This window comes from Mchenga conophoros, linkage group LG17, assembly GCF_057382185.1.
Source record: "Mchenga conophoros isolate Kocher_MC1m ecotype Shallow Benthic linkage group LG17, M_conophoros_male_GT1.1, whole genome shotgun sequence".
Lineage (NCBI taxonomy): Eukaryota > Metazoa > Chordata > Actinopteri > Cichliformes > Cichlidae > Mchenga > Mchenga conophoros.
Genome location: NC_140542.1, coordinates 15,299,673 through 15,443,851, shown reverse-complemented (window position 1 = coordinate 15,443,851; position 144,179 = coordinate 15,299,673). Strand labels below are relative to the sequence as shown.

The 144,179-nt window shown below is 41.1% G+C and overlaps 1 protein-coding gene and 1 long non-coding RNA gene across 5 annotated transcripts; both read right to left on the bottom strand.

Moving 5' to 3' along the window:
- Positions 1–8,564: 8,564 nt before the first annotated feature.
- LOC146555212 (uncharacterized) lies at positions 8,565–9,429 on the bottom strand. Of its 2 annotated transcripts, XR_014889331.1 has the most exons (3): positions 9,323–9,429; positions 9,160–9,249; positions 8,565–9,082 (listed from the first exon to the last, which is right to left on the bottom strand). It is a non-coding gene; the product is annotated as an uncharacterized LOC146555212 (long non-coding RNA). The 2 variants fall into 2 exon arrangements; XR_014889330.1 differs by having other exon boundaries at positions 9,160–9,429.
- Positions 9,430–27,608: 18,179 nt separating this feature from the next.
- Positions 27,609–137,320, bottom strand: pik3r3b (phosphoinositide-3-kinase, regulatory subunit 3b (gamma)). Of its 3 annotated transcripts, none has more exons than XM_085253094.1 (9): positions 136,573–137,320; positions 42,080–42,215; positions 40,903–41,001; positions 38,359–38,539; positions 37,755–37,880; positions 37,319–37,638; positions 36,691–36,765; positions 36,385–36,555; positions 27,609–35,076 (listed from the first exon to the last, which is right to left on the bottom strand). In XM_085253094.1, the coding sequence occupies exons 2-9, from the start codon at positions 42,166–42,168 to the stop codon at positions 34,878–34,880; spliced, it is 1,260 nt and encodes a 419-aa protein (XP_085109220.1). In that variant the 5' UTR covers positions 42,169–42,215; positions 136,573–137,320; the 3' UTR covers positions 27,609–34,877. The 3 variants fall into 3 exon arrangements, with proteins under 3 accessions (XP_085109220.1, XP_085109218.1, XP_085109219.1); XM_085253092.1 differs by lacking the exon at positions 136,573–137,320 and adding an exon at positions 50,828–51,365; XM_085253093.1 differs by lacking the exon at positions 136,573–137,320 and adding an exon at positions 47,679–47,751.
- Between the last annotated feature and the right edge of the window lie 6,859 nt (positions 137,321–144,179).

The window sequence follows — 144,179 nt, the reverse complement described above, 5'->3', positions numbered from 1 at the left end:
GTCCAGTCATTACATCTGTGCTTGCTGCCATCCTCTGACTGTAACAGTGCAAATCTCAAATCTCACCGTTAGTGCTTCATCAGTGTCACTCACTGAGCAATAAAACAAGTAGATATTAAATTACCAGCAGGGATTTGGTGGAATATAAGAATTAAAATGTAGATTGCCAAATGAAGCCATAGGAGGGCACTGTTAGATTACATTAGGTGCAACACAGATCTTCATAAAAGATTATACTTCTCAAAATTATTACAAAAAAGAGCTGAGCACATAGCACTGGACTGTTTTAAAAAAAAATATTTTGTAATACTTTGCAAGCTCCAAACTGTTAATTGGTTTGTTTTGGTGATATATTAAAATTATTGCACCAGTTGTGCTTAGAATAAAAAAAAACATCCCAAGGGAGTGAAGACATTTGGGCTCATTTTGGAGTAAATTAATGATCTTCTAACATGTAAAGTGCATCAAGGTACTAATGATTAATACTAATATTTGGAAATCACATTCAAATCACATGTTCACTTAGTGCTTTCTGGACTCAGTGTTAGTATTCTGAGTGACATCATGTGAGACTTTTGAAGCCAAAAGTGAACATTTGTGTACAAGGGTTTAAAGCTGTCAGCTAATGCTAGTCCAAACCTAAGCTAAAGCTTGCTTAGTAAGCTGCATACATAGACATGCATGCAAAATTATAAATATACAACAATTTTCAGGACACTTTTGTAAGAGGTTCAAGAGACACAGGAGTGGTCTTTAACTCTGATATGCTCTGTCACCAAATTTACCTTTTATTTCTTTCTTTAAGTAACACAGAGAAACTGAAACACTTTCATATATAGCAGCTCTTTAAAAAAAAAACTGAAAACAATTCATCAGCCTAACTTTTGATTGAATATGATTTATTGGGTAATTTCCTGCAAAAACCTGCAGGTGCAGCCATAGACATGTTATCATGTCAACTCATGTTCCAGCTTTCTCTGGATTCTGTGATTTAACACATTGAGATTAACCTATTTTACTATTACTTGCTTTTTAGAGGCTAAATCTCTGATGGCTATTTAAAAAGTGCTACACAAATGATTAGACATTCACATCAAAAATAGGGTCTTTAGGATCCACACACTTACTTGTTGTTATTTACAGTCAGTCTATATAGTCTTCCCCCCGTTACACACACACACACACACACACACACACACACACACACACACACACGTATGTATGTATGTATGTGTATATATATATATATATATATACACACATATATACATTCACTGTCACTGAACGAGGCCCATTTATCGTGATTTATTTATCGCCACAACAACCTGGTGCTGAATGCCAAGAGGACAGTGGAGATTATTGTGGACTTCAGGAAGCACACAGCCCTACTCCCCCCCCATCATCCTGACTGACACCCCCATCACCTCTGTGGACTCATTCCGCTTCCTGGGTACCACCATCACCCAGGACCTGAAGTGGGAGCCCACCATCACCTCCGTCATTAAGAAAGCCCAGCAGAGGATGTACTTCCTGAGGCAGCTGAAGAAATTCAACCTGCCAACACGGACGATGATGCAATTCTACACTGCAATCATCGAGTCCATCCTCACCTCCTTGTGCGCTCTGCTCAGAAGGTGATTGGCTGCAGACTCCCATCTCTGCAGGACCTGTACACCTCCAGGACACTGGGGCGTGCAGCTCGGATCTCAGCTGACCCTTCTCACCCTGGACACAGTCTGTTTGACCTGCTCCCCTCAGGCAGGAGGCTCCGGTCCATTCGCACCAGAACCTCTCGCCATAAGAACAGTTTCTTCCCCTCTGCTGTTGGACACATGAACAATAACCATATGACTGTTCCCACCACTAACACATGACCCTACGCTGTGTTCACTGCATCATTCCATGTTTGGCACTGATCACCACCTGCACTCATGTATATATCATGTATATATCTATCTACTTAGCACTTTTAATTCTTATTCTTATTTTTATTTTTTTCATGTCTATTTAAGCGTTATATGACAGTATGTTTGCACTGAAGCACCGCAGCAATTTCCTAATGTTGTAAACCTGCTCAACATTTGGCAATAAACCCTTTCTGATTCTGATTCTGATTCTGATGTAGCTTATCCAAAACTCAGGCTGCACCTCCCCAGCGAAAAAATATGCTCATTACATTAAAATGCCAGAGTAAAGGCTATTCATGTGCAGATTAGATTCCCTAGGTGGCCTCGCTGCAGTACATCGTGAATTGAGGAAAGATTCTGCTCACAATGACAGTAATCGGGAGCTCGATCAAAGAAAGAATCTGAACAGAGCTGATATTAGGGCAGCTGACCTATCACAGACATGTTCATCGTATTCTTGTAGCACAAAATTGAATTGAATCAAAATGATAGTGATGATGGTTTATTTGAAATAAACCATCATCACCATCATTTTGATAACGATAATGATGATGGTTCAAAGAAACCATCATTATCAATTCAATTTTAATAATACAGAAAAAATGAAACACAATAGTCTGGCCTCCCCATGTTTTCCCTGTACGTGTGCGGGTTTCCCCTGGTTACTGTACATAGTTCAAAGATATACATTTTAGCCTAATGGGTGATTTAACCAGATAAATAATTTATCAAAGGATAATAAAGTGCTGAATGTGGCTTGTCATTTTTCAAGGTTCAAGGTTCTTTATTTGTCACATGCATAGTTATACAAGTATAACACACAGTGAAATGTAGCCTGACACGCTCCTCGACATGTGCAAAAAAATTGGGAGGGGGGGGTAGAGGAAGAACATTATATATATATATATATATATATATATATATATATATACATTGGGTGAATGTGCAGTAGTAGCAGCAAGCAGGTGAATTCTGTACATTAATGTGAATAGACATCTGACTATTTTACAGGATAGACAATATAAACATATTTAAAATTAAAGGAATTGAAATGTACATTGTGCCTTGGTTTAGTGTCTGGAAGAGAGTCCTGTCTCAGTCAATTATAGATGATGTGAGAGGGCGGGTGTGTGTGTTTAGGGCACGGATGGCTTGGGGATAGAAGCTCCTCTTGAGTCTCTCTGTCCTTGCCCGGAAGATGCGGAACCTTCTACCAGATTGCAGAAGTTGGAACAGTTTGTTGCCAGGATGGGACGGGTCCTTCAGTATCTGCGCTGCTCTAGTCCGGCATCTCCTGGTGTAGGTGTCCTGAAGCGGGGGGAGAGCAATCCTGCAGCAGCGTTCTGCTGTACGGATCACTCTCTGGAGAGCTTTTTGGTCCTTCACACAGCTGTTCCCAAACCACGATGTCATGTTCTGTGTGAGGATGCTCTCCACAGCGCCTGTATAGAAAATCCTGAGGATCTTTGGAGAGACCCTGAACTTCCTCAGTTGTCGTAGGTGATACAGGTGCTGCCTAGCCTTTTTGGTCTGGACCTGAATGTGGGCAGCCCATGTCAGGTCTGAGGAGATGTGGACACCAAGATACTTGATACTTGAAATTTGAAGCTCATTGAAAGGTCAGTGAAACTTTATTTAGTATTATGTAAATGTAATTCTGGTCCAGATTCAGAGAGTCACTAAACGTTTTTCGTTAGTGCTTTTTTCCTGTGTAGCCCTCAGTAAGATGCTGGAGATGCTTTGAGAACCCCTGATATAGAAGGTGCTTCTGACGAAAATATGGATTAGTCATATTTATTTAATAACAAGACCCACAACTATTTTAGTCTACTCTAAATCTCATCTTATATGTTTGCATGTTTTAATTTTTTCTCTTTGGGGCTATGGTGAGTATTTATTTATTTCTTACATTCATCTGAATATGAGAATAATATCAAGTTAGGACACCTGAAAAGTTTCAGCCAGCTACAGAGAAAGAACGTGTAACTCAAGGATGAACTGACGAGACATCCTCTTAAAACATAAATATATGAAATATTTGAAATGGCATTCGACAGAGAGCAGATGCCAGAGTGACAAAATGTCTCAGACTTGCTGGGATATGCACAGTGAAGCAAACAGATCCCTGTGTGGTTTATGCATCTTTATCTAGTTACACTTCATTGATTAAATTGTCATTTGGAATTAATTAGTTCTAAACTTAAAACATAAAAACCTTGCATAGTTGCACATCAACAAAAGTGCCTGTGGTGACTCTTGCCCAGCACAAAAAATGCTTGTGGTAATACAATGCTAGCTAAAGTTAATGCCTGTAAAATACAGACTCTGGGATGTCAAAAATATCTATTTGGATGTCAGTTCATGAGAACTTTTCTTACTCTTGTTATCAGCACATTATACAGAATATCTTATTTGCTTTGCCTGCTGGAGCTCTGGAGAGTTTGTTATACTGTCAAAAAAGATGTGATGAGTAGCTGAAAGGAGTGATAAAGAGATAGCAGGGGAGAGATGAGCTCTGATCAACAGGAAAGCTTGCCGGCTCTTGGGCAGCCAAAACGAAACAGCCCCTTCTCTGTTCCTGTTGTCCCAAATGATGGTGTGTTTTGGCCTCTGTACATTCAGAAAAAAAATATATACACACTCTGCTTTTAACTTCAGCTTTTGTTCTTTGTTTCTGCCTTTTTATGCTTATTAAACCCGAGCCTAGTCAGCTCACGCAAGCATTGCAATACCCTACTGATTTTTTATGGAAATACTTTAGCAGCTGAACAAGCCAAATCCAACCCATTCAGTGTGACAACACCTCACTTTTGTTTCCTAAGTTTTGGCTCCTAGAACAAGCAAGTTTTGGATGGATGGATGGATCTGAATTATTTATTTATTTTTTTGAGATTTCACGCTGGATACTCTTTCTAATGCAACCCTCTCTAGTCCTGTGTTTTATCCACTGCGTTATGTTAATAAGTAAGTCCAAGGCCACGGTTCTCAACCAGGAAAGTGTGTAATGCAAGCTATACAGGACAAGTTGCTGTCCCAAGTGGAGAATGAGATAGTGCAGTGGGTAATTGTAATAATAACAACTGGTGCAATTGAAGCAGCACCAAACTGATCAACTGATCTGTCTATGCACAGCTGTCTTCCTCCCCTCTCTGGTCACGTCAGATGGCTGCCCCTCCCTGAACTTGGTTCTGAGGTTTCTTCCTGTTAAAATTGTTTCTTTTTTTTCTTCTCACTGTCATCAAAGTGCTTGCTCATAGGGGGGTTTCTGATTTTGGGGGTTTCCTTGTAGTATTGCAGGGTCGTTACCTTACAACATCAGTGTCTTGAGATGACTGTTGTTGTGATTTGGTGCTATAGAATAAAATAAATTAAATTAAACAGAGTTAAATTGGATTGAGAGAAAGCTGAGTATGAAAAGAAAGCTGTTAATTTAACATTCTACCTGAGTTTACACACTCGGTTATGGCCACTACCTGTAGGTACTGACTGATTTATGAATGGCTAGATGGGGTGGCTGTAGCTCAGAGGGTAGAGCAAGTCATCTGCTAATTGGAAGTTTGGTGGCTCAATCCCTGGTTGCTATTGTCTGCATGAAAAATACTAACCCCAAGTTGCTCTCTGATGTGTCTGTTGCCTGAATATTAGATAGAAAGCACTTGCAGAGGAATAAAGTGCTTGAATGAGTAAGGCAAGCTGTATAAGGAGCTCAGAGTATAAAAGCATTATGTAAGAACCAGTCCATTTACCTTCAATAAGTACATATGAAACTATGCCTGTGTGTATTCAGTCTTATTTATAGCACAACAACAACAGTCACCTCATGTTTTATATTGTAAAGGGAAAGACCCTTCAATAATACAGAGAAAACCCCAACAATCTGTTAAAAAAGGGAAAAAAGGAGGTTTTGTGAATGTATTTAATATTTTAGAAATCGTCTCACAGTTAATAAGTAGGCAGTTGAAATGCTAAAACGCTGGTGATGCACATTCCTCCGCAAATGCTCTAAAAGGAAAGTAAACTGCTTTTAGATGTAATGCCAAGAATAGTTTTGTGCAGTTGACAGAAAAATAATTTCAAATTGTGTTAGTTCTCATCAGCATACTGACACACAGTTTTTCAAGCCATTAGCAGTGTTTTTAAAGCAACTTTCCACACTTTAAAAAGAAGACCAAAATGTTCTCACATGTACTTAACACAGTTAATCTGTAGATTGAGGGCATGTGAGGGAGGTTGGATCTCTGCGGTGCCGGTGTGGAGGCAGTGAGATTGAGATTGCACTTGTCGATACTTGTCTGTGTACGTGTCTTTGTGTAGGTGTGTGTGTGGAGGTGTTGTTCTTCTAGGTGCTTGGCTGTGGAGTTGATTTTGATGTGCTGAACTCTGAGAGTTCACAAGTACTTGCTCACTCTCTGGTCAGCTCGTCTGTGATGCGAGATATAGAGTCCTTGTATTTTACTCCTTGGAAATTCTTTGAAAGTGCAGTACAGATAAAAGCCATTTTTATTATTTAATACTGTGTCTCGGATGGACAGAGTGCGGCAAACTCCAGCAGCTGTTATTGTGCTGCATTTCAAAGGTAACAAGTGTTTACCAATTATTTGTGTTGCATCATAAGACCCTGAGACATGTTTTCAGTTCTCATTTTCCTTCACATGTTGAACAGAAGTCTGCAAAGCTGGATTTTATGATAACTTCAATGCTTTGTGTTAAATAAAAGGTGCTCTGTGCATGATTGTTCTGTAGTGTTTGATGTGTGCCTGAAAATATTTCTATTGTTAACAGAGTGTATGGAGTCCTTGAGTTCATCCCTGCTCCACAGCACAAATACAATGAAGATGCTTTTACCACTGTCCTTCCTTACAGCAAGCACAGAAAAGAGCGAACATTCCTGCCCAGGTATGTTCTGCTCCTGTTGAATCAATCAGAGCTACACAGGCCTAGGGTATCAGGAGTTTATTCAAGATAACTTTCATATGAGTTATGCGTTTATTGTCAAATCTGTCTGTTAGCTCATGTTTACCAATGTAAAATAAATAAAATAGTAAATAATATAACAAAAACTCATCTGCTCCCGTGGTCTTACCCCTGTGATATCTTTTAACAACACAAACAAATGCAAACTGTCAAATGCAATTGCACATTTAGAGTTATCGAGTCAAATTTTATACTTTAGGAATTATTTAGAAAATTATTAAAAGATAGTTTTATTATAACCCGTGGAACCATGCTCACTGTGTGAAACTGAGGTCAAGGAAAAGGAGAGCCTGTTGGTGTGTTTTGGAGTTTTGCTTGCGGGACCAGTTTGCTTGATACTAGTGTAAGCCTGTGGGCAACTGAAGTGTGGTTTTTTGTGTTTTCCCTTTTTTTTTTTTTTTAGATTTAATTAGAGGTTAGAAGGATAGACTTCGATCTCTTTCAGTCCCAACTCTCTCGAAATAACACAGAGAAACCTGTGCAAAAGACACTACATCTGTCATGAACTTGAGGTTCATTAAGGAGTGGACCCAGACACAACGACCAGAATCTGTGTCTGACCTCGGCTGATGTGAGAAAAAACTCTTTGCACAGTGAACCCACGGAAGGCTGCTGGTCCAACGTCCCTGGGAGAGTGCTCAGAGAATGTGCAGACCAGCTGGCAGATGTCCTCACTGACATTTTCAACCTTTCCCTGAGCACTGCTGTCGTTCCAATGTGCCTCAAAGCCACCACCATTGTTCCTGTGCCAAAGACGTCCTCAGTGTCCTGCCTCAATGACTACCGTCCTGTTGCACTCACACTCATCATGATGAAGTGCTTCAAAAGGCTCGTCATTCAATTCAGCATTCAACACAATCATTCCTCAGCACCTCATTGGAAAACTGAGCCTGCTGGACTTGAACCCCTCCCTCTGGAACCGGACGGAAAGACCTCCAACAGCCTGAATATGTAACAGCATCTCCTGACTTCAGGAGAGCACAGAGAGATCACTGTCCACTTAACACCGATGGATCCTCTGTGGAGGTCGTCAAGAGCGCCAAATTCTTTGGTGTCCACATGGCGGTGAACCTCTCAAGGTCCATTAACACCAGCTCCGTAACTAAGAAAGCCCAACAGCGTCTGTATTTCCTGAGGAAGTTGAGAAAAGCCCATCTCTCACCTTCTACAGAGGGACTATCGAGAGCGCCTGCATCACTGTCTGGAATGGTAACTGTGCCGTATAGGATCGCAATACCCTACAACAGGTAGTGAGAACAGCTGAGAAGATCATTGGAGCCTCTCTTCCTTCCATCACAGACACTTATGACACCCGCTGCATCTGCAAAGCTACCAGCATTGTGGAGGACCCAATGCACCCCTCACACAGACTCTTGACCCTGCTGCCTTCTGGCAAGAGGTACTGGAGTATTCAGGCCCTCACAGCCAGACTGCAAAACAGTATCACGCACACACACACACACACACACACACCTTCATACATGTCACTACCAAGCACTTATCTGCACAGTCTCATACACATACACACTTGCGTGCACACCCTCATACATCAAGTTACTTTTTGCACAGTGATCAGTCTTTTTGCACAATCCACGGTCATTGTTGCACTTCTGTTGCACTGTTATGTTTGTGTGACCCGTGGTAGGTACCTATTTAAAATAGGACAGAGCCGTAGGCGCACAGTCAGTTTAAAAGAGTTTAATTTTTAATACAAAATAAAAGAAACAGTGTAACAGCAGCACCTAAAAACAATTAAAAACGTTACCTTATTAAAAAAACGATAAGACTGTACGATTGCCCGTGAGGCAGGACAAGCGCTGCGGAGAACAGTTTAAAAACAAATCGACATAGCACACAGGTTAAAAATGGACGGCAACTCACACATGACCCCAAATGGATAAAACACTATAGAAAAAAAAGGCAAATCTTCGGTGCCGTCTTCACTCGGGCCCCCCGCTGTGCATGCAAGAGCGGGGAGACAAAAAAGGATTTGTTTTCCCTGCAGCGCCTTCACCGCCTGCGAATCAATATCTGTGGTGCCTACTGATACAGAAAAAGTAAAACAAAAAACCAAAACCATCGACAGCCGCAGCAGTCAGTCTGTCGGCTTACACCAGTTTAAAACAAATTAAAACACACTGATGTGTCGGGTCCTTTGCCCGCAGCCAGAAATCCACCTGGCAAAGCAGCAGCTCGGTACTCTGTCCATAAAAGGCAGGAGATCACTAGCTGGACAATAAAACACAGGAATATTCCTCCACTGAATTGGTTTTGTTACCTGTCCACAAGTTCGTGTCACACCCTAATAAATGTGGGTCAGTGGCGATGAAGTCCACTATACCGTTCTCACGGGAGCAATGTTTCCCACCTACAAGGGTGCAAATAACTGTAAACCTCTGCCAACAGCCAGAGCTCAAGTGGTACATTTTTGTGTAACCTACCGTTCTAACAGAAGTTTAGGGGAAGACCCGTATCAGACTTTCATAGTTAAGAAACACCAACTTGCCCAACTCGGACCAAGCACTCGCAGTTTCAGGTTTGCAGAGGAATACCCAATTGCCCACACCTGCGCTTATGAAAGGAGCGAAGACCAGCTCCGCCCACCAGGGGTGGTCCCAAGTCTCCAGGTCTCACCTGTCACATTTGCACTGTCTTGCGTCTGTATCGTTTTGTTCTATCTACTGTTGCACAGTTTTTTTGTGTGCAATTTTTGCATACTTACAATTTATGTAGTCCCGTGTTGATTGTCTGTTATATGTGGCACCATGGTCTTGGAGGAACGTTGTCACTGTGTACCGTACCACTGCACGTGGTTCAAATGACAATAAAGCCACTTGACTTTACTATTGCTCTCCATTAAAATGAAACTAGTATAAGAATTAAAGCTTGCATTTGGATTTAAGTCCCTTTGTGAGCAAACTTACATATTCCGCTGATCAAAGAATTACCTCCCCCAGTGTTCACCAAGTGACTTCACCTCACTTGGCTTTAAACATACACTGTTCTATCACTTATTAACATCATGTGTTTTATTGTTTTTGTTTATTGAAGTGGATTTTACAGCGCAACATGTATACACTGTATACCTGCAGTACTCAGCTCAACTTAGTTGTTGTTCACTTTAGCAGTTTACAGGATAAAATGCACGTTCACCATTCTCCCTTTACAGACTTCTGGATTAAATTTTTTTGAATCTGCCAATCAATGAGTCAGTTAATTGGCTCTTTTTTCAAATAATCTAGAAATGTATTTTTGCATAAACTACTGGCCTTTAGTAAACAGAGGCATGTACACTGAGGGATATTTATTTGAAGAGTTTCAGTCAGGTTTCAGAGCTCATCACAGCACAGAAACAGCTTTAGTGAAGGTTACAAATGATCTTCTTATGGCCTCTGACAGTGGACTCATCTCTGTGCTTGTCCTGCTAGACCTTAGTGCAGCATTCGATACTGTCGACCATAATATCCTATTAGAGCGATTAGAACATGCTGTAGGTATTACAGGTACTGCACTGCAGTGGTTTGTATCATATCTATCTAATAGACTCCAGTTTGTGCATGTAAATGGAGAGTCCTCTTCACACACTGAGGTTAATTATGGAGTTCCACAGGGTTCAGTGCTAGGACCAATTCTGTTTACATTATACATGCTTCCCTTAGGCAGCATCATTAGAAGACATAGCATACATTTTCACTGCTATGCTGATGACACCCAGCTCTATCTGTCCATGAAGCCAGATGACACACACCAATTAGTTAAACTGCAGGAATGTCTTAAAGACATAAAGACCTGGATGGCCGCTAACTTTCTGCTTCTTAATTCAGATAAAACTGAGGTTATTGTACTCGGCCCTGAAAATCTTAGAAATATGGTATCTAACCAGATTCTTACTCTGGATGGCATTACCTTGGCCTCCAGTAACGCGGTGAGGAACCTTGGAGTCATTTTTGACCAGGACATGTCCTTCAACGCACATATTAAACAAATATGTAAGACTGCTTTCTTCCATTTGCGCAACATCTCTAAAATTAGAAATATCCTGTCTCAGAGTGACGCTGAAAAACTAGTTCATGCATTTATTACTTCCAGGCTGGACTACTGTAATTCATTATTATCAGGATGTCCAAAAAACTCACTGAAAAGCCTTCAGCTAATCCAAAATGCTGCAGCAAGAGTCCTGACAGGGACTAGAAAGAGAGAGCATATTTCTCCTGTTTTGGCTTCCCTTCATTGGCTTCCTGTTAAATCCAGAATTGAATTCAAAATCCTGCTCCTCACATACAAGGTCTTAAATAATCAGGCCCCATCTTATCTTAATGACCTTGTAGTACCATATCACCCTATTAGAGCACTTTGCTCTCGCTCTGCAGGCCTACTTGTTGTTCCTAGAGTATTTAAAAGTAGAATGGGAGGGAGAGCCTTCAGTTTTCAGGCCCCTCTTCTGTGGAACCAGCTTCCAGTTTGGATTCGGGAGACAGACACTATCTCTACTTTTAAGATTAGGCTTAAAACTTTCCTTTTTGCTAAAGCATATAGTTAGGGCTGGACCAGGTGACCCTGAATCCTCCCTTAGTTATGCTGCAATAGATGTAGGCTGCCGGGGGTTTCCCATGATGCATTGAGTTTTTCCTTTCCAGTCACCTTTCTCACTCACTATGTATTAATAGACCTCTCTGCATTGAATCATATCTGTTATTAACCTCTGTCTCTCTTCCACAGCATGTCTTTATCCTGTCTTCCTTCTCTCACCCCAACCGGTCGCAGCAGATGGCCGCCCCTCCCTGAGCCTGGTTCTGCCGGAGGTTTCTTCCTGTTAAAAGGGAGTTTTTCCTTCCCACTGTCGCCAAAGTGCTTGCTCATAGGGGGTCATATGATTGTTGGGTTTTTCTCTGTATCTATGAAGCACCTTGAGGCGACTTTTGTTGTCATTTGGCGCTATATAAATAAAATTGAATTGAATTGAATTGAATTAACCTGATAGGGAGATTCACTGAGAAACATGTCAGGTAGTATCTTGTATCTTTTGACAGTTATTTCACTCTCCTGTCTGCACTGAAGAAAGTGTCAAATTTCTTCTGAAAATCAGGGATTTCTCTGAGTTACAGCTGTCAGCTCAGTTTCATGAAAGTGGTAAATGAGTAGCTCAAACTCTGAGTGTGTTTTAAATGATAGTCTTCTTCTGAAAATTAACTACTCTTCTCTACTTTCTTATGTTAAGCCTGAATGACTCTTTTACCTTGGAGCAACACATGCTCATACTGAGATCAAATACACATACTCAGAATTTTCTGCCTATATAAAAAAGTATCAGTTTCCTTACAAGGGAACCTGTCAAGGGGATTTTATTAATGTTGAGACCTTAACTAGAGAAATAGTGAATAAAGTTTGGGTATTTTTCTGCTGTCCTGTAAAAGTAAAATAACTTTATAAATGTGTATCAGTGATATCAGAGAGGATTTGATGCCAGAGTTCTTAAACTTCTTCAGTTCAAGAACCAAATAAGTTGTTTGACTGCAGGAACAAGCCTTACTAAAAGGACTCTTTATTATTCATGCCATGTACCTAGCTGAGACAAAGCTTGGTGGATCAGAACCTGTAGTGAATACAATAAAAAAGCCACTCCTACAAAATCTTGTGGACTTTGTAGAGTTTAAAGGTAATTTGAGGTCTGCTTTGGGTTAGAGGGATTGAAGTAGACGTTCACTGTGAATGATTTTTGCCTGACCATGTTTGTGAAATTTACTCCTATATCTTCTACAACAAGTGATCAATTCAAATAGAAGAGATGTAATATTTAAGGATGGTTATCTGCAAAGAGAAGCATCAAAGAAACTAGAAAAGGTCTATGTTTGGAAAATTTGTCCTGCATCCCGGCACACTAATATCTATTACCATAAATACAGCCATTTTCATTACAGCATCTGTCATTCAGTACATCTGAGAGTCGATCAGATAACAATCCCTGTTGTCAGTTCTATCTTCTTAATGATTGGCTTTCGTAAAAAGAATATGTTTTCTATTGATTGATAGAGGAGTAATTTAATCATGGAGAGCAATGTCTGGAGCGCTCTGCACTGATTGGCGCCAATGGGTTTTTACAATGAAAAGCAAGGCCTGTTTAATAACCTGAAAAATTGTATTATTTTACTGTGAATCGCTGACAACAACAGCAATGTTTCCTCTCTAATTGCTATTCCAGGCTCTCCCCTGTCAGACTTTACTCAGACTTCAGAGTTACAGACTATCAGGAAAAACAAAACTGAGCAGCAGAGAGAGCTTATAATCAACAAGTCGCTACCAGTCTCTCTCCTCTCGTTATCTCACTGGCCTCAGGATGAACCCACATACACAGCATTCACGATGAAAAGTGTTTTTTTTTTCTTGCCTGGTGTCAGAAATTTCTCGCAGTGTGTGGAGAGATGAAATGAAATGCAGTGAATTGGATTTGCTCTTGCAGCACTCCCAGGCTCCCACAGCCATGGAGCTGGTGACCGGAGTTTGACTTCTGCATTTGTCAAATCCTGAAAATAACTGATTCTTACAAAGAGAAGGAAAAGATGAGAGCTGCAGAACAAGACAGTGTACAAGACATTTCATTACGATAAAAGCTCTTCTGTCTTTTTCTATTTCTAATAATTCTTGAAGTAATCTGATTGGAATACAAGTCATTTCATTTCAGAAAATTGAAATTCTAAATAATTAATGTGACTTTAAAAAAAGCAGTGATCTTTCTATTCATTTAATTTCAACAATGTTGTAAAAATGAAAAATTAATATTTCATATGCATAAGGAAAACGAGGTACTTTATACACAGATTGAATATATAGAAGGATCTAAAATATTTTAGCTTTTCTTCAAAAAGAAAAGAAAAGAAAGTGTTACATTACACACTTTCTTTTCTGTTGCTCTATAATGTGAAAATAAAATCTTGAGTATAAAAAATATATCCCAAGACATCTATTAAATTACAGTTTTTCTGAATTGATGAAACACGTCTTGAAATCTCCACTCATTTTCTGAAAACCTTAAACACAAATCCAAAAATCTGAACTACATTCACAAAACCCCAGACTTCACAAAACAAACTATCTCCTCAAAATCAGTTATCCTGTGTTCAAAACCAAACAATGTGTTCACATCATACACAGCAAGTAAAAATATATAAGTCTCTACTGCTGTTGCTTTTAATTCCTAAAACAACTATGATATCTCTAACACTTACAGAAAGGTCCTTTATTACAATCAGAACACATAAAACAGTCAAAAATGAAACTGTATCTAGTTTTTGGACTTCTTCTATCAAAAACAACACATACATTTTGGGGCCGTAGCTTCATCACATGAACCTTGTTTGCTCTGGCTTATTTCACAGGCAATGCCTGGGAATGCTGGAATCTCAAGAGTGACAATGGGAAATCCTGAGATGGTTGACTAAGACAGAGAATGCTGAAAGAGACAGCCAAGTGACAGAGATGGGCGCTACAATAGAAAGGATGAGGACACTAGTTTGGAACGTACATGGCAGGGGTTAATGCAGGGTATTGCTCCTCCCTGCTGACGGACCTAATCAGCTGGGTGCAAGGCTGCTCCCCTATCACAGGAAATAAATCCAGAGCAGTGCCGAAGCTGGTTCTCCTTGGATAGATGGAGACATGAAAGGCCTCACTCTTTGACAATAAACCCCTCACAGACAGAAGACCAGACCAAAGCTCGGGGGCTCTCAAAGGCAAGAGGCTGTCAGTGTTGGGCCACTGGCTCTACTTTTTCTGTGAACAGAAAAAAAACATCCTTCTCTTCACCAAAAGACCCAGATTGAATAGGACTTCTGAGCACACAGTCGCAAAATACTGGACACACTGGCTAGGCATTCAACTCTTAGCTCTATGAGGCATATCTGAGGCAAAGGTGGCTAAAAAGCTGCATGACACATCACTTGCTGCAAAATATTTCTGATGTTTTGGTGTCATCAAGATGTGACAGCAGTCAATGCACTGCGGCAGTGACACTGCTGGCGGTTGCAGTGAAGATCTCTTTATCTGTCACTGTGAGTGACAGGGCATCTGCATAAAGACAGTCATGACATGATGTTGGCTTGATATAAAATATCTCCCTCTGCTGTTAAAATGATAAATGGTCAGCTTTTACACACTATGGTCATCCACACTGTTATGTAGAGAGGTGTGGAGACATACTGTTCAGTCAAGTCAGAGTGATGTCTGCTGTTTTCCACTCCACTCATCTCTGCATAACACACATGTTCAGAATATGTACTCTCTATGTATCTCTATGTGCTGCAATATGAGTATTTTAATAATTGAAAACAACATTATTAAAATAAACCACAGCTCTATGTGCTGTGACTTCTGGATGTACTGTATTGGATTTCTGTCAGCTCAGACTACTTAATCAACTGCATCACAGCCACACATGCACATTTCTACATTTAACTGTAAACACATGAATCCTGTGTTTAATACAGCTAAGACAAGGAACAACACGGCATAAACTGAGCGGAGCTGCAGATGTCAACAAAAATGACAGTGGTAAACTTTGCCACATAAGACAGTGTAGGTGCACACACATACATAATCCATAATTGAGACATTCATGCTTTATTTTTCTGCAAATGAAGGGGAGACTAGTGTTGCTGCTCTGCTACTTTGCTTTGTCAAGCTGGCACAAAAGGCAGTTATGGATCTGGTCAATGTTTTAAATCAACTATCTGCACACTGATTTTTTTTCCTCAATAAAAGTCCTGTAAATGGAATTGATAGTGAAGTTTTTAATGCACTGTGCAATAAATTTACAACATGTGTTTTTGGTATTTTTGATGATATACTCATGGAGGTGGGCTTACATACCAGGAAAACAACATTTTACCCACTTTACGTTTTCCCTTATCATCTTCCTTGAAGACACAGAGCAAATAGATCGGGGTAGATTCTAGAGGTGGGAATCACCATACATCCCACGATACGATATTATCACAATACTTAATGCACGATACGATATTATTGCAATTTTTAAAAATATTTTGCGATATTCAGATTCTGTACATAAAGGTAAACTTTATCAGTATTCATTTTATCTAATATCAAAGTCTCAGTCTTTCTCTCATTTCAGTCAGTTTTATTGTTGACAAACTGAACGGTTTGTATTACAGTCTAGTCCAACTTAACTGAATGCAACCATCTGGTACAATTATAGCTATTCTGAACTATGCAATTTATGAAAACTATGCAGCCCATTCAGCAACTGAAGAATTTGAAAGTAAATTAAAACAAAATATAATTTTACATTAAATAAAAAAGTTTAACTTAATTAAAATAAAACATGTCTTAAATTTAGTTTATTGCTGCCAAAAAAAAGTTAAACACATTTGGACAGTGAAGGAATGTCAGGATTCTTGCTCAGAAAAAGGAGCTGATCAACATGCTCTGAAGTCAGAGCATGTTCCAGTCCACAAAAACTTTTTTGTAACAAAAATATCGATTTCTGCTGTCCCTGTATCGATACATTATTACAACAAAAATATCACGATACTACACAGTATCGATTTTTTCCCCCACCCCTAGTAGATTCAGACTCTGGTAATAGTCATATGCATATGTGTCACAATACCTACAGCCAATCTAAGGCATTTTTAAAGACGTTACCACTGTGTTGTCTTTTAGATTTATATCATCCCTTGGTGAAAGCAATCAAGCCCAGAAATTTATAAAGAAAACTTTTATTGTATGCGTGGATCAAAAGGTCTTAGAAGCATTTTTCCATTAAAGCATATAAAACTCCCTAACGGCTATTTGAAAGTTTAAGGCACCTTTACTTTGTTTTAAAATTTTTAGTTATAAGAACAATGCTCATCCTTTATTAACATATGGTTTTGCAACATACTGTCTCACTGTACATTGTTCTTGTTTACCAAGTAGAATTTAAAGCACTTGTGTGCTGTGTGCAGAACTAAACCAGAATGCAAAGGCAGAAATCCTGCTGTGATGTTGTGTTTCATCCCTCAGACATTCATGGTGTGACACACAAGGACACTGGGCGCACACCTGTAGCTCCCTGCAGAGCGATGAACTCTAGGAGAAAGTAAGACAGCGAGAGAAATGTTCTCCTTCCTTCTACAGCAGTTGTAACAAGAAGAGAACAGGAAAGTGAATGTCAAACAGCAGTCTCTTGTACATGCCTCTCATTCTTTGTTTAAAACTTGCTTCAAATAAGCATAATCAAAGACCAAAAATCAAACAGAGAAAACAAGAAAAGAAAATGAGGACACACAGATTTCTGCACTTATAGGCTCATTTCATTGCCTGCTGTTAAAGTCTCTTTTCACTGCTGTTATTGAACTTACTATTTAAGAGACTGAAGCACAGCGAAGCATGAAGTTTTCTTAATTGAAGGAAATTTATCTGAATTTCAGGATTGGGTGCACACCTCCAAACTAGCTTTACTTTGTTGTCTGGGTCAACTTTGCTAGCGAGAGACAGAGAGAGGCGTTGAAAGGCTGCTCCAACGCAACACAGTGTACAGTCGAGTCTTAATAGCTTACTTACAACTGGGCTCGTCAGGCACTCTTTTTGGCTGCAGTGGTTATTATTATATTTACATGCTTCCAGCTCCCGTTTCTGCTCGGTGACGACTCGTACTTTTCCACTCTCCTTTTTCTCCCTCCCTCGCTCACAGACACATAACGGGTATGGCAGTCCCTGCAGCACGCACTACACTGCCCATGAGGCTACATTCTTTAGGGCTATGCCTGTAGCACTCTGCCTATTGCCTTCATATTAAATCATCAAAAATATTTCCTCACGTCATTATAAGACACGAGATTGAGACACAGGCATTTGAGCCTCCTAATGCATGTTTTGTTTGGGTTTCCACCGGCGTGGAATTACCAAAAGAGGGCATACCCTAACATATGAAACAGGAAAAGACCGCTGTGTAATCCCTTTATTTCAACAAAATAACTGTATTCTGAATACCACCTTTTTAAACGGTAACTGTAACGGAATACAGTTACTCATGTAATCCATTACTCCCCAACACTGTCTGTGGGCATATATGGGCAAAAACTGTGTTCAGATTTCATCAAGAGCAGGATGAATATATGTGTTTGTGTGTGCCAGTGTGAATCTTGCAGCCAGGCTGTGGGAGTATATAAGTGATTAGAGTTAAGAGCTAAAAGTAAAATGAAAAGTTGATGGAGGCGAGTCAGTGAGGAGAGGATTCAGGCCACATCTGATGTTATATAATGTTAACTTCACTATAAGAGGCTTGAGCAGCAGCAGCTATACATTAAAATCAGATCAAGTTTTCTTCTCCTGTATGACGTTCCATGATGTATAAACGGACTAAATGATCAACTATCCACAAACTAGACAAAAAAACTGGCGATGCAGTGATTAGCACTGTTACCTCACAGCAAAAAGGTCCTGAGTTCGATTCCACCACCTGCTCGGGGCCTTTCTGTGTGGTTTGCATGTTCTCCCTGTGTTTGTGCTCTCTGGGTGCTCTGGCTTCATAGTTAGTGGGGTTAGGTTAATTGTTAATTCTAAATTGCCACCAATAGGTGTGAATGTAAGTGTCTGTCTCTGTGTAAGCCTTGTGACAGACTGGTGATCGGTCCAGGGTGTACCCCACCTCTCACCCTATGGTAGCTGGGATGGCCTCTGGCCTATAACTGAAAGAGAATGGATGTAATCAGTGTTGTTCTCTCACCTGACCACCTTCAGAATAGTTACATTTCTTTGTACGAAAAGAAAGACATTTGGCTTTGTGCAGTTATTTCTCAGGATGTTTCCGTCTTTGTCTCTGTCAGTTGATGCTATCACCCAAACAATCTGGGTATGTTTGTTGAGATTTGTGGTGTCAGTAAGATGCAATGATGCATAGGGGCAACTAGTGTTTGGCCAGACACAATTTCTAGCTCTTTGGCTGTTATCTTGATCCTGCTTCCCAGCGATCACTTTAATTATTGACTGACTTTTAACATAACTGACAAGTGGTCACAATTCTACGTTGTATAAAAGAAAATGTATTTCTCTGAAGTTTTCTTCTTTGTCTCTCAGCACACGAGGAACCATCAGTTGTGTTGTGCAAAAGTCAGGTTGGTACACAGCTGACAGCCCTATTTGACAACTGTTTGAACTCATATTATGGCAAGAACAGATCAGCTAAGTAAAGAGAAACGACAGTCCATCATCGCCAATAGTCATCTCTGCCACTGAGGATAAATTCATTCGAGTCACCAGCCTCAGAAATCGCAAGTTAACAGCACATCAGATTAGAGGCCAGATAAATGCAGACACATCACTAGCTCAACTGTTCAGAAGAGACTCCGTGAATCAGGCCTTTATGGTCAAATAGCTCCTAAGAAACCACGACTAAGGAAAAGCAACAAGCAGAAGAGATTTGTTTGGGACAAGAAACACAAGTAATGGACATTGGACCAATGGAAATCTGTGCTTTGGTATGATGATTTGAGATCTTTGGTTCCACCCACCATGTCTTTGTTGTTGGGGAATTATTCAAAATTGAACGCGCATTGAACCAGCAAGGCTCCCATAGCATCCTCCAGTGACATGCCATCCCATCAAGTTTAGTTGGACCATCATTTATTTTTCAACAGGACAATGACCCCAAACACACCTCCAGGCTGTGTAAGAGCCTATTTGACCAAGAAGGAGAGCGATGGAGTGCTGCACCAGATGACCTGGGCTCTACAGTCACCTGACCTAAACCCAATCGAGATAGACTGGGATGAGATGGACCGCAGAGTGAAGCCCAAAGGGCCAACAAGTGCTCAGCATCTCTGGGAAAATGTTTTGGATTAAATGAGAATGTGTGCCAAACTTTCAACTGGTAGTATATATTGGCGCTCTCTGGGTACTCTGAAAGTTATCAATGCAAGAGTTAATTTTTCTCTCTTGTAACGTAATAGCAGCATACTTACTGACATGAGCTTTTTACATTTTCAGAATTTACACCACCGGCCAAAAGTTGGTTTTGGTCGTTCGTACAAATAACCAATTGGAGTTAGAAAAGAAATCATGGAATCATTTTATAGACCAAAGTGTATTCTAAACTTTTGACTGATCAAAGTAGCCACCTTTGAGAGATATAACAGCTGAACACACCCGTGGCATTCTTTCTACATCATCATCATCATCATCATCTTTTATAAAGCACTTTAAAACAACCACAGCTAACACAAAGTACATTGGAAATAAATAATAAAATTACATAATCTATAAATAAAATCCAAATATAAGAAAAAAGTAAAATAATTAATGAATTAGTTAATAACTAATTTAATTACAAGAAAAACTACTTCGTGCTGAGGCCAAAAGCCAAAGAATAAAAATGGGCTTTAAGACATGTTTTAAAAGTGGACAGTGAAGCGGCCTCTCTAATGCGCAAGGGCAAGTTATTCCAGAATTTAGGAGCCACGACAGAAAAGGCTCTGTCCCCTCTGAGCTTCGTCCTGGATCTCAGTATGCCCAGGAGCAGATGGTCAGCTGACCTAAGAGACCGACAGGGTGTGTGGGGATGAAGAAGCTCAGCGATGTAAGGTGGGGCAAGATTGTGAAAGCATTTCAAAACAAACATAAGAATTTTAAAATGAACTCTAAAAGACACAGGCAGCCAGTGCAGTGAGGCCAGGACAGGGGTTATGTGCTCTCTTTTACGAGTTCCTTCTAGCAATCGTGCAGAGGCATTTTGAACCAGCTGCAGACGTGAGAGCAATGACTGACTGATCTGCACATAAAGCGAGTTACAGTGGTCCAGACAATATGAAATAAAAGCATGGATCACTGTTTCAAAGTGCTGCCTAGAAAGAAAAGGTTTCACTCTTGCCAGTCACCTTAAATGTAAAAACTGAACATCACCACTGCTCTAATTTGGTTGTCCAATTCAAAATCGCTGTCAACTTAAAACCAACGCTAGTAATAACAGAGGAGGACTCACACAAACCAGTTTAAAGCCAACCAAGATTGACTGTCATCTAGACATGTGAAGAGAGGTTTTACGGAGATACCATCCTTCTGCTTTAGTAGCAAATAAATTTGGCAGTCATCAGCAAATCCATGAAAAGAGATCCCATGCCTTCTAAGGGTGGAATCCAGAGACAATAAATACAGTAAAAAGAGCAGTGACCCTAAAATTGAGCCCTGTGGGACGCCACATGACAGAAGATGATGCAGAAGTGAGAAGGCTGACAGAGAACGTTCTGTTTGCCAAATAAGACTTAAACCAATTAAGTGCAGTGCCACCAATACCCACTAGATCATTTAATTGAGATATGAGAATATTCTGGTCTACTGTGTCAAAGGCAGCAGTTAAATCAAGCAAGATCAGAACAACGTGGTTACCAGAATCAATGGATTCCAGTGATCCACAATTCCATCTGCGTTCTGCTCGATAACATTAAACCAAAGCTCAGGTTTAGCCTTAGGGCGCCTGGTTTTTAATGGAGCCACAGAGCTGGTTTAAAAGCAGCAGAAACTGCACGGCAGTGGAGGGGTTAATAACCCTACGAGATTTAACTGCAGTATGTGTAAAAACAACAGTGAATAACGCAGGCATATGATCTGAGAGTGGACAGTCACAGATCTCCAGGTTAGTGACAGGCAGACCATATGAAAGAAAGGTCCAGTGTAGGGATGGGTACTGGTATCCGGTGCCATGATGGTTCTGACATAAACGGTAGTAACCAGACCGAAAAGCAGCGCACATTTCGGTGCTTTTTTTTTTTTCCTGAGATGTCATACACTTTGAATTCTAGCCAATCATTTTCCGTTTCCGAGGATAGTAGGCGGGTTCCGGTACGTACGTTCTTTTAGAGCAGAGCTACAGATTAAAAATGCCCAAGGCGAAGCGGTCAAAAGTCTGGCTGTACTTCACAGCAAAATATGCAAACTCAGCAGCCTGCAACAAGTGCTTTAAGCTGATACTGTGATACTGTCAAAGGAGGTAACACCTCAAATCCGATGAAACACCTGGCGACACATAGCGTTTTTTTTAAAAGCCGAAAAATGCGCCGTATTTGATAGCTTGCTGCGAGACCTCACACCGAGCGCATCTACTGCGGGCGTGGTGCCTGTTATCGGACCCGGAGTTAGCATCATCCCCCAAAAACCCAAAGAGTAGAGTCCTGGCCCCTAGCCCTGCCAGTGTAGCAGAAATGATGACGGATGATGATGGCAGCAGCAGCCGTTCTTCTCTGCGTGAGTAGCTTAATGTTGTTCGTGTATAATTTACGTTGAGTAGGCTAACCACGTTATTAAATTAATGCATGTAAAGTGAACTAGCAAACACCGTCGTAGTTACATGCGGCTGTCTTCTTGTTTGATGGCAGATACTCCCTTCACCCTGTCCAAAAAGGCTAAAACGACCAAAGAAAAAGTGGAAAACAGTTAAACATGAGAGGTTTTTGGACAAAGTTTGTGTTTTTTTCCATTGTTTAAGCACTGCTTCCAGCCAAGAGTGATGCCATAAATCCCCTATAGCTGCAGAAAAGGCTAACATTGTTATCTTTTTACAAAAAAAACAGCTGAACATGAGAGGTTTTTGGACCAATTTTGTGTTCTCCATTCTTTAAGCACCGGTTTGAGCACCGTTTAAGCACCAGCACCGTTTCAAAAGTACCGGTTTGGCACCGGTATCGGATAAAACTTAAACGATACCCATCCCTAGTCCAGTGTGTGTCTGTGCTCATGTGTAGGGCCATTAAGCTGTGTTTCAATCTCCTGTCCTGTGACCGCTTATCATGCAAGATGTTAACTCTCGGAAACTTGTCTTCTGATTCAGCTGTGGCTTTGGGTTGCCAGACCTCTTCCTGTCAGCGTTTGCCCCAGTTTCTAAGTGCCTTTTGATGGTGAAGGAAACTGTACTCACTGACACCTTGACTGTTGTGATGGTCTATCTCTCTTGCACTGTTAATTGCCTTTTTCCCGCCATTTTTGTAGCAACACACTATTTTCTACAGTACAATACTGTTCAACTGATGCTCACGAGGGTATGGTACCACAGTGTGTTCCAACACTGCTTTTATGCAGACAGATGGGACTGTAAGTAATCCAGAACGGTTAGAACACCTGTAGGAATTAGTAGCACCAGCTTTCAAGACTGGACCAACCTCCATTGTGGCAGAACAGCATTAAATTGTTAGCCCATTTTGTGTTCCCTGTAAAAGGCTTTTTGTATAATTCTGAAATCTACATTATTTTTCAGTGTTGGGTAACCTTACCTTTTTTAAATCTCTGGCAGTTCGCCACTTACAAGCTATTCATTGGACTTGAATTGCAATAAAAGATGGAAAAACTGGGGTTTTCTAAAACTTTTGACCAGTAGTGTAAGTATCCAACATAAGTTCTGTTAACACACTTTAAATGCAGCAGAAAACTTCTGTTTGAGTTGCACCAGCTTACAATGCTCACCAGTGTAGCACTGTGCGTCAGCAAAAGACTGTTGTTTGTTGTTCTGTCATAAAATAGAATTTCCAGTAGATATAAAAGCATTTATTCTGCCTCTCGCTCATTCTGCATTTATCTCTCTCTCTCTTTGTTATGCAATGGTGCACATCTCCCCTCTGCAGTACACTGGCGTCCATTCAGGTGTGTGTTTGTGTGTGTGGTGGTTAACAGAAGGGGCATTGTTGGTGATGACTGGGTCAGTTCTCTTTCCCAATGTTACTAAGATTTCATGAATCAGCCCGACCACACATCCTGTCATTTACTTACAACCTCTTGACCTACCTCAAGGACTATTTGCCTTAGTCAAATATAAACACACACTCTAATTAGTCCCATTCTGGAAAAAGTTTGAAAATAGCGACTGTTGCCACACTTGCTATTATAAACCATAACTGATTAATTAAAAAAAAAAAGAAGTCAGTGACAATGTTGTACCTGTAAAAATAAGATCAGATGTTTGTTTTGCAGTTTTATATTAGGACAATAAATACGTATTCTTGACTGTGTATGACCAAATCTGAACCTCTTATTTAACTCAGTTGGTAGCCATGTAAGGTGTACTTCCAAATAAGGCATATACAAATGTTGCTAAATATAACATACTTAATAGCAGGAAAGATATAAAATTGTCACTGGCTTTTTCAGGACAACATGTACTCTGCTACTGTACTGTTCAGTATTTTTCCAGAGAAACATTCACACAAATTGAAAGGTCAACTTTGCTCAGGAAACTGCAGCTGAAATAGAAACCGACATCGGAGCCACTGCACACTTTAGAAGCACTAGTGAGTCACGTTATACTCAATCTGATGATTATTGGGGTTTTTCACTATCTTTATATTATTTTACGGTATTTAACTTGCAATACAAATTGCCCTTCCCAACTGTTGTTATGATTTGTTTCTATATAAATAAAATTGAAATGAAAAATGGAATTGAAATGTGTTAGTTGCCACAAGTGAGAGTGGTAACTGATTCCAGAAGTGGCTGTAGAACTATTGACTAAAAAAATAAATAAATTTAAAAAAAGGCTTTATGGCTCACACAGTGAAAGTGTCAAGTGAGCAAAACACTTAAGCTTAAATGGCTCCAATAAATCAAGCTACCAACCTGAGGTTACAAAGTTATGCGTTACAAAAATCAATTTCTCGTTTTTACAGTCTGTGTTACAGTCTGCACGGGGAACTCTCATTTCTCTCCCTTTACAAACAGACGATTCTCTAGCAGTCTTTGCAGGATGAGCCGGACCTGTTTCACACGATCACCATGACTTTTGGAAAAAAACAGAATGTCGTCCAGGTAGACAATCACAAATTGGTTAATAAAGTCTCTCTAACACCAACACTCTCTGAAACACTGCGGGAGTGTTGGTGTTAGGCATTACAAGACACTCGAAGTGACCCGGATGAGTATTGAATGCTGTTTTCCATTCGTTTCCCTCTTGGACGCGAACCAAGTGATAGGCATTGTGGAGTTTGAGTTTGCAATAACTCAAAGGCTGACAAAAGCAGAGGCAGGAGGTACCTATTCTTAACAGTGATTGTGTTGATCCTCAGAAGTCAATGCAGGGATGGAGAGTTTTGTCCTTTTTCTCAACAAAGAAAAAACCTGCACTGAGAACTGAGAAAACCTGCACCTAAAAGATGCTACTCCTATATGACTTTGTGCAGTGGGAGGGAAGGTAAACAGTTTTTAAAAGGTGAAATATGAAGTCAAAAATTGCCAATTATTCCTGCACTCTTCCTTTTTTGATCCTGATTGCGATTACGAAGAAATTAGATGACGTAACTGTGGAAGAAACCATATGCCTTCATCAAGAGAATATGAGCTGTTCAAGAGGAAAAGCTTCAACCTAAAAGTCAATAACATGTGCAGATGAACAGAGGAAAGTTAAAGGAGTGCAATAGGCAACTGGGAAAGTAGTGTGATATGTCTCCCCCTTCTTCTCCTCTTCACAGCCACTGGCAGCTCAGCAAGTCATAGAAACTCAATTATTTTTTTGCATTTATGGTCGATGTGGTGTCAGCTGCTTGAAATCAATCCAACAGGACAGATATAATCAAAGTAGTAGCTGATGTTGCAGAAAGATTCCTTGAATGAATTAATCTAGGTCCAGAGCAGTTACACAAGTTCATGAAGCGAAAAGTGAAGATTCATGAGAGAAGGAGGGGAAGGAGGTTTACAGAGAGAAGTGAAGAATACACTGAAATTGCAGGCTTGGAAATCCATGAGGATGACAGATTCTGTTTTACCTGTTGCAATGGAATACAAAAGTTTGATTGCAAATTTACAGGCATTTAAAAGATGTAATGATGTATTTAAAGATCTGCTAACGAGTCATTGAAGAACCTTGGCTTAAGATTTTGAGTTCCTAGGCAATGAAAATTCAGACCCGATCAAAATAAAAAAGCTGCTGGATATTGAGCAAGTCAATAGTCTCTGTGTGCGTGTGTGTGTGTGTGTGGGGTGTGGGGGGGGGAGTCCGGTCTGTAGTGGAACTGCAGGGGAGGAGTGGTCCACTGGGTTCAGGCCCGACTGGCAGCCACAATCTTTTCATGCCTCCCCTATTTAAGTAGCATGCTGGGAAAAGAGAGAAGGTCCACGCTGTGAGTGAGCGTGCATCTTCAGCTATGAGAGACCACTGGCAGTTACAGGCTGGAAAGGCTAAATGGTAATTAAAGAACTGGGAACCCTCAACACTGTGTGCAAGTTTATTTTGCTGGGCAGAACCAACACCAGCTGGTGTCAGAGAGTCTTTGTTGCAGTCCACACAATTCCATACTTAGGGGGTACAAAACTATTTAACAATAAATTTAAATCTGCTCTCAGAGGTGGTAACATGGGTGAGGAATAACTAAGAAAAAGAAAAGAAACACTAAGAGAACACATATATAAACTATAATATCGCTAGAAGAAATGAAAAGGGCTATTTAAAAAAGCAAGGAAGCCAGCCCCTGGAAAACATGGCATTAATAATTATTATCTGAAGAGATTATAATTGAACCAGTGTTGGACTAAATATTGGTTTTTATGAATAATATATGGAGAGATTTCTCCCCAGTTCATAGAAGCAAGCAATACTCATTAAAGCACTAAAATCAGAGGAGGCTGGATTGCTTGCATGGTCTTACAGGCCAAGATATACTGTGTAAAGTTATGGAAAGAACGGTAACTGATTAGTTTTTAAGCTGGAGAAGGTTTAGTCCTTTTTCAGAGTAGGTTTCCTAGGCAGAGGAGCAACATAGCATCCATCCATTTATTTTATTTAGCTTCTCTGAGGCGAGGTTGCAGGGGCAGCAGCCTTAGGAGAGAAGCGCAGACCTCCTCCCTAGACAACCTCCTCCAGCTTTTCTGGGGGAACACCAAGGTGTTCTCTGGCCAGCAGGGAGTTATAATTTCTCCAGCACGACCTGTGCCTCCTTCTGGTGGGACATGCCCGGACTACCTCATCCTGAAGGCATCCTGTCAGATGCCCAAACCACCTCAAGTGGCTCCTTTTGATGCGGAGGAGTAGCGGCTTTACTCTGAGCCCCTCACCCTATCTTGAAGGGAGAGGCAAGCCACCCTTCTGAGAAAGCTCATGTCTGCTGTGAACCTGTTCTTTTGATGACTACCCAGAGCTCATGACCATAGGTGAGGGAAGGGACGTAGATCACATGGTAAACTGAGAGCTTCACTTTTATGCTCAGGTCCCCTTTTACCAAAACATAAACTGTGCAAAAACATAACTGCAGCTGCAGTCCTAATCCATCTGTCAGTGTCCTGCTCCTGGGAACTCCTCCACTTGGGAGTAGCAACTTGTCCCCGACCCAGAGTGGGCACTCCATCCTTTTCCGGCTGAGACTTTGAGGTGCTGATTCTCATTCCTGCCACTTCACACTTGACTGTAAACTGTTCCAGTGCGAACTGGATGCCATGACCTGATGAAGCCAATATGAACTGTTAGGCAACCCGGCTCGGGTGGCTGCGGTATCATCTGGATGATATATTAGGAAAGGTGTCTCCATCTTAATTACTTAAAACAACTTTTACAGAGGTAGCTATTATTGAGTAAGGGTTGCAAATCCATGACTAGCAATGACACTGGCCGCATTGCACGTGTTATGTGCAAGGGTCAAACTGAACTAGATATGGCATGTAGTGATCACACTAATCAAATGAATTTTGGGGTATGCGCAGGCACATTACAAACCACCTAGTGAGAGTACACCCTGAGATGGAAGCATTTACAAAAAAGACAATCACATATTTGTAAGTGAACAAAATATTTCCTTTATTCTGCAAGAGAATCAAATATGTTGTAACTCCACTGATAATCATACGTGGGTTTTGCTCATAAAACAAACGGCTCATAAACAACTCAACAAACTCTTCCAACGGACACAAGAAAGTAGTGTAATGGTGAAGGACCAAAAACCATTTCAAAGAGAATACCAAGAGAAGCCAAAAGCAGGTATGGCTGAGGGTAACGCTGAGAAAGAGACCAGCTTGAGTCAACCGAAAATACTGAATGGGAGAGATTTCATTCAGTCAAGGTACAAGTTTGTGGTTCTCTGATGTTATGTAAATCAGCACTTTGTCATTTTTTCTTTTATTGTTTATTGTGCAAAATTCTTATGAATGACACATACTGGATGTTTTAAATCTTTGATCATTTATTGTAAAAGAACACTGGGCTATAGTTAATGCTGTAATTTGGACTGAAAATACTCAAAGCTTATTATTTATTCATGTGATGTACCAATGGTTGGCATACATTTTTGGTTCTCTTTCTCAGTTTTGTTATACCATTAAACAACCAACACAAAAGGACTATAACTTGTTACAGCTGTAAGCAGTGATGTTAAATTTGCTATATTAAATTCAGATCTCAATACACCATAAACAGACAAATAACATTCGATTTTAAAGACATCTTTTTAAACCATTTTTCTTTTACACACAAGAGAAAACAGTCAATAGTACCAAATATGCATGCTGGATCTGTACGTATGCCAAAAAGGGGTAAAAGGCATAGAAGGGAGGAGGGGATGTTGTATAACCTTTTTTGAAAACTGATTTTTTTTAAAGTTTTTTTTCAAGTTTTTTTTTTTCTTTTTAAAGAAACTGATACTCCCCAAAGCTGTGCTGGGCGCTGTGATCAGATAAGCATTCGTCAGAAGACAACACAACTCCTCTGTAAGAACAAAACATATTAAAACCTGGCTGCAAATAAAACTTTGCAGAACTGCTTAAGGATGAGTAGTAGCAGTACTAGTGGTATTAATAATAGTAGTAGAGGAATAATAGACAGTTGCTATTTTAACAGTCCTGCAATGATAGTGAGTATAAACACTCAGAAAAAGGTAACAGTGGAGTTATTGTTCCTTTTTGTTACTGAGCCTGCACCTTTGTTAGAATCAAAATGTACCTTCCTTTTCTGAGAGGTGATCTTAAAATCTGTTCCCTGGAGTTGTATAAGTTGATGCTGAGTTTTCTGAAGTAAACTCAACCAAACAGTCATTAAAAGTAAACTTGACAATATTTGGTTTGTCCCATTAACCCTCATAACTGATGTCACTGTAACCCCAGGTGTACAGAAAGGCCTGTATTTTGGGTCTGTAACTGCACAAATACATTTCCTTCCATCGTGAACCCCTGACTGACAAAAAAGGGAATATTGCATGTAATTGTTTAGTGATACAAAAAGTGAGAACAATCCTGCAGAAATAATTTAATTATTTGTGATGTTTTAAAAAAAAAAAGACATCTGGACGGTGGCCAGGAGAGGGGTTATAGCGAGACAAGACATCCCACTCTTAAGTTAAGTCAAATGCTTGTAGTGCTAAAAAGTAAATTTCATGAGTTCGGTCTTTTTGGGATCAATTTCTTGTGTTCCATTAGGAACATTTGTTCTGGATTTCTGCAGGACACTTTCCAAATAAAGAAAGAAAAAAAACTTCAAACAAGACTGAACTTCATAAACTGGCAAACACAGATTACAATAATTTTGATTCATTTACAATCGGAAGATCAATGAACATGGACTAAAGATGGATCTTTCCTGATATGCCACAAAAACAAACAAACAAACAAAAAGACACGTTTCGACTCACAAGAACTGAACTGATGGACAATCCAACAATCTCACCAAGCAGTATGGGATGGTCATTCACACTATGATTTTATTTTGTGAGTCGTGATACCATCATTTCAATGGACGTAAAAAATTGTTTCTATTACTGAAACATTCATTTTCCAATCATCAACAAACATCAAGAACTTAAATCTTTGGCGTTAATGTGTTTTGAAGGGTGGGGGTGGGGGGGGGGGGGGGGATGGTCAAACGGCAACTAAAACAACCCTTCAAACTGTAACTCCTTTAAGCTCTATATACATATAAAGATATATCATATATATGACAGCTCTGTAAATGTTACTCTGGATGCATACGCAGACATCACCAGTAAATGTGTGCAATTTCAGTCAAGCCCTATGTGACAATCGAAACACATCTGAGAAAAGTTTCAAATGGCACCTTCTTCCCTCCCAAAGTAGCTCTACATTTGCCTGTAACAAATACTGTACATACACTACAAACCTCATCCCTGCTCACCAGAAAACAAAAGGGAACTATTTGCTTTTTAAATTTTTTCTTTAATAAATGTATCATTTTATATAAAGACATTCAACAGTGAGCAATGCAATACAGTTCAAGTAATAGACTTAGGGATGTTTGAGTTCCCTATGCAAAACACAAAAGTCTGGTAACAGGGAAAAAAACTAAAGAAACAAAAACCTAGACCGTATGTTGACTGAGGGGAAAGAAAGACCATGACATCCATTTGGTGACGATGCTGCATCTAATTATGGGAACCGATGACGTACAAGACTGTTAAAGGTAGGACATTTTAAAAAGTCAATGTCATGGGCCTACATTAATTGATGAGTGACTGAAGTATCCATGCACAAAAACCCTGATTTAACCTGATTTTTTCCCCTCAAAACGCTGGCTTTGTTGTGTGGTAGCTTCTACGGTAAACTTGGAAAAAAGACCTGAGGGTTAATGACCAGAAACTATGATCAAAAAAGTCGTCCGAATTAAATGGGCCTGCATTCCCGATAGCACCTTGAGAGTTAGCAATAGTATGTGTTGATTTTAGATAAACGTGACTGAGGTGCTTCGGATTAAAAAAACACACTGGACCAACCTCGCTGTACATTCAAGATTATACTGACAAACCCCATGAAAAAGCAAAGATAACCTGTGACTTAATCCAAGAAAGCAAAGCTCTGAGGCCGTGTCCAGTTCAGAGGCTCATTTGAAAAAGGGAAGGCTAAACCTGCACCTCTGCAAAAAAGCATTTGCAGATGATTCACCACAGTGTCATTGTAAATTCTCACAATATGGCCATAATAAGATTAGAAAATTAGCTTGTGTATACTTACGGACAGTAAACAAAAACACTGATACCAAACAAAAACAATAAGATGCAAAAAAATAAAATTAAAAAAAAATCTAAAATCTCATTAAATTGATACAGTTTCAAAACTGCAAAATACATAGTTTGCAATAGAACTGGAAGCCCAACAATCCAAAGATCTACAGAAACGCACATATAAGCCTGAGAAACTCCTTCCCACTGCAGCAGTGTCTTAAAACTTGTATATTACAAGAAGCCCCTGAAACAGGACACAGCTAATCTCCCTAAATTCTTCATGCTGCAAAAGTTACGTTGGGTTTCTACTTATGGCTGCTATTCTTAACTGAACTGGAAAACTCGGGCTGATAGATCAAGTAAATTTGGCACCAATTTTTTGAAGTGGTCTGTCAGACATGACATACGATTTAGCAGTTGAGCCAGTTTTTGTGTAACTTTTGAGCTACACTTCTACAGGTCTAGAGAAGTGAGTTCTATATACACTTCCATTTTATTCTATTAGGACTACTTGTGAATTTGTGTGGAAACTAAACAGACTTGCAGTCTTAAGAGATTTACTGAAGCAGGTTTACACCTTCTTGATAAGCCTTAGAACAGGTCAATTTAGATTTAATACTGCCACACCGATTCATCCTGTAGTTTACAAAGAAGAAAGAGAAACTTTCACTACCCATGGCTTTCAGCTCCACAAACCTCACTTCTCCCAGTTCATCTACCTATTGTCAGCAGACTAGTGGGCTGTAATGGAGGGAGGGTTATGGTAGATAACAGTGAGCAGACTCCAATAGGTTGTAGAAGACATAGAGATGACTGGAGATAAACACACAGTGGGCACAAACAAGGCTTTATGATTTCTTCACAATGATTCCTTTGCACTTTCCAAACAATAGCACTCTTTCTAAAACTGGACACTTTCTCTCTGTGCGTTTGTGGCCAAGCTTATCAAAACTGGGAAAATCTTAAAGATGACAATAAGAGAGAGGGGTGCTTTATCTAACTTTTTTTTTTTTATTATTAGATGCTCTTTCCAGTTTAAAAAAAAAGGCTAATGCCTAACCAGTGTGATTAGTTTTACGACGAGGATTAGAGTGAGTTGAGAATCACATCTCTGCTTTTTCTTAAGCATTCTCATAACCTTTGATTTCATTACGACCTTTTAAAAGCTCCATATTATCAGTCAGGCAGCGATAAGTCAACTTGATCACTATGAGAAGATGCTTTACTGTGCTGTGTATTCATTTTCTGGGGGGAATAGAATCTAACTTGGTCGTGTATTGTAGCTCTCAGTGTTTGAAGATATTTTTCTTTTTATCGAGTCGTTGACAGAAAATGGATCCACTGGTTAGAAAGTCACGCAGAGAGCATGTCGTTTGGGTTCAAATAAAAGCCAAACACTATCAGCAATCAGACAGAAAGGGAATTTCACTCCAACAGCTTAACTGTGATTATCTCCAACTTTAGTGCATCTCACACTAACTGCTGAACTACATTAAACACAAAGCTAGATTGCACGTTCTTTCAAGTTTTCAGATTTTCTTCTAAAGCCTGTATCTTCAGCTCAGGACATGGACTTTGTGTGCCTGTGCTCCTTATACATAAACATTTAGTAAAAGCTTATTTTTTCTGAAGGCGTTCAAACAAAAACACCCCAGTTTTTCAGCCTGCAGTCACATTGCATTAGCTCTTTTCTTTGTTTAAACCACACATAAAATGGGTTTCGGCTTTTATGGCAACATTTTTCACCAAGCTTAGCCTTTCAAAGGCTGGAAAAGGAACCCTTTACCAGTTTACCTTAATGTGCCTTATGTTTTCTTCAGACCAAATTCAAAGTGAAATTTTCACGTCCCAATTATATAGAAAGATAAAATCAAAGAAGCAAATTGGCACAAATTTATGACAGGTAATGCAAATGAAATCATTTTTGCATAGGGTAAATTCACACTAATGTGCTGTGGATTTAGTGTCACCATTATCACAGTTTGTAAGCAGCTAGGCCAGATGATTTCGGTTAACCTTTATACTGATGCATGAAAAAAAAAAGAAAGAGCTTGGAGGAAACTAAGCAAAAATGTTCCCATTAATTTCAGCTGTCAGTTTGTCTCAGGAGGAGAAAGAAATTTTGGGGGTTTTGAAATTAGCCAAAAGATGCCATGTAGCTTTAGCTGCTAATTACACCTCCTTTGACTCATCCACTTTGGCGTACACAGCCAAAATTTTGTAAGCGCTGAGATTACAAATGGAGCTTGTTTGAGTGCTTTGAAGGTTGTGGGGTTCATGTACCCTTTGGTTTATGAAAAAAAGAAAAAAAAAGAAGTATATTTGTCGCTAAAGCACACGGCCTGAAACTCATTTTTATGTGTGGCCTTAAACACATCATTGCTTATCTTCACCCATTTGCATTCACCAAAGATGGGAAAATTAAATAAAGAAAGAAAAACCCAACAGATGCTTTATCCTCCCCCTTCACACCAACTTTGGTCTCTGGTTGTGATTTGTTACCATTTACACATACTGTGGTGTGAAAAAGTATTCTTCCCATTCCTGATTTTTTTCTTCTTTCAAAAACACATTTGTCACGCTTTCATGTTTCAGAGCCTCGAGTTTTAATCTTAGATAAGGACAGCCTGAGGAAATACAAAATGCAGGTTCTAAAATATTTCAATTTTTAAGGACAAAAAGCAGCTATCCAAACCTTCCTGGCCTGGATCGTGCCCATAGATGCCATTTTTGCCCTGTCTTATTGGTGAATCATGCATGCTGACTTGAACTGAGGCAAGTGACGTCTGTAGTTGTTTACATGCAGTTCTTTTATGAACCCCTGAATAAGTCGTTGATGTGCTCTTGGAGTAATTTTGGCAGGATGGCTACTCATGAGAAGGTTCACTATTCCAACCTTTCACCATGGTTCGCTGGATTCCCATAGAAATATCTTTGTAGCCCTTTCCAGACAGACAGACGTCAATGACTTTGTTTTTCATCTGTTCAAGTTTCTTTAGATTGTAGCATGAAGTTTCGCTTTTATTTTTTCTAATATACTTTAATTCACAACTTCCATATCTGGCAGTAAACTCATGAATTATCAAGGGTGGAGGGCAATTCCTTTTCTCTTTTACATAGAGACGTGTAGGTTATAATTGTTTTTTTCCTTTAATAAATGAACTTCATTTTGCACTTACTTGGATATTTAGTAATATTTGTTTGATAATCTGAAACATTTAAGTGTGACGTGTGACATGTTGTGTCCCCCCCAAGAAAAAGGGTGGTACAAATACTTTTTCACAGGACTATAATAAAAAGCAATGTTAAAAAAAACAATAATAAAAACAAAATAATTAGTTTATACAAGCAAGGCTTCAGTCTTTGAGACAAAAAACAAAAAACTTCTGTGTCACTTGTGCACCTCCCTCCCCCCAGATCCCTCAGCAGCAGCAGTCTACTCTCTCTATAGCACCTAGTGCTTTGTCTTTTATGCTACATCGTTTTATATTTTTGTATGGCGAGGGACAGAGAACAGACACTTGACATCATTTCAAAGTAAGTGAAAACAAAAAGGAAACCTCTTAAAAAAAAAAAAAAAAAAAAATCTCCAAAAATATATTTCAAAGTTACACCATCTGATGAAAAGAAAAGGGAGGAAAAAATGATGGGAACACAGAAAAAGTCTGATGGGAATGTTTTGTTGTCATTCTTGTACTTTAGAGTTTCTGGTATAAAGTCTGAGCTGGAGTTTAGGTAGCAGCGGGATCAACCTGAAACTCTGACGTCTCCTACTCCATTTCCTTCCTTCGGTCACTTTTGTTTTCACATTCACAAACATTTAAAACTTCCTTGTGCAAATCAAGCAGTCTTTAGAAAGAATGCCCTCCAAAATTGTTCTTGTAAAAATATATAACTCCAAGGTGGCTGATGTGTGTGTTGCAGCAAATGTTAAAATTGTATCGATGTTCATCAGGTCTGGACACAGGGTTGTTTTGTAATTCAACCAATACCACCACCACCCATTAAGCTTCATAACACCCCCTTTTCTCCTTTATCCTGAAGACGGTAAAATGTGTTGTCCTTCTGGGGGTAGTTGTTTAGCATCGTTGGTTGGGGTTCATCTTCGTCCAGAGGGCATCTGTGCGTAGACAGGGTAGGCAAGGCGCACATTGAGTGAGTCATTGTGCTGCACCAGGGAAGTCTGGTGGTAGTGGAGCACCAGGTCCTTCAGGCTGCTGTAGAGGTTGTATGGCTCAGCAAAGCCAAAGCCACGTGGTGTACTGTAGATGACACAGTGCTTCACCTCCCCTTCCACACTTAGGAGACACACAGGAGAGGTACTTTAGTTAAGACTGTTTTAAGGTTAAAAATTTGTCATTCAATGCTTTCTTTCTGCATTTCCAGTTTCTTCCAGCTAGCTTTGTTCTACTACTAAAGTAAACTCCCAGGGATAAAAAAAATAAATAAATAAATAATGGAAATCATATCAGTTTTATTATTTTGGTTACATTCAGTATTTTTTCAAATGTTAATTTAGTGTAGTGATTTAAGAGTTTTGAGTCAGTGAACTTGTTGGTTCTGTGAAAAAATGACCTTTTTCATTAATTCTCTCAAACTACTACTTCCCAAGAGGAAGCATCTTATTCAATACTGACATTAAGAAAAATAAACATTTTGGAATCAAACCTTCCTGCTCTCAGGGTTCACTCAGTGTCTAACCAAAGTTTGGGTTGGGGGAAGACAACAGCTAACAACAACACTACTTTAGAAGATCAAATCTCTGCATTTTAAAACACATTTTGTACTTTAACATCCTCCTGCCTCTGGCTCTTCTATCATCTTGTTATAGCATGCTTTTAAACTGGCTTTTACAAAGCTACCATGTTATTGGGTTCAGTCTAAATATATAGACATGGACACATAAGTGGCTTTATTGTAACCATTGACTATAGGTTGCCATGGAAATAGAAAGCAATCAGCATGTAAATCACTGAGTTTTTTTCCCCTCCCACATGCTGTGAATGCATCATTAATCCCCTGTCTGAACTGGAAGATTTTCTACACGGCACACTTTGCCCACAGTACCAATGGGGGTCAAGACATATCACAATGTATATCGTGTATCGCAATATAGCTAAAAAATATTGTGCATTACATTTTCCTCATATCGCCCACCTCTACCACAGTTTTGTGTCCACAAATGTTTTTTCGGTTCCCTCAAACGCACACTGTGAATCACAGTGTGCTGCAGACTTAAAAAAGCCCTACCATCATCTTCAATAAAATAATCAGCTTCTTTTCTGAAGCTTTCAAATATTTCGTGGCTTAAAGATGTACTGCAAAAGCATGGTGCTATTGAAAAGCCTGAGAGTAAATACAATTAAAAGTTGTAGCTTTTTTGTAACTTCGATTCTATTTTAACAACTTTTTATGTATATAATACAAATGCCTAATGTTGTTGTTGGCACTGGTGTTCGTCTCAATGTGCAATATTTTGAAAGGTGTCCCAACATTTTGTCCTTGTGTACAAACAAGGAGGACAAAAATGTCACTCTTGACTTCATAAAGTATGGGTATGTAAAGTAAGACGCACATCACTTCAGTCATGTGTTGCATGTACTCACACTACAGAGCAGGCATAGCACCCTTTTTTGCTGCTTTCTCGGATAAGAAAAGCTCCATCTGGCTTCCCCAGGAGCAGCTCCTCTGCCTGTGTCCTGTTCAGATCCCCCACAAACCAGTTCTTCTCATCATAGTGAGGCAAGTTCTCATCTTCCTCACTCACAAAGTAACCTCTGCAACCACATACATATGCAATACATTGAGAAATTGCACCAAAGAAATAATATATTCTGCTCTCTAAATTAACAGTTGCTCTAAGTAAGTAAAGTAACAGTGTTTGGGTTGCAGCAAAGCAAGTAGAGACTCACTCGTCTGTGTTCTCATTCTTGATTCCCAGCCAATCATTAATTCGTTTCTGACGAACTCCTTTATGATTGAGCCAGCTAAAGAGAAGTAGAGAGAGAGAGAAGCATTGTTACTGCTAGGAATCGGTTTGAAACTTTGAAATTTGTTTATGTTAGAGTGAACCGGCACAAGACTGAAATTGGCAAATGTCCTCACAGAATAATTTGGGATGTTCTGCTGAGAAACTGCTTAACTTGTTCCTGGAAATAAAGCAGGCGCTCTGATATCGAGTTGAACTGGACCTTCCCTAAACTAAAGCAAGTTTCTGATTGAGCCACTTGATGTGCTTTTGGCTCTAGAACTATGATGAGTCAGATTTTCTTTGATGTCCATATGACAATCAATAAAAAAACCAATTATTTCATCGGAAATGATTCCACTGATGTTTGAGTTTTTTTGACCACATCTAATAACTCCCCATTTGACTTTCAAGTGTGTGTAGCTACCCCACAGATGTACAGCATGAACAATATAAACACATGAAAACAGGATCCTGTTCCAGGTCAGTAGGTTTTTAATGCTGACCTGCTTTGACCTGCTTTCTGTACTAATGCCATTGCTCATGTTTTTCTCTCGTCTTTGTATGCTTACACTAGATACTGATCCCTGATTTTGCGGAGCTGTATGAGATCAGGCTTTAGGCTGTTCATCTTTTTGTCTGTCTCCCGGTTGTCCATGGCTTGCGTCTTTAGGTCCTGCTCCAGCCGCACCTTGCTGTCGTGGATCTCTCCGAGGCGAGATTTAAGCTTTTCATAGTTCATCATGATGCGCTCAATCTCTTTATCATTGCTCTCACGCCTAAAACGCTCAATGTAGTCCTTGCTGTAGCGCTCCTGCGTGTGGCATTGCTCCTCGAAAATCTTGATGGTTTCATTGAAGGCTTCAATAGCTGTTCGCTTCATCTGGATCTCCTGCAGGACAAGATGAATAGTTGACACACAAAAAAAGCCCCAAAAAACAAACAAACAAACAAAAAACAGACATGCAAAAAAAGCAATGCATTTGTTAGACTAGAGTATGAATATACCTGTGATGTCTTGGTATACTCTTCATATAGTCTGTCATATTCTTTGCTTTTCTCCTGGTACTGATTGTGGTATTCCTGCAACTTCTTCCCCACTGCATCGATGTTGTCCTCCTTCACCAGCTGGTCCTGAGAGTCAGTCGGAGAAAGGAGCATTAGAGACAGAGTGACTTTCAGAAACTGACAAGGAAAAAGCTGGAGAGTAAAATCAAAAGCCATTTGTAATAAAAGGCCAAAAGGAAAAACAAAAATGCACGCACACACACTTATTCCCATTACCCCCGTTCTCCTTACTGAGGGTGACTCCTGAACAGGCTCGTTAATAAACCACCCACAATGCCCCAGGTGTAAGCCCAGGTGGGCATTCTGGCTAATCTTGCATAGTTCTGAGTAATGACTGGCTAAACCTGCCCTTTCATCACTGGTGCGTGCAATTGAGTATGTCATAGGAGCCGGCCAAAAGGGCAACATTTCAGCGTGCAGGTATCATGTAGCTGCTGCTGCAGTTTAAAGTGGAAACACTAAGAGCAAGTCATTGGGTATAGAGGGAAGATTGTTGGTGGTGTTCAAGAGGATACTGTTTAAAGATTATGAGGAGGGAGTTTACCTGCTGGAAGCGGGAGATGGGGTACATGAGCTTGACATCTAGCTTGGTGTTGTATTGAGCCAGTGACTCATGTCTGTAATGGCTGATGAGCTCCACCACTGAGCTGAAAGTCAGGGGGTCAGAGAAGCCGTACTTCCCATCTCTGTGGTAGATCTTTATCAGCTTGTTATTGCCCCCTTTCCTGAATAACAGAATAACAAACAAAGGCTTAAAGAGACAGGCAATGCATTCTAAAACAGACAGGTTGTCAATTTATATACACGCCTTCAAACATTTGAAGATGTGGCGTACAAATATTTATACACCATAGCTTCTATAACACCTGGGCATGGTATGACTCCAAGGCGGGATCTTTGGTTTTTCCTGACCTGCCCGTGTCAGGTTAATGAAGAAGAAGAAAAAAAAAAAAAAAAAAAAAAAAAATCACATCTTAGCCACCAAACACTCTTTGCTAAACTATGCATCAGAGAATGGCTTCATATTTCCTGCCACCCTGCCCCTAACAAAAAAAACCCAAACAAAAACAAACAAACAAACAAAAAACCACACTTCAGAAGAGTCTATTTTAGAACTCTTATTATTGACCATTACCCTGAAATGTTAAAGTTCAGCTGATGGTAAAAGCAGAAAGAAGGTGGAACTGAAACACAAGGCTAAAATATGTCACCAGGTTTGAAAAGAAATAATCAAACAAAGTCTAAACAGAGAATTATACTAAATAATTCAAGTTAAAAATGTATTTCCTAAACAAACATACTTATCCTATGCTAGTGTAATGAATTGTTCTGCTGTCAGTTGACATCATTAATAGGTTTTATTCATTTCTGTCTGAAAGTCAAAAGATGAACTAGTTATTAAGATTACATTCAGTCCGAGTTATCAAGGGACACACAGTGAAACAAAACAAAACAAAAAATACACAGAGGTAGAAGAGAATTCGTTTTAAGCATGTATTCTATTCCATCAAAACACACATCAGAGCTCAGTGGGGGGAAAAAAAAATTACGCTAATTTCTATTCTGTTATAGGCTGGGTAATCTGCTGGGAACAAAAGGATACCATGCACTTTGATGAAAATGAAAATTCTCAGCTTTCAGAGGATGAAAGTAACAAAATAACGCAGTCAGCTTTTTTGCAGCAACTAAAAATGATACCCAGTTTTTATGGCTTCCACGTGCTTGTATGCATGCCTGATAACATCAGGGCATGCTCCGAAATGAGTTGACAGATGGTGTTGGATGGGAACTCTCCTCCTAGATCTGGAGCAGGGCATCATTAAGCTCCTGGACAGTCTGAGGTGAAACCCAGCCACGCTGGATTTAGGTCAGGCTAGCATGACTATGGCATCAATTCCTTCATCCTATAAAATGACTTCAGGTGGCTACTGTTGTGGTTTCGTCCTATATAACTAAAACTGAATTGAATGATATCCTTCAGGAATTGCCACCAAGCTCTTGCCACATGAGGCTGGGTGTTGTCCAGCACCAGGAGGGTCCCAGGACCCACTGCACCAGCACAGGGTCCTGGGGGCTTGGACAAGCGGTCCGAGGATTTCATCCTGATGCCAAACGGCACTCAGTGTGCTGTTGCCCACCCAGTGAAGGTCTGTCAATCTCTCCTTAGGTTTGGCTCTTCAGACCATCACTGACCCACCACTAAACTAGTCATGCTGATGTTACAGTCACTCAGGGTGAACCTGCTCTTATCTATGAAAAGCCCAGCTCAGACTCCACAGTGCCAAGCAGTGAAGTCCATTTCTGATTGTTTGGCCAGAGACATTCACACTAATGTCCTCCATGCTCTTAAGATGTTGGGAGAGGCCGCAAACCTAGCAATTGTACACAATGATGTGTCATCCTGGAGGAGTTGGACTCTAACCCTAACCCTCTATAGGGGACTTGGTATCATCTCGTGCTACCAGTAGTCACACTGACACTAGCCAAACAAAAACAATGATTAGAAAAGATGAGGTGGGAAAATATGCCTATAAAACCATTCTTCTTTTTGGGCATTTCCTCATTGTTGCCTCTCTAGTGCCCCTGTAGTTAATTTCATTCAAATCAACGCAGCTGAAATTGACAAACAACCCCCTCTGCTACTTAAATGACCAAATCAATTTCCCAGAAGCTTAACTGCCTTGACCTTATACTCTGATTAAAGAGTGTTCCTTTCATTTTTTGAACAGTGTATGACCAACCCCCCCCACAAAAAAAACCCAAACCTAAAATTGTCCACTATTACTATGCAATGCTAAAAAACAACAAAAAACAAAATAATAATAACATCAGCATGCTCCGACTATGGCAATACAAGTTTAAAATATGTCCAGAAGGCAGGCAACGCTCTATTATTCTTTATTATCTACAAAGCACTTATAGGAACCATCTCAAGTCTACATTCTTGCAGTTAACTAAAGGATAACAGCATTAAAGTGGATCAGAAGTGCTGCACTACTCTCAAGTTTGTAGAAATCCTTGTGTGGTTTAAAACACATCATTCAGATGCTCTGATATAGACATAAACGTCTGTGTGCAGTGGCCTTACCTTAGCGTTAGCGTGTAGTCGCCTTGCATCTTAGTAGACGCGTCCCGAACCAGGAAAGTCCCATCAGGCATGTCTCTGAGCTTATCATTCACCTCCTCCCTGAAGACAAATAGAAAAGAGAAACAGAGGAAGGAAAAAAAGGGTGTTTGACTTGGTTGAGTGATCCATGCACAGATGGTGTTCATTTGGAAAAGTCTGCCTTCAATCATCAGTGGCAGGCGAGTAGAACTTTCTTTATAACCACACACCTCAAAGTAAACAATCCGTCAATTAGCAGTGCAGGGAGGGGTGATCCTAGCCAGCAGTGTCTCAGCTGAGGATAAGTACGTGAGTGGCAGACTGACTGTCTGCACTGTAGGTGTGGTTATCACTGTTTGTGGAACAGCTAACCTGCACTTAAAGTAAAGCAGTGACCTTAACAGTAAGGACAATTTACTGAGCTGAGAAATAAACTTGTCAGTTATCTCTGGAGGTTAGAGTATATCGAAGTTTCAAAATATATTGACATACAAAACAAACTAACAAGCAAACCAAAGAAACATAGAATTACACTATATAGTTTACTAATATGATGGTGTATAACATAAAGCATATAAAAAAACTACTCTATCCTGCAGTCTTTAACTGCTGGAGCCCTACCCCTACTGTCGCTATAGACTTTAAGCTCACTGTCAAAGTTCTCCTGCAGCATAGATGGACAGACAGTGCTGTGATATCTAACAAAGAATAATAACCTGATACTCTGAGTTAAGATTCAATTGATGCTAAACAACATGCTAAACAGGAAATGCTAATTTCAAAGCCACCAGACAACAATGACAAATATAATATTTACCCTAATGAATAATAAGTGTTACTGGTCATTTTGAGACTCTTTAACATGTTGGTAGCTTAGAACCACACAAACATCAATGTCAGACAACTGACCAACTATAACTCCTATTATTTTGTGGTCTGACAACAGGTAAAGCACTGATAATACCCATATTTGCTTTTTTAAGATGTCTAAAATGTGCTGACCATGTCTGCACATAGAACACGCCTTTAGTTTCTGTCAGTGCAGGTCTTGTGTTGCTGGGGGAGGGGCCAAGCCTCCCACATCTGCATTTCATGTAACCTAACAATGTCACTGTTAAGCTCTCACTGATTTTTCTGTCAGTAACACAGTGTTTGCTACCTGGATATGTCACCCCAGTACCATTCGGCCTCTTGTAAGGAGCCTCCCGCTCCTCCATCCTTGGCGACATTGCTGCTGCCCCCTGCCATTGCGACCGAGGAGGGCTGCTGAGGCTTGGTTGGCTTTGGAGGAAGGGCTAGGAAAAAAAACAAAACAAACAAGTATTACAATTACTGTGTGTATAACAGTTCATATGTACATGATATTTGCATACAGTATAACTTGCCCTCAGCCCTGCAGCAAAGTTCAACCATCAGTCTACAGCTGCAGACAGAGTGTTGATCACTTTATCATTTAGAAATACTTTGCACAACCATACACAAAAATGTATGGTACCTCGCAGCCTCCTAGGCTACGTTCACACTGCAGGTGAAATCGCATCAAATCCAACTTTTTTTGACCCTATGCGACCCATATCCGATCATGGTATGACAGTGTGAACGGCACAAATCTGATATTTTCAAATCCGATCTGGGTCACTTTCGTATGTGGTACTGGATCCGATACATATCTGATATTTTAGAAAGCGACTGCTGTTTGAACGATCATGTCGCATTAAATCCGTCTTCTATGTCACTGACACAAGACAGATGCCAATTATCAGCGCCGGAGAAGACATCATGAACCCTTCCTGGCCATCCAGTGTAGATGTTAGTGTAACGTTGGAGAAACGTGAACATTTTATTTGTACTGTATAATCTGCAGATTCTGACAGACATTTCCAACTATCCTTTGAAGCACCGCTCCTCTCTTAAACAGCAATAAGGATAATTATTAGGCCATAAGTAAATAACAAAATAACTTTATAACTTAAAGCAAAATTGGGAAACCATCAGTCAAACAATACTGTTTGGTCTGGGTCTAAACAGAGCGCGTTGTGTGTGACGTCTTCTTTTGCGCATGCGGGCCGTTTGAGCGTTCACACTAGAGCGCGTTTACTGTCACATTTTATTTGTAGTGTGAACAAGCAGACAGAAAAATCGGATTTGATCCAAAAATCGGAATTGAGCATTAAGACCTGCAGTGTGAACGTAGCCCTAGTAGACACACCTATTGTATCAATTTCAAAATCTGACATCACTGTGTTCGAGTTATTGCATTCATAAGATTTTCCAAAAACTTGACCTGTGAGATTCAAAATCAGCTGATATTTGTAGAAGATCCACCAATGGTATCAATTTGAAATTCCTACATCTCCACGTTCAAAAGTCACCAGATTCGCATTGAATTTTTGATTAAATCCTTAATATGTACACATTCTTTTTATGCAGATGATGCACAGGAACTGTACTCATAACCACACCACATAAACACTGTAGCAGTGCAGCTGGTGACTGTATGGTTATTAATCACAAGTGAAGCGCCCATATATCATAGTAATTATGCCTTATGTCAGAAACCACACACGCAGGTCAACTTTCACGTGAGTGTTCCCGGGGCTCAGCAGGAATGCTGAGGTTTGTTAAATGTGGAAATCCTCATGTTTTCATATCTTCTCCTGTCATTAAATTCATTCTCCTGTTAGGTTTGTAATGGGGAACTCTGGTCCTTCCGCTCGTTTGTTTGTAGCCATTGTCATTGCATCATCAGAGTGTTAAATTTGACTGAGAACTCTAACAGAAACTCTGACTTGCATTCTTCCCATTGTGTTTTGGTTTTCGACGGTTATGAAAATCAAGCTGTATAAACCCATAACTTAAAGGTTTTGCTATAAAAATAGGTTGTTGTCTTGTTATTAAGTGCTTCTTTATAAATGGACCGATTCTTATACATTTTTTACTTTTCTACTTTCCCAGAGCTCTCAAAGCCTTTTATACAACATGTCACAATCACCCATTCACACACATTCATACTCTGATGGATGCATTGGAGACCAACTTGGGGTTAGTGTCTTGCCCAACATATGCAGACTGGGGGAGCCAGGGATCGAATCACCAACCTTTCGATCAGTAGATGGCCTGCTCTACCTCAGGAGCTACAGCCACCCTCATAAATGTTCACTTTTACGTCACTTAAAGAGCTTAGTTCAGTTTGAGTAAAACTAACATAACAGGAGTGCCTTTGGTCAACGGGATCAATCTATAATGTTTCACAAGGTTTAGTCATTAAACAAATTTAAGTATCAAATGGAAATACAAACTGAAGAAAAGTCAATATATTTAACTGATTTTGTGAAATACCATGCAGTCTAACAAAAAAATAAACAAAGACTGAATGCATGAAATAAAGGTTAACATTACTGAGTCTGTTTCAACTTCTGCGTTGCAACTTGTGGCGCTAACATGCAACTTCTATGCAAGACTGGGATTAAAATCTATATTTGATTGCTAAGTGTGAAAAAATGTATTATAGAGAAAACATTTCACCTTGCATGTCAAGTCAAGTAAAACAGTATGACAGTCTGCTCACACACTGACCAGTCAGTCAAACGGGATTGATGGTAGTTTCAGAGCTTTTGGTTTTTGAACACTGATGTTATAAACCAGCGCATATTGTAAAGACCTGTTTGGTGCCATGCTGCATGCTAAACAGAGTTAACCTGACTATGACACATAATACGAAAAACAAACAAACACATGCAAAAGTTTGCAAGTATCCAAGCACATCTGGACACAATTTAAGGACCAGCAGTGTAATATCTCTCTCTCGCTCTCAACAGAGTACTGATGTGGGAGGTGTCATTTAAAAACAAAGTAACCTGATGAATGTACTGAAATGGAGTGGGCTCCTCCTGCAGAGTGCTCACGTGCCAGAGTCAGCAGCATTTGGGAACACTGTGGCCTCACAAATTACCACAAGACACGCACGCACAGACAGCAGAAACAGACGCTTGAATGTGAGGAAGGGCTGAATAAAACCTGGACTTCTGTGTGCACGTGCACATCACCACTCACTGTCCGTTGAATGCTAACACTCACAGCAGCAAATAGTTACATTGTTAAGTTATTTCTGTTATTTTTAAGCAATCTATAGTTAAAATGTTTATGCTAAATACTACATAGGTAACTTTTGTCCTTAGGTTCGACTGGTGCTGTGTCACTACTATTCCACAATAAGGTTGCTTCTGGAACATTGCAGGACTACAATCACACTTCAAATTAGGTATTACATCAATGACAGCAGCTCACTGGAAAAGAACCATTGGGTATGTTCTGAATTTACTTGGGCTTATAAATGCTGCAACAATCGTTGTTCAGCATTTTTTCCAATATTATTAGAACTATTGTTCATCACAAATTTTCTTGAAATATTGTGATATACCCTCAAAATGATATCACTCACCACTAGGTTGAGGGTGACTAATGTGTTTAATTCATATCTTCTATGGAAAAACAGAAGACATTTTTCCCAGTGCTATGACGACTTAAACCTACAACATTTGCCCACTGGGGGGAGCAGAGCAAGCAAAATGCACAATAATTGATTTGATGCTAATTACAGACATGCTAGTATATCTAACTGACAAGTACAAAAAAAAAAAGCCACAGCCACCAATGAAACAATGAAAACAATACTTTGGAGTTATATTTTAATTGTCACATGATAGTAGTGAGAATTCACTACAAAGTGTGTGTGTGTGTGGGGGGCAAAAGAGGGGAAGTGACAGCTTGTGCTTATCTATGCAAATGCTTGGATGCCAATAAACTAACACACTACATTTCAAAGAACAAAAAAAAAGTAGGAACAGTTTACATCCTACAAACTTTTTCTTCACTCTTTATTGTAAGACCACTTAAATAGAGACTGGTAGCCTCTCTTCCTCTCCTGTTCTTTGTTCCCTTCTCACTGACTATTCAACTCTTCTCCCTCCTCTCTCTCATGTCACCATGGCAGTCGGTTAGTGTTGCCAAAACTGTCGTCCTGCAGCTGCACTGTTCCCCTCAGTCAGCACTTTACAGACTAATGCTACACGTGTGCACTTCCAAGGATAGATGGGGTGGAAATTCATGTTATGTTTACATTGAAAAACACATGCACAAGTGAAATAGATCGCAAAAACAGAAAAAAGTAACTGATTTTAAAAAGCATGAAAATCAGAGTCTATGTGTGCTTGCAGTTGTGGACCACACAGAGGGTAGCGTGTAAAAAGCACAGAAGGATCACCACAGCTGCAGTTAGGCAATCTCATTACCAATAAAATTAGTCTTTTCTTGACTTCATTACGTGTGTCCACTTTTCATATGTTACTTGAACACCTCAAACACTGAAGTTACAATGAGATAATCGAATTTCTGTCTTAATACACCAACTACAAAATGCATTTCTACCAAATTAATGACTAAAACAATTTCTGCACCTTTAAGTCTCTCATTACTCCAATACTGTATCTGGTAGTTTCTTAGGACAATGGACACAACAGAAAATAAGCAGTACACAAGCTCCAGATTGCAAAGTTCTATAAGAAAAATTAAGACCAGAGACCTGTAGAAAATCCAAACCTTCTGACAATGATCAGAATTTGTGGGAAATGTGATCTTATGTCCTAAATAAAGAAGAATTATACTAATCGGAGAACAGTCTTAACCACATGGACATATTTGGAAAACGTTCAAAACTGCAAAAAACACGACTTAAAAAAATATGACCAATATAACAGAAACTGCTGAGCCCTTAGTCACAACTACTGCATAGGTCCCTGAGAGGAAGCCAGAGGGACGGTGAACAAAGGGGACCGTAGGTGCAGCCTCCCCCTCACCAAACAAAGGACCAGTGCTCACACATTCACATATGCACAGACACTTCCATATCAGTTGTCATTGTACATGCTGACAGAAGCCTGCAGCTCTCCTAAACAATAACTGTCAGAGTGGACAGACACATGATAAATTCACTTGAGACAAAGAGAACTCAGAGAACATGGGTCTTGGGGCATGTTCAGGAGTGCACACGCCAGCTGATCAGGGAAACAGGGCAGCAAAATTGAGGTTTGACAGATGTGTACCGACACAGGAATTCATACACGACAATGGAATTAATGCACAGCCTACAGTTAAAAACTCAAAGCAGGAAGCATGAATGTGTTGTTCTGAAGCAATCTGCTTTATTTTCACAGCTCTACATCTGGATGAGGTAAGTGTGAGTGTACGCATCTGTTAGATGAATGGAGTCTTTCAGACTATCTAAAGAGGATCCAGATTTCTGATGTAGTAAAGCTGATTAACATTTAAGTTGACACATTGACAGAAATTTAAATTTGATAAAGCTGTTTCTAAATATTAAAATATTATAACTTTTTAAAGAACCACAGAAAAAAAATCTGCTTTAAGTGACATTCTGTTGTTGGACTTTCATTTGGACGACTGATTGTGACCCAGTTTTAAAATACAAATGCACACAGAGCAAAATAATGAATGAATGCCAGTGCTCGCTCACATCCTCTGCAAGTTATGGGTGCTGCAGGAGCAATAAAAGAGAAGGAGGAGCTCTGTGTGTAGGGGAAAAGCTGAAAAACACTAAAGAAAGGGCAGCATAAAAATGCAAATCAGTAGACATGGATACAAAGAAAGCTACGGTTACATTTAAAAATGCAAAACTAAGAAGGCTGAAGAGACTAAAAAGTGAAATACATGAAAACAAGAAATCTCATTCCCTCTCTTACCGTTCTCCATCACACTCTCTGTTAGATGCATGTTTCCAGTTCTCTCAGCTGTTTCCCTCCTCCCTTTTTTCTGTCACTCCCCCTCCTCCCTCCTCTACCACCACCTCCTCCTCCTCCTGTTCTCCTCTCCGTCAGACTGAAGAAAAGAGGGAGCACAGCTCATTCTAAAAGACAGAAGATGCCCCAGCTAATCCCTGCACGGAGGCACGCCCCCTCATCCAATCAGAGGACAGCCCGGAGGGAAGGCGTGTAAAGCTCAAAGAAAGAAAGAAATGAGGGAGGCAGGGAGGAAGGTTGAGTAGGCTTGTGGTAGACCAAGTCCATCACACCACGCAATCACACACACAACAATGCAGCACCTCTAAATCAACAAGTTTCTACTGTGACTGCCAACTGAATTTGTATATTCATTCACTAACCCTAAACTAAGGATAAAAACAAAACTTACCCAACCTTCCAGTAAATTCAAGCCTTGTTGAAAACTGATTCTTGTTCCAGCTTCTCCTACAGGGAAAAGCTGGAACCAGAATGAGCTTCCAGCTTCTCCAACCAGAATTAGTTTCAAAAAAGGCTTAAAATGCAGACAAAACCATAGGTGCTAGACATTCTACATCTCCACACATTCTACTGGGCTATGCCTGGAAAGTTACACTGGTGGAAAATTAGCAGAAGACACCTCTGTCCTATTACAGAACAGGTCCTCATACTGACGTTTAGTTTCATGACAACGCTGCAATTTATTTACTTGAAAAACAATTTTGCATCTTTCCGCTGACTCACATTTCAACACAAAACAAATTAATTTTATTTATACAGCACCAGCTGACAGAAATCTAATTATGCTTTATATGAAGTAAAGAGGCCACAATATCAGAGTGAGAACAACAATCAGACAATCCCCCTATGTGCAGCACTTGGTAAAAGTGGGGAGGAAGAACTTGTTCTTAACACGTGCAAGGAAGCATCCAGACTGCACAAATAAAGAAAAGGAACAATATGAATGAAAAAAATGATTTGTCGTCTTGGCAAAGGGGTCTTTTTCTTTTATTCTGTGTACACATGAATAAAAACTACGGAGAAGAAAGAGGAGCTGGAATGTATAACACTGCATTGTACTGCAAATGAACCTAGACATGCAAAAAGCACTCTGGTATGGTCCTTTGGCAACAATGTCCCGGTGATTTTCCATTGAAACACGAGACTCATCATTCACCCCACATCCACAGAGTGTCGCTTCACACACACCAAGTTGCCAGTGGATACGGAGGCCTTGCCCTCCCCTGGGGGTGGCAGTGACACTCCACCTGTGCTAATCACACCACAAGTACCACTGTACACACACAGGAATTCACACACTGTAGATATCAGTGAGGTGTTCACATTTCAATTCCAGTGTAATAAACATACACATGTAATGAACATCTGTGGACTTAGAGGTTTAGCTAATGACAGGATGTGCTCATTTGGACAAAAGAGCTGTAAGAATCTGAGTACTGTACAACCTAAAACCAACAGAAACAGCGAAGCTACTCGCATAGGAACAGAGGATTATTTGTCCTCTATAAACACCAAATCAGTCTACAAAAACACTCATATATACACAAATGCTGTTCTGAAGGTTTCACATTGCCAACACAATGTTTGTTATGGTCCAAAACATTCTTGTTCACTACATTTTGTCAGATAGAAACAGTCTGCTGAGCAAAGCAAAAATCTGTTATTTTTTGTGCCATGACAAACCCCTAAAGAAATGGCACTAGGCACGATAAAAGCCGTCCAGTGGCCAGTTAAATGTGTGAATCACCATTAAATGGCCAGAATTTTGCATCTGCATCCCTAATGCACTGAGCAGCAGCAACAAAGGATTACCGACTGCACTTCAAAATACAAGGTCTAAAGAGAAAACGTAGCTGAAACAATACTTTTACCCAGCACAAGCGTAAAATATGTTGCATAGTCAAGCATCCCGTGGTAAAATGGTAGTGAGCTCTAAGCCCAAATACTCTGCAGCATGCTACAGATAGACACAACACGGCACTGTGAGGTTGCTGCGGAGTATAGTGCATCTTAATAGATACATGGAGGGAAAAGAAAGGAGACGGAAAAAAACCCCGAAAGAGCTACAAGGCAATTCAACAGCGCCTCCTGGAAACAACACAACGTCCCACATCTGCGCCATGATCCATTGAGGAGGGGAGAAAAGCAGGGAGGAAGAGGAGCGAGTCGAATGACACTGGCACAATTGCCGAGGAATGAATGAATGAAACTTATTCAATTGTGGGTGACAGTTGGCTAGAAAAGGGCACAAAGACTTCTATATGTGTCCAAGTGAAGATCGTTTTTATTCGGAGATATTCAGGACGGTTTTATTCCAGGTTTTATTCATTTTCTTGGTTTCCTGCTTGTCCCATCCCCCCTCTCCCCCTTCCCCGCTCACGGCACAGCTGATTTTGGAATGATTCAGTCGGAATGGTTTAATGCAAACTTCAAGTGCGGAATAATACCAAATCTCGGTATTGTACAACATTTACCCGGTGGTCTCATAAGCCAAATTCTCCAACAGTTAAATTAAAATGGGTTAAGCAGCAGATACAGTCACCTTGGCTCCTATTCTATCATCTCATAGGCCTCTTGCAAAGCCATCAGACGCAGAGAAGAAGTGGGGATGCTTCAGTGCACGGACTACACGGGACTTATTGTCTCCACAGTGAGACTGCAGCTACTGTGTCATCACGCAAATCTGTATCTTAATGTACAAAAGATCAGCTGTGGCGAGTGCACCGGACAGCGAGAAACAAAGAGTCCAAGGCGTTTAAAGCGCTGTCACTGCTGCTGTAAACTGCCATTTTATTTCCTTCGTCCCCGAATTACCTGCTTCTCAGCTACAGACAGCGCTAAGTTTATGTACGCTGTCACAAATGTAGCGAGTGTACCTAAAACATCACGACTGCCCAGAAGCCCGCGAAGCCCTAATAAAACAAAGCCATAACTGCGTGACCGGTACGAACAGGAGCAAAACGTGAAATCTGAAAGCTTCTCTGCAAATTTCACCAGACACCAAAGCACACAGCTCCTAAACACACATCACTCCAGCTAATTAACTCCAGTCCAACTAACCATTTCCCCGCTATCACCGGCTTGAAGCTTACCTGGTGGTTGGTCCATTTCCAGATAAAATATCAGCTCTGTGGAGTAGGGCATCATCACGTCCCTCCAGTCTCCTTCCTCGCCGGCTTTTTTGGTCGTCCAGACTGTGTTATACATTGCTTTCTTGTAGCTTAACCAGGCAGTCTTTGTATTAGAAAAACGCTATTAAACAAAGTAAAAATGACCGGCGTACTTAAAAAAGAAAAAAAGAAACAATCATCGTGTGCTCCTGTCATATGCCTCCATGTTAATCTATCTGTTTACTTCTAAGTCTTCTATCTGAATTCCTGCTTCAGGATTAAATGAATAGACGAAACGTATACAGCAAGCACCGGGCTGCGACTGCTCCCTCGGACATGTTAATATTGTTAACAACTCGGGGAACTTCATGAAGGCTCCTGTATGTATGTGTGTGCATCTATCTGTCTACATATATATGCACATAAAGACTTCCTTTAAACGGTGGGTAGGTAGATGCCAGCTCTACATACAACCCCCTCTGCCTCTCCTCCGCAGGTGCCACCGTCTCGCTAGTTTCATTTTAAGAAACGCACTGACAGGAGGAGGCTGGCGGAGGCAGAGCCAGACAACGGCTGGGAAAACCCACTCCTACACGACATGCAGGGGAGGACAAAAATATCACCAAATATTCACATAAAACTTAGTGTAAATAAACTGCTCTTTAATGTTACATATAATAATATCCCTCATTTATTCATTGCCATTATCTAATCCATGTAGGAAATCCAATTTTTTATCGTCCCTGCCGATTTGACGAATAATTAATCGTCCCTTTATTACTCGAAGAGTGGTTAGCCCGTTTCTGTCCTCTATACGCCGCTGACAAAGCGCTCTGCGCAAGCTCAGAAGCCGAATTTCAAAGCCAGTAGGAAAATTACCTCAGCCTATGAAGAGCAAGTTACAAATACGGTGGTTTTCCACTAAGTTTCTAACCTTCGCCTGAGTCTGTGTGACTACATGTTACCAGCTTCGGTTGGTACATACAGCACCGACAGCTGTTTGGTATGACATAACATGCTGCATGATAACTACCAGTCAAACCAGGACTGAGAGCCAGTGCTTGCTTTATTAATTTCTGCAAATTAACTAGAAACAGGAAGATTAAATAATGACCTTGGTGAAATATACATATCAAGTAAGTTTTGTTTCTAGTTCATGTTTATAGCATTATGAGGTTAATTCAAACAGGCACCAAATATAAGGACAACCCCCCCAAAACAAATTAAAATCACTTATGCATGGTTTTGGAAATTGTCAGTAGCAGTGTGAATAAGATGGAAATACATTGCAACAGAGATTACAATGTGGGAGATTGTATGTTTGCATAACATACCTAAAGATTATGTATCCACATTAGCAACTATCCTCTTGTAGGATAGGCAACAATGCTTGTCCTCTCCAAAGGTACTAGCTGACTAAGTCCACACATCTTCATAAACTCCTTTAAAGTCTCTTTACACTAGCTTTTTTGAATTTTTGGTAATTCCCTTTCCCAAATAGTGGCAAGTACACCCATTTTCATCATAAGGGTCTTTTCTGCTGCAGTGATAGAGCTTTAGTTTATTTGATCACTGGGCTTGTTTAACTAGGCTGTTTAACTGCTATTTGCGATGTGAAGAAAACCTCCTATGGTGAGGTAAGTACAGTTACAGATAATATGGAAGCTTAACCATGAATTAGGGAATGCTAGAGATATGCAAACATGCATGAGGCCTGTAATAATTACATTACCACACACACACACACACACACACACACACACACACACACACACACACACACACACACACACCCCAAAACACCCACCCACCAAGAAGGATAGTATGGATTTCCATGATTATTAGTTCAAGCACAATCTCTAGGGATCCTTTTGTTCATATTTTAAGATTCTAAAAATGCTTGGTATTTTTATATAAACAATGAATGGCAATATGTTGTGGGAAAGGGGTCTCTGAAAGCGAAACAGAGTATTAATGCTGTGTTTAGACCAAACATTAGTGAAGTTTTACCCCTCATTATATGTGCATGTACAGGTGATAGAGCGTTTCTGGAACACTTGCAGCCCAAAAATATTACCCAACATAGAAATGGAGAACTACTTTATTCCAGTATAGTTCCAATAGCTGGAGTTAAGTAAAAGTTTTGATTCATTCAAATATTCACACTCTCTCTTTTTTTTCTGTCTCAATATAAAGCAAATGTGATATCAGGGAGAACCACAGAAATCCCAAAAGAGGAGGGAAAGAAGACACAAAAGAGGAGAATAGAGACACCATATGCAGAAAACATGCTTTCTTGCTTTGTGGTAGATCTTTGTTCTGTTTTCACTGAGATATTTGAATGCTAATCAATAAAAATCCAAAAAAAAAAAAAAAAAAAAAAACAGGACAGAAGACTTCCTTTTTTATGTCAGACAGTGTGTGCACAGATTTTGTATGACTTACTTAGCTATGTGTTGTGAGAAAACAACATTTTCTTTCGGTCTAATCACACCATTAGGCTATCATGCTTTATAGCAGAACCTAAATGGACATATTCCTCGACTAGTACCATCTGATGCTGACCTACTGCCCAAAGTCCTTTCACTGAAAAAAAAAATGCTTACATCATTTTTCTTAGAACTTTGTTTCCATTTTTTAAATTTATAATAATTATAATTTTATTAACACCATGATGGGTGACCATTATTTTGATCCAGACCCCCATCATCCCACAGTAATCTCTGCCAGGAATGACAGCTGCTTTGTCTGGCCCAGTGTCCTACTTGACGAGGCAAGCAACTCCCATCTACTATCACTGACCCAGTCATCTATATTTCCATAAACTTGTCTGTCTCATCTGTCCATCACAAGAGAGGTAGAAATGAAGGAGGATGAAGGGACCTTGTGTGAATTGAGGGAATTGAATGGATTCTCCGTAATGCAGTACGCACATATATATCATTAATGTGTGTTTGTGTGTGTGTGTGTGTGTGTGTGTGTGTGTGTGTGTGTGTGTGTGTGTGTGTGTATGGGTGGGTGGTTGTGTTACAGATGACTTATGCTGGATACACACAGCACAATGTTCTTCTCTGTACTGTGTGTGTGTTTACAGCCTGGCAGATGGATCACTATTAATGATACAGGAGCTAAAACTGCCTCTCGACAAACAAAGGAGAAACGAAGAGGGACGAAGGATGGGCAGACAGCACAGGAAGGGAGGACGATGATGGGAGATGTGCGCTGATGGTTGCACTGTCCCCAACCATCAGCACACAGCTCCCCATTTAATTTCCCAACCACCAATCGCAGGAGCACCAAGTGGCCTATTTGCATAGCATACCTCTCCGATGGCTCCATATACACAAAACATATACAGTTATGTTTTCAGGCACTTGTTCAAGCATATTTACAATCAGATGCAAAAATGAAAACAAATTCCCAAAGTAACAGAAAACATTTTTAAGCTTGGCAGACAATGTAAAAACCCATTAATGGCTGATGATTGAAAGAATTGCTGATTTTGAAAACGCTTACTTTAACCTTTAGTTTTGCAGAATTTTCCACTGCCTTTCACTATTATCTTGTTAAAAAGACAAAAAATAAAAATGAAGGAAGGACTGATATGTCAGACAATATTATATCTTCAGTCGTAAGTGTTAACATGAATAGAAAGCTGCAATGGTTTACTCTTAAATCACTGTGTCCAGCACACACACAAAAAAGCACAGAGCAAATGATCTGCAACTGCAACAGTCCTGATTTGTTTGATCCTGTGTTATTGAATCCGTGGACTTCCCTTGTCTCTTTTCCCTCTGATTTAGTTGAGCTGTCTCTTGTTCTCCCTAGCTGTGAGAGTGAGAAACAGTTGCCACTACCAATGGGATAGTACTCATGATCCTTGGTTTGCACCCACCATTCTGCTCAGTTTTCAGTTCGATAATTTTCAGTTCGACATTGTTGTAGTTTTCAGTTTGGATATACTGTTACTTAGGTTATGTTCTCATTTTGGTCTTTTGATTTTGATCTTGTTAGGTTTTTAGTTTTTCCTGTCCTCCTATATTTCCATGCCTAGCCTGTGTTTCTGTGTTACCTCCTGTGTTTAGTCAGTTCTGTCTTTGTGGTTTACTTTTGCCTGTTAAGTTCATGTGTCTTGTGTCTGTGAAGGTTCTCAGTCATCCAGGTCGCTGTAGTCTAAGGAGCTTTTCTTGAAGGTGAAACATCTTCAAGAAACTTAAAGAAGTCCAGACGCTTTTCTTTCCACGCTCTTTGGCTTTATGTGTCTTAGTTTCAGTCTCATCATATTCAGTTTTGCTTCTCCTGTCTCGTCTGTCTGTGATTATGTCCAGCTGTGCTCCCCAGACGGTGGAGGATGGTGGTGGATTCGAACTGTGTTTTCTTCTGCTTGCTTGTGCTGTAAATGTGCAGTGTTCAATCTTGTGTTTTACAGATTTAATTGGTCTTCTGTGTGAGATTGTGTGTGTACCGATTTAGAAAGAGACAGAAGAGTATTGTATATCTCCCTGACACGTTTCCTGGTGTCAGAGTGTTACTACTGTACAATCTATCACAGACTGAGCACATGGTTAGACTTTTTTTCTTTTAAAGGAAAAGGTAGCAACGTGCACATTTGCTGTCAAGATAGAAACTGTAGGAGCAACCTGAGACAAAGATGGATGAGATCTAATCTGCCAGGTTTCAGTGCAAAGCAACTGAAGCAAGAAATAAAGAAATTAAGAGACAAGACAGGAGAGAAAGATTGGGGCGTTGGTCCATGTGCCTAAAATATTTTGTTGGGATTTAGGCTTTGTCATATGTAGTTTATTAATGTGTGTGTGTGTGTGTGTGTGTGTGTCTGACAATTTTCTGACTACTTGCTCTATTTCTGTGCTTATCATCCATGGCTATTGGTGCTTTCACATTTTGTCTGACACTGTAATAACTAGAGTGGAGAGCACAATTTAACTGTAGACATGAATAGATTGCTAAACATAGATGTTGGCTGAGTGGGGTCCGTGAGAGCACACACACTTTTACACAAACACACACACACACACGGTGGTTGCGTAATATGGCACGACACTTTTGTATATATTATGCATAAGCCTTTTCTGAGGGCGCAGGGAAGACGCACACAGTGTGTCATCCCCCACATCACTGCAACAACTATCATTAGAATGCACAACGTAGCCAAGCAGTAATCCTTTTGTTCCCTTACTTTTTCAACATTGGGTTTTCTGAAAATATGGCAACATTTACAATACAGCTGTAAAGTGTCATTCTATTAGTAATTTAAGTAAAATTCTGACATTAATCGAGTCAAGTCCAGCTCTAATCCTGGTAGATCAACTGATCTTATTGGCAGTCCACATAAGCTGATGGCTCAGCTGATATCCTCTGTATACATTTGGCAAATTATGTAAGATGCTCATACAGTTTTTTTTTCTTGCTGTGCATCTGAAAACTGATTTGTAACCCATCTCCATCACAGGTCCCAAAAGGAAAGATCCTTTTGTGTCCAGCTTTTTTGTTTCATATCTTCTGTCATCGATGCCTGGTGTTATGTACTGGGTCTTACAGATGTTCTCATTATCTTCCATTTTCCATGTATGAATATGGAAGGCTGAAGATGTCAGAAGAAGAACAAATCTATGCCACCAAATATAAATGTCTGCAGATGTAAATAGCATTCTTCTTTTGAATATAGTGTCTTGGCTCAAGTATATAATGAATTCTTGACTTATGGCTCAAAAAAGTGTTGTCTGTGATGTCAATGACCTAAACCTTTGACCACCATCTGCCAAAATGTTGTCGTCTTCTCATCATCTTTACATTCATGTGCAAATTTGCACCAGATGTGATGAAATTCCCTCTAGATGTTCCTAAGACATCACATTTACAAAAATGGAAAGGCTGTGAGATCACAATGTTGTTTACCTTTGGCTTCAACAAACATTTGTACCAAATTTTTTTTAAAAAAAGGTCATTAAAATGTGTTCAGAATTTGCAAACTGAAGACGATTCTTTTAAATCCTCTACATAAGCTGCCTTTATAGATTTAACCTCCTAAGACCTGAACTCCTTCATGGCATGCATTCTTAATTTCTCTTTGCTATTTGGGCTGATTTGGACCTCATGTAAAAACAAAGAATTACCTGATTTTTATTTTTTACCTGATTTTTGCTTTTGACTAAAATGAGATCCACATATGAGGACGTTCGTTTTAAACTTCGATAGAACAGTGGCAGTATAATATCCCTGTATAATGTCCTCATAAGTGGATATCAGGCTCTTGTAGAGCAAAATTTAGTATTTTGGTCTAGACAACCCAAAATGTGATGTCCACATATGTGGATGCCAGGTCCTAAGACATTAAAGAATCTACCTTATTATAAAAAAATCACTTTCTAAAACTTTAATATCTATATGAATTTTCAGCCAAAATAATTCAGCTGCTTTTTAATAGCAAAAAGTCCAGTTCTATACATTTCTATAATCTTGTAATGTTTAAATTCAGGCCCCGTTTTGAGAAACATTCTTTTTCATCAAACCAGGTCAACCAGAAGAAAAAAACTTTTATAAAAAGTCCTGTAAAGTCTAGAATGCATTACCAGTTAACACACGAGAACTCATTTTAGAAACATTTATGCAGTTCCCAGTTGAGAAAAGCAGATTCCCAGATAAGTTATGTATCTAGAACAAAAGAAGTTCAGGAGACCCCTGCTAAGTACATTTCTTCTAAGTGAACAAGCATCTCCAGGGGTAAGACCAAGCTTAAACACCATTGACTAGACACCGTGCTGTAGTTAACATCACAGATACTGGTTTGATCAGGGCTTTGAAGGATCTTGCACATTGGATTTACATCGACTGTCTTGGTCTTAGTGCTGTGTGCTGTGAGTCATGTGAACTCCAACTCAAGCTTGGTTTCCCTGTTCCAGACTTTCCAGCTCAGTTATTTACTGTCTGATTCACCAATGAACCAGTGAAGTCATTACTATTTGGAGAGGATTGACTCCCTGAGCCTGTATCGCAAAATCAAAGCATTGCTCCACCTGTGTGAACTCAGTTTGTTGCACACTGCATCAGTCAAGCAGAAGTAGCAGTAGCAATTAGCCCGATTTTCATCAGTTATTGACAACACCCTACTGAGACCATGTGTCCATCATTTAAAGCAAAAAACATTAGCTGAGATGAAACCTGGCAGCCTGACTCAACACACCTATAGATTTTTGTATGAATGATGAAAGTTTATTTTATTGTTTGTGGCCATTAGAGGAACCACAGTTTTTAACACGTCTAAGGTGGCTTAAGTCCTAAACCCTTGGTAACTTTGAAATTATGTCGTTAGTTCCAAACCGTTGAAATCTGTTATCCAAGTAGGGTTGAGTAACAGGCTCTGGCTACAAATCATAACTCTGCTTTTATTTTGCCTACAGTGGATAAATCCTCCATAGTAGTTAAACTGGAGCGGATCAGGAGAATGAATATTAGAATATTCAGAATATTAGGATAGACACAATAGAGTGAAGGTAACAGGACTATAGAAACAATAGAAATGAATAATTGCCAATTCCAGCACAGGCCAGATTTATATTGATATTAATATTTATTCATTTGAAATTGTATTTGTGCAGTCATTACATATTCAGCAGAAGTAGGGCTGTGTGTAAGCTAAATAAAAAACGATGAAATCAGTTTAGCATAAAGTTGTGTGATGTATTTAAATAAGCATGGTGCACTGATAGAATTTCTGGAATATTCACATGGGAAATTAAGGGTGGGAAGCAAAACTAGTGGATTGCGTAAACAAAAGACTGAAATGATAAATGCCATATGAGCACAGATGATGATACCTGATTATTTTCTCAATTTAAGTGGCTAAAATTATATTAACACCTATCCAGGGATTTTAAAAGCGGTGTTGAATAATTACAGGTTCATAATATCATGGGGGAGCAGTTGATTTGGAAATTTAAGAAGCCTTTCTGACTGAACATCATGTTGATTTGCTTGGCTTAAATTCAATAAATAAAACACATTTATAGCACAGAACTGAGCGGTAGAGCTGCTTTGGACAGAGGCTCTACATAATATAATGCAATGAGTGATTATAGCACTGAGTGCATCAGTAACAGGATCAGGTGAAGGCAAGATTAGAAAAGACAAAAGCCATAAGAATGTAACCACATACATAGAAATAACCAAGTTAAGAAGGACGATTGTCACCCTCTGGTGTCGATTTTGCATGTTTAAAGAATACATCAAGGATGCTATTTTAGTAAAAATGGAGATGACGGTACAATACTCTTCTTGCTTGGTATCTATTTTTTGTGTAACCAGCCAGTCAGTGTGCCAAGAGAAACAGCAGATCAGAAAAGAGAAGGTAGGACATAGATGGCAGACACACACACTAATACACACTTTTTGACTGAACTAAACCCAAATCTTTCCACCCTTCCTCCTCCCTTATTCCTTTTTCAGATTGCTATATCATGCTGGCAGACAAGGCCGAAACTCTCCACTAGCATCTGCGTCTTTTTCCCTCTCTCCCTGTATGGCGCTCTGTTCATCTGTCGATCTGGCTCTTTGTCTTTTCACTTCCTTTGCGATGGGCGGTCAGACAGAAAAGCAGACCGTCTGATAGAGGAGAGCAAAAACTGAAAGAAGCAGCATCTTTTAAGGTAGTCAGACAGAGCCAAGCAGACGAGGTCTGACTCGGCAACGGGTGATGTCATCCCACAGTGTAAATGTCCCATGGTCCTGATCCCATGATGCAACACTCTGGTGACAGTATGAAACAGGCTGCATCTGCTCCTGTAGTCTGCATCCAAAACTGCTGAGCTACCTTTCTTACTTGTTTCTCAGTCTTATTCTCCTTTTTCAACATTTTGTTAGTTTTTGCTTTGCAGCTCATTTTCTGGCTTTTCTTCAAATCTTTCTATTGCTTTCTCTTTCCTTGATCAGATCCCTCCAGCATATGCCCGGCCCCCGTCTCGTGCCCACACACACCGTCACACCCCCCTCTCCCTTCTATATTTGCTCTCTACCCACACAGACCCCCTTCTTCTTGTCCTCTCCCCACTCTCCATTGGTTGTCAAGGCAGCAGGGCACCATGGCTCAGCATTATTCATGCCGTAGTCAGACAGTTCTGCCGACAGACAGACTTACAGCAGGACAGGCAGGTAAACAGCTAAGCAGAGAGTCAAGCAGGCAGGCTGCCTGAGCATCAAGTGGTCCAGCAGAGGCAGGCAGACCTCGCTATAAAGATACCAGTCAGTTCAAGAAGCACCAGTCAGATGATTTAGAAAAGTATCATAACCAAATCATGACTAAAGTTACTTAAATACACTCCCAACATAGAAATTAACCTCAGCTGCTAAAATATATTTTTCCACTTTATCCATTCATCAATTTTCTTAACCTTTTAAAGCCTCAACCATGAATTAATTTGCAGAAAATTCAAAGTTATGAAAATGGAATGCCTGTTGAACCTTTTGGCAATTAAAAAAAAATTAAATATGAATTTACATATATGAATTTTAATTTGTATCATATTTTCAAATTTTTTTCCAGTTTATTGCTTAAAATGCATTGTGCAATTTTTTTTAATGTTACTGGGGAGGAAAAATGCACTCATGATGTAGGTGTCAAAAACTCAACCCCCTTAGCCAGGTCATCACAAAGAGCAGACATGAATTTACATTCAGGAATGGAATGACCATCAGCCACCGCCAAAACATGGATGACATCAAGTTGCATGCCAGTTTCAATATATGAAGACTGTATCATAATTACAACGTCTGTCAGGGTCTTTTCTCAGCAGTGCACAGAGAGTAATTTTCATGTAGTTCCATACATTCCATTTTGCAATACCCATAAAACTGCAGCTACTTAAGTGAATGTATTGTCTTAGACTTTAGTATGTACCTGTGGCCACACACAGCAGAAAAAAAACAACAGCGATAACACATTTGACACAACAGTATCTTCTTTAACACACCAGTGGCTCAGTATCTTCTGTGAAGTAATGTTTGGAGCTCTTCTACACATCACAATGATGAGGTGTTAGACAATGATTTCAGGTTTACATGGTAGAATAGTTTGTAATAACAAAGTTCTCCTCTGGATAGATCCTGCGCTCCACCTGAGTCTAAGTCATTTGGACCTCACACACATCCCATCAAATTTTAATAGACAAGTTCATCGTTATAGATATTTACTTATCTTATATATTTACTTATAGGATATTTACTTAGGGTCCTTAATTCCAAGGTAAGAATCATTCAAATAAATGCCACACGCTACCTAAATGTTGTTGACAGTGACTATCCTTTAATTACCACTTTGTACCAATCTTGTGATGGCTACTTCTGCTTCTGTAGCAACATAAAGTGTCACAAAGCTCAAACGACCTCAAAGTGGTTTGTTAAACACGTCTGAGTTCACTGTAGTCAAATAGCCTTCACAGTCACCAGAACTCAAACCAATAGAGCAGTCCTCGACGAGATTACAGCAGAGAGCAAATACTCCTTATCTGAGTTCTAAAACAGTCACAAGGACAACCTCCCATCTTTGGGTGCTACACCCAGACCGCTTCTGTGACTCTCACTCTCATCTGTCTCTGCCTCATTTGTGTATGGCTCTTGTTATAGCACTTGCTTTGCATGCAGAACAGATAAGACATATCCTTTCCCAAAACATAAAGTGCAGAGACCCTTTAAAAACCAGTGTATGACAGAAGTGGCACAGTTAAATAGTGTTGCTGCCAAGGTCTCATAAACTGGAGGTGTAAAAGCAAAATAGCCGTTCATTTGAACTGACAGTGAGAGAATCACCAGCAGTGACCCCCTGGAGCACTGAAAAGATGTTTGTGTGTACGCTGGGGTAATGAGGGGAAATCTGTGTCAGGTGTACAAACAGATTCACCCAGACAGCCGAAAGGAACAGGCAGCTTCTTTGTTTGCCACACTCTGCCTGCTGCTGGAGACAAAGGTGGAGGATCATAAAGCACACATGCACATTTACAGCATTTCCCTGACACCCACAGATTACATTAAACTACTGTAAATGAAACACGTTAGAGCGAGCCAAGCTGACCCACGCTGCCTGACATGAGAAGAATTCCAACACCCACTGGTCAGAAATGAAGGATTTGCTGTAAACGGGGAAAGGAATAAGAGGAAGACTTGAAGAGGAGCATGTGGGGGCAAACATCAAGGCCCTGCAGTGGATTCAGTGACAATGCCAACAAGCTCAGAGCTGGAAGTGCTGAACAGTGGGTGTTGAAGATCATTAACAGGCATTATGATTGTGAATATCAACAGTGCTGATACTCTAAGAAAAGCAGGAAACATTTGTACTGTGTCCCAGTTCTATTATACGTTTCATACTTTAGTGATTTTGCACTAGTGTATGCGTAAACACTTCACGTGGAGACATGCACCAGGGAGTGCAAACATTTTCCCCACCTTTGCTGTGAGAAGCACTGCCCTGTGTTGTTACCAATCTTCACCTCCTTCTAGTTCATTTAAAGTCAGTAGTTTTGCTCTTTAAGTTGAGTGTAAGTCAGCCAAACAGCAGAAGGTGTGTTTTGTCTGCATAGTTGAATGTAGGGAATCGTTCAGTCCATTGCAGCATTTTCTACATATGGATTTCACTCACTTTTAACATTTTAATCATTCTGAATGAATGATGTCAAGTGCTAGAATTGTTTTTCTCTCCACAGTCATCGTTACCAAATAACCAAGGCCTTTGCCATCTCAAGTCTAATGTTGTGCTGTCTTACTGGCCAGGTTGATGTTGAGACAGTCCAGAATATCATTCAGATTTTTTGAGGACACTGATATGCAATTCTTTTTGTTTTACTTTAGATGGCAGCTTCTTGTATTTAGAGTAATTGAAATCTATATTTCTAAGATCATACATTCATTTCTTTTGAAATGCACTGATTGCAGTTCCTGCTGTTAGCTTTTAATAGAAGTTCGTATTTGAACTTTCATCATTCTCACTGAGAGAGATGACATAGTCCCAATTAATCCTGCTTGCCCAGCTATTTAAAAAGCGAACCATAAAAGGCTGTCATTAAATTGTCAAATGCTCACAAGTTCTCTGCTTTACAATCTATATAAACAGTTTGTAGTTGTTTGCATTGAATATAAAACAACAGGTAGCAACAGGCTAATAATTCATGATTCATCTATAATACTCTACCTGGGAAAAAATGTAACTAATGGGTAACAATGGGTAACAGAGCCTCTAAATATCACAATGACAGTGGTAAATGCACTGGTTCGAAGAAGCTTGAAAAGCTTGGAAAGAAAGAAATTCCAATTAAAATTTGAGCACCATAAAAAAGCTAAGCTATTTTTACTTAATCACAATTTGAGACTGTATGGAGTAGCATACCTACCTGTCCAGTAGCCACTTGCAGGAGTTCATTACAGGCAACTAGTGATAACAAATTTGTACAGGGCATAATGTAAAACTGTCACGGCGGGGCGAGCTACGCACAGTAGCTCGGCGTGCCTGTGTAGCGTGCTGACTAGACCCAAGCGCGGCTACGGCTAGCGGTGGGTTTGGAGCAGACACGCAGTTATTCTAGTAACGATCAGTGCACGAAGCGTGGCTTCGGAACTGTCGTTACAGACAGAGAGCGAGCAGAGCCAGGAAGAGAAAAAGGATTGAAGGGAAAAACACTCACGGTTGCTGAATCAGGCGGAGACTGACGTCGGCAGAGTTTCGGAGCTCCTGACACGAAGAGAATGATGTCTGAGCGGCGAACAGGTGGGTGGCGTCTCTCTTTTAACCCCGTCCCCGTGATCAGCTGATCACAGCTGATCACCGGCTGACAGGACCCCCCCCGAGCACCGGCACCCGACTAGCCAGGACGGCGGCGACGGAAATCCGAGATGAGGGAAGGATCCAAGACGAAGCGGGACGGCACCCAGGAGCGCTCATCAGGGCCGTAGCCAGCCCAGTCCACCAAATACTGGACCCCCCGGCCCCGGGGACGGGCATCTAAGATCCGTCGGACAGTGTAGACAGGACCCCCATCGACGGTCCTGGGCGGGGGCGGGGCCCGGGAGGGGGGCGCCAGCGAGGAAGTGACGCGCCGCTTAAGCTGCGAGACGTGGAAAACCGGACGGACCTTCATGGCGGGTGGAAGCCGGAGACGGTAAGCCACGTGGTGGGGCCGGGCAGTGACTTCGTACGGGCCGACGAACCAGGGAGTGAGCTTCTTGGACTGACCGCGCAGCCGCAGGTGCCTTGTGGAGAGCCAGACGCGGTCCCCCGGCTGGAAGGGGTGACCCGGGCGGTGGCGGCGACGATGCTGCCGGGTGTACAGAGCGTTGGCCCGGGTCATGGCAGCCCGCGCCTTGATCCAGGCCTGACGACAGCGGCGGACCATCCGTTCAGCAGCAGGCACGTCGACCCCCGCTTCCTGATGGCTGAAGATAGGAGGATGAAAACCATGACAGACCTCAAAGGGCGAGAGACCGGTGGCGGAAGAGACGTGAAGGTTATGAGACAACTCAGCCCACACCAGGTAACGAGGCCAAAGCGACGGTTGGGCGGAGACGAAGCACCGTAAGAAGTGCCCCAACTGTTGATTGGTCCGTTCAACCTGCCCATTGGTCTGAGGGTGATAACCGGACGAGAGGCTGGGAGATGCTCCTATCAGGCGGCAAAAGGCTTTCCAGAACCTGGCGGTGAACTGGGGCCCCCGATCGGAGACTATGTCCTTGGGGAATCCGTGAAGCCGGACGACATGGTCCAGGAGGAGCTCGGCCGTCCATTTGGCGGAGGGGAGGCCGGCCAGGGCGACCAGGTGCACCGCCTTAGAAAACCGGTCCACAAAGGTGAGGATGGTGTCAAGACCGTCCACAGATGGGAGGCCGGTAACAAAGTCAAGACCGACATGGGACCAGGGCCGTCTCGGCACAGGGAGAGGGCGAAGGTCGCCAGCGGGCGGCTGGGTGGAGGACTTGGCCCGAGCACAGGTGTCACAGGCGGAAACAAAGTCATGGACGTCCCGAGTCATGGAGGGCCACCAGAAGGCACGACGGAGGAGCTGGAGGGTCCTGTCGGGCCCTGGGTGACCAGAGAGCGGGGAGGAGTGAGCCCAGAGCAAGGCCTCCTGACGGCACCGGGATGGTACATAGAGCCTCCCAGCCGGGGTGTCAGGCGGAGGCGGTTCGGCGGTCAGGGCATCCCGGATACAGTCCTCCAAGGGCCACCGAAGGGGGGCAGTGAAACAATGAGACGGTAGGATAGGTCCAGGGTCTGACGTGAGGCCGTCCTGGGCGAACTGCCTGGAGAGAGCGTCTGCCTTGGTGTTCTTGGAGCCAGGGCGGTAGGCGAGGTGGAAGTTGTAAGGTTCGAAGAATAAGGCCCAACGGGCCTGCCTTGGGTTGAGCTGCTTGGCAGAACGAATATGGATCAGGTTCTGGTGATCAGTCCAGATCAGAAACGGTTCTTTCGCTCCCAGGAGCCAATGCCGCCACTCTTCCAAGGCCCACTTGATGGCCAGGAGTTCCCGGTCGCCGACACCGTACCGTCGCTGTGTGTCAGAGAATTTCCTCGAGAAATAGCAGCACGGGTGAAGTTTCCCATCCGGGCCGTGTTGAGAGAGGACGGAGCCAGCGCCAACATCGGAGGCATCCATCTCCACCACAAAATCTCCGGCAGGATCAGGGTGGAGCAGGACGGGAGTGGAGCAGGACGGGAGCCGTAGCAAACCGGCGGATAAGGTCTCGGAATGCCTGTTTCGCACCAGGGGGGAGGCAGAAGGGCTTGGGCAGGTTAGCTGGTTTGGTGAGGGATGTCAGTGGGGCGACAATGGTGCTGAAATTGCGGATAAAGCGCCGATAGAAATTGGCAAAGCCCAGGAAGCTCTGTAGCTGCTTAAGGCTGGAGGGCTGAGGCCACTGGGTCACGGCTTGGACCTTTTGCGGGTCCATGGTCAGGCCATTGGAGGAGATGGTGAAGCCCAGGAAGGTGGTGGACCGCTGATGGAAGGCACACTTTTCCAGTTTGCAGAACAGCTGGTACTCGAGCAGCCTGCTCAGCACGGCCCGCACATGGCGAATATGGTCCACTTCGGTGCGGGAGTAGATCAAGATGTCATCCAGATAGGCAAACACCCACCGGCCCAGCATGTCCCGCAAGACATCGTTGATCAGATGTTGGAAGACAGCAGGGCTGTTGCAGAAGCCGAAGGGCATCACCAGATACTCCCAGTGCCCGTTAGGGGTGATGAAGGCCGTCTTCCATTCGTCCCCTTCCCTAATCCGCACCAAATTGTAGGCGCTGCGTAGGTCTAGTTTGGTGAAGATGCAGGCCTGGGAGAGGGAATCGAGTGCGGTGGATAGTAGAGGAAGAGGATGGCGGTTCTTAACAGTGATTTTATTCAAGCCCTGGTAGTCTATACAGGGGCGAAGCCCGCCGTCTTTCTTCTTGACAAAGAAGAATCCCGCAGCTGCAGGGGAGGTAGAAGGGCGAATGAAGCCCTGTTGGAGAGCCTCAGTGACGTACTCCTCCATGGCTTTGTTCTCTGCGGGTGACAGTGAGAACAGGCGACCACGAGGAGGGACCGCTCCCGGGAGGAGCTCGATGGCCATGTCGTAGGAGCAATGAGGAGGGAGAGCAGAGGCTCGCCTCTTACTGAAGACCTCAGATAGGTCATGGTAAGCCGGAGGGATCTTATCCAGATCAATGGGCTCCGGGGGTGACGCCTCTTCTGACTTTGAGTCCTTTCCAGTGCGGAAGAGAAGGCAGCGGCGTGAACACTGGGGACCCCAGTCCAGGATCTGGCAGGAAGACCAGGAGACGTGGGGGTCATGTTGTCCGAACCAGGGGTATCCGAGGATGAGAGGAGAGGAAGTGGCCGAGACTACTAAAAACCGGATCTCCTCCTGATGATCCCCGACAGACATGCGGACTGGCTGGGTCTGGAACTGGATCGGGTAGGGTTGGAGTGGTCGTCCGTCTACTGAGGTCACCGGGAGGAATCGGTCGACGGAAGTCAACGGAATGCGAAGCCGAGAGGCCAGTTTTTGATCGATGAAGTTCTCAGCGGCTCCGGTGTCCAGGAGGGCTTCAGATGAGAGCCGTTGGTGTTTCAGGTGAAATGTTACCAGTAACAGAAAACGAGAGGGGTCAGAGGAGTGGGAAGGGCCAGGTGGGACACCCCCGCAGTCTACCTGGCGTCGTCGTTTCCCGGCCGTAGCGGGCACTGGGGACGACGGTGTCGAGCTGATCCACAGTAGGCGCAGAGGCCCTCACGCCAGCGTCTCTCTTTCTCCTCTTTGGGGAGTCCACCCAGCTGCATGGGCTCCTCGCTGGATGTGCTGCTTGGGCTAGCCGTGGCTCCATCAGAGGGGGGTGGAGGTCGCGAAGACGTGGTCCTCTGAGGCTGGAAGGGTTTGAAGGCCCGAGGGGTATGGCGAGGCCGCGACATCACACGTTGGTCAATCTTCAGTGCGAGGTCCACGGCCTCATCCAGGGTTTTAGGGGCCTCACGGCCGGTCATCTCGTCTCGGATGTAGTCAGCCAGTCCCTCCAGAAAAATAGAGCGCAGAGAAGTGTCTCCCCACTGTAGCTTAGCGGCCAGGGTGCGGAATTGAGAGGCAAAGTGACAGACGGGTCGGCTGCCCTGGCGTAGATGAAGCAGCTGTGACTCCACTTCCACTTCGCTGCTCGGGGGAACAAACATCTTTTTTAATTCCTCCACAAACAGGGCATAGTCATTGCAAGCTGCCGATTTATTGTAGTAGAGAGCCACGGCCCATTCCTGAGCCTGGCCAGACAAGAGAGAGGTTAGCAGTGCAACCTTTGCACGGGCGGTGGGGTATTTAGTGGGCTGACACTCGAACAGCATGTCTAAAGTGGCAAGCAAACCATCAGGCCGGCCATCAACTCCGTTCCACTTGTCTGGTAGTCCGATCCGGGGTTCCACGCTCACCGGCGCCGGCTGACGTTGCAGCGAGGTGACGGAAGTGGAAAGTTGGAGGACAGTTTCGGTGAGGGACTCCACTTTTGTGCACATCCGATCTACCACACCGCGAAGATATAGAACTTCGGCTCTCAGCCGTTCGAATTCCGCTGGGTCTATAGCAGGCTCAGACATCCTGTCACGGCGGGGCGAGCTACGCACAGTAGCTCGGCGTGCCTGTGTAGCGTGCTGACTAGACCCAAGCGCGGCTACAGCTAGCGGTGGGTTTGGAGCAGACACGCAGTTATTCTAGTAACGATCAGTGCACGAAGCGTGGCTTCGGAACTGTCGTTACAGACAGAGAGCGAGCAGAGCCAGGAAGAGAAAAAGGATTGAAGGGAAAAACACTCACGGTTGCTGAATCAGGCGGAGACTGACGTCGGCAGAGTTTCGGAGCTCCTGACACGAAGAGAATGATGTCTGAGCGGCGAACAGGTGGGTGGCGTCTCTCTTTTAACCCCGGCCCCGTGATCAGCTGATCACAGCTGATCACCGGCTGACAAAAACAACATTCATGTTGTATTAAGCTTGTATTAACGAATTTTGTGTTCCCAGAAAAAAGATTGTTCCATTAAGACTCACCATAAAAACTATACTTATAGCTATATTATCACTACTTGTTATGTTAGAATATTACAGTCTTTGAACTTGAACATCAGACATGGCTGACCCCCACCGTGCCGGACCAGGCCGTAACTCCGTCGGATTCATTCTTTGTGCTCCGCGCGGACAGAACGGCAGAGTCGAACAAAACCAAAGGTGGGGGAGTGTGTTTCATGATAAACAGAAAGTGTTGTGATGCCAGGAGCATTTCTACTCTCTCCAGCGGCTGCTCGCCACATCTGGAGTTCCTGAGCATTAAGTGCCGCCCTTTCTATCTGCCCCGTGAGTTCACCTCAGTCATCGCCACGGCGGTCTACATCCCACCCCAAGCGGACACAGGTATGGCTTTGTCCGAATTACATGATGTGCTGAGCTCGCTTCAAAACAAGGACCTGGGCGCAGCCCTCATTGTAGCAGGAGACTTTAACAAAGCGAACCTCAGACAAGTCATGCCAAACTTTTACCAGCATGTCTCGTGTCCAACGAGAGGGGATCGAATTTTGGACCACTGCTACACGCCATACAAGCAGGGCTACAAAGCTGTCTCACACCCGGCTTTTGGGAAGTCTGACCACAACGCCATCTTCCTCATTCCCCAGTATAAACAAAGCATACGGAGGGAAGACGTGACCAAGAGGGAGGTAAAACGGTGGACTGCCCAATCAGAAGCTACGCTACAGGACGCACTCAACGACGTAGACTGGGACATGTTCAGAGCATGCGTAGTCGACATCAACGAGTTTACGGAAGTAGCAGTATGCTTCATCAATATGCTAGCAGAGGAGATTATCCCCACTGCGAGAGTCACCACATTCCCAAACCAGAAACCGTGGATGGACAGATCGATCCGCACTGCAGTAAACGCCAGGACCGCCTCCCTGTGCCCAAGAACAGCAAACCCTCATCCCTGAACGATTACCGGCCAGTTGCACTGACCTCGGTAGTAATGAAGGTGTTTGAGAGGCTGCTGAAGAACATCCTCTCCTCCTCCATCCCAGACACCACAGATCCGCTGCAGTTCGCCTACAGATCCAACAGATCCACAGAGGATGCCATCGCCCACGTCCTACACACCACTCTCAGCCACGTGGACAAGAAACAGGGTAACTATGTGCGAATGCTGTTTGTTGATTACAGTTCAGCGTTTAACACAATAGTGCCCTGCAGACTGTTCACAAAGCTGAGGGATCTGGGACTTAACAGCCGTCTGTGTGCATAGGTGTTGGACTTCCTCACTGGCAGAACTCAGGTGGTGAGGGTGGGCAGGTGCTTCTCCAACAGCATCACCATCAACACAGGAGCACCTCAGGGATGTGTCCTCTCGCCACTGCTCTACTCCCTCTACACTTCAGACTGTGTGGCCACCCATGGCTCCAACACCATTGTGAAGTTTGCTGACGACACAGTGGTGTTGGGTGCCATCTCCAACAACGATGAGGCGGCCTACATGGATGAAGTGAAGAATCTGGCATCGTGGTGCCAGGACAACCACCTCCAGCTGAACGTCAGCAAGACCAAGGAGCTGGTGGTGGACTTCAGAAGGGGTCAGCACAGAGACTACAAGCCCATCATCATCAATGGAGCTCCAGTGGAGAGGGTGCAGTCCTTCAAGTATCTTGGTGTCCACATCTCCTCAGACCTGACATGGGCTGCCCACATTCAGGTCCAGACCAAAAAGGCTAGGCAGCGCCTGTATCACCTACGACAACTGAGGAAGTTCAGGGTCTCTCCAAAGATCCTCAGGATTTTCTATACAGGCGCTGTGGAGAGCATCCTCACACAGAACATGACATCGTGGTTTGGGAACAGCTGTGTGAAGGACCAAAAAGCTCTCCAGAGAGTGATCCGTACAGCAGAACGCTGCTGCAGGATTGCTCTCCCCCCGCTTCAGGACACCTACACCAGGAGATGCCGGACTAGAGCAGCGCAGATACTGAAGGACCCGTCCCATCCTGGCAACAAACTGTTCCAACTTCTGCAATCTGGTAGAAGGTTCCGCATCTTCCGGGCAAGGACAGAGAGACTCAAGAGGAGCTTCTATCCCCAAGCCATCCGTGCCCTAAACACACACACCCGCCCTCTCACATCATCTATAATTGACTGAGACAGGACTCTCTTCCAGACACTCTAAACCAAGGCACAATGTACATTTCAATTCCTTTAATTTTAAATATGTTTATATTGTCTATCCTGTAAAATAGTCAGATGTCTATTCATATTAATGTACAGAATTCACCTGCTTGCTGCTACTACTGCACATTCACCCAGTGTATATACTATATGTATGTATATATATATATATATAATGTTCTTCCTCTACACCCCCAATTTTTGCACATGTCGAGGAGCGTGTCAGGCTACATTTCACTGTGTGTTATACTTGTATAACTATGCATGTGACAAATAAAGAACCTTGAACCTTGAACCTTCTGTCCGTCTTAACAGATAGAAGATGATGATTTCAGAACCACAAAGTTTTCTTGGTTTCTTTCAAGAATATTGGCCAATAGTTTTCGATTTTGTGGTCATCCTTATGACATTTTCAGCTGAAAACCTTGAGTCTCAGGTGGGGATAAGTTCCCATTCTTTGACTTGAATGTGACAGCAGGCTTAGCGTGGCCATCCTCTTCATCTCTGGATCCATTCTCATCAGTCATTTCATGGCCTGGATTATATTCCTCGCAGTCTTCAGCTACTGATTCTTTCTCTTCTAATTCATCCTCACTGTCAGTTTCCTGGCTTCTCTGCTCCTAACTAATGTGGTGATCAAATGTGGATTCAAGAGCCTCGTTTAGGGTATATTGTTCTGCCATGATGCAGCCGCACAGTACAAGTGAGCAAGGCCTCAAAAAAGCATTATACACTAAGGCTACGAGAAAAGTTCAATGCTATTGAAACAATGTTGCAACTGTATATGAGAACTGCCAATACAGGAGTTGTTCTAATAGAAGATAGCATCTAGTGGGCATAGACTTCTGCAGTGGTTGCCAGGGAACCCAAGGTGTCTATATGTGTGTATGTGCACATATGTGGGTGCACATGCATCCATTCTTGCGTGTGCGCATATGTCCATCTGACCAGTGGGGATGTACCTGAATTCAGTTATTTACACTAATTGTTATCTCTTCCATTAATTTCTAACGATCCGTCATTGTTGACCAGAAACATTCGGAGTGTACAAATATTCAATAAAACCCACAACATTTAAATTTTTTTGTGTGTTGAAATCCTTTTTGTAGACAAAGTCATGTAACCTTAGGTCAATCTGATCACATTAATTAAATTTTTCAGAGATAAAACCTTTAAATCAGTGAAATTTGACTGGAACACAACACGAGGGTTATTTCTGACAACTTGTGCACTGTCAGCAGATGTGTGAGTGTGTGTTTTTGGCTCTTGATACTGAACAACTGATGATGCCTTCTAATCTGATTGTTGTGATTTTCTCTTCATTACTGTATTTACTTGTTATATAAAACACGCCTTGAAGCGACTGTAGATTTGGCGCTATATGAATAAAACTGAATTGAACTGAGTCATAGAGAACTGAGATTCCTTGTGACAATAAATTAGGATATATATTTTCAACTGTAATGGTGTCAAAAATAATCTATGCTCACTTAGTAGTTTTCTGAGCTTCATCTGAGGCGTTTTTAACACATAAAATATGGATTTGAGTAAAAAATACCTCAAATGAAATTGAGAGAAATTGTTTTAACAACATTAAGTTAAAATACTCCTCTTAAGTTACAGAGGGTTACAAGATATTACACAATGCCAGTAAAATAGTCAGACACACTGGACCACAATAGTCATTTTCCTTCCCTAGTCATTTATCATTAGCAAAATGCTTTATTTTGAGACCTCCATGCCTTTACATGTACATAGACTATATTACCAAAAGTATTCTGCCTTCACACACACCAGAATAGGTGTTCCATTGGGTTGAGGTCAGGACTCTGTGCAGTCTAGTCAAGTTCTTCCACATCATACTTGCTCATCCATGTCTTTATGGACCTTTCTTTGTGCACTGGTGTGCAGTCATGCTGGAATAGAAAGGAGCCATCTACTGACTGTTTCCACAAAGTTGGGAGCATTATTTTTTCCAAAATGTCTTGGTATGCTGAAGCATTAAGACTTCCTTTCATTAAAACTAGGTGGTGTGCCCAACTCATGAAAAACAACCCCACACCACAATCCCCCTCCACCAGACTTTGCACATTGAACAATGCAGTCACACAAGTACCATTCTGGCAACCGCCAAACCCAGACTAGTTGATTGTGGAATATTAAGTAGCAAGGAAATTTCATGACTGGACTTTTTATACCGGCGGTGTACATCCTATTACAGTACGAGTGAAATTCACTGAGTTCCTGAGAGACTCAGTTTTAGACAAGTGTTTGTAGAAGCAGTTTGCATCCCTAGGTGCTTCATTTTATACACCAGTGGTCATGAAAGTGATTGGAATGTCTGAATTTGGTGATTTGGATGGGTGAGTGAGTACTTTTGGCAATATAGTTGTCATGGTCCGCGGCCCGGCGTCCGGGGTGCTGCTGGGATGTCCACGCCCACGAGCGTGGCTGCTAACCCCACACCTGCATCCCATCCCAGGCGATCACCAGGTGGACTATTTAATCCTGCCCTACCTGCTGCTCCACGCCAGTCCGTAGTCGCCTCTCAGCGGTAACGTACGCCTGCGGGAAAAGAACTCTTATGACAAACTCTCCATCGGACCTAACACTGTTTTTTCCCTGTGTACCCAGATCACAACTCGGCGTGTTTTTGTTTTCGAGCCACCTGCCTGTCCACCTGTCCGCCTGAGATTTGGTTCACCATCAGCTTCGCCGTCTCGACCCCTTTTGGAGCTCCACCCCCCTCTGGTTCACTCGGCCCGGCTATCACCGTGAGACGCACACTCCACCTTCCCTCGTATGCTGCCTTTTTTCCGCACCCCAGTAATCTGTCTCTCTTTTTGTTTTACAGCCTCTCACAGCCCCGCTCTTGGCGTTCCCTGCGCGGTCCCTCGGTTTCTTCTGGTTCCATACGTTGTTTTTCTGGCTACCCTCACGGGACACCTTTAGTTGCAATAAAAATTACTTTCTTTATTCGCTCCTACCCTAGTGTGTGTGTTCTGCTACTGGGTCCTGCCTGCGCTCGGAACTTCGGTTCATGACAATAGTGTAGATTCGGAAACATCATCCCCAGGTTGCCTTAAAAACTTTACTTTTGCGTGACTGCTTAGGTTGATTGCTGATGTTAGGTTAAGTGAAGCCAGGTAAGGAAATTGTATCCTGGGTGGTGCATGAAGGAAAGTAATTTGTACCTCAGCTTACCTGATTTTCACCCTGATTCAGTCCAGACAACAGAGACAGATAAGAGTTCATCATGGGACGACAGCAGAGGTAATCAAGCTTCGGTTTAATGGACATTTAATAGGCTATCTCGTCCATTAAGCAATGAATGTGAACACCAAACATAAACAAATTCACAAACACAGTGAGTTGGAGTAATGAGAGCTCCTTCAGTGAGCATTTAAGTCTAATTGGATTTTAAGTGTCTTCTCACTCTGTCTGATTAAGACCTTTTGGTAAAGATCTCTTTTTTTCTGCAGGGTCTTCTGCGCCGTTGAATTTATTTTAACTCAGTAAAACATTGTTGGCATAAAATTTAAATAAAAAAACAAAAACAAAATACAATTGGTAATACACCTCAAAAATGGTGATGGGTTTGTAAATGAATGCAATAACATATGTATTGGTTAAAGGACACTGACAACAGCCACACATTTAGCATCTGTATCATGATCTTTTTCTTCTTTATTTTGTCCATATTAGGATGTTGAAGGGATAAGACAAGGCAAGTTTCTCAGGAGAAGGAGGTTTCATTTCCCTTTTGTGATATTTGCAAAGTCAATGCAAAATAAACAGTTTCATTTTCTTGCTGCTTATGTTTAGACATCAAAACATAAAATACTTTTATAGTCTGGATTAAACTATTAGTCACCTGCAGCATTATTTTCGTGAATTGAAAAATGAAGTATACCCTAGTGTGTTTAAATGTGACACCAAAGAGTGTCGTTGTGTGCACATATTTGACAATTGGTCCCATCTCTAAACAGTGCATGATGCACAGGTCCCAAAGGACACACTGAGAATGACAGGCTGTGTCATCACATAGTCTGATCAGCAGGACAGTTCTCATTTAGATATTAAACTCAGCATGGAGTGGTAAAGGGTAATGCCTTGTCTTGACTTTAACTTAGTTACTACTTTTATCATATACGTTACTGTAAAGGTAAAAACCTCCTGATTGCCCCATTTAATAATAATCAGGATTTTTGTTACAGCAGCAGCAAGAAGGTGAGTTTGATTCCACCACCTATCCAAGGCCTGGTGGTGGAGTTTGGATGTTCTCCACGTGTTTGTGTGGGTTTTCTCCGGGCATTCCAGCTTCCTTCTACAGTGATTAGTCTGCCTGACTGGCCACCTGTCCATGGTGTACCCTGCCTCTTGCCCTATGGTAGCTGGGATATGCCCCAGCCCCCCGCGACCCTGACAGAAGAGAATGGATGGAGGATTTTCTTACCCCTAAAAATCAGTCTAAGGTAAAGGTTTATGCTCTTGGAAATAAAACAGCTTTTGCTTTCAAAAGTTTACAGCCAATCTTCAATTAATAATGATGCTCCAACTGTGCACAAGGAGACCTGGTTTTCAGTGGAACATTGCATACTGCAGCTTGGCTGGAAAACAAATTTTATTTATGTATGGAGTAAACACCAGGTGGTCTAATTTCATTGTTTTGCATTAGAACCTTATCATGGATTTGAAATCAGTTTAACTCCACCAGAGAAATCGAATTACCACAAGAACGCACCTTGAAAAGCACCTTGTTTAATATGATGTTAGACAGCATAAAGCCTTGAACCTGTATTAAAAAATGCTAACATAATATAACTTTTGATCAACTTTAAATTTGTTTACTATGAAATATACATCTCTCTTAAGGGCTACTTTTTAAATTATAAGTTGAATGAAAACACAAATTGCACAACTTTGCAGATAAACCCGTGTTTGTAGATGAAATTCAGTGACCTAGAAGACAGTTTCTGTAAGTGTGTATCTCGCACATACAAGGAAGACACATTTTATCTTTCTACACTACGGCCTAGCTGTTACCTGAGTCTCATTATTTATTGTGACCCCCAAAACAAGTCTAAATATCAATAAAGAGACAAAGTAGACGCAGAAAAATGTATAAATGTATTAATAAAAGTATAAATTAATATGGTTTAAGATGTATATTATAACTGCAAAAATATGTTAAATATTTTGTTAAAAAAATTCAAAACATTTAAAAAAAAAAAACTAAATATTTTATGACAAAAGCAAATTGGGTACCTCCAACTAACAGTAGCTTAAAAATTGAGCCAACTTATCACAAATGTCAACAAAGTATGCATGTATGTGTTGGTATGTATGTTAGGCTGTTTTATCTCAAGAAATTCAACAGGCTATCTGCTCTAAGGTTATTGCAGAGGGCCTGGGATCAAATCTACTCTGGCCCATTTGCTGTCTGTCCTTTCCCTGAGCTCCCTCTCAGCTTTCTCTTCAACTACCCTCTCGTTAGAAAGGTTAAAAAAAAACACAACAAAAAAGCAGTGCCAAACTTGGTAGTCAAGTCACCTGTACACTAAAGTGCTATGGAGGTTATACAATATACACACTCTATATAACAGTCATCAAAACAACAATAAATATATACTAAGAATCATAAAATGAAACAAAGTAATAACTCTATTTGCATAACAAAAGCCAGACCATGTTGCTGAACTAAAACTGAAAGCAAGTGAGAAAACGACGGTGTTTTTAACAATCTTTTAAAATGACTGAGAGACTGGGCAACCTTTATGTAAAAAGGTAGGTTGTGTTAAATTTCAGTTGAGTAAGATGACAGCAAACCATTAAGACTATTAAAAACAAACTGTAGTTGTTGCATGATGTGTCACTAGCTTCCCAATATTCACAACTGGATTTCTTCAATGCCAAACTAAGATGAAAATGGCATACATGTTAGCATATATGTTATTTCAAACTGTAGCAACCTCCCATTGTTGCACTTGCAGAAGTGCAACAATGGGAACAATGGGAAAATACCCAGAAAAAACGGAAAACTTTCTGAAGTCAAATAAACGTCTTCAAGGTGGTGAGGCGCGGCTTGTGTTGCAGTCGGAGGTAAACTTCTCTTTTATTCTCATTCATTCCTGCACAAAATTAACAAAACGTGTTGTTCATTTGCTTGGTCATTTTTAGTGTTTGTGTGCTGATGATTAAAGTGGTGCTTTAGTGCTCTCTGTGAGCAGATTGTGCAAAAAAAGAGGTCAGCTGTAACATATAATAATCAGGCTTTGCCACTCTGTGTGTCTGTGTGTAGACTGGATGGGAGGTAATTGTGGTGGTTGGGACACAAATATTCAGATTATAATTTCCTCCATGGGATTTTCTTTTTCTTTATTACGTATTTGCAATCCCCTCCCCCCCCCCATAACTGTAGTTTAGCCTTTAATTTGTTACAGTAATTTCTAGTTCAGGTGGTTAGTTTGCCTACCAGTGATTTCTAAATTGGTCTTAGGTCATATCATAATGAGATAGGTTATAAATTCCAAAGCAGTTTCTTCTCTGCTTTCATAGGTTCCAGCTAAATGAGTTGGCACTTGTGCAGGATTTTTGCTCTTTGCCTTAACCTGTTACAAAGCGTGATATGCATTCATCCCACCAAAGACTTGCCTTAAAGCTCCAAATGTGTAAATGTTGACTCACATGGTGGACAACTCTTTACATGTGTGTGTGTCATATTAGGTTGAGCAGGTGTCCAGCACCACTGGACCACTGACTGGCCACAGGCCGGATTCAACACTGTTTGTTTGAAGAAGCAAAGAGGAGATCATATTTCAGCTTTTGTGTTTAAAAGATTGAAAGCCTTGAATGTAAGTGAATGTATAGATAGGTGTGAGCGTTTATACAGAGTACAGATATGCCCAAAATGATGGATTAGTAGCGGAGATTTGGAGCGCTGATGGAAATGTAGCATTAAAGCTCTGCCCTCAGGCAGCGATGCAACTGTCAATTGGTGGGACATGCATGTTGCCATGGTGACATGTATATGGCTTATTGAGGCATCTGTGTATTCAGAAGAACTGTCCCTTTAGTATAAAAATAATCTTGAAAAATCATGGAAGCTCTCAAACATACTTAAAATCAACCTTGTTTGTATTTGCACAATGATAAAATTGTTGTAATTTGACCTCTGTACAGTATCACAGTGGATTTTATATGAAATAATCAAAAAGTGGTTAGTACAGGCTTTAATTCAAGGTTTTTAACAGGTCAATTACAACAACTTTTATATACACAGTCACTCATTTTCAGAGGTTCAAAAGTAATGATTGAACAGGACTGACCTGGCCATGAAACCTGGTCGCAGAAATCTTTCCTTGGTCCACAAAAACCTGTTCACAACTTCTAACCAAGTCAAGGACACTTTCAAGTAGGCAAAAGTCTATAATAAACTTACACCTTTGTGAATGTATATGCAAATAATTTAGAAGATGCAAACAATTGGTTGCACTGAAGAATGTGAATGCCAGATTAGATGTTACCAGAACCATCTAATAGCCCTTTTCCACTAGTGCCTACTTGGCTTGGCTTGACTCAAGTTTTTAGGGTTTTCCATTAGGTAGTAGAAACTGATACCAGGTACATTTTTAGTACTCAACTGGCGTTCCAGATAATCTGAGGCAATCCAAAAACGTGACATCATCAGACTGCATTCAAGCGACTGGCTAGTCAGTGGTGTCACTTGGCATGAGAGCGTCTCCTTCACAAAAATCAAAACCACCAGTTTTGAAACCTAGCAATAGGGATGGGTATCGTTTAGGTTTTATCTGATACGGGTGCCAAACCGGTACTTTTGAAACAGTGCCGGTGCTTAAACGGTGCTCAAACCGGTGCTTAAAGAATGGAGAACAGAAAATTGGTCCAAAAACCTCTCATGTTCAGCTGTTTTTTTGTAAAAAGATAACAATGTTAGCCTTTTCTGCAGCTATAGGGGATTTATGGCATCACTCTTGGCTGGAAGCAGTGCTTAAACAATGGAAAAAAAACAACACAAAATTTGTCCAAAAACCTCTCATGTTTAGCCGTTTTCCACTTTTTCTTTGGTCATTTTAGCCCTTTTGGCCAGGGTGAAGGGAGTATCGGCCATCAAACAAGAAGACAGCCGCATGTAGCTATGATGATGTTTGCTAGTTCACTTTACATGCATTAATTTAATAACGTGGTTAGCCTACTCAACGTAAATTACTTCCTTTTACTTCCTTTGACAGTATCACAGTATCAGCTTAAAGCACTTGTTGCAGGCTGCTGAGTTTGCATATTTTGCTGTGAAGTACAGCCAGACTTTGACCGCTTCGCCTTGAGCATTATTAATCTGTAGCTCCGCTCTAAAAGAACGTACGTACCTGGCCCCGCCTACCATGCTCGGAAACGTAAAATGATTGGCTAGAATCTAAAGTGTATCACAGCTCAGGAAAAAAAAATCACCGAAATAAAGCACCGAAATGTGCGCTGCTTTTCGGTCTGGTTACTACCGTTTATGTCAGAACCGGATACCGGTACCCATCCCTACCTAGCAACAACTCACAATACAAATTGTTATGGGAGTTACTGTTAAGTAATTATTTTTCCCACGCTATACTTGATGTTAGAGTTCTCCCATCTACTAAATCCCACTTCAACCCCTGAGAATAACATGAAAAGAATGACTCAGACCATGGACTGAGCAGGAAACTGTTTCACATGATTGGAAGTCTTTTTGCAACCATAGGTATTGCTCCCTGGTGGCCTATAGACAGTGTTGGGGAGTAACAGAATACATGTACCGCCGTTAGGTATTTAAAATACAAAATATGAGTAACTGTATTCTGTTACAGTTACCATTTAAAAAGGTGGTATTTAGAATACAGTTACTTTGTTGAAATAAATGGATTACACGGCCGTACTTTCCTGTTTCATATTGTCGCAGGTCAGGACTGTTTGGGTTTTGTTTGACAGCTATGTTCTGTTGTTCCTGGCGGCAGCGTTATAGTTGCCATGGTTACAGGCTCTCTTCGTGTTTCCTTGGTGAGAGAGCGCCTTTTTGTTGTTGTTGTTGCGCTAAGCTAATAGGCAGAATGCTACAAAGAATGTAGCATCACAGGCAGTGTAGTCCGTGCTGCAGGGAGAATGGACTGCCATACCCTTTATGTGTCTGTGAGCGAGGGAGGGAGAAAAAGGAAAAGTACGAGTTGTCATCGAGCAAAAACGGGAGCTGGAAGCATACAAATATAATAATAACCAAGAAGAGTGCCTGACGAGCCCAGTTGTAAGTAAGCTATTAAGACTCGACTGTGTTCGTGTTTTTCCCCAAAACAATACAATGGAGCAGCCTTTCAACGCCTCTCTTTGTCTCTCGCAAGCAAAGTTGACCCACACAACAAAGTAAAGCTAGTTTTCGGCTACGAGCCCGACATGGAACCCATCGTCTTAGCCAGAGGTCCCTTTACTACGGTTCGGAGCCGCGGACTGTCAGTAACAGTAATAAATCACAGCAATAGTACATTCACGTAGTTGTAAACAGCATGTATTAAGTAATCCAAAGTATTCAGAATACGTTACTCTCATCGAGTAACGTAACGGAATACGTTACAGAATACATTTTGGGGCATGTATTCTGTAATCTGTAATGGAATACATTTTAAAAGTAACCTTCCCAACACTGCCTATAGAAGCAGGTCAAATGGACTGGCGCTATTGCTTCACTTTTTAGCTCTTAAAGGTACATCCATCTTTTATACGGTCTGTAGTTATATTTAGTAAAACCTGAAACTAGTGAATCATCAGATCAAAGAAACTGAGGGCTATTTTCCCAGTGAATCCTATGCAACTGGACATTTTTTTTGTAGCCAAAGGTTTTTTTTTAATGTAATTAAAAGTCTGAATCCATCTAGCTGTCTAAACTCCTCAACACATCTCAGCCCAGTCACCCATGAAGAAAACTTATTTGCTTCTATATGCAGCCTAGTTCTTTAAGTCACCAAAAGACTTTGTGACTGTAGTTGAGGGTTGGAATTTATTGAAGTGATCTGATCATGATTCCATAGGCATTAACCTGCCAGTGGAGCCAACTGTCATTTCCTCATGTTATCAGCTGTCAGCTCTGCCTAGAAAAATTTTTTTTGCCCATTTCCGGATTTCTTTGTTTTTAAATACAGAATTGATTTTACTATATGAAAAAAGTTACTGAAACCTGTTTGGCCCTGTCTGGAAAAGTAATTGTCCTGTAAACCTAATAACTGGTTAGCGATTCTGACAAACCGTCAGAGGACAAAGTGGTGCTCTACCCACATGGTGTATAAGGTGTATAGTCTGGGTGGGAGGCTGCTGACTTCAACTGAGGATATTATCAAGTGATGGAAAGAAAAATTGGAATACCTCCATAATTTTACAGAGTGTCTTCTGTAGAGGAAGCAGAGTCTATAGATGAGGGGGACGATCTGGGCATCACCAGGGGTGAGGTCACTGTGATTAGGTAAAGGTAACAGTAAGAAAGCTTTGAGAGCTTAAACTGATTAAATAGGCACTATATAAATAGCAGTCCGTTTACCATTACCAGTGTTATTATCAATAACTTAATTGTGGACATCATGAAAAACAATATACAAATGAAGCTAAATAACCAATTGTGGTGGTGTGAGGATAATTAATGACAAAGAGGAGGAGGGGTAATAAAGAACAATGGGAACCCCTGAGCATATGCAACATCAGGTGACAGAGGAAACAGAACAAAAGAAATATAGAGAATGAGGCAAAGCGTTAGCTAAGGGGGAGTTGGGGGTCTGTCTGAGGGAGGGGGGAACTGACTAAGAAGAGATGGATGAGGAAAATGGTAAGGACTCAGGCATTAATAATTAAGAGATTGACTCAAACACACAAGCACATACACAGGGCATTATTCTTTATCTGTGTCATTGCTTACCAACTATCACCCACACACCCCACACACCCCTGTGCTGCTCTGACTATATTGGGCTTATCGCCTGGACACAGAGCACCATTCACCACCACAATATCATCATTATTTACATCCAGATGGAGAGGGTCTACTGGGTGTGTAAGTGTGTGTGTTGCAGGCAGCATGGGGGAGTGAGGTGACAATGGCGTTAGGGGGATTAGGGATGGATGGTGAGGCCACAGATTTATGCCTGTCTGTGTCTTGACCTTGTGCCCTCTTTGTCCATGGGAAGCCTCCTAAAGTCTCTGTGTGGAGGGATTGGGGGTGTATGGGGTGAGCACCACTACTAACAATAGGCTGGTGACAGAGAGTGGTCCGAAGATCCACACTGAAGCTTTACTGGAGAGTGAGGTGAGGTTTTTAAGGTTGGCTGTGGGGCAGGCTGGGGTGTACAAAGAAAATGAAGGACTGGTACTTAGCATTTTTTAATTAAGGATGTGACCTCTTAAATATAAGAACCCAAGCAGACCATAGAAAATGTATTTTCCGAACAAGTGCTTAATATTGTAAAAGGGCCTTTTTTAATACTAAGTAGATTTAGATGACGACTCGAATGGAGCTGCTGAAATGGCAATTTTATTTACAAATGATTAAAAATACAGCTTATCTGACTCATATTGTGAAAGGATTTTCTTTATGATTTAAATTGTCTAATGTTCATGGTGCAGTGTAAAGCCTTCCAAAGTTTCACTCCATAATTGGAAAGGCACCTTGGTTTTAAAGCATTGTAATAAAACTTACATTTAAAAGACGTTTTTCATGTTTCTTATATTAAATAACTTGTCAATTTAGTTGATAATAGATAATTTTTCACAAATAGTTTTTTTTATATAGTTAGTAAATCTTTCAGATTGTGGAGTTGACTTGGAAAGAAAAATTTCAATGATAGAGCATTGGGATAATTTGCCTTTCAGTGCAGTTGTCAGCGGTTGGGTGGAGGCGAGGAAGAAGGAACCCAAACGCAGGACTCGCAGGTAGGTGACGATTTATTATAAGGAGTGGATGAACAGAACAAAGGGAGAAAATGGCTGGCTGGACGACTGACTGAAGCACTGACTGACTAACTGAACATACAGACGGAGAGACAACATCACAATAACATCAATGACACGACATTGGACTGGTTGAACTGAGGGACATAAATACACAGGCTGAGTGATGAGAGATTAGAACCTGGTGAGTACACAGCTGAACATAATGAACTAATGATAAACGGGAAGAGGACGGAACATAATGCACATGGACCAAGGCTAACACAATAAAACAGGAAGTGGAACAGGCAGAAGATAAACAGAGAACGTGAACTGAAAATACTGGGTCACCGACCCAGGAACCCTGACAGCAGTAAGTGTTGTCACATAACTCTTCCTGCATGAGGCTAAAATAGGCTGTTAAATGGTTTGCTGTGAGTCTCATAGCAAGCACATCTCAGTCTAACTTCTTAAGTTGTTTTTTTGTATTTCTGAGTCCAAGTGAAGTAAAAATATACATAAAGCAGAATATTATTTAGAGGACATGCATATTAGGGTTTAATTTTGAAATGGCCTTTTGTAATGCCTCTGATGTATTGACATGTGAAAATAGAAATAACTACAACTTCTCTAAGGCCAGATATTGTCCTGTGGTCCACCTCAGCCAATGGAATGATTATAGCAATTCCATGGAAAAAAAACAACGGCAGTCTTTGAGAGATAAAGAAGTACAGAGAGGCCACTGTAACATGTGCTGAAGCAGGGTGGAAGGCACAAATCTATCCTGTTGAAGTCAGATGGATGGACTTTGTTAGAGAATCCACGCCACAGCTACCGAAACCTCTCAGAGTCCCTGGGTCCGAGCAAAAAAGACACTCAAGGATCACTCAAGAAAGGGCGCTTCTGGCTGTGACCCAGAAGAAATGATCTGAAGTGGAGAAATTAAGGATCTCAGGACAAGCCACAAACAGCAATGAACCATTGATTACTGTGACTGTGAACTGCAGTGCCATCCAGGAATGACTGGAGGACAGGCAGGGAAACCTACTAGCAGCAGGAAAGGACTGGATGCAGGCAGGCTAGTTAAGGACCTAGACTCTTCTGTTGCTAAGCCATGTTTTTGCAATAGATGCAGTATTAGTACTTAGTATTGTGCTGCTGAAATAAATAAAAGATTGTTCTGAAAAAGATGTCACCTGGATGGGAGCATGTTATGTTAGCCAATTCAAGCAAAATGCGTGCTGTAAAGAATTACATTTCCATTACTTGATCACTTGAGGCCCAGGTTAATAATGATCACCTGTTGGCCAACAGGGTGCCAGTAGAAATGATGCTACTCTTGGCGGAGGTGAGAGCAAGGACTTTAAATGTAGAAACTGTGACTGATAAAGCAAGTAATACTAGTTAAATATATGCATTTATTAAGATGTGAAGATAAAAAGGTAAAACTATCACAAAACAGTCAAATATTAGTCATTGTGAATGTTGTATTGCACGCAATAACACAAACACCTCAGGTTTTTACTACTTAACAGCATGTTGTAAACATGAGGCGAACAACTGATGCTTTAATTCTGTAATTCCTGAATGTCTTTGTGCAATAAATAAGATTGATCCTTACATTATTTTTAAATGCTCTTTTATACTGACTTTTGTTTTTCATCAGAGACAAATTCATAATATCCTTGTAAACTATTCAGTGTGGGGATTTTTTTTACCTATTGTAACAGATGCTATAATTAATATCAGTGTTGAAAAAGATTTATGCATGTTATATATGTACATTTTGGCATTACCAGTGGCGAGCTGAAAATGTATTGACTTCAGTTAAATAGCAGCATTGGCAGTGGTAGCCTGTGAATCTAAAGGAGTATAAATTCCAAAAATGTAGTTGTTTGAAGGTCTGTCGTGTCTTTTCTGTGTTTCTGTGCAATGTGTTTGGGTTTCTGTCTGCATATCTGTGTAGACTGATATGCACACTTGTCTACTGTCAGTATAACAGCCTCTGTAATTTCCGTCAGTGCATCCTTCTGCACTCTCCCAGGGAGACATTGTGGAGGTCAATAATGTAAATCTGAACACTCCACTCTACAAGGGCACAAACACATTCAGAGCTCGGTGGGCTGCAGTTCGATTACCAAGATTAGTCTTTGCAATCCTGCCAAGAAAAAACAAAGGCAGGTTTGATTTTGGTGGGCCAAAGGAGGAATGTAAGTGGGAATGCTGTGTAACAGAGACCCTGCAGAGATCAAGAAGTAGAAATGCATTCAAAAAACAAAGGGTCAAATCCAGTCACAAAGCAAACTCAAATAAAATTCAAGCATGTGTCTTTCATTTGTTTTAAAATATTTAATATATTTAACATCTGGTTGATATTTTATTTGTCTGTAAAATAGTTTTGATCAGCCAGCCACACTACATCTTTAATAAGAGTTTTAATAGGATTATTGTCTCATTGTCTGACGCATGGTGAGTTTATTTGTATTGGCCTCTGCACGGTCAAAATAAACCCTACTGTACTACCTCACAGAAAGGTTTTGGGATTCAATTCACTTGGGGGAGCTTCAGAGGAACTCTTAAACCCAAGTGTATTTTCACTTCCAGCCATACCAACAAAAATGATATCTTTTTTCTGAATGTTTTTCTTTTTTTTTTTTTCTTTTTTTTTTCAAAAGACAAAAACCAACAGAACGGGCAGAGAAAAAAAAATGCATATATCAATCACCTGGGTCACCTGCTGAGAAAGAAAAAAGAAAACAAGCAGAAGAGAACAAGAGTAATAGAATAAACAACATCACAATGATATATGGGAATATGACAGTAAATACTAAATATTAAACATTATTGTGCAGCACATAAGATCAACAGAACGCAGTGTGCTTTGAGGTAGGAGCCAAAAAGGGTGTAGTTTGTGGGTGTGATCACCCGTGTGTACACCTGTGAGCATGGACGCGCTTGTTTTTTGTTTTTTAAAAGGTTCCTTCATGTAATGATCTGATAGAGGGTGTGGGGGGGGCCACAGCCCCGTCTTCCAGGGCATGAAGCAGGTGTGGAGGAGATCAAAACTCCAGACATCCAGAGGCTCCCAGAACACAAGAGACCAAGGAAGACCAACAGAGGGGCAGCTGCGCCACTGTCCCAGAAAGAGCTGAGGAGAGTCCCAGATGAGGGCTCACTCAGCAGCCGCGGAGCAGAAGCCAGGGGGAGTTGCAGTGACGCGCCCGTGAGCTCCGCCGGCAGCCAGCCGCGCCTGAGTGACCGAGCCCCAGGCCGAGAGGCCGGGGGCACCCCACCTCCGAAGTGGCCCGAGCGAGCCCCAGGCTCCAGGCCCCGATAAGCGGCCGCCAAGGAGTGAGCCGGTGTGTACCTGGACGCCCATCCCCGGACACAAAGAACCACCAACGCACCGATGTTTGAGGGGTCCGCCACTGGTAGGGGGAGATAGGCCTCCAAACCTTGGAGGGCCTGAGATGTCCCCAGAGAGGTGGCGCCTGACACCCAACCTGACATATAGACACAGACATACAGGCACACACATATACAAACATCCATTCCCACCCTCATGCTCTCATATGCACTTACTCCACACTCAACCAACGTGGAGACAGACATAAAGAGACGCTGTACACACGATCACACTCCCCAAGCGTACTCTACAAACTGGGTCTAGGTACCCCCGCCCCTGGAGGGGGGAACTGCACCCAGACCTAGGTGGTGTTTCCCTTTTCCCTGCGGTGGGGGGAGGCAGACCGCCCTGACTCCGCAGCAGCAGGAAGGCCCCACACTCCAGACCGTTTCTGAATGTTTTTCAACAAACGGAGAAGATGGCTTTTCACCTTTTATCAAGATTTCAATGTTGTTTTTTGTTGCTACTTTCCTTTTTCTTAATCGTAACCTTAACCTTTTACCTTGTGACCACATTAACCTTTTTTGGGGTCTCTGATTGCCTTGGGAGAGTCTTGGGAGAACAATTAAAACAAAATGAAATTATATATTCTGATCGGTTGGAGGTCAAAAAGTAGAAAGTGTTCCCTTTCAGTGGTGCTATTGTGCACTGACGTTAAGCTTTTCCACAGGTGCTTGCTGAAATGATGGAAATTCTATAAAGATGGATGATGGACATCGTGGTGGGAGCTGCATGGTGGGTCACTGGTGACCTGGTGGATGTTAAGTGGTTAATTGCCTGACACAGGTTGGAAAACAGCATTAGAATAGAACCGATACCTCAAGTACATGTCAGAGATGATGATGTCAATTATTCTGATTTTCAGTTATAATAATAGCTAAAAAAAAAATCACCAAAAACAATTAACAAAATTAATGCTGTAAATTTCATCTTTCTCCTTTACAGTATAAGCAAACTGACAAGGTTAAAGTCACCTGAAGAAACCAACCACAACATCAAAGAACACAAAGTCTTACTGATGATGACAGTTTCTGTGTGAAGATAAATTCAGAAAAGCACGACTGACTAATGACTAAAACAACAGCAACAATGAAGATGAAATTACTGGGTGAAGAAAGTGTTAGATAGATAGAATTTAAAATGTCTGTTTTACTCATTTCTTTTCGTATTTTCTTTAAAATTTTGGCCTAATTATCCCACGTAGCAGAGTAAAATTAATGTCTAAAATAAGATCGTTTATCAGTTAGCTTTTCTGCTTAGACATTTATCTCTCTTTTCTTTGTTGGTGAAATTTTCCTTTTAGGATTCTCTGACAATCCTGCTACTCAGTGCAAAATATCTAATTACTTAGACACAAAGACAGGCATACATCTTATCAGGATACGTAGAAGAAGATATTTTAACTAGAGACACTTAGCTAAGATAGACAGACACACATACAGACAGACAATGCTAATATTCCCACCTTTAGGTCTTCAGCTTGCAATCGGGCCTATAACCAACTGCATCACTACCTGATTGTCCATTTTACAAGTCTATTGATTCCCTATCACCTCCCCACACCAATACACCTCAGCTCATCTCTTCCTTCTTACCATGCATGGAGGTCAATGAGAAAAGATCTAACGGATAGAAATCCTATTAGAGAAAGAAAAAGATGGTGGTAAGGACAAATTGACTCTGAGGTAGAGGAGTTTTCTATTGTCTCCAGAGAAACTTGTCAATACAAACTGAAAGGGTCAAAAGTGCCACATACATATTCTCAGTACAGAGGATGTTAGTGTGAATTCAATTTTACATTTCAAAGCTTTGGAGAACCTGGATATATGTACTTTCTTTGGTAAGAAAAATCTCCCAGCATGTTTCAGCATGTGCCCTTCATGGGGGTTATGAACCCTGTAAGACTCACCCCATCTGAAAAATAGCCCGAAAATTATGATTTTTTGGAACTGAGATGTTTATTAACCCTTATAACAAAATCCATATTTTGTTTTGTTGTTTTTTGCTATATCATGTTGTGTATGATATAATTTTATTATATATATTTTTGTGTCACATTCGATACATTGGGCGTTTTTGGTAACTTTTTGTTAACAACAATGTTAATTTTAGACAAAAAAAGAATATGGCAAGTATTGATCATGTTGATGAGATAGAGGTCTCAGAAACTCATGTGTCAAATATGATACAAAGGGCATTATAGGGTGACGAATTCTATTGCAGGTGACAGTTAATATATTTTCGCTTACATGCATCCAGCATGTTTACCCACCAATGGAGCAAAGCGAGGTCATGTGGTCATTAATGTAACATATTACTGTAATTGAACCATGACAATAAACTGCCTAAATTATATAAATAAATATGTCCTTCATAGTGGTTGTTTGTAACACTGAATGAGGAGAAATTTAAAACACCACCCCAGATTTTATACTGTTCCTTTTTAGTAACAAAAATAGCTCAGGTTTGACTCTGATCACGTGACCTTATACCACATGACTGTATGCCCAGTCCATCCTTGTTGGTACTCCATAAGTGGATAAATATACACGCCAAACTGAAAGAAATAAGATGTTTAAAACAAACAACAAAAACAAAAAAACCCAAGCTTGATTACGATTACGGATATGTTTGAGCTAAGTTGTCAAAAAATGTCCTGTCTGTTTAACTATGAACCCCAAGCACGTAATTTGTCATCAGAATCGTAGATGTTTATATTCACTTATAAGGGAAGACGTGAGGGGGACCAAAGCCTATTACCTGTTCCCATGAAATACCTGTGGGAACCTTGGATTTTCAGTTTGTGTTGTTGTGTGTTTCAACTGGATCTTAATCAAATGCACAGGACTCGTTGCCAAAGGAGAAGCCAGAAACGTCAATAGGAGAAGTATTGATTGCAGAAGCTTACCCAGTTAATGGAGGATATAAAGATAACTCTTTGCATCTAATTGCTTCAATTAGTTCTACTTCTTGGTGTTAAAACTCAACACATGAAAATACAGACATAAAATTCATATTTTAGGAATCAGGGCTATAGAAAGGTATGACATCTACTACAAATAACAAAGCATCAATGTGCAGAGAAAAAAAGGTGGTATTGGGGGGAACTCACACATGTATAGGCAGAGCCTACAGGCTCTACTCGGAAGCGTACTGCCAGCTGGTGCAGTCAAACCCAGGATCCTCTTGATCCTCAACAGTGCTAATCACCACACCACTGTCCTACCTCATTGTAGTGTATTAATAACTAAAAAATTAGCAGACTGTTAAAAAATGAGAAGACTTAAGCTTGGTTTCTTTCTTAGGAAGCTGAAACAACTAATGACCTCCACTTAGATGACAACCATTCTTCCTCAACACTGCAGGCTCATTGGTGTTAAAATGAGAGATCAAGAACATGATTCTGACTTTGCACGCTAACAGCTAGCTGTTAGCTGACAGCTAACAGTCAGCCGGCTGACCTCTGGCTAAAAGTGACAATTTTGATTGGCTGGATCTGTAAGGGAATTTTGAGTAGTGGCTAATTACTGCCACCATAAGTCTCTGGTATATAGGCCATTAATAACAATAAATTCATCTTAAGTTATCGTTATTAATGCACACAAGATTATTGGCGATTTGGAATGTAGTTGTAGTTGTAAATGTGACATTAATTTCTGCATAGAAAATCACATCCCTGACCTGCTAACAGTGTTTTCAAGATATGGAGCGTACACATACATGCACACATATCATTAGAATGAGAGCTTGACCTTGTAGTATGAAGACCCAGGGCCACCATGACAAAAATAATGGGCATTCAATCTAACGACCCTCACGCCTACTTTGTCCTTTCCCTCCACACATGTATAAGATTCATGTTTCCAGACCAGATGACTCCCTACTGGCTTATATTTTGCTAGCTAGTACAGTGCGGATATGTCTAAAGTTCTGTATATTAACATTTACAGTTTTCACTACTTTTTTAATGTGTTTTTTAAAGGATAATTTAGAGTCTAGTAGCACTACCAAATACTTAAATTCCTCAACATTAATTAATTCTTGTGCACCCAAGCAGACTTTTACTGCAGCCACGGTTGTTTTAGGTTTACTAAAAAACATTGATACGGTCTTTTTAAAATTAAGGCACAAGCATGAGTCATTCAGCCATTTTTGTAAATCATGTAATGCCAGTGAAAGCTGATGGGCTGCATCATCAGCAGTTTTGGCTTGCGTAAAAATTACCGTATCATCCGCATACATAATCGTGTCCACATTTTTGCACACATTAGGTAAGTCATTTCCATAAAGTGAAAATAACAGGGGGCCTAGAATTGAACCCTGGGGGACACCTTGCGTACAGTAAAGATAGGGTGACTTGCTATTCTTTATTTGCACGCATTTCATCAACACAACTGTCCTTTCTTTCCTTCTTTATGTGGGATAGTCTTCATTTAGCATTGCAGCAAAAGGTCAAGGCCATCACCCAAAGATGCTCTCTAAAAAGGAGAAGACAAACTTTTTTTTTATTTTTCTTTGCTCCATTATTTCCTTTACCCCCTTGCTTTTATTTGTTATTCCATTGTTTTTGTGTATTCTTTTCCTTTTATTATTTATTTCCTTCTTTTTACATCCACTTTTTCTTCCATTAGCTATTCTTTAATTCTCGCTTCTAAATTGTTAGCTGAGGCCCAACTAAATGTATCATTACCTCTGTAGCATTGAAGTTGAACAACAATACTGTTTCTTCTTTTCTCTTTTCTTTTTATACCTCTTCATACCCTTTTGTCCTTCTTGTCCTCTACAGCTAATTTGCTTTGCGTGTATTGGTGCATCATTACCTCTGCTCGGGGTCAATGCTGAATGGTTATTAACTGTAGCCTCTTCATCCAGATGACTTACTTCCACAGTGATGTGGATCTGACTGACTAGATGACAGCCCCAACCCTTTGCTTGTCTCTCTCTTTTTTCCTGATATTTCTTCTTCATCTTATTCTCTCTTATTTACCCCTCAACTCCCCTGACCTTTCTCTTTGTAGGTTAACCCCTTGCTGATCGAAGCCAGGGGATCTAGCCTGGCAGTGGTGCACAGATTAGACAAAGGCCAGATGGCAATATGTGGGCAGCTGAACTAAGCCCTGTTAGAGAGAGTCATTACCCTGTCTGCCTCAAAGACAGACCAAATTATCTATAAAAAGACCAAAAAAAAAAAAAAAAATCCAACCTAAACTGAGATTGTGATCTGCAGCCAAACCAAACCAAAGGTCTGCAGCGGAGGGCTCATGTGAATGCAAAGATAAAACAAAGGTTAAAAAAAGAAGGTATAAAGGAAGAAAAAGCACGCCAGTAAGGAAACACTTAGAAAGAAAGAAAAAAAAAAAACATTTAAAAAGTCGAGGAGGAAAAAAAAACAAGAGAAGAAGAAGATAAAAACCTTGAGTCAAAATGGACGAGAGGCACAGAAGGCAGGAAGGATGCAAAGAGCATTTCATCGTATCCAGGCTTAAAAATATGAAATATGGGGCCAGGACCTTTTTTCTGATAGTTTGCATATTCGCATTGTGGATAAACTTTTTACTTTGGTGTTGCCAACACTCCACCATCATTTTCATTAATTTCAACTGTAGATAGACAGTTACAGTTTTTCTTGATAGCTTTGACAAAATCCTTTTTTAAAATAGTTTTTATTTCGAACATGTGAATATAACTAAACAAAGAAAAAGCAAAGCAAAAAGAAAAACATCAAGTTTTCATGAATATCTCTATGTCTACACAATGTTTATCCTCAAAAAGGAGCATAAACATCATGTAATCTTAATAGGTTACATGATAGGGTGAGGCAAGGTCTCACAATTGTTTCACCCAAAACCTCTGGTGATAATGACACATGCCTTTTTTTCACACCTTGGCTCATGTGATGAGTCACATGATTAATAGTGGGTCAGCAAGTATGCAAACCTCTTGTCTTTTAAGTGCTGGCATATGGGACTGTGGCGGACTGTTCGATTCAACCCTTAGTGTGAATCTTTAATTGGCTTATCATGGCACACCCATACATAGTAACTATAAGGCCACACTCATCTCTCTGATCTCTTCTTGCACTCCAGCTGTTTATACTCACCCGCAATGATGAACTTTAAAACATACTGTATGCAATAAATCTAAACAGAAGCAAACACATACACACACAATTACACGTGTGCAGACAGCTGACACAGCTGAAAGCCTGCAAAACTTATAGGGCCAGAAAACATACCAGACATGCCATTGCCATCCCATTTAGCTGATGCTTTTAGTAATTTAAAGTGCACAAGAGTTCAAGTAAAAGCAGGAGTACATGCAGCACTGTGGGAGCTTAGGCGACATTATGAAACTGAGCTTAGGTTAAAGTGTATTAGATCAAAGCAATTCAGAGGAAACATAAGTCCACAAAGAGAGAAGCAGGTATATTAATTCAAGTAATTGTCTCTCTCTCTCTCTCTCTGTGTGTGTGTGTGTGTGTGTGTGTGTGTGTATTATTGGATTAAAGCTCTAGGAAGCATCTGTGTGGATACAAGAAAATGGAAAATGCCCAGAATATTCGCTTATTTGGTAATACTTCTTAAGGAGCATTTGGGGCCACAAGGTAGTCAAATAAACTCAAATCATTTTAATCAAGCAACATAATGCAATATACCAGAAAAAGCTTTAAATGTTTATTTTATGAAAGTGAAATATGAGTAATGAGTAAAATATCTGATTACAAATACACAAGATGTCCTGACAGAGAAAAACATGAATCTAGAGGCCAATGTTTTGCGGCAACAATCATACCTTTTCCTCAGTTTGTACTTACAGTAAAATTTTAGGGTCAGTGACTGAGCTTCTTTCTTGTGTCTGGCCTGGTATTTTTTCATTAAAGAAAGCATAGAAAGATGATGCCTTTAGTAGAAAGCTGAGCTTGGATTTGTTGACCTGTCTTCTTGGTTTTTTGTTTACTAGCGGTTTATGCTGCTGTGCACCCAGGCAGAGGCTATCAATTTACATCCTGTGGCATGCAAAGAGTGATGTCAAAAGCCATTGCTGCATTCGCTGATTCCTCCACCTGACATGTTGAGAAGAGGACGAGAGGGACAGTTAGCGTGACTGGGAGATGGAGAGGGCACGCAATCCCAGTCCACCCTTTGTGTGTCTGTGTGTTTGTGTTCTGTTTTTCACACAAACTGACATACACATGAACGCTAAATCAACCTCACTTTTTCTCTGTTGGAGTTCTTAAAGATTTTTCCTTCCTAGCCCCCTGGGAGCTCTGAGGGAGATTTCAGAGCTTCCATTGGCCCAGATGAAGGAAGTAAGAAAAATGTGTAAGAAAAGCTACAAGAGATGCTGCATGAGGCATCGAGGATGGAAGTGGAAAGTGCGCGAGAGAGCCAGTCTATGGAGCATCAGATCCATGATGCATAAGCAACACCAAAGTGCTCTTTTATTCAGTGTTTTATTCACAAACACATACTTGCTTTTCCTGGAATAAGTGAACTACTGTAGTGAGAGAGTTGGAACTTGTCAGGTTCTATCACGCAACAGGGCTGCAATACATGGGATTACTGTATGTGTGCGTGTGTGTTTGTGTGGATGGTGGTGGGTCGGGGGACTGTGTGACATGACCCAACACTTTGCTAGGATGGAAAATGACATGTCTATGATGGATTGCGTGCCTTAGTTTATCGCTCGAAGGAGACCCTGTTGCCTCGAGCTGGTGTGGTGGTTATTGTGTTAAATGTGTGATACTGCACTAGTTTACATACTGCATACTTTACATACAACCATATGTCACCATCTTTATCTCATATTCATGATCTATTTCATCTCAGTAAATTATGTGGAATGTTTTTGAAGAACTACTTCAACATTGGAGAATAATCAGGAATTGACCAGTTTAGTTTAGAATCAGGTCAAAGCGCTAAGATTAGCTAGAACTCCAAAGCTGTTTTATACTTTACGTGTGTATATATATATATATATATATATATATATATATATATATATATATATATATAACCTTTGTGGCTAACCAACCGGACATAGTGGTGGTAGACAAACAGAAGAAGACGGCCGTAGTGATCGATGTAGCGGTTCCGAATGACAGCAATATCAGGAAGAAGGAACACGAGAAGCTGGAGAAATACCAAGGGCTCAGAGAAGAGCTCGAGAGGATGTGGAGGGTGAAGGTAACGGTGGTCCCCGTGGTAATCGGAGCACTAGGTGCGGTGACTCCCAAGCTAGGCGAGTGGCTCCAGCAGATCCCGGGAACAACATCGGAGATCTCTGTCCAGAAGAGCGCAGTCCTGGGAACAGCTAAGATACTGCGCAGGACCCTCAAGCTCCCAGGCCTCTGGTAGAGGACCCGAGCTTGAAGGATAAACCGCCCGCAGGGGCGTGCTGGGTGTTTTTTTAACCTTTGTTGGCAATAACAGAGGTCAAACGTTTACTATAGGTCTTTACCAGGTTTGCACACACAGTAGCTGGTATTTTGGCCCATTCCTCCATGCAGATCTTCTCGAGAGCAGTGATGTTTTGGGGCTGTCGCCGAGCAACACGGACTTTCAACTCCCGCCACAGATTTTCTATGGGGTTGAGGTCTGGAGACTGGCTAGGCCACTCCAGGACTTTCAAATGCTTCTTACGGAGCCACTCCTTTGTTGCCCGGGCAGTGTGTTTTGGATCATTGTCATGTTGGAAGACCCAGCCTCGTTTCATCTTCAAAGTTCTCACTGATGGAAGGAGGTTTTGGCTCAAAATCTCACGATACATGGCCCCATTCATTCTGTCCTTAACACGGATCAGTCGTCCTATCCCCTTGGCAGAAAAACAGCCCCATAGCATGATGTTTCCACCCCCATGCTTCACAGTAGGTATGGTGTTCTTGGGATGCAACTCAGTATTCTTCTTCCTCCAAACACGACGAGTTGAGTTTATACCAAAAAGTTCTACTTTGGTTTCATCTGACCACATGACATTCTCCCAATCCTCTGCTGTATCATCCATGTGCTCTCTGGCAAACTTCAGACGGGCCTGGACATGCACTGGCTTCAGCAGCGGAACACGTCTGGCACTGCGGGATTTGATTCCCTGCCGTTGTAGTGTGTTACTGATGGTGACCTTTGTTACTTTGGTCCCAGCTCTCTGCAGGTCATTCACCAGGTCCCCCCGTGTGGTTCTGGGATCTTTGCTCACCGTTCTCATGATCATTTTGACCCCACGGGATGAGATCTTGCGTGGAGCCCCAGATCGAGGGAGATTATAAGTGGTCTTGTATGTCTTCCATTTTCTGATGATTGCTCCCACAGTTGATTTTTTCACACCAAGCTGCTTGCCTATTGTAGATTCACTCTTCCCAGTCTGGTGCAGGTCTACAATACTTTTCCTGGTGTCCTTCGAAAGCTCTTTGGTCTTGGCCATGGCGGAGTTTGGAGTCTGACTGTTTGAGGCTGTGGACAGCTGTCTTTTATACAGATGATGAGTTCAAACAGGTGCCATTCATACAGGTAACGAGTGGGGGACAGAAAAGCTTCTTACAGAAGACGTTACAGGTCTGTGAGAGCCAGAGATTTTCCATGTTTGAGGTGACCAAATACTTATTTTCCACCCTAATTTAAGAATAAATTCTTTACAAATCCTACCATGTGAATTCATGGATTTTTTTTTCACATTCTGTCTCTCACAGTTGAAGTGTACCTCTGGTGCAAATTACTGACCTCTGTCATCATTTTAAGTGGGGGAACTTGCACAATCGGTGGCTGACTAAATACTTTTTGCCCCACTGTCAGATATAGAACTTTCTATAGGGCTGAATATAACATACGTTCAGAGCCTCTGTGCTTTATCTGAGTACTAACATTACCTAAAACAAGAGTTTGGTGGCGTTCTAACTAGTTATCAGATCTATCGATGACTATTGGAGCAATTGGTTAGTAGAATTGCTAACAAGCTAACAAAGAGCTTCTAACACATTATATGTGCTAAATATTAGTCCAGCTAACGCATTAACAGTAGGAGTTACAGAATGATGTTTGCTATTGTATATATAATTGTATATATAATTTAATGAGCTGTCAGTTGCAGTAAAACTGTCAGCAGAGAAGTTAAAACTGTAACAGAGTAAAGATTTAAAAACAGGGACTATGACTAGTAAACGAAAAGAGTTGGCTGATATAATGAAGAGAGGGAGGTGCCTTGAGGCAATTTCTGCTGTGATTTGGCATTAAATAAATAAAATTGATCTACACCCCTACCCTCACCCATGGTCACGAGCTGTGGGTAGTGACCGAAAGAACGAGATCGCGAATACAAGCGGTGGAAATGGGCTTCCTCCGAAGGGTGGATGGCCTCTCCCTTAGAGATAGGGTGAGAAGTTGGCCAATTCGGGAGGGGCTCAGAGTAGAGCCGCTGCTCCTCCACATCAAAAGGAGCCAGTTGAGGTGGTTCGGGTACCTGACAAGGATGCCTCCTGGGCGCCTCCTAGGCGAGGTTTTCTGGGCATGTCCCACCGGGAGGAGGCTCCGGGGCAGACTCAGGACACACTGGAGAGATTATATTTCTCAGCTGGCCTGGGAACGCCTTGGTGTTCCTCCAGATAAGCTGGAGGAGGTGGCTGGGGAGGTGGAGGTCTGGGATTCTCTGCTTGGGCTGCTGCCCCCGCATCCCGGCCTCGGATAAGCGGAAGAAAATGGATGGATGGATGGATGGATGGATAAATAAAATTGAATTGAATTGAATTGAACAAAGGTGATCACGTGATAGTAGTTAGACAGGTATGGCATTAAGGACAAGAGCAGATGGTAGTGCATTTTGCAAAAAGGATGAAAATGGCTGTGGTAAACACACTTCAAGAAGGTGAAAGAACATAGGGTGAGAATGGAGGAATGAGCACATATGTGGACATCTTATACAAAAGAGGCAATCTGAAAGATAGGTGCTTGCAAGGTGGCTCTAGAGAATGTAGCAAAGCAGCACTAGATGGTAGTCTTTGGGATGCTTTGGACATCAACAGGAGGAAGTGAAGGCATGTGCAAACATTAAATGGTGAAAGATAAAGAAGAAAGTAGACAGGAAAGCAAGGTGTGCAGCAAAGAGGTGGAAAAACTGAAGAAAAGGGCTGATAGTGAATTGTGTATGAGGATGGACAGAGAAGAGGATGTGTATTGATTGAGTAGGCAAGCTGATCAAGAGAGATCAAGCTGGAAATGATGTGCAGTAAGTTAGGATAATTAAGGATAAAGATGAAAATGCACTAGCAAGTGAAGGCAGTTTGTGCAAAAGACAAAATATTTATGCAGCTGGGTATGTAAAGACAGAGATATTTTTTGTTTCTTTGTTGGCAGCATGGTTTGTATTGAGCCACACACTAATAACCAGACCAATGAAGTATGGCTTCCATATCTCACAAAGATTGTACCCTTTGCAATCCAGGAGTATACAAACAACCCCAGTCTACCCTACTCTGAGGAGCTGATGGATGAAGAAAATGAAAGAGAGGGATGGAGGACAGTTAGTAGATAAGGAAATCTGGAGGATTAATTAGGAGGAAGTGAGGACAGGATGAAGAATGGAAAGGCAGTTGGTACCTTTATGTACCATACCTCTGAAGGTATGGACATGTCTAGGAAGAGAAGGAGACTTTTTGATAAGACTCTTTAACACAATAGTGGAGTGTGACAGGATGCCCGAGGAATGGACAAGTGTAGAGACTTTCAAGAACAAGGGTCATTTGCAAAACTGTAGTAAGTACAGAGGGATAAGCCATAAAGCCACTGTATGAGAAAGGTTGTGGAAGCTAAATAAAGAAGAGAGGTGATGATCGGTGAGCAGCAGTATGGATTCATGCACATTGCATGCACTATCAATGCAATGTTTCCTTTGAGAGTGTTGATGGAGAAATATAAAGACCAGATAGAGCTGAACTGTGTCTTTGTGGATGTGGATCTAGAGAAACCATATAATAAGGTGCCAAGAGAGATACTGTGGTACTGCACGAAGAAGTCAGGAGTTGCAGAGAAGTATGTGAGGATTGCACAGAACATATACAAGGACAGTGAAACAGTGGCGAGGCTTGTGATAGGAGTGGCAGATGGGTTCATGGTAGGGGAGGGATTACACCATTGCTTGCAATAGTGATAGACAGGTTGACAGATGAGGTCAGGCAGGAGTCTTTGTGGAATATGAGTTTTGCATACAATATTGTGAGCCATAGTAAAAGTAGGGAGCAGGTGGAAGAGACTCTGGAGAGGTGGAGGATGGTAAAGTCACAATCAAAAGACTACTTGAAAAATGGCAAAAAAAATCATATTTTGCATGGTTGGGTTTTTACAAGGTTCCAAGTAGAGCTTCAAAAAATGAAAGACAAAGAAATGGTAGTGAGACAAAACATTTTTTGGAGAATGTATTATTGAAAACTAAGCTTAAACTCAAACAGGCTGTTTTACAGCTGATCAAAAGTTTTGGACTACACCTCCAGACCCCTTTTGGTCCAAAATAGTGATGTTATTCTCCTGGAAGAAGTCCCTTGTCCGGCGAGCATTGTGTACTGTAGCGTTGTCCTGTTGAAAAACCCAGATATTACCAGACAGATGAGGGCCCTCAGTCATGAGTGATCCTCTCTGCAACATCTGGGCATAGCCAGTGGCCGTTTGATGCCCCTGCATCTCCTGAAGCTTCATTGTTCCATTGAAGGAAAAAGCCCCCCAGACCATTATGGCGCCCCCTCCACTGTGGCGCGTAGAAAACATCTGAGGTGGGATCTGCTTGTCATGCCAGTAACGTTGGAAACCATCAGGACCATCAAGGTGAATTTTTTTCTCATCAGAGAATAAAACTTTCTTCCACCTTTCAATGTCCCATGTTTGGTGCTCTCTTGCAAAGTCCAAACGGTCAGTTCTGTGACCGTTTGGAAGCCTTTGAAGATGTTGGTTTGTTTTTGAAGCCCTTCAGTCTCAGATGCCGTCTGATAGTTATGGGGCTGCAGTCGGCGCCAATAACTGCCTTAATTTGGGTGGAGGATAGTCCAGAGTCTTGACAGACAGCCAAATGGATCCTCTGGATCAGTGTTGGTGAAATTGTTGGGGGTCTTCCACTTGACTTTTTTGTTCCATAATCCTCGGGATCATGTAAGAAATTCTAAAGAACTGTTATTCTGCCCCTCTGTTACTGCTTTATTGGGTTTCTTAGGCTGGCGCATTTCTCAGGTTTCCCAATAGTAGGCAGTATTACCCCTTCTTTCCTTAGCTCTTGGTGAAGGCAGTCGTACCTTTCTCCTCTCCTCCTTCCCCTTATCTTCCCTGCTTAGCCTCTTGTGTCCTTGTCTTGTCTCGTGTGTATTACTTTCCCTGGAACACTCTCTCGCAGTCTGTTTCTAAGCCTAAAAGAGAATTATGGATTTGATCAACTGGTCTCTGAATGCTATTGACACCCTTTTCTCAACGAGAAGCCTGGGCTCGGGAGAGCCCGAGTGCCCTGGAGGTACTTTCCCTGCCGGATACACGATGGACGGGTGGCAGACATGGAGGGTTGTATGCCTGGCGGGACTGTTGATCGAGGACGCTGAAGATATCTACCTATTTGGAACCATGATAACAGGGTTCTTGCTGATTGGAGCTGGCTTCGCCCTGGCTTATCGGAGAATTAAGAAAGTGGAACCGGCTGTTCAAACCCCCCCCCCCAAGGCTGCCCGCTGGAATTGAATCGATGGGACGAGGCGCAACTTCTCCGAATGGGCTCATTGAATGTAGCATGGTTAAGACCTTGGGGAAGCTAACGGCTGCCGTGAATGCTCAGGATAACACCTCTGAGCATATATTGGATTACATCAAGAGCAACACCTCTGGGCGAAAGTTGGATTACATTGTGGAACAGCTCACTGCAGTTGTGAGTTCTCAGAATCGGCTCTCTGAGCACAAGAATGACAAGACCACAGATCGCAAGTTTGATAACATCATGGAAAAGCTCGCGGCTCTCCAACGGGAGATTGAGAGGCCAGTGTTGGAGTGTTAAAGAACAGCTCTGAAATTCTCATGAGTTGCTCGCATAAAACAAAAATCACCATTTATTGCGGCTACCCCTTCGGCGCCAGCTGTGGGCTCAAGGCTGGAGTCGAACAAAAACTCCCTGATACCGACTGTGTTTAGACTGTTCCTTCCCACTCAAGGCCACCTGGGTTGGCTGGTAGACTGTTTACTTAGCCTGGCAGGGCGAAGGACACTGTCTCAGCTGGACTGTGGACACACACACACACACTGATACACACTCTTCCCCCCCTCCCTTTCCAAATGCCTTCGATGCTTGTCCCCTCCCAGGGAAGATGGCGGTCGACTGGTGCAGCGCAGACATGCTGCAGGACCGGTGCGCTGTCTACACCGGCTTTCTCTTACCCTTTACCCGCCCCTGTTGCTTGTCTTGTGTTTCATGGTGTATTGATAGTCATGTGCTTTTTGTGCTGAGGTGTTTTTTTCTGTTATCAAACTGTTCTCCCACTAGGAGCTCAGTCTGAGTGGAGTTTTTTCTCCTCCTCTCACCTCATGTTATGTATTTTTGTTTTTTTTTTCCCTATCAGCCTACCTCTCTGACATGTTTTCTCAATGTGTTGTTTGTGTTTAGTTTGGTCAGAAGGTTCCTTTTTAAGTGCGCATGCGCCATTAGCGCGCTGCCTACTGTAACCCTAATTTCCTTCGGCATTAATAAAGTATTCTGATTCTGATTCAGTTTGTGGCTTCTTCTTTAGTTATTTTGTGTGCACTAACTGCCCCCTTTGGTGATGTGTTGTAAGCAGCAGGAAAAGATCATGCAGGCAGTGTGAGAAAATGCCTGGGGCAGAAAACAAGCTGCACAATTTTAAGCCCAGTTTACATCGTTGGGGAGTTTGTTCAGCCATAATCTGTAAGTAATCAATGTGTAGCTTTATTTTCTGTAAGATTTGTTACTTTCCTGTTACTTAAAAGGGTATTTGAACGTATAAGGAAAGATGTTTATGGTGAATGTAAAGCACAAGGAAAGCTATGTTGCTAACTTCTGTTTTTGTTTACAAAATATGTCGATACTGATGCTTACGTATTATTTTACTGTATGTTCACAGTCTTACAAATTAAAAGACAAAAAGACACAAAGGCAAAGCGATGCGTCCTGTCGTTCCTGGAACCATCTCCTCTTATCTTTAGCTCGCTGCATAGGTTGAATAGCCATACATTCAACTGAGGGCAGCAGAACTGTCTTACTGCATCTCACCTCAACACTGCGAGAGACCCTGCTTATGCAGTTCAACAACCCGACCACACTTAAAAAGGGAACGTTTTTTTTTTTGCCTTTGCCATCAGAACATCATGACAGTGTGACTACCTGACGGAAAATGACAATTAATCCATATTTTTTTACAGGTGAAAACTCCAGGGGAAATGGATTCACAGAAGAAGAAGACAGTCTTTGGGGATAATCATAGATCAGCATCGGACCTCATGATCCTGATGGGAAAAAAAGCCGGGTTTCCCAATGCAGTAATGCGTTTGTGTGTGGGAAAAACTGTACTGGCAGATTTCCTTTTTACAAAAGAGACAAAGAAAGACATAAAGCAGGGGAGGAAAAGAATCAGGTTCATGAACAATTCCACTCAATAAATAATACAAATCTTGCATATTCATGGTTACAGGATGAAAGGGGACATGCTGGTGTGTGGGTGTCAGCCAGAGGGCAGCCTGAAAGAGTCTGACATCAACAATGCTGCTTCTTTGAAAGGATCTTTTTTGCCTGCTGGCCTGAGTGAAGAGGGGTTGGACATGTGTTACAGAACTGGTACTTCCATTGGTTGTGACCCATAGTGCCGCCAGTGCTCACAAAGGCAACATTCACACACAGTTGGACCAATACTGTATAATGAAAATGTTTTAAAACTTTGACTACAGCATAGCAAGTTACTATAGTTAATTTTATGAATTTAATTTTATTGTTTTGGTTGTTATTTGTTTAAACGATGTTAACTACATATTGAAGTTAAACAAAATGGTTATTCTGATAAATGATCATGTTATGTGTGAGACAAATTGTCATTCGAGATGACAGAGAAAACTGAATTAAACAAACCAACCAGGATTATACAGCATGATCACACTGGCATAGAATAAAAGAAAACTGATTGCTTAAAAATACACACATGAGGTAATCAGGGAGATGGAACACACCGGGAGAGATGGAAACAAAACTAAACAACAAACACAGGGAAAAGACTAACAAAATAAATCAGGAAGCAGCAAAACACGGAATGGTGACATAAAGGAATTAATACAAATCAACAAAAGTCAAGCACATCAACTAGATAATCATGATATTAAGAACAGAGAGAAAACACACATTGGTAATCTATGGAAAAACTAGATATATCAAATACTAATGGAAACACAATCTAAGCAAAAGTATAATATCAGATAAACTCAAAACTGAAACTGAAACTACAACAAATCAAGTCAAACAGAGAATAACAGAAGTGAAAGTCCCAAACTGAAAATGCTGGGTCCAAAACCTGACATCATGACACAAATAAAGTAAGGCAAACATTCGGATTGTAACTGTTCCCTCAGAAAACCAGAATACTGAATTAACAAAGACCAAAGTTTGACAGTCATGTATGACTCATGTGGTTTTGGTTAGACATCTTAGAATAAGACAGACAGTTTACTAGTTTACCCTAATTTTATATAATCTTTTCCAGGTAGTTATCCACCAAAAAAAATATCCTACTTTCCCATACAACTCATTTAAAAAGACTGATATGGTTCAGTTAATTATGCAAGCCTTGCAGAGTTACTTAGCTGCCAAACTTCTATGGAGGAGAATAGGTTTCAAATGTGTTGGAACTTAAACCTTTTCCTACAGATAGGTCAGGCTCCAGCCAACGACCCTACTTTGGATAAGCAGAAGAAAATTGATGGATAGATGGATTTTAGCTTTCTACAATGTTGGAAGTAAAGTTGCGAAAGGCTGTAGCTTAACTCTAAACATGGCCTTTACCTAAAGTAACTAAGAAGATTAATTTTCTAAATGTAATCAAAGAATAACCAGTCCCACACAGTACACAACCCTTAGTTTCCTGGGTGAAGGTCACATCCCAGACTTGAATCCATGATGATTCTGATCTTTGTTGGAATTACATTCTTACTTACTGATGTTGTGGCAGTTGGAATTTTTGCCTTGTACATATTGCATATTGGATGTTGTATCTCATTTCGGGTATAATGTGTCTTTAGTTTTTAGCTTTTCATTAAAACTGAGGTAATATAATAAATAATAAAATAACAATAATAAAAAACTAATTTGCTATAGTGAGAAGTACACACTGCTGCTTTTGATTGTTTTTCACAGCTTTTTTTTAATTATAAAGGACAGAGCAGAGCCAGGTGAGCCTTCATTTGATTATTTTAAGATATGACTGTTAAGTCTAATTGTTGAATGTTGCCATTGTGTTTCTTAAATTTGTACAGTCTTAGTTTAAGCAGTAGGATCAAAGCCATTCCTTTGATCCTGACCACCTCTCCAGCCACTCTGTGCTGGGGGAGGTTTTATTGTAGATACATCCTAACTTGAAGATCTGTTTGATGTTTGGTAGAGCTTCCTACCCTTTGTATGGTTTCACTGTGTTATCTTTGGTAAACCATACATTGGGTGTGGGGGAAGACTACCCTCTTTATGACCAAGGATGTTGTTCCTGCTTTTAGGTTTTATGACCCTTTGATCAAACACACACACACACACACACACACACACACACACACACACACACACATTCTCACATAACACCCACACACACACACTTACATACAGTGCCTTGTCTTTGTAACCAAAGGGGGTTGCAAGGGGAGGTGTTTTGTAAACTATTGTTTGAAGTTTGTCAATAAAAGGCGGCGAGAGGAGGCCACCAGCGTGGTCATTTCAACGTGCTGGTCACAGACGAGAGGCCTCCCTTGCGCAAGAAATCGATCGAACACTGTTGCCTTGCTTTTCTTTCATGGGAATAAGTCCTGGATACAGCGGGGTCTGAGTTTAGACCCAACATTTATTTGGTCCTTCGGAGCCGGAGCCTAACACATTGCATCCACCGAGGAGAGGGAGAGGACGCCACCGCAACGTCTGGGATGATTGACGTAAAGCCCTGGTGTTTTTGGCTTGCCACCAGGCCGGGAAGTTTGCTCCTGACCTCCCCTCGGGATGGATGACGATTGACGGGATCCAGAGGCTCTTCCCATGAACGTAAACAAACAGTGAGTACAGAAGGCCTTAGAGAGCGGCTACGGGCTGTGCGTTAAACGTGAGTCCGGGAGCGCGCTAGCCGCGTGAGAGAGACGCAGGCTTCTCCGCCATTTGGGGCGTAGAGAGTTCTCCGCCATTTGGGGCGTGGAGATAACCTAGGTTCGGCGTCTCCGCCGTGAAGGAGTCCGGAATCTCCGCCATTTGGGGCGTTAGAGAGTGTCCGAAGGTTGAATTCTCCGCCATATGGGGCGTTTGAGAGTTTTCAACAGAGAGCGCTAGCTGTGCGTGCAGACGCAAGCGATAGGCCTATGTTGTGTGTGTGTGTGGGCCAGACGTGGTCTGCGTGAGTGTGGCTGATTGTTAATGGAGAATAAAATGTGTAAGTCTGCCTTAGAAGGAGATTTAAAATTTATGGAGAAATTTTTACCCGGCAGCACGCAGTATTTAGGTTGTTGGCGTAAGAAATGTGGATTTGAAGGGACATTAGTGGAAGTTCAGTGTAAAATGCTGGTAGAAAGAATAGCTGTAAGTGTAGCAGGTAAAACAGGTAAAGCGAAGCAGAGGAAGGAATTGCAGTTAGCAGTTGCTAAGTTGTGGCTGGAGCAGGCTCAGAAGAGGAGAGAAGCACAGAATGTTAAAAGAGCAATATTGCAAGAAGTAGTTGTGAAACCTGAGGATGAAACTACAGCTCAATCCACTGCAACTACTCTAGAACAACACCATAGAAAAGCATTAGGAAGAGCAAGAATGTTAGCAGAAAGTAGAGTCAGAGAAGAGCGTGAGAGAGCAGAGGCAGAAGTGGAGGAGAGATTAAAGGCATATTAGGAGCAGCATTGAGTCCAAGACAGACTTGGCAGGGTAGGAAACAGAAAGTAAAGTTAGTGAACACAAACGTTACAACTACATATCCATCCCTGACACAACACAAAAAAAAAACAAAAAAAAAAAAACAAAACATATGGTGTTTCTGTAACAGAGTGTGAAGATGAAGAAAGTTTTTCTCCTGATCAATTCCATGAGTGTGAGAGTGTCTGACGTCATGGTGTGTGTGAAAGGTATCCAGCTGGGGCAGACGTGATTCTGCATGTCACCTGCCCAGTGGACAAAAAGAAATAAAATAGTTGTGTGGATGAATGATAGCACGAAGAGTGTTTGGTGTTTCTCAGTCTGAAACAGCTGTAATGCTATTTTCTGTTTTGGAGAAAAGTACAGTTAAAGAAAAAAAACAGAGAGATGTGTGTTGTTTTAAGCAGTGATGAGAATAATGGAAGTGTGGTGAGAGATGAACACAAAAACATACTGAAAATGCATTAACCATACTAACCCTACATGCATATACACATACAATGATACTCATGAGACCAGACAGCATCTTAAGCATGAGATTCTGTTTGTCATCTTGTCCAAGTCACTAGTAAGATGAAAGTGATACATAGACTAGTGGACTGAATATTATAGGAGGACAGATGGTTGCATCATAGAGGAGGAAACAGAATGCTGATGAGAGGTCTTAAATGAGTGAGTTGAGTGAGCTGATTGTGAGTTTCTGGTGTGTGAAGAAGTTTTACCATGGCACACATTTAGTTACATGAGAACTAAAACTTATTATGTGCTAAGACAACAGGGTTATGCTGTATGTTGTGTGTATGGCTGATTGGATGAATGTTTGAGATTAAACTGGCTGTTTGATTTGTCTTTTGTTACGATTTATCCCCCTGGCATGAAGAACACGTGTCATGATTTAAACAAGGCCTATCTTTCCTTTATTTTCTTTGATTTCTTTTATTTTCTTTCTTTTATTTTGTTACTTTCATGGTGCACTGAAAGTTTTGTTTGATGATCTCTGTTGAGCAGATCTGCACGATTAGAATCGAAGCGTCGTCGAGAAAACTGTTGCAAAGTGAGCTTCCCCAAAATTAAAATGGGCTCTTATTTGGGACAATCAGGAAACAAATTCCTGTCCAAAAGGATTCAACGAGGAAATCCAGTCTAAATTATTTTTCTTTTTGAAATGACGTTGTTTTGCTGAGCGTGGAAACGAATGCGACGATAATTTCCACAATTAGCAAAAGAAGGAATCACTGAGTGAATGAGTAAGAATTTTAAAATAAATGGGGAACTGACTGACTGACTTAACACCATTGTGTGAAGTCAACCCCCACTTGACAAAGGTGTGGATGTATCTCTGTGTGTGTCTCTGTTACAGGAGCAGAAAGATGATAGCAACATCTGAGGTTGCGTGATGGTTTAACCTTTTAAATGCCATTTTTATGTTTGTGAATCTATCAGAGGTGTGTTATTCATGGGCTTGTGGTACTCACAGAAGTTACTGTGAGAAAGTGTGTACACACCTGCGCAGCGCTAACATTTGCATTTTTTCTTACAGCATTGCAGTTTTTCATGTGATTTGATGATGTGGTTTTTAGCAGAACAACTGGTGGATGTTTGTTTCTTTATTACAGGTTTTGTTTTCTTTAAGAGTGCATGTAGCATTCAGCAGAAGCGGACAAGTGACATGAGTAAAACAAATAAGAGATTACGATATTTATGGAATAGTTTATTATGGGCTCATTTGCTGGCCACTTTTGGACCCATAATAAATATATGAGTGGAGTGACTTTGCTTAAGAGAAGTCACCGATTACATTAATGTTAACTGAGCACATGGGATGATCCATGTTTGAGGCGAATTATGGTAACAATAGTGATTTAATGATTTGAGAAAACCTGCACATGACACTTGTCTTGCTGATGCTGAATGCTTGTTACCCTTGTGATATACTTGTTTATAAGTGTGAAGTTTGATTTTACTTCCAGATCTTGTTTTCCAGGCCATGATGGTGAGTATGCAGGCTCCTGGTGGAGCCAGTTTTTAAGACAGGGATCCAGGTTTGGTGAGTTGACGCATGAGAAGTGTCCATGCGTCAAGAGGTGGGGTCCAGAATTAATATTAAACAATGTTTTCTATTATTGTTGCAGTGATTTGTGTGATTAGCTGTTTATTTACAAGTATTAAACCTATGCAAGTGGTGCATCCATGTTCAGATGAGGCTTTGATGGCCTATAAGTGAAGTTCACTGATTACAATGTGGAATAACATTGAGATGTTAAATAATTTGGAATAAATTATGGGAAAACGTAGGAGATTAATGAGTTTAGAATAAACCTGCAATGATACTTGTCTCTGTGATGCTGAATACTTTATTACTCTTATGATCTACAGTTGGTTGCAAATGTGAAGTTGTTTAAATTTAAGACTTTGTCTTCTGTGATACAGGAGCTGGGAGTTAAACAAGCTGAACATTTAAGTGCTGATTAATGTTCTTACACAGGGTTACAGCTTGGAGTGAAGCTGCTCCAAGGGACAAACCCTGGAGATTGTTTTAGGGAGACTGTGCAACACTCTTGTACATGTCTCATTGGGGAGTTGACACATGGCGAAAGCCGTGTGGCGAGAGGAGTGTCATTTTTTTCAATTTGTAGATGTCGTGAGGTGCCATGATGAGAAGGAGAGACTGAGAGGATCGTCCACAAGATGGAAGCTGAGGCCTGGAGGGAGTCTTCAGGAGGATCGGAGATCACCTTCAGCACAGAGAGCTGTGCTACTGGGCTTCCAAAGGATTGTCACAAGGAGACTTTCAGCGTTGGAAAATGGAACCTGAGGGAGCGTGCCAAGCTCCAAAAAGTGACAGCGCAGAGGAGGTCCAGCGATGGACTTGTGGTTCTGTGAACAGCACAAATGCCAGGTGACTGTAAAATAACTAACAGCACTTTTTCCACAAGTGAAGCCAGTAACTTACTATCCTAAAAGATTAGCTCTAGTTGCTCGTGCTTTACCTCCATGCGTGAGATCAGTATGTGCAGCAGCTTAAGCTGTACAATGTTTCAATAGTTTATTTCACCTTTTGCAATTGTTAGTTCCACACGAGGTAGATGTTTACTATTGCAGACTAAACTTACATTTCTGTCACCTACAAGACACTTGTCTTTAATGTTACTGTTACTCTCACAACCACACATATTACCATAAAGTGGTGCAGAATTCTGAATCTGTCAAACCCTTTTTGCCAACGGAGGAGGACACTTCTCATGAGTGTAGAGAGCGCGAGGAGAAGACGTGTAAGCTGAGGGATGACTTAATAGATGTGCCACTCGTTGAGGGAAAGGTTTGGTTTGTTGATGATTTGAGTTTTACAACAGCAGAGGGACAGACTAGAACACGTTTTACTGTAGCTGACAGTGAGAGAGAGTTATCTATGTAGGACAACTAGCATGTTTCATGTTTGCTTGAGCAGCAGAGATGCTAGCTTTAACGGAAGCGTGTAAAGCTGTAGAGAGACAATATACACTGATAGGTAGTATACATTTGCTACTGTACATTTCTTTGTAGTGCAGTGAGTGAGACGAGGTGTGACAACCTCTACAGGGAAACCTGCAGAACACACCAAACTCTTGCAAATTCTGCTGGATGCAGCGTTATTAACCAGTGGAATTGCCGTTTGTAAATGTGCAGCACACATGTGAGGGAAAGATCCGGTTGCATTAGGGGAAGTTTTTGCAGATAAGATCGCAAAAGAGGCAGCTTTAGTTAAACATGGTGTTAACCTTTTATCAGTACAGCATTAGCAGACATGCAGGCCCACTCACCTACTGCAGGACAATAGTTGTGACTTACAGAGGGAGCAAGCTTGCAGGATGATTTTTTTATCTGTGTGATAAACCAGTACTGCCTAATAATTTGTATAAGACTGCTGCTATTTTGAGCCATTGGCTATGCCATGTCTCAAACAGGAGGGAGATGAGCAGTCGTTATACTCACTCTAGGATTATTAAATACTTTAAAAAAAAAACTTTTGCAGACAGTAAAGTTAAGATTTAGGAAGACAGGCAGGACATGGTTAGACTGTATAGAATAAGTACATGAGGATTACTCCAACAGAGAATGGTCTGACTCTTTGAGATTACACATGTTAGAGCATTTAGAGTTCCAGTCTTCTGTAGTGATGATAGAAAAGCAGAAGAGAGAGCATATTAGCAGATTAGATGCTTGAAAATGTTTAAAAGTAAAGTAGTCATGAGAACAAATGATCTGCCAGATGATTCTGTTTCTTCGCAGGAGCAGAGCCTGAAGTCTGGAGATTGGATGATGATAAGGCCATGGAGAGGAAGTGCTGGTCCAGTCCATGGTGGGAAGGTCCATATCGGATGCTGCTGACGACGACCACAGCAGTGAAGATTGCTGGAAGGAACACTTGGATACATCAAGCGCACTGCAAGAAGGTGACACACATCCAGGCCAGCTCGGAGTAAGTGGCAGGAAGACCGGGAACAAAGGGGGGGAAAGCCTCCAAGGCCCCTCGTCTCAATCCGGTGAAGAAACCAACTGAGCCACAGGTACTCATCAGAATGGCTGGGAATGTGCTGTGCATCTTCTTGTGCCTGTGGACCCTGAGTGGGATGACAGGAGCGCATTGGGACAGAGCAAATCACACCCAGTACCCGCATGGGTTTTCAACCAACTACTGGTGGCAGTTTAAGAACACAACCGGATAGTATCACTTGGAGCGAGACAGTTTGTTTGGTTGCTTTAGCAACACATCCAGGAACACTGCCAACTTTTCAACTTTCCAATTCCTCATAACCTGAATGGAAGGTTGATTCACCAGTAGCTGGGAAGGTGAACTGCTCTGGTGAGACAGACCTGCTCGTCTGACTCAAAGAATATGACTTGTTGCAGGACATTATACAGTTAAACGAACTGGAAACAGGCCAATTGCCTATGTGTACGAAGGACAATGGATTAGCCCAAGTTGGAGATTAACCATGGAACATGGTAACATCACTTATTCTTTTGTCTTCTGCAAGAAGGATGTAAACAGAGAAGCCTTTTGTCTACATTTACATCATGAACACTTGAGGTTTTGAGCCAAGAAGATCAAAACAGCTGGATCCAATTTCCTTTACAAAGCTTTTTCTGTGGTGACAACAGGACAGGAGAAGAGTTGTAAATGCAGATAATTCACAAGTTGACTCTAACCCCCACAGGATGCCTACAGTGAGAAGATTTGGGGGGTTGATAGGAGTCATAAAGAAGGGTGTTGACCAGGCTGCAGCTTTGAAGTTAGCTGAGAGCCACATGGACAAACAATAAAGTCAACTGATGCGTTTAAATACCTATGTCTGTATACAGTTGGATTGTAGTGACATATGATTTTTGAGAATGATGATTCTTCTTGTTTGACCTTTGACATTCAGTTGTTTACTTGAAGAAATACATAATGAATTGCACGACAGGAGTAGATCCGCCACAAGGCTGGATAGCTTGGTTACTGTCTGGTCCTTGGTGGCATCTTCTTTTGAAGATATTAATTCCTGTTTTTGAACTGTTGATACTGATTTGCTTATGTATAGGATGTAGTTTACTGTGCATGAATGAAATCTACACTGACACTGTCTAAACAAAGGGTGCATAAGTTGAAATTTAAGAACAATGACAAAAAGGAGGGAAATGTTAAGTCTAATTGTTGAATGTTGCCATTGTGTTTCTTAAATTTGTACAGTCTTAGTTTAAGCAGTAGGATCAAAGCCATTCCTTTGATCCTGACCACCTCTCCAGCCACTCTGTGCTGGGGGAGGTTTTATTGTAGATACATCCTAACTTGAAGATCTGTTTGATGTTTGGTAGAGCTTCCTACCCTTTGTATGGTTTCACTGTGTTATCTTTGGTAAACCATACATTGGGTGTGGGGGAAGACTACCCTCTTTATGACCAAGGATGTTGTTCCTGCTTTTAGGTTTTATGACCCTTTGATCAAACACACACACACACACACACACACACACACACACACACACACACACATTCTCACATAACACCCACACACACACACTTACATACAGTGCCTTGTCTTTGTAACCAAAGGGGGTTGCAAGGGGAGGTGTTTTGTAAACTATTGTTTGAAGTTTGTCAATAAAAGGCGGCGAGAGGAGGCCACCAGCGTGGTCATTTCAACGTGCTGGTCACAGACGAGAGGCCTCCCTTGCGCAAGAAATCGATCGAACACTGTTGCCTTGCTTTTCTTTCATGGGAATAAGTCCTGGATACAGCGGGGTCTGAGTTTAGACCCAACAATGACATTTCTAAGTGACATTTAAAAAGTCAGTCACATAATTGACATTAAGGAAAAGGTGGTGGCAGACCTCTAATAAGAAAATATGCACTTAATAGCCCACACATACAAACAGCATGGCATAGGCAGGTCATGATAGTTAACCCTTTTAATCAAAACTAAGCTCTTATTTTATCACCCCATAATTGCACTCTCCTGGTCCTCATTATGAGTAATTAATCATATTTGAACACAGGACTGCTGTAAGTTATGACAAGAAATGATAATTCATTTAGATCTGAAAAAACATAGCCAACCACTAAGCTCCTCATGAGTACCTTCCTCGTTATTATCATCATTAACATTTTCTAAACTGGCATAAGCACCACTTTTGCCATCAGATTTAGAGGAATCATTATCACGTCTCCATCATCTTTGGTTGTTTTCAAAATCATCACCTTCAGCATGGTTGTAATTATAGTCATCATTGTCATTATGACAGCTTTTATTATCAGCATTGTCAGCTTCATAAACATTATCACCTTGAACAACAAAATGATAAACAGTGTCACCACAGCCACTAAATCATCACCATCATCATCATCATCATCATCATCACAATTACCATACTGTATTATCATCTTCAATGTAACATTATCACTGTCATCTTCACAGTTAATCTTGGTTTCTAATTTATTGTTTTGTCACATTATTATTATTGTCAACATTTTTAATTTGGTCCTCATCTCTGCTATTTTCCATCACCCTGCACCAGAATAGCAGGTAACAATGTCAGTATAGGATTACCTTTTCAAGTAAGATACAGTACAAGTGTTTCGATCCAATATGCTATCAAAGATTGTAAAATTCATGGACTGTAACAGTACTTCTGAGTTTTTTCATGAATGGTCCAGGTGTACATAAGTTACATGACTCATATTCCTGCCAGGGGGTTTCAAAATGTTCCACTGATTTACAAGTGTTGATGACGTCCCAAAATATGCTGCATGTGATAATAAACGCAGTGAAGACTGCTGGTAAACATAAACATACATACTATCCAAACATTAAACATTCCACAACACATGATGTAACAGGTTTAACTTGGTTGTTAGTCATAATATCTCTGTGTAAGAAAGTTTTTGTACACTGAATGACTCAGACAGCTCACATTTGAAAACATTTATGGTAGAAGCAGACTATTGAATCGCTCCCTGCAGATATCTTAAACATATGCATTGAGGAGGGATGCATAAACATCCACCCTAAGCCTACAGGTGGATGCTGAGGTTGTGAATGGAGATAAAAGAGCAACTGCACTGATGAGGGAGAGATGGAGAATTCTGCAACTTAAACTAATTCAGAGGATGTGCATGAAACAGAATGTGAGGAGAGGTATGAGCTTCCCGCCCAAAGAAGATTTCAGGCTTTGCTCCATTTGGTTAAAAAGAAAAAGTCAGGATACATAGTTTGACTTTTGTTTTCAAAGTCCCGAATCCTAATAAATAGTCATGTGAGCCAGTCTGCGATCAACAGCGAGTATCCTCATTGACAGATTCACTGTCTCCTGAGAGTCAATGCCTCAGTAAGACAGCTAGCATTTCTGCTTCATTACCAACACAAAACCTGCCATTTTAATCATATGGTGAAAAATTGCACGTTGTCTCATCTTATTTTAAGCCTCTGGCATTCCATTTCACTTAATGCATTCGCCACATTGTTACATATTTTTGGTCCCCAAAGTAAAGGCCACTTCTCCTGATCTCAAGATTTAACAAAAACTTGCTGAGATGTACACATGTATTCAAAAAGTTCTGCCCTAATGAACACCTTGCTGTGCATCTACAAATGAAGATGCTTATTTCTATAAGGAGACCTAGCCACAGCCAGCGGCTGCTTCATCACTTATTAAACAGTTTCACTGCTGATCTCTGAGATGAAAGCAGACAACCTCAGAGACTCAGCTGCAGCTGGCTCATTCACTGCTCATCTTGAATCAATAGAAAAGTTCTTCAACTTTTGACTCAAGTACAATTCAATAGCGGGTATTGATGCTGAAAGAGTCAACAAAGCAAATGCCAAGAGAAGAGAGCAAAGTTTTGGCCTGGGAGGAGCCCTAGTGCTCATGTCCTAAAGTGAGACCTGCTTCATATTCATACTCATCTTTTTATGCCTTCACTCCTCTTTCTGAATAATGAATACAGATACAGTTTGGGTACCAGGTTTAAATAATACATAAATGCTGTCTGAACACTGAAACTAGAACGATGACCCTGTGAATCTTTACAGCTCGTCTGAAAGAGTGGAAGAAAGAAACTTAGCTTTCTTTGAGTAGTGACCTCATCAACCTCACTGTTATTGACATGCAAAAGTTGTGGCTTGGCTAAAAACTTTAGACCTTTTCCTTTGGCAGTTGTCCTTTTGTTACTTTTAAACCAATAGGCACACATTTAATTGTATTATCAGATGACCTGGAGACGTGTCATACACTCAGAGTTTTCGACAGATTTACTACAGGTTCTGTTGTCAGCCAAAAAGAAACCCCTTTTCTGTAAAAGATATGACCTTGGGTCACTGCCATTTGTGTATTTTTCTGTTACACGATGTAGTCCTGAAGACATTTACTTTGGCACAAATGACCACAGTTTGGAGTACTTTGGTAGGTGTCTATCTAAATGTATGTATAACCCTAGATGTAGCCATAAAACATAAAACAGGTGTGTATGTAGTTTTATACCAAAGGAAAGGTGAATTTAAACTTTACACTGTATATATAAAATAAATAAATAAATAAATAAAAAGTTTAAGCCACATTAAGAATTCCATTGGTTTCTCGATGGCACATTATGGAGCCTCAACTTTAGCATTCTGGCATTTAGCATTCTTTTTTTTTTGAACCACAAAAGAGCATTTAAGATTTGGAAGAGCAAAAAAAACCCCAAAACCAAAGAACCCATCCTTCACAAGAGAGAGGGAGACCATTTGCCATATGACACGTCAATGAGTGTGTATATTCTAAATGCTAGAATTTAACTCATCAAAACTGTAGCCCAAACATTTGGAACAACCTGTACTGCACAGTAAGTCATATTATTATTGATTGCATTTGACATTAACTTACTCCAAAAGGCACCAAAAACAATGGAGAGATCTATTTCAGTAACTCACATTAGCAAAGGTCAGCTAATGGCTACAGTGTGTTATCAGTCAGGACACCAACACCCTTAACTTTAAGCCTCAAAACTATCCAGTTAATTCTAACATCATATACTTCTTATAAAGGGGGAAACTATCCGTAGACAACTGTACCATTTTTGTACCAGGTTGTAAACATGAACTTCTGTAAGGACTGAGTCTTATGTTATTTCTAAGCCCTGAAGGTTGTTGCTTGGTTGGTTGTTGCTTGGGTCAAGCATAGGATAGAGGGGACAGTGGACGTACCCCAGTTTTCATGCTTTTTGCCTACGTCTAAAATTCTTACTTTTACTTGTATTTGGTTGCTTCCCATTTAAAGTATCCTTATCAGGTGTGTAAACTTTTTTTGAATAGGCTGGTCAAGAATTTATTAACATTACAAATGGCCTCTATCTAATCCTTGTTGTACCTTAAGACAGGAAGTCAAAATTGAAATGTTCTTTTCTTTAGTCCCTACTATAATAGGCCACAAAATACTAGGGGTGCAACGATACACAAAATTCACGGTTCGGTTCGGTTCGATACTTTGGTGTCACGGTTCGATATTATTTCGATACAAAAAAAATGTTCATGCCTTTTTAATTTGTCATTTATTAAAATTATAAATATATATTTTAACTCAAAAGTACAGTTTTTAAATTTAACCCTAACCCTTGTGCGTGTTTTTTATTTTGACAGCGAATGCGCACCACTTATGTGCAGCCCTGGTTATTTAGCTCGTCATATTGCAGCCACAGAAATTCTTTTGTCCATGAAACCATAAAGCTGCACTTTCTTTTTGCCTTATAGTCTGATTTGTCATAACTTCTCCGTTTTGTGGTAAGCTTTTCTTTGGCTGTCACTTCTTCACCCTGACCTGTCTTATTTGGCTCAGCAGAACTAAAATATATATCTGTCTGTGAAGGTTCTCAGTCATCCAGGTCATCGTAGTCAAATATATATCCTGCTGCTTTTACACACGCACTCACATAAGCTCAGCGATTCTCTGCGCGATCAACCTCTCACATGTTTAAGCTTGCTGCGGGGGATTTCACTTGTCATGTTTGCATAGTAAGCTAACGATTAATAAGACGATGTCAGAGGAATTGGTGCACAAATTATCATCACTCACAGATCAGTGCTGTCGCTCTCTACACACAGTTCGTGCGATTGCAAAGTGAAAGCAAAAAAACAAGCGCAAATTCAAACGAGATTTCAATATGTCACATATTGACAGTGGCTCACCGATGCCAATGACATAATTACCCAGCTACATTTCTGAAAGAATGCAAAAGCATTGACATATATTTTTCCTTCCTACAATAGCCCGACGGGCAGGGAAGAGATAGATTTTGGTAGCCCGACTGAAAAAAATCGCTAGCCCCGGGACGTCGGGCTAGCGATATTGCAAGCCCTGTATCTGATTGAGGAATCACTCATCTTTGGAAAAGAGAGTTTATTACAGAGAAATGTCTCTTTCCAAAATAAAAGCTATACTATCCGCTTCTTCTGGGCTATATTCTCAGCAGTATAAGGAGAATCATGTGCTAACAGCTGTCTAAATGACTCGGCTAAAGTTAGTAGCATGCTTACTTGTTTTTGTCTGCTTCCACTTGTCTTTGCACTAGGATGATGTCGGCGTAAATGTGCAGTCATATTCGTTGTGTTCCCACTAGTGATTTCAGGTTAATCTTGAAATGACCTTAACGCCACAACACGGCAAATCTCCGTTAACGAGCTACCGCCGATCGCCCGTGCATGGGGCTAGACGGCCAACACGTTAACGAGCTAACTGCTGTGGAGCAGGGAAATTATTTTACTGCTATTGTTAAATAATCATCATTATTACCATTGCATTAATAATATAATCTGTAGTTTAGGCCAGACGAGGCCATTTGAATTACTAGGTTATTCAAATTGATCATTGCTTTAACAATGTAACAGATAGCTTTAAGATGGCCTTAAGATGTTTATGATAATGTTAACTTTGTATTCCAGGTGCAGTTCTAACTATTTTATACACAATGCATATCTGTGCTTATTTGAGTTGATGTTCAGGTTCATTAATGGTCTAAAGCTTCACCTAGTGAGAGTGTCTAGATGATCCATGCTGAGGGAAAACTAGAACATAGAAGGAATTGCAATACATGCTTACACAACAGTTCATTTTAATATCTTTTATATGTTCATATTCTTGTATTAAGCTTTTAGTAGGGGTTCTTGATTAAAACATTTATTTAGTAGAGGACACATACATAGTTTCAGTTGTTACATATCAGAGCGGCTTCTGTCTCTCTGTCTGGTTAGAGGTCAGGAGCTAGTCGCGAGGTGAAACAGGGTGCAATTGTGGTTAGCACACAGACACACACACACACACACACACACACACACACACTCAGTTAGAGAATCATTTATAGGTGAAAGTTTAATCATGTTTTGCTTGGGGTTGCAAAAAGAGCAGTTTGTCGCAGAACTGCTGCTGAGGTGTCAGGATGACAAGCGAGCATCCGGCAGTGACAGGAAGCACCTGTTATGAAGATAGAAGACAATTGTTCTTTTAAACGGTGTCAAAAGTCATTGTGGTTTTGATTTGATCTATGTATAAAATGTATCTGTGACGTTGAAGGGGCGTCATTAAATTTAAGCCCTGACGGTATAAATATCTGTTTATGCTTTGATTAAGTTGAAGATCAATTGCTGTTTCTAGTGATCTTCCCACGTGTGAATTAAAAATCATTGTTTGACCAAGAGCTTCTGGACCAAGGGTGGTTTGTACTCTCCTTCCTCAATTTTGAACCTTAACACTGCGCTAACACACTAGCTCCCACCCATGTAATTGAGCATTGCGTGGCACATCCAACATACTGTTTTACTTTAGTCCATGACTCGCTTACCTTCAGGGTCATACGTCACATGAAAACCAAAATAATTCCAAACGCCAGATCTGAATGAGGGTGGGGGAGGTCCATGTTGCAAGGAGAGCTTAACTTCTGTCTCGCTAGCTTGCCCTGCGCTCTTCCTTCTGACTATGCTGTCTGTGTTGAGCGCTCAGTGGATCTGCGCTGGACAGTGCAGCCTAGGCGGAGTAGTCGAACGCAGATTCACTGAGCGCTCAACACAGACAGCATCGTCAGAAGGAAAGTTGATAAAATAAATTACAAATGTTGTATTGTTCGATACATATGCGTACCGAACCGAAAGCACTGTATCGAACGGTTCAATATCGATACGAATATCGTTGCACCCCTACAAAATACATAAATAAATACTGTGTTATGTTAATTTTAAACAATGTCAGAGGGAATAAAATAATGTTGCTCTGTCTTTGTGGCGTGTATCAAACATTGGCAACAAACATCATTGCAACTTCACTGGAAGAAACCAGTTCTTATATCTCTCATTTTGTCAGTAAGTCTACTCCAGAATCGATTCTGCAGCCCTCTGCCTGTAAACAGCCTTGAGCTACTTTACATGCAGTATTTATTTCCACAGATTAATTGCTTGTTGTGTGTAAACCTCCAAAACTATGAAAACCTTTTAGCATAACGACATTATGCTTTTAGAATAGAATTAGAATAGAATTCAACTTTATTGTCATTGCACATGCACAGGTACAGGGCAACGAAATGCAGTTTGCATCCATCCAGAAGTGCTTTAGTGATTTTTTTTTGCCTATTATTGCTTTGAACAAGGATCTCTTTGGTAATGAAGGGTACCCTTGCATTAGTTTTTTTTCTTTCTAAAAAAAGATATATAACAACATCCAGCAGTTTTGGTGTGAAGAAAGCATTCAAGTTCAAAAAGAAACACTGCATATATTCAAAATATCATCCATCTGAACAAAATTCAGAAGGTGTTTGTCTTTTATGTTAGATTTATTTTTAAGTTTGCCAAAATATTAATAATACCATACAAATATATCGAAAACATTAGCTAGCCGAAAAATGTGGACCATAACATGTAATTATTTGTATCTATTTTTTTTTTTAGCTGAACATCCATTGTATAAAATCAGTTTAAAAATACTATCACTGACTCACTCTTGTTTTGCAGAATCAACTTATTTAATATCCTTTTTACCCACATTGTTCTGTGCATAGAAGGATTCACATATTGCACCTACACCTGAATTCTCAATACAGTGGGCTCAGTGTTGACCCAAACAGCCTGAAGTCAGCAGTCAGAGCAAGAATGCTACCCTCAAGGATATATACAAGGGAGAACACTACAGAATCAATACTGTTGACAGGAACCTCTCCTACTTTTTGACTATTTTAATAAAAGCGTGCAAGGGCAACTTTTATTAAAAAGCATGTCTGTGTGTTTGTGTGGACATCAGTGGGAATTTCTTTAGGTCGGGAAGCGGGTAGCTAGAATGAAGCTAATGAAATTAGTCTGGAATTAAAGTGTGCTCACTGAGCTCATTGGGAAGCTAATTTAATCAGAGGTCCTTGGAAGCAATGTTGAGCCCTGGATAAATCAGCCTGTCTCAGGTGCTTAATAAAGAAATTGCAGTACAACTGACTGAATGCCAGGTAATGACATGTGCTGATCACATGTCAGAAAAGCAAAACAATTTCTATTAAAGCCTTTACCAGCTCAATACTTTGGTCTTTAATTGTTTCTCTCATTTAATTGTTGATTTATTACTTAACATATTATATAGTGTAGTATGAACGGCTATGGGGGAAGTCTTTATCAGTAAAAGCTGTAAAACCTATAAAAATACAGTTAAGTCTAATGATTTTTACCCTCTTTCATATTTTCCAAAGCTATCCAGCAGGCAGGATTGGAGCCATTACCAGCCTGATTCTTGCCATTGCCTTTTTTGCATATTACTTAGTTTTTATTCACCTAAGTAAATACTGATTAACAACCTTTCAGACAAGGAAAACCATATTATTTCTCTTAATTCCACAAAGATGATCAGAGTATGATTGTATAGATAATTCCTGTAGTTTTGTTTTTAAGCACACTACTAAATGTATATGATATGTTTTTTGAGCTTATCTTGTTGGTTTTATTGGCCATGAGTACCATTCACAGACAGTTGCAATTGCAGCATTGTAATTTGATCTCAGGTGATCTGATAATCCTGACACATAAGAGATCATCACAGGTTTTTGCACTGGCAGCGCTTGTCCTTCTTTCCCGGATCACCTGGAGCAGTCTTCTGGCACCTTTCCAGATTTTCAGCTTTGTCCAGCTGGGATAGCCACATTTATCCAGGTCTTCTGAGAATTTTAGTTTTAGTTGACAATTGACAGTGCTACAGAAAAGATGAAACGATGTTTCATGGTTCTGGGTCATTTATTTTACTTCCCTTGTCTCGCTACCTACCTTTAGTTCAGGTGTGTTTAGTTCCCCCAGCCGTATCATTTCCCATGAGCCTTCAGTGTGTCTATGTATTGAAAGCCTCAGTTTGCCTTATTTCTTTGTAGTGCCGTCTTCTATTCTTTGTGTTTTTGCTGGGAGTTAGATTCTGTTGTTTTATATGTTGTTGTAGTTTGTTTTGTTCTTTTCTGGATTTTTTTTGACTGCCTTTCATTAAAGGTGAGCCTTTCATTGAATGCCTGATTGAGTCTCATTTGAGCCATCAGTCATCCTCACATGACAAGAAGGAATGAAAGTGACAGGAGGAATGGATAGAAGATTTGCATTTACACTTGACTGAAGATGCTGAAGTGTGCAAAAAATCAGGTAGGAGGACAAAGAGAGCGATAGAAAATAAAAGAAAGCAAGTTGGATGAAGAAAGAAAAGAAACAGAAACATAAAGACAAAAAGAGGCGAAATAGAGGACATCTGTCATTAGCTGCAGGGTCTGAGTCAATGCCAACAATGAGGTCAGAGCAGCCTGCTGGATACAAACACTGACCATGTTACAGCAGGACGATGCATTTCAGCAGATTTAAACATTTTAACAGAGACGCATTCAGAATGGAATTGAAATAGAAATTTGTCCTAGTTCCCATATAGCTTTTGTTTCTAACAAATGATGTAAAAAAAAAATTGTGCTGCAGAAAAACTGAAGACATAAAAAGAAAACAGTGAAGATTTACAGACTCTCAGCTCTGCAACTGAAAACAAATTCACAGCATTATCACAGAAAAACACTCCATCGCACCCATCATACAGTACTTGACAGAACCTTTCTCTATCACATACACACATGTACACAAATCCTGGTATTATGACTTGAGTTAATGATGCATTACATGCATTACATGCTGCATTTCCTCCATCTTAGCTGTGACTTTTAAGATACCCACTTTTTATCTCACTTGCAAGAACCGAAGTTCCGCTAAAAAGTTGAGGCTGCTGTGCAGATTCACAACAAAACTGCTTTTACCTTTGTTTGTTGTAAATGCCAGAAGTCAATTCTTGACGATTCTTGATGAATTTCTTCAACAACAAAAACATAGTTCTGAATAATCACGTGAAAGTAAGATTCCATTTTTCTTATTTTAGAACTTTGTATCTGTAGTAGGATCAGATCCTCTTTCAGCTCAGAACTGACAAACCCTGGCTCTGGAATGTGACATTAGAGACTATTTTTCCAAGGGCACTGGAGGAGTATAGGGGTAATAAGTTGGACACAATCTGCAAACTGACCACTGTACACTGCTATACCCTGCACGCACGGTAACCTGAATGTTATCAGAGCCTTTTGTATTTGTGGTGTAAATGGCAATGATGTGTTTTGTGGAAGAAGTCAAACTGGTGTAAGAAAAGGAATCGTTATTCTTTAGTATATCTTGCTAAAGGGATACAGAGCCTTTGCTTTTTTAAATAATTCAAACTATTCACTGACAGAGCTTCCATACCACGATGATGCTGTGAATAAGTGATCAATAAGGGAACAACATGTGGATTTTCTAGATCTAGAAATGTGTCTCTTTAAGATGTCCTTTTAATGACATTGATTTTAGGTCAGTGCAATTAATTCACTTTCATTTAAGTGATAACTGAGACCATTTTCAATTAATATTAGTAGCGCAAAGCAAATCAAGTGATCCGTAAATGAGCACCTAACGACATACCTGCGTATGCCAATAACAGCTGTTCTCTGCACCATGCAGTGTGAAGTTTCATTGCACTTGACAGCAGCAATATACCACAGATAAGACTGTCAAAACAAAAATCAAACGGCACAGCAGAAGGTGAACCACTTATCTCTCAAAGTGGATCTTTGTACATTGTGCTGTAGAATTGTTTCTGTGTAACAAAGACGTTAACTTAGTCAACTACCTGAAAACATATCACAAACTGCAGCATAATGAATATATAAAGATAAAGTAAAAGAATGCCGCTGTTGGTAAGGTGAATTGTTCAAAGTAGAGATGGCACGATACCACTTTTTTATGTCCGATACCGATATCATAAATTTGGATATCTGCCGATACCGATATGAATCCGATATAGTGTTTTTTAATCAACAAAACTGTTTTTTAAAATATCTTGCTGCATTTTGCAAGTCTGCAAGTTCATACTCAAGTTTAAAACAACAACTACACTAAAGCTATTCTGTTATACCTGTATACAAAAAAAATATTTCATAGTTCAGCAATACTGATCAATCTAATAAACTTAGACCTACACCATCCTCCCTATTCTGGTATTTTAAAGAGTACTTAGCGTAAATATTAAGCAACCTAACTAATAGGGTTCCAACTCCCAGCAACAACAAAAATAAATAAATAAAAAATAGGGAACCACCCCTCACGCGCCACCTCATGATGCTTAATCGACGTAATCAACCTTAATTTGATGCAGTGTGAAAAAAAATGCACAGAAATCAATTATTTTTCAAGAAATATTAAATAGATTCAACATCTTTCTTCAACAAAATTGCAGACTGCACAGATGGTACCTTCCCAAAGTAAAAAGTACTATAGCTTACTAGGGTATATATTAGACTTAATAGTCACTATATACAGTAATTGACTTCTATTCATTTTACATCAAATTAAAACTTTGGGTGTCAGATAATTATTTATTAAAAGCTCGACATTTTAAATGAGAATAAGAAAGAAAAGTATGTCTTTGTGCCCCCTTTTCCCTGTTAATGCCCTATCGGCCCCCCTGGCTAAACTTTGCTAGATCCGCCCCTGCACAGTTACCAGCGTCAGCTACGTAGAAAAAGATCCTGGTGTAGAAAGTAATATTAAATACATTCTAACAACAGCTTATCAAGCTTAAACGTGCTGCTGTTGTTCAGCCGCTGGTTTCCTCTTTCTGGTGCAAAGTGGGCCAAAAACAAACAAGAGAGACGGACTCGCGACAGAAAAGCCGATCAGCTGATCATTTAAGCAGTTTCACGATTGAAGTAGCAGCCGGAGAGCGAGAGGCAGTCGCTTGTTAAGCTTAACGTGGGAATGCTTTACAAACATTCAGAGATGGACTTACACACTTGCTTTACTTCTCTCGGGGATAACTGTGTCGGAGATGAAATGCCAGGTTGCTAGCGAAGCTCCACATGCTATCCAGACCACCGACAGGTCCGGCATGCCACAGCCGCTCTATCACGTGATGCATACTGCTCCGACTGCTAACGTTCTGAGGTGAGTTACGGCGTGTTGCAAGTTTTGCGAGGTGCTTTCGTGATATTTAATTTTCTCCGATATCCGATCCAGTAATTTAGGTCAGTATCGGACCGATACCGATACGTAATATCGGATCGGTCCATCTCTAGTTCAAAGTCAACTTACACATTCACAAAAATAGTGAGTCAGCATATGTATCAATACTAAATCACAGACCAATAAGGATAATGAAGGCAGACAAATGATAAACATACTGTTCAAAACATTATTAGTTACCCTCTTGCATAATTATTTTTAAAAGCGGCAATAACACTGCAGGGAAAATATAGAGGGATCTCGAAATTGTGGAGGACTTTGCTTCAAATGAATACATGGAGATAAACAAAAACCCTATTTATCTGCAAATATGCTTTAATAAACAGGAATGCAGCACAATGCATGCGGCACAAGTCCAGTGTATTTGTAAAGGGGTTGCTACTTTAAAAGGCTGTATTTTGTTGAAAAAGGACATCTTCAACAATGGTACTGTGTCAAAGCTGATGTCTTTCTTTACATTTCTATTCTGAGGTCCAATAGCACAATGTTTTTTTTTCAGTCATACATAATACTTGTTTATTATCAGAATTCCTGTTAGGATGCCTGGGTCGTTGACCCAGAGTTTTGAGTTTATTATATTATTTATCATTTCTAGTCTTTGGTTTCTTTGTTAGAGTTCTGTCTCATGGTTTATGTTTCTGTGTTCTCTAGTTGCGCTGTCTCCCCTGTCAGCTGTATCCCCTTGTCAAGTTCGTGACTCTGTGTTATGTTTCCTGTTTTACTGTCTGTCTCATATGCGTCTGGTTTTGCTTCCTTTGTCTCGTTAGGCCTGATTTGCCCCAGCTGTGTTTCCCTCCTGTTACCCATTCCCTGATTGCTCCCTCTGTGTATTTTAGCCCTGTGTTTCTGTGTGTCTGTGTTGCGATCTACCCTCATCTTGCTGTGTGTTCTGTCTGTCTGTGTAAGTTTATTTTGGATTCTCAGTTTTGTTACTTTTTGAGTTTAGCATTAAAGCTGTTTTGAAGTACACGCTTGCCTCTGAGCGTCTGCACTTTGGGTCCTCCATACCACCACTCCTGCCTGCACACAGCCCTAACCTGACAATTCCTGCATTTGTCCAAAACCATAATCTTTGCCAAATTCCTCCCGAATTACAGTTTTGCCACCGTACACTACCACAGTAGATTTTAAATTAATCAGAAAGTGATTGAAATGCAAATTTGAACCTCTCCTGCCTGCACACAGCCCTAACCTGACAATTCCTGCATTTGTCCAAAACCATAATCTTTGCCAAATTCCTCCCGAATTACAGTTTTGCCACCGTACACTACCACAGTAGATTTTAAATTAATCAGAAAGTGATTGAAATGCAAATTTGAACCTTTTTAAAATTAATTTTACCAAATGTTTCCATTAACTAGGAATTACATTAAGGAATTTTAATACAGACACTTGAAATTAATTGGACAGTTGACTGACTGACAAGCAGTTTTGTGACAAGATGAGGGTTGTATATTTGTTATTTAATGACAAATGAAGTAGACAGAAGTTGATTTGTAGTAATAAATTTGTATTTTATATAGCTTTTTTCTATAAATATGAATACGAGTGCCAAAAAACCCCAGTTAGAAGTTATCAACAATATATGCAAAAACACCCAAACGCCATAAAATACAACTCAAATGGAGGATAGAATTGTTTAAACTGGTAAAGACAAAAACTCTTAAAATATCTAATCATGTCAAGAACAGGCTGGGAGGCAGGTGCTCATTGTCAAGGTCTACAATCAAAATAAACCTTCATGGATGTAAATACAGAATTTTTTTAATTCTATTTAACAACAGGAAAGCCTGATTAGACTAAAGCACAAAAATATTTAAAATTCTTTGGATGGATAAAACCAAGATTTACTTGTACCAGAATGGGAGGAGAGTGTGGAGCAGTAGTTCTGAAGCATCATCTAGCCAAAAACATTCAGTCAGTGTTATCGGGCATGTATGGCTCCAAGTGGAACTGGGCCACGTGTGATTACTGATAATGTGACTGCTGGTAGAAGAAGCAGAATGAAGTTGGAAGTGTACAAGACTATACAAATATACTATACACAGTGCAAATGAATAATGACCCAAAGCAAGCTGCAAAAGCAACCCAAGAGTCTCAAGGCAAAGAAATGGGATATTCTTCAGTGGTTAAATCAATCAGTGAGCTCACTCCAGCAGAGCATGCTTTTCAGACCCTAAGTGCCACAAAAGACCACAAATAAACAGCAACTGGGCTGTAATGCCCCTAACAAAGCATCTAAACATAAGAAGCACAGCATTTGGTGGTCGCTTCAGGCTGTCACTCATTGCAAAGCATTTTCATCCATGTATTACAAACAATTCTCATATTTAAAATTATGTATTTACCCAGTTGTATAAGAATACATACATGTGAAGGAAAATAATATTTTAGGAGAAATAATGACACCTGCTGTGTCCCTGCTTCACTATAACAATGTATAATGATTAAAATGCTTTGTTTTTTTCACACGCTGGTCAGTCTGAATGAAACTTCACACACATCATCACAGAAATATTAACATCTGCATGTCATCTATCTGTTAAAGAAAAGATTTCCCAAGTGATTTTCATGTTTATCATCACCCTGCAAATGTGATGTTATGTTCTCTGTTTGCATTTCTTTCATGTGTCATGCTCAACGTACGTCCATATTTAACTTGACAGTCACCAAAATTTGTATCAGTGACAGAATTTAGTTTGAATCTCCACAAAATGCAGAATGAAGAATTTTAAAAAGTGCCACAGACTTGTATATGTAATGCTTGATAAACACAGCTAATTGAAGCTGTACTGGTGTTGTATGTTGGCACAAACCAGTTCCTAGAGACAATGTTCCATTTTTTTTATCACCAATGCGTAAGACTTTGTCTGAGACAAAGAAAATTAGAGACATATTTTTTTAGCATTCCACTGACAATATAAAAGTCGTTACACTTAATCCCTCTAAGGCACCACAAGCACATAAAGCCATATGGTCTGGCTGTGTACATGTGAATCTCAAGTACACATGTGTGGCTCTATATGTGTGCCATGAGATCCATCAGATTATCGTCACCTGTGGTTCTGCTGCCTTAAAGCGCTGTCTGCCACCAATTACAACTCCCTGGTTACCCATAAACCTCCCAGCATAAAAGGACAAGTAGAGATTGTTTCTTTATAGGGAGCCAATGAGAGAAATGAATCTTTCTCATTCTCTCCCACTTTTATCCATCCCAGGCCTTATAATATCAGGCAGGTTTCACAGATTTCATTTGACCTTCAAGTGATATAAATGGTAAATGGCCTGCATTTGTATAGCAGGCCATTTGTATAGCGCTTTTCTAGTCCATAGGACCCCAAAGCACTTTACACTACATTCAGTCATTCACCCATCCACACACACACATTCACACACTGGTGATGGCAAGCTACATTGTAGCCACAGCTGCCCTGGGGCGCACTGACAGAGGCGAGGCTGCCGGACACAGGCGCCACCGGGCCCTCTGACCACCACCAGGCAAACATGGGGTTAGTATCTTGCCCAAGGATATTTGGCATGCAGCCAGGAGGCAGCCTGGGATCGAACCACCGACCTTCTGATTAGTGGCTGACCTGCTCTGCCACCTGAGCTACAGCCACCCCAAGGGGTTTGATAGAGCGTCATATTGGGACTCTGTAACTTTTGGTGTGGTTGAACAAGTGGCGCACCGCAGGCTAGGATGGTGCCTTACAACAGATTAGGTGTTAAAGTTTCTTACCATAACTACTACCATCGCCTACTCTGTAAACCACATGAACCACAGCAGGCTAGGTGCTCGAGGCTAAAAAAGCAACCTCCAAAAAATGTCCTGTGTGGAATACTAAGAAACAAACAACAGAAAAAATGGAGAAAAAAACCTCAAGGTTGTGCTAATACATGTTTTTGAAAGTAAGTGTGGATGTTGTGGAAATTGTATAAATCAATGAATTCCATGAGACCACCATTAAAACAGCACCTACTAACAAATACCTAGAGTATTTGTTACTGCTGTTCTGTAGTTCCCAGTCTGACTGTGATGCTGAGATTAGGACTGTGGGCTCCAGATCATGTGGTGCGTGAACTCCTTGCTCACGCTGTTGTTTTAGGCTTGTATAATTTCATCTATATGATTCGATCTCTGGCTGCTCCAGTATGCATGCCAAATGTTCTTGGGCAACATACTAACTCCAAGTTGCTCTCAGAGTGTGACTGAAGCATAGAAAGGACAAAGGACTTAGGCTGCATTTACATAGATGACAAAGGTCTTCAAGACAGAGTGAGTATAGTGCTACTGGTGATGATGATTTCTTTGCTGAAATCCTGTTAAAGACATAAGAATAAATACAGTACAATCAATATACTGCACATAGTTTCTCATAGTTGTCTCTTATGTATTGGGTTACTTAAGGGAAAGTGAGATTATTATCAGAATATTGAAATATGGATTTTTTAGCAGAGGCCCCAGTCCCCGAGATCTTCAACGCACACCTCCGGCAGAGCTTCAACAGCATTCCGAGGGAGACTGGGGACATTGAGTCCGAATGGACCATGTTCAGCGTCTCCATTGCCGAAGCTGCTGCATTGAGCTGCGGCCGCAAGGTGGTGGGTGCCTGCCGTGGTGGTAATCCCCGAACCAAATGGTGGACACCAGAGGTGAAGGGAGCCACCAGGCTGAAGAAGGAGTCCTATCGGGCTTGGTTAGCCTGTGGGACTCCGGAGGCAGCCGACAGGTATCGACAGGCCAAGCGGAATGCGGCTCGGGCAGTGGCTGAAGCAAAAACTCAGGTGTGGGAGGAGTTCGGAGAGGCCATGGAAAAAGACTTTCAGACTGCCTCGAAGAGATTCTGGCAAACCGTCAGACGTCTCAGGAGGGGAAAGCGGTGCTCTACCTGCACTGTGTATAGTGCTGGCGGAGCGCTGCTGACGTCGACTGAGAAAATTGTCAGGCGGTGGAAGGAATACTTCGAGGACCTCCTTAATCCCACTGACACGTCTTCCGAGGAGGAAGCAGAGTCTGGGGATGAGGGGAATGACCCGCCAATTTCCGGGGGCGAGGTCACTGAGGCAGTTAAACAACTCCTTGGTGGCAGAGCCCCTGGTGTTGACGAGGTCCGCCCTGAGTTCCTGAAGGCTCTGGACGTTGCAGGGCTGTCCTGGTTGACACGCCTCTGCAATGTTGCGTGGAGATCAGGGGCAGTACCTGTGGACTGGCAGACCGGGGTGGTGGTCCCCATCTTTAAGAAAGGGGACCGGAGGGTGTGTTCCAACTACAGGGGGATCACACTCCTCAGCCTCCCTGGGAAAGTCTATGCCAGGGTGCTGGAAAGGAGAGTTCGTCCGTTAGTCGAACCTCGGATACAGGAGGAACAATGCGGTTTTCCTCCTGGTCGCGGAACACTGGACCAGCTCTTTATCCTCTCCAGGATACTTGAGGGTGCATGGGAGTTTGCCCAACCAGTCTACATGTGTTTTGTGGACTTGGAGAAGGCATTCGACCGTGTCCCTTGGGGTGTCCTGTGGGAGGTGTTGCGGGAATATGGGGTGTCTGGCCCATTGCTACGGGCCATTCGATCCCTATACAACCGTTGCAAGAGCTTGGTTCGCATTGCCGGCAATAAGTCGGACTCGTTCCCGGTGGGTGATGGGCTTCGCCAGGGCTGCCCTTTGTCTCCGGTTCTGTTCATAATTTTTATGGACAGGATTTCTAGGCACAGCCAAGTGGCGGAGGGCTTTCGCTTTGGTGGCCTCAGAATCTCATCTCTGATTTTTGCAGATGATGTGGTTCTGTTGGCTTCATCGGGTGAAGGCCTCCAGCTCGCACTGGAACGGTTCGCAGCCGAGTGTGAAGCAGCGGGAATGAGGATCAGCACCTCCAAATCTGAGGCCATGGTTCTCAGCCGGAAAAGGGTGGAGTGCCCACTCCGGGTCGGGGATGAGTTCCTGCCCCAAGTGGAGGAGTTCAAGTATCTCGGGGTCTTGTTCGCGAGTGATGGGAGAAGGGAGCCGGAGATCGACAGACGGATTGGGGCTGCAGCTGCAGTAATGCGGACTCTGCACCAGTCCGTCGTGGTGAAGAGGGAGCTGAGTGTAAAAGCGAAGCTCTCAATTTACTGGTCGATCTACGTCCCTACCCTCACCTATGGCCACGAGCTGTGGGTAGTGACCGAAAGAACGAGATCGCGGATACAAGCGGCAGAAATGAGCTTCCTCCGAAGGGTGGCTGGCCTCTCCCTTAGAGATAGGGTGAGAAGTTCGGCCATCCGGGAGGGGCTCAGAGTAGAGCAGCTGCTGCTCCACATCGAAAGGAGCCAGCTGAGGTGGTTCGGGCATCTGACAAGGATGCCCCCTGGGCGCCTCCTGGGTGAGGTGTTCCAGGCATGTCCCACCGGGAGGAGGCCCCGGGGCAGACCCAGGACACGCTGGAGAGATTATATCTCTCGGCTGGCCTGGGAACGCCTTGGTATTCCCCCGGACAAGCTGGAGGAGGTGGCTGGGGAGAGGGAGGTCTGGGCCTCTTTGCTTAGGCTGCTGCCCCCGCGCGACCCGGCCCCGGACAAAGCGGATGAAGATGGATGGATGGATTTTTTTTTTATTGTATCCAGTATTTGGGAATTATAGACTTACTTTTAGAAAAAAATGTGTTATTCAGCAACCTGGGTCTGTAAAACAATACCATCCATCCATTCATTCTCTTCAGCATATCCTTGTCAGGGTCGCGGGCGGTGGGGGTAGCTATCCCTGCTACCATAGGGCGAGACGCAGGGTACACCCTGCGCAGGTCTACCAACAATACCATTTGATTTAAAACAAACAACAAATAAAGAAACATGAAGAATGTATACAGGCAACTAGACTCTCAAGAATAAAATCTGTTGTCAAGCTGGACATGTAGAAAGCAAGTATACTACACTACCTCTGAAGAAAACATTAGCCAAACTTAGCTAACACTAAAATTAAATATGCAGTATTGAAACAATGGCCTTAGCTAATGAGTTAGCTGAAACAAATAGTTAATTAAGCATACAACCTACCTCTATAGCTCCATATTTATGGTTTTTTGGCCAAACTTATAACTGCTGGTGGCTGTGACATTTTAAAATTAAGAGGACTCGAGTGGTTATGTGAAAATATTCATATAAGATATCTAGTGGATTTATCAGTGTGGGAAAACTATAGAGTATTTGTTGGACAATTACAAGTCTTAATGCAGTTTCTTCTGTTTCTTCTATCCAAGTCTTATTTTTCCTTAATAGTATTTAAAAGAAAGGACAATAAAAACAACCTTGACCTTATTTGTACCCTCTGCAAATCTGAAGCTGAACGATCTTCCCAAAAACATAATTTGGCAAAACATTTTAGTATGACCATCAGAAGTAAAGTCATGTGAGTTTCATGTTCCTTCTTTTCTTATGTTTAAATAAAATCATTTGACTGCTGATGGGTGTACTCTACCTTTAGTTTTTTCATTAGAGGTGGAAGCGTGTTGTTACCAGATGAGCAGCTTTAATGTCTGGCATGCCTGGATTTTTAGCCACCAATGTATGGCACTGTTAGTGCCCCCCCCCCCCCCCCCCCCCCACTCCACCCCTACAGAACTGTTAAAATGTTTAGACATTCAGCTGCTATTTTGCAGAAGGTATTTTTCCAGCTTAATTTGACACAGAGTGATCCATCAGTGCTTGAATCGTATTTTAGAGAAGTGATAACACTGTTGGTCAATCTGCCTCTGGCTCCTTCAGGTGATGTCAGCGAGAAAGAACAGAAGGGGAACAAAGAGAGCTCGAAAGACAGTGTGGTAGTACAGGTGGTGGCAGACAGAGACATAGATGAGAAGAAGCACATTGGTATTCACGGCTGGCTTCAGCTCACCCATCCATCCCCGTCTCATATTCTTTACATCACATTTGCCCTTCAGCGCAGCAAATATGTCACACACAGCTGGTAGAAACTACATGCGTGCTTGAAGGGTAGCTGGCACAGTCCATCACATGCACATGTCTCTGAGTGAGTGCAATCACATGCCGTCTCCCCCAGCTGAGATAAAAACAAGCCTTTTTTAATTGCTACATGGGAGAATCAGATGTTTTATTTTTATTTTACCATGTAGTTATGTGCATCATTAGAACTTTAGGTCAGAAGTCCAATGCATTATTGATGGATTACGAGAAGAATAAAATAATTTGACCATAAACTGTGTCATACAATTACTGCTAATTCTTGAACATTTTTAGGGGTCTTCCATATTACTCTTTAATTCTCTACTGCAAGGGTGGGCAACTCCAGGCCTCGAGGGCCGGTGTCCCTGCAGGTTTTAGATGTGTCCTTGAACCAACACAGCTGATTTAAATGGCTAAATTAGCTCCTCAGCATGTCCTGAAGTTCTCCAGAGGCTGGTAACGAACTAATCATGTGATTCAGGTGTGTTGACCCAATGTGAGATCTAAAACCTGCAGGACACCGGCCCTCGAGGCCTGGAATTGCCCACCCCTGCTCTACTGGGTAGAGTACCTTGATGTCGGAGTTCTTTTAACCAAACAATAAGATACATTGAAAAGTATCTTTAAAAATCGAAGCATTTACCCAAATAACAGAAGAACTTACATGAGAATCAGCATACAGTAACTGTACAACTAACTGTATAAATACAACATCCAGTTTCATTAGTAGTTATGATGTAATTAGTAAAGTTAGGAAACCATTAAATTAGACATTGCATTAGTAATATGTATGTTTAACTGTACTGTATAAAACTGTTTCTCACTAAACCGTCAAATATTTGTTAATGAAGAAAGGATTGTAGTGTATGTAACCTAGCACTTAATGCAAATAAAACCCTAAAGATATCTCGTGGCAAGATAATGAGGATACTTTCTAACACTTTGTCACATTAACAGTAAATAAAAATTAAGTTAAATGTTTAGTCTTAAATCTTCATTTAATAAATCAGTGGATCCAGTAAATTAAAAAAAAACATCACAAAAGACCATTGTTTCTGATGTGTAACAAAACATCATTGATTAATTTTTTCAGTTTTATTTGCATTTAACATGGAAACACAAATTTACACAATGAAAAAAAAAATGAGTGTGATATCATATTACAAGATGTTACAAGTATCTCATTAGTATTACCAAGTTATCTTTTTGAGAAAGAAAAGTTAACACTAGGGAAGAACCACTATGAGCTATGAGCCAACATGTTTATGTTTACGAGTGCAAAACACTGTAAAAGACGAGTGGTTACAAAACTGTGCAAAGTCACCTGATTTTTTTTTTCTTTTCAAGACCAGGAATGAAACATACTATTACAAGACAATGGAAAAAGAGAGAAGAAAGTGAACAGAGTAAGTGAAGTGTGGTACATGACAGGAACTGTAGTTTCCATGATCTCATGATCCTTAAAATTACATATGAAGGGATAAACATGGTAGCCAGGGGCTATTTGATGTTAATTCAAGCTTTACATGAGCACAGATCATCTGCAGAGGAATGGTTTATTTGAAGAGTTTCAGTCAGGTTTCAGAGCTCATCACAGCACAGAAACAGCTTTAGTGAAGGTTACAAATGATCTTCTTATGGCCTCTGACAGTGGACTCATCTCTGTGCTTGTCCTGCTAGACCTTAGTGCAGCATTCGATACTGTTGACCATAATATCCTATTAGAGCGATTAGAACATGCTGTAGGTATTACAGGTACTGCACTGCAGTGGTTTGTATCATATCTATCTAATAGACTCCAATTTGTTCATGTAAATGGAGAGTCCTCTTCACACACTGAGGTTAATTATGGAGTTCCACAGGGTTCAGTGCTAGGACCAATTCTGTTTACATTATACATGCTTCCCTTAGGCAGCATCATTAGAAGACATAGCATACATTTTCACTGCTATGCTGATGACACCCAGCTCTATCTGTCCATGAAGCCAGATAACACACACCAATTAGTTAAACTGCAGGAATGTCTTAAAGACATAAAGACCTGGATGGCCGCTAACTTTTTGCTTCTTAATTCAGATAAAACTGAGGTTATTCTACTCAGCCCTGAAAAGCTTAGAAATATGGTATCTAACCAGATTCTTACTCTGGATGGCATTACCTTGGCCTCCAGTAACGCTGTGAGGAACCTTGGAGTCATTTTTGACCAGGATATGTCCTTCAACGCACATATTAAACAAATATGTAAGACTGCGTTCTTCCATTTGCGCAACATCTCTAAAATTAGAAATATCCTGTCTCAGAGTGACGCTGAAAAACTAGTTCATGCTTTTATTACTTCCAGGCTGGACTACTGTAATTCATTATTATCAGGATGTCCAAAAAACTCACTGAAAAGCCTTCAGCTAATCCAAAATGCTGCAGCAAGAGTACTGACAGGGACTAGAAAGAGAGAGCATATTTCTCCTGTTTTGGCTTCCCTTTATTGGCTTCCTGTTAAATCCAGAATTGAATTCAAAATCCTGCTCCTCACATACAAGGTCTTAAATAATCAGGCCCCATCATATCTTAATGACCTTGTAGTACCATATCACCCTATTAGAGCACTTCGCTCTCGCTCTGCAGGCCTACTTGTTGTTCCTAGAGTATTTAAAAGTAGAATGGGAGGCAGAGCCTTCAGTTTTCAGGCCCCTCTTCTGTGGAACCAGCTTCCAGTTTGGATTCGGGAGACAGACACTATCTCCACTTTTAAGATTAGGCTTAAAACTTTCCTTTTTGCTAAAGCATATAGTTAGGGCTGGACCAGGTGACCCTGAATCCTCCCTTAGTTATGCTGCAATAGACATAGGCTGCCGGGGGATTCCCATGATGCACTGAGTTTTTCCTTTCCAGTCACCTTTCTCACTCACTATGTATTAATAGACCTCTCTGCATTGAATCATATCTGTTATTAACCTCTGTCTCTCTTCCACAGCATGTCTTTATCCTGTCTTCCTTCTCTCACCCCAACCGGTCGCAGCAGATGGCCCCGCCCCTCATGAGCCTGGTTCTGCCGGAGGTTTCTTCCTGTTAAAAGGGAGTTTTTCCTTCCCACTGTCGCCAAAGTGCTTGCTCATAGGGGGTCATATGATTGTTGGGTTTTTCTCTGTATCTATGAAGCGCCTTGAGGCGACTTTTGTTGTGATTTGGCGCTATATAAATAAAATTGAATTGAATTGAATTACAGCAAAATATGGACATTAACCATGGGTGAGCTTCCTTCCAGAATACATCATAAAACAACTCAACCAGGGAGCAGTGTGCTGGATGATGGGCATTACAAGATAATCTTCTAAAAGAGCCTAAGGATAAAACTGTACAGGGCTGAGGGAGAGTGCTGTGCTGTCGGGAAGAGGACATCCCTGAATATTAACTTTTAAATATAACTGACTATACTCTGAGGGAAGCCTGAATGAAATATTGGGGTCAAAGGTACATTTTTAATAACTCTGAAGACTGAAGAACAATTACAGAATGTTTGTTTAGAATCAGATTCGGCTTTATTGACCAAGTATGTGTACACATACAAGGACCTGGGCTCCAGCTATTGCTTTGCTCTCAGTGTACATAGCAGAGTAGACAACATAAAATACTGACAACATGACATCAACACACAGACAGCATGACACAGACAATAACATGTATACCATATTTATGGTGCAATGGTGAAGAAAGCAAACATGCTGAAATAAAACAATGCAATAAATACATATAATAAACACAGATTAGAGTAACATAATTTCTAACTACAGAGGTAAACTGTAAAAAAATGTCATCATTCATGTAATTAATAACACTGTGGCCCAATTAGCCAGGTGTATTAGCTAAATTTATACTAACCTTTCGGTGATAGAAGCTAACATACTGGTTAGCCTAGAATGTTAACTAGTGATCAACTATCACCTGCAAAGTGATGTACACACTGGACTTGCAGTCTATCACTGGACAAATGACCTACTAGAGTGGTAGCTGATTACACTGATTATTATTTATTTGTCACAAAGCAGTTAAAAAATAAGGCGTTATCAGCACAAATAGAAACATAATCTATGAGAAACACTAACAAGTCCTCAATGCATGCTTTAATAACTGACTGGGTTACAAAATTTTACAAATTGAGTCTCATCGTAACCTCATCATCCAAACTTCATTTTAAATAAACTTGTCATGACAGCAAAATGAAAAAAAAAAAAAAATGGACGGACTGGATGGATGACTTTAACTGTCTGTGTGTGTGTGTGTGTGTGTGTGTGTGTGTGTGTGTGTGTATGTGTGTGTGTGTGTGTCATTAGTCGAGCCATGTAATCGTGTGCTACTGAGCTGGACACAGAACCACAAACAGAAACATGCAAAATACTAATAAATACAGCAGCTAAAAGCTGAGCATTCGTTTGACCTTAATCACATCATACAACCATGATGGCCTACAGAAATTCATCACACTAGCATGTGTTTGTATTTAGGTTTGTGTGTGTCTGTGTGCCCTGCAGCTGACCCTGTACATCAGGATTATGCTGTAAAAAAAAAAAAAACTCACGGTTTTAGTAACGCAGTAATGCAGCGTTCCTACGGGAAAGTAACGGTAATGTAATTACCGTTTTTGCAATAGTAATCCCTTACTTTACTCGTTACTTGAAAAAAGTCATCGGATTACAGTAACGCTAATGTTGGCCCAGCTATGTTTGCATCTGAGACTAATATAACAGGCAACACTGAACCTATGCATCACATAACGTGCACCCAACTTAAGGTGGAAACATGATGGCCAAGACCCAACATCCAATAAACCAGAATTTTCCTTTAAATGGGACCAAAGGAAGCACCATGGTAACACTAGCTATCGCTGTGATAAACTCTCCAAAAAGTCAATTTCAAACCCAGATGGGATGCATAACCAGTCAAATAAATGACCACAGACAGCCCACACAGAGAACATGTGTGTGCATTTAAAGTGTGTTTTGTGTATATTACATTCTTGCCAAGTTATGGGCACGCCTGAGAAGCAAAATGTCTCATAACAAAAGCACAGAGAAAGGGCCAGAATGTGAATGGCTTTATATGGGTGTTTACAATTCTCCCTTTTTTCCCCCCTCACATTATTTTAGCATGCTAACCGACACACGAGCTGGACGAGACTAAGGTTTCACATGCAACTGTAGGATAAACCCACATGTGCAGATACCTGTCACACTGAGCAGAGATGGTGAGCCACAGTACTCAGGTAGCAGAGAAACAGTCATGAATTCAGTGAATTCAGACTTCATTTTAAAAAACAGACTTAGAGTGCAGCTCTGCTGAGACAGGTGCCACACACACACACACACACACACACACACACACACACACACACACACACACACACACACACACACACACACACACACACAGCTACATAGAGGTCTTAACACACAGCCAACAGGCACAGTGCTAACCTTTGACCTCCACTGATGCTATTTGAAGGCTACTAGTGGAGGTAATGGGTGAGAAAAATGCTCACACATGAGTTTGAGCTCCCTGTTTCAGCCTACCTCTCTCTGTCTCTCTTTTTCTTTGTACACATCAAACAAAGAGATGCTCTGTCAGATATGATATCACCTTGCCCTGCCAATGAAAAAGCAAAACATGCACCTTAACTTCAAATGATTGAAGACCTCAAAGAAAGTGCAGAGGAACACTATCAACTGGCAAAACTGAATAATTGAATGGCAGACCCCAAAGCTAATGTTCTTTATCCTTGGGCCAACAATTCAAATGTTGACTGCAATATATAAATGGACTCCAAATGGAGTGCATCAATGTGACAGCAATGGGGCATTTTTATAGGTTAGAATTTGATTGTAGTAATTCCATCTAATATGTCACTATTGAGACATAATCTTTGACTGTGACTTTTTATGTAGCTGTACAGCTTTAATTTTCATCATAAAGATTTGTTGATTCAGGCCTGACATCAATCAGATTTGAGTGTGGCTAGTGAAATTCAACTCAGCTTTTAAAAAATGTGGTTAATCACAATTAATTCAAGATACTTTTTTCAAATATGGGCAGGTAAACTTTTTTCTCTTGGTAAATAACAAAAATAACAAAAAAGCCTTTTCCCTGAGCAGCAAAACTGCTGATAAGCTATTATTGCTCCTTTATAATTAAATTTATTTATAATTCAATTATACATGTGTCAGAACATTTTTAAATTATTAAATAAAATATTGAAAGAATGCATCAGTGCAGTGAATGTATTGTTCAGGCAAAAGAAAAAAAACAAACATATTTTGTGCATCTCCATAGTTATTTTCCTACCTGGTGCTGCTTGCATCTCCATTCGACCTGCAGTTGTGATGAGCGCCTCCAAAATCCTGATGTGATGCTCTGGATTTACATCTGCACTGTAAACAAAGCACCAAAGTGAAAACAAATTGTAGTAAGGGACACCATTGAACTAAGTTTTGCATAAAAAAGTAAATATAGTTCATGATGTACTTTCAGGTACAATTTCAATTGTGCTGTGTAGAAGTCAGGTTGATACACAGCTGACAGCCCTATTTGACAACTGTTAGAATTCATATTATGACAAGAACCAACCAGCTAAGTAAAGAGAAATGACAGTCTATCATTACTTTAAGAACTGAAGGTCAGTCAGTCTGGAAAATTGCTAAAACTTTGAATTTGTCCCCAAGTGCAGTCCCAAAAACCATCAAGTGCCACGACACACCTATACATCAACTGTTCAGAGGGGATTGTGCAAATCTGGCCTTTATGGTCAAATAACTGCTAAGAAACCACTACTAAGGAAAAGCAACAAACAGAAGAGATTTGTTTGGGCCAAGATTATTTGTATTAGCCAAGCTCAAATAAAAACGTGACAAGATTACCTTCATCCAACTAAAACAGCTGATACTTTTATATTTAAAAAATGCTCTTGCTAACAGAAAACCAAGTGTGATATTTGGCTCATCTTTAAAATCAACATCCTAGAGAGAGATCCAGGAGAATGGCATTTAACAAGGCTTCCGAAATTGTTTTGTTCATCTGTGACCTGCTTACGTTCATCTGTGACTGTTTTTCCAGAATTTACCAAGGAATTTCTTCTCCTGGCACTGTGTACTGTGGAGATGTGCTGGATTTGGGGAGGGCAGTCAGTGAGTCAGTGAGTCAGAAATGAGGGTTGTTTGTGTAGCATGGTCAGGCAAGTTTACCTTTGACGTGAACAACGGGTGGAAAAAGAGTGGGGTGGTATTTCACATTGTGCCATGTTATTTGCACCAGATGCCATAATAGCTCATTTCATGTGTATGGAATCTCTGATTAATCCTAAATTGTTCTGCAGTCTGTAAGCATTTAAACAATTACACATCTTTTCTTGTCTGAGCCTTACCAAAAAGTGCTAGATACTAAAGAAAATATGAGGTAAGGCATCATTTAGTATTTTTCTTGACGTGAACAAGACCAAAATAAATAAATGTTTCTCATATTTTTGTCTGAGTCTCCAAAGCCTAATATACTATCTCTTTCCTCTGTGCCATTTCAATTACCTGTTCAATAAACAGCAAAAAAATGTCTTAATGGAGAATGAAAAGAAAATATTTCTACTTGTCTGTCTGCCTTTCTATCCGTTTACTACAGTGCTTTTTTAGTTTTCTTCAAAAACATAGAGTTAAGGTACAGGTCATTATCAATGATGATATAGGGCAGAGACAACAGCATTGCTTTCCTGTCCTTCACGGGCTCTTATATTATAGTTAAGTTAACAGCCACAAACATAACTTGAAATCAACCAAAGGATATGTGGCTCAGTGCATCATAATCATCAAATAAATTCACAGCAGTAAAAAAAGAAAAGAAAATTCACATGAAATAAAGTGTTTCCTCCAAAAACTCTGCATGGATATTTCCAAGAGGAAAGTGTTGAAGGTCCTGATAGTTTTTATATCTGTACCTAAGAGAAAGGTGCTTGAAGATAATGTCAGTGAAGGCCTGTCCTAGCAGCCGGGGGGAGGCTTGACTCTGCTGGCTGATTCGATTCAGGTTTCCAGTGAGGTGGACCAGGAGCTGGTGGTTGACTTGAGGGATGCTGGGAGACTCAAGGATCCTTTTCAGCCTATCCCCACACTCCTCCACACTCTGACTCTCTGAAAGAAAAGACACAACTCTTTGGAGCATTAAACTAGGTATAAAAATGATTCATCAAATGTCCTTTTTCAGCCTATGTTGATTTTGGCAGTAGACAATACATAGTATTTACACTATATTTTAACTATAACAGATATACTGTAGCATCAGGTCTTACCTTTCTTGTAAATAGACTGCAGTGCATTCTTATTTTTATAGACCACAATGTTTCATATTACAATACATATTCACCAACTGTCAAAGAAACACTACAGGGCTGAAACACTCATGTAAAGAGCTTGGCTGGGGCAATTCTGGGCTTGCCCCAAACACTGCAACATGATGACTCGAGGAGTCACCAACCTTTTGATCAGTGGATAACGAGCTCTACCTTCTGAGCCTTATAATTACCAAGAATAGATACAAGCGACTGCTTCAGTTTTCCTGCTTTTATTTAGTTAATGACACTGAATGTTCATTGTCTGAATGGACTGTCCTGGTGTGCCTAAATCTAGTGAGGGTGCGCTGGGAATGCCTGGCAGAGGCCTAGTCCGACAGATCTTCAACTCCCACCTCTGGCAGAGCTTTGACAGCATTCAACCATGCGCTTTGTCACTGATTCTGTTCATAACGTAACCAAATGGCAGAAGGCTTTGACTTGGGTGGTCTCAAAATCTTGTCTCTGCTTTTTGCTGATTATGTGGTTCAGTTGGCTTCATCAGGTGGTGGCCTCCAGCTTGCACTGGAGCTATTCACAGCTAAATGTAAAGCATTGCATGGGGTCACAATGACCCCATTCAATGATCATCATTCAAAAATTAATAGTTAACTTTTTTGTTTTGGCTTCCTATTTCTTGACTTTTCCTTATGTGATGGGGGCAACTAAGTAAGCATAACATTTTTATGATGAAATTTGGGATGTACACATTTTGCATACATCGACACTCCTCTGGGGTCAGTTTTACCCCGAGTTATTTTAGCTTTGTAAAGCATGTCTTTCTGTGTGTGACCTACTATCCTCACACCTGCTGAATTACAACTGATATTTCTTGTGTGGTGGTGGGTGGGAATCTCCTGCAAGGACATGACAGGACATGGAAAATAAGGGAGGAGCAAACATATAAAAGCTTTCATGACTGCCTCCTATCTAAATCATTGGTGCACTGTGTACTCTGCAATCTGTATGCTCTCTAAAAATGTCCTTTGGGAAAACGTTACTGTCAATGAGTTTTTGGCACAAGTCTTTGACAGTGAAAGTGCGATGGAGGAGAATGTGTCAGAGACAGAGTATTGTGTTGAGGAGGACCTTGGTTTTGAGGAATTCTCATCTGATGAGACTGAGTGTTAACCCTCCTGCTGTCTCTCAACCACCAGCAGACAGAAACCCTTCCAAAAATGGAAAGATAACATGGTCCCTTTCCCAACTCCAACAACAGGGTAGACTTAGTACTGATAATATTATCAAAATGGTTCCAGGCCCCACCAGATACGCAGTCAGCCATGTTGAGGACATCGAGCCATCATTTGAGCTCTTCGTGACACCATCAATTGAAAATATTGTGCTTCAGATGACAAATTTAGAGGGGACAGCTGGAAAGACTTGGGTGTAACTGACTTGAAAGCTGACATTGGGCTGCTCATTTTGGCAAGAGTTTACAGGTCAAACGTTGAAGCAACAGCAAGCCTTTGGAATGCTGAGACTGAAAGGTGGGTACAGTGTTTACCCCTGCTGTACAATCCAGGTCCCCGTGTGACTGTTGACGAGTGCTTGGTTGCATTTTGTGGCTGCTGTCTATTTCAGCAATATATGACAAGCAAACCTAAATAATATGTTTGTGACGAACACACGGCAGACCTGTCCATATTTCAGTGCTTTTCAGCATACTTTACTCGGTTGCTGATCTCACACACAGCTGCAGCTTTTCAGCTTGCAGCTGAACACTTCCACAACCACAACACTACAGGACCTAGTTCAGCCTTAAAGCCAGTGAGGCATGATTGCAGATGCCACTCAGGTGCGTCTGCCTCCCCTGCAGCGGAACCACAGACCATGCCCCACCACAATGCCATCAAAATATGGGCAGCATGTGATGCACAGTCCAGCTTTGCCTGGAATATGCAAGTTTACACAGCCAAGTCTACTGGTGAAGCAAACTCAGGGCAAAAGAGTGGTGGCTGACATGGCCGAAGGACTGCATGGGCATAATATCACACGTGATATTTTTTTTTCATGTCTTATGCCTTGGGTGAGGAATTGCTCAATAGGGAGGTCAACATGTTGGAGACAGGGAGAAAGAACAAGCCTGAGCTTCCTTCTGAACTTCTTGCTGTCAAGAACATGAACGTACCATTTTCAGTTTTTGACTTTACTGAAAAAGCAACTCTGGTTTCCTATTGCTCCAAGAAAGGGAAAAATCTCCTGTTGCACAGCACAATACACAAAGATGCTGCTCTAAGCACCAGGAGAGATAAAAAAAAAAACACAAATGGTCCTGGACTATGAGACAAAGGGAGGGGTGGACAGTGAGTGCGTACAATGCATTTGTTATATATGGTATGAAATTTAAAAAGGACTGGAACAGGAGAAAGCTGAGTTGAAGGAGGATTTTCCTGGAGCATTCCCACCATGAATAATTCAAAGGCTAGCATGACCTGTGCACAATACAAGAAGTATGCACCAACTAGTGCAGGCGAAAACAATTTAACTGTGTTTCTCCACATACATGTTGTCTATTTAACATTCACACTCTGATGGATGAGTCAGAGAGCAACCTTGCCCAAGGATATATTTGCTATGTAGAATAGAGAAGCTAGGGATTGAACCACCAACCTTCTGATTAGTAACTGCTCTGCTCTACAAGCTTAGCTACACTCAGCCCTACTGATAAAATGTCACCTAGTCTGTATGGAAGTCATAATTGCAGACAAATTCAATTTGATTAATTGACCCTGTTCATGTCGTGTCTTTATTTGCAGGAAGGACTCTTGCAAATAAGACCACAACCCACTTCCAGTCTAATCTCCTTAAATAAAGGTTGGTAAAGGTCATATTAATTCAATCTATCAAAAGTTAAGAGACAATGTGCACCTGAGACAGGTCGCCAGTCACAGTCACATGACTGGAAGGTTCTCATACTGTGCTCATACTAAGCAGTGGTTCACCAGCCACTACTTTGGATGGTGAATCTGAGTTTGTAATACAGCCTTGCAAACTCATATTTGACCGTAGCTCAGGGGATTGGGAAGCTCATCTGTAACTGGAAGGTTGCCGGTTCAATCCCCCTACTCTCTCTGTCCTGGTTGTTGTGTCCTTGGGCAAGACACTTTACCCTACTGGTGATGGCCAGAGGGGCCGATGGTGCGATATGGCAGCCTTGCGTCTGTCAGTCTGTCAGGGCATCTGTGGCTACAACTGTAACTTGCCTCCAGTCTGTGAATGAATAGTGGAATTGTAAAGTGCTTTGGGTGCCTAGAAAAGCGCTATATAAATCCAATCCATTATTATTATGTTGACAGAAACATTTAGAGTCTTTTGGTCACTGGATCTGCTGCAGTGACATTTGTCCAAGTTTAAGGCTAAGTTAAGACATCTGACACTTTTCCTTGTTGTTTTAGACTCAGTGATGAGTAGGTGTGTCAACCACACATTTGATTTTCATTTAAAGATTACAGATAGAGGGCTGATCACCGGCCCTTTATCTAAGGTAAGTCTCATAGGCAAGTGGTTTCTTCCTGTTCCAGCATCACGTTACGTTTAAACTAAATGTTTTACAGAAGCACTTCAAACCTGCTGTTACTCAATGCCAGTGGTAATCAGACAAAGTATTGTGAAAATTTATGCATTTGAGCATTCTAGGATATGCTGTGCAGCTCAGCAGACACCCTGGATGGCACATGCACAAACATTTCTCACATTAGAAACATTCCAGCTTTCCTTTTAAACAGAAGTATAGATGTGCTGCCGGGTGAGAAACAGCACCATCAATATCAATTTAAGCACGTAGCTAACTGCTTGCTGACTTTGAGGAGATGTAAAGCCTTGGCAGGATATTGTTATTTGCATTGAGTCCTAGTCCAACAGCCAGTAACGTGTAAGCTAGCCTAATATATAGTAAGGAGAAAATCGCATGGCCTCTATAAATGGATGGTTATAAAAATGACACCATGGGAGGCTGTGCAGGGTATATACCAATTCCTTTCTTGTACTAGCCAGGGTTTAGACAATGGGCTGTGTTCAAGAAGGACCAGACATATTGACAAGCTCTCTCAGCACAGGCCCTTTATCATGGCTAAGAAGCTGCAAATAAAAAAAAACATCTGTGCCCGAGACTGCTGTGTGTTGACTGGAGGACACAGTGGGAGAGTGCTGATCTTCCATGGACAAACAGACTCCTAACTGCACTCCACACAACATGTCTTTTTATCTATGGCTGAGTCTATTTGGCTGCTCATGGAGTTTAATTTTTCTGTTTAATTTTGTTTGTTTTTTACTGATTCAGTTTATTTGATTCCTTTTAATAATAAAGTCTCATTTTAAAATCACACCCAAGCTTGTAAAATTAACTGGAATATACTCTAAATTCATCCTAAAGTGTTATGTCTGCTTTTTTTTCTTCTCAACATCTCAGAATAGTGTGCCATTTTACACCTTTACACATATTTAGTAGGCCAGAAAGAGGCAGATAAAAATGTTGCAATGTGTGAAATACCTTTGCATAATTTCTAGTACATCCATGTATCATTTTCAGTGAATGTAACTATGTTGTTTTGACTCCAGTAAGGATTTTGTTACAATGAAACAATGTAAGCTACTGAGGAGAGGTTTTTATAGAATTTAATTAAATTTAAAGCCTGGTGCTGTAAAACTGAAGTTTAAAACTGAGACATTTGTATAAAATGTAAAAATACATTTAAAACATACAAACATTGAGTGTGTTTTCCTGCCCAGAGAGGTGGCTCATGGGGGTTCAGGGGACACTTGTGGTGTGTATATGTGTGTTTGGTTTGTTTAAATGAAGGTCATGTTACC

What these genes read in the sequence shown, in the direction of transcription:
- pik3r3b (XM_085253092.1), bottom strand. Translation starts at nt 50,942, where the DNA reads ATGTATAACACAGTCTGGACGACCAAAAAAGCCGGCGAGGAAGGAGAC. An exon ending in ATCAGGGATCAGTATCTAGT is followed by an intron (nt 36,766 to 37,318) that starts GTAAGCATACAA and finishes ACTTCTCTTTAG; the next exon opens with CTGGCTCAATCATAAAGGAG. An exon ending in AAGAATGAGAACACAGACGA is followed by an intron (nt 36,556 to 36,690) that starts GTGAGTCTCTAC and finishes ATGTGGTTGCAG; the next exon opens with AGGTTACTTTGTGAGTGAGG.